The sequence below is a fragment of the Toxorhynchites rutilus genome, chromosome 2 (genome assembly GCF_029784135.1).
Source record: "Toxorhynchites rutilus septentrionalis strain SRP chromosome 2, ASM2978413v1, whole genome shotgun sequence".
Lineage (NCBI taxonomy): Eukaryota > Metazoa > Arthropoda > Insecta > Diptera > Culicidae > Toxorhynchites > Toxorhynchites rutilus.
In genome coordinates this window covers 256,727,025-256,855,072 of record NC_073745.1, presented here as the reverse complement: position 1 = coordinate 256,855,072, position 128,048 = coordinate 256,727,025, and the positions used below count along the sequence as shown (strand labels likewise).

At 38.8% G+C, this 128,048-nt stretch overlaps 5 protein-coding genes across 11 annotated transcripts; 3 read left to right on the top strand and 2 right to left on the bottom strand.

The window, feature by feature from the left end:
* Nucleotides 1-15,271: 15,271 nt before the first annotated feature.
* LOC129767302 (alanine--tRNA ligase, mitochondrial) lies at nt 15,272-18,970 on the bottom strand. Its single transcript, XM_055768024.1, has 5 exons — nt 18,270-18,970; nt 17,860-18,211; nt 17,666-17,805; nt 16,459-17,605; nt 15,272-16,401 (listed from the first exon to the last, which is right to left on the bottom strand). Exons 1-5 carry the CDS (start codon nt 18,809-18,811, stop codon nt 15,553-15,555), a joined length of 3,030 nt encoding a protein of 1,009 aa, XP_055623999.1. The 5' UTR covers nt 18,812-18,970; the 3' UTR covers nt 15,272-15,552.
* Nucleotides 18,971-21,211: 2,241 nt separating this feature from the next.
* Nucleotides 21,212-26,185, top strand: LOC129766835 (uncharacterized). Its single transcript, XM_055767435.1, has 2 exons — nt 21,212-23,816; nt 25,965-26,185. The coding sequence occupies exons 1-2, from the start codon at nt 21,212-21,214 to the stop codon at nt 26,183-26,185; spliced, it is 2,826 nt and encodes a 941-aa protein (XP_055623410.1).
* Nucleotides 26,186-32,085: 5,900 nt separating this feature from the next.
* On the bottom strand, nt 32,086-46,426 carry LOC129769231 (cohesin subunit SA-1). 4 transcript variants are annotated; one of them, XM_055771339.1, is made up of 6 exons: nt 46,300-46,426; nt 46,070-46,165; nt 44,703-46,001; nt 32,879-34,361; nt 32,428-32,816; nt 32,086-32,360 (listed from the first exon to the last, which is right to left on the bottom strand). In XM_055771339.1, the coding sequence occupies exons 2-6, from the start codon at nt 46,150-46,152 to the stop codon at nt 32,144-32,146; spliced, it is 3,471 nt and encodes a 1,156-aa protein (XP_055627314.1). In that variant the 5' UTR covers nt 46,153-46,165; nt 46,300-46,426; the 3' UTR covers nt 32,086-32,143. The 4 variants fall into 4 exon arrangements, with proteins under 4 accessions (XP_055627314.1, XP_055627316.1, XP_055627315.1 ...); XM_055771341.1 differs by having other exon boundaries at nt 46,070-46,161; nt 46,300-46,400; XM_055771340.1 differs by having other exon boundaries at nt 46,262-46,394.
* A 6,869-nt stretch (nt 46,427-53,295) lies between these two features.
* Nucleotides 53,296-55,097, top strand: LOC129767647 (elongation factor Tu). Of its 2 annotated transcripts, XM_055768748.1 has the most exons (4): nt 53,296-53,484; nt 53,570-54,429; nt 54,482-54,723; nt 54,763-55,097. In XM_055768748.1, exons 1-4 carry the CDS (start codon nt 53,445-53,447, stop codon nt 54,986-54,988), a joined length of 1,368 nt encoding a protein of 455 aa, XP_055624723.1. In that variant the 5' UTR covers nt 53,296-53,444; the 3' UTR covers nt 54,989-55,097. The 2 variants fall into 2 exon arrangements, with proteins under 2 accessions (XP_055624723.1, XP_055624721.1); XM_055768746.1 differs by having other exon boundaries at nt 53,297-53,484; nt 54,482-55,097.
* Nucleotides 55,098-67,257: 12,160 nt separating this feature from the next.
* On the top strand, nt 67,258-126,904 carry LOC129766601 (sphingosine kinase 1-like). 3 transcript variants are annotated; one of them, XM_055767177.1, is made up of 4 exons: nt 67,258-67,675; nt 81,312-82,405; nt 124,804-124,903; nt 124,981-126,904. In XM_055767177.1, the coding sequence occupies exons 2-4, from the start codon at nt 81,498-81,500 to the stop codon at nt 125,923-125,925; spliced, it is 1,953 nt and encodes a 650-aa protein (XP_055623152.1). In that variant the 5' UTR covers nt 67,258-67,675; nt 81,312-81,497; the 3' UTR covers nt 125,926-126,904. The 3 variants fall into 3 exon arrangements, with proteins under 3 accessions (XP_055623152.1, XP_055623153.1, XP_055623155.1); XM_055767178.1 differs by lacking the exon at nt 67,258-67,675 and adding an exon at nt 67,709-68,004; XM_055767180.1 differs by lacking the exon at nt 67,258-67,675 and adding an exon at nt 67,709-68,044.
* Nucleotides 126,905-128,048: the final 1,144 nt, after the last annotated feature.

The window sequence follows — 128,048 nt, the reverse complement described above, 5'->3', positions numbered from 1 at the left end:
GCATTTTAATTTTTGCATGTTGTGTGGGGTGACATGGACTCGTTTTTGTGGGGTGAATTGGTCCTACAGATTTGAGATTTTTCTTTGGTCTAATTGATTCCAGATGCCGTTGAATTACAAAAAAAGGATGGGCAGACAACGTTGGAAGAAGGAGGAGCTCGAAAGAGCAACACATTCCATCAAGAACGGATTTTCTTTGACCAAGTATCGAAAGTGTTTGAAAATGCTTAATCCATGCAGAATGCGAGATGTTCTCAATCCAATTTTTCTGGTCTGGAATATGGCCAAGACACCTGGTATCGATCCCAGAACACTGTTACTGATTGTAACATCATTCCAAAATACTTTACATAAACATAAGTATTTTTTTTTTCGATGAAACACACACTGGACCAAATCACCCCACAGATGGTCCAAATCACCCCGCATCAAGTTTTAATGGCCAAAAATCGTCTCTTTTATTTTATGATATATTTGGTAGTTTAAAGCTTGATATAATGATTAAACATTATTGATTGACAGAAAACAAGTGTAGCTTAGTATACAATGTGACATTTTTTTTTAGACCGTATTGGTTTGGAAATATCAGGCGTTTTGCTTAGGTGGTCCAATACTTCCGTCATCTCTGATTCGAAAAAATTTACTCCACTGCTTACAATCCCTTCAGAGACGAGCTGGCCAACAAGATGTTATCCACGTAGAGTCCTACGATAACTCTGTTCGTTTTTTCGCCTTATGTATACATAAACTGATTTGCTTGCAGCGCACGAAATCCAGCTTCAAGATGAAGCGGTGGAATCAATCATTCCACGCTCTGGACACTTGCTTTAAGCCGTGAAAGAAACAGATGCGGTCGAGTTTCTTGCGGGGCCCAAATTCAACTGTCGGTGCGCCAGAGAAATAAGCGCAACGATAATAATAAATTCGGGTTCGATTCAGGACTACTTTTCTGTTGAATCCAAATGAAATCAACCGACTGCTGTTTAGTAAACTAATAAAAAATATTTTTCAGTCAATTATACAGTGTTGCCAATGATAATAAAAAATGAAATTCAACCGAAATTTATTAGAGAATATGGAATATTCTGTTCAATCGATTGCGAAGATTCTGTGAATATATCATACTAAGAACATATGTCACATTTGTGGGAAAATTATCGTCATTAGCTATATCACATTTGGCAACTCCGATTTTTCACGTGTTCGTTTTCATCGTTCTTTGCGCTTGGTAGTTAAAAAGCTAAAAGAATAAGCAAGTTGCAAGTTTTTTTTTCTGAGAATGAGAATAATAATTGCGCAACGCGGATAAACCCCTGTTTATTCCAAAAACAGATTTTATAGCCACATATGTTTTTTTCATCCTTAAAATGTATATGATGATGATGATGGTTCCGCCTCCTTCCCCTACAGAGTTTGACCATACGAGTTATCTAAAAGATAATTTATTTATTTTTTCTCAACATTGAAATCAGTTTAGCAAACATAAAAAACGAACTGATTTTATTTACAGATATAAGTTCAAAAACTTGCAATGTCAAAAGATAAGCCAATACTCAGTAATGTCCGCCACAGAGCCGATACGGTCCCGACGAGGCCCTTGCAGCCAAGTGGTCCACCAAAGCACAAGTCCAACCGCCAGCCTTGTTTTGGATTGACTATGAATACCCTCATTCAGAGAAATCGAGAAAATTTCCTGTACGAAAAATTCCTAGACCGGCACTTAAAAAACTTTCAATTTAATATCCTTTATATCTGTGTCTCACGCGCGACTCTCAAACTTTTGTAGACTATTTTATTTTAACTAATACAACTATAAGAACGCCAAAATAAAAATAAAAATAGTCCATCATCACCAAGATCATGACAGACATAATAGAGATCAATACAAATTTAAAAAAAGATAATTTAAAAAATTTTAATAATCTACATAATATAATCCGTTCAACAAAAAATTCGTCAGATTCATTGGAAATATTGGAAACAAACTGCCAAAAAATTCACATCCACATTAAATTATCCGTTCGTAGAAAACTTCGTCAGTAAAGATCTTCGCCATAAAAATAAGCAAAAAAACTCGTTCGGCTGTTAATAAAACACAGCTTTTACATGTGAAATACAGTGCCTCTTAAATTCTGTAAGTGTTGTTGCGCATTTAATATGTCTTGGCATCGAGTTGAACACATTTATTCCTTTGAAGTACAACGAATTTTGTGAAGCACATGACAAGACAAGATGTTCTTAATTCATTCGCGTTTCTAGTGTTATAACTATGAAAGTCACTTCCTCTTTCAACTCGATTACACAAATATCGAGGCAGCAAACCGTTAATTACTTTAAAAATGAACACCATAGTTAAATAAACAATTCTTTGCTTCACGGATAACCATTGTAGAGCGTCTAACATTAAAGATGAGGAAGTGAATCTGTTACATTTTAGTATCAACCGCATTATTTTGTTTTGCAAGCGCTGTAATCTCGATATTTGTGTGTCATTGGCTAAAAATAAAATGGAAGAGCAAAAGTCTAAATGAGGAGAGATGATTGATTTGTATAGCTGTATTTTGCTGCAAATAGTTGAATCGTTTTTCAATCGGCATAAGATTCCATACTTTTTGGCAATTTTCTTGATGACATTGTCAATGTGAGTGTTGAACTTGAGTTTGTCATCAATAATCACGCCAAGATATTTAATGTCCCGAACTCGATCAATAGTCTCATTATCAATAACGATGGAGACATTTTCATTTAAACGATTTCGCGAGATTACCATATATTTAGTTTTACTTATGTTCAATTTCAATTGCTTATACTTCAACCATCTACTTAAAGAATGTAAATCTCCATTCAAATGTAAACGACCTGATCTAAATCATTAGCTGCAATGAATAACACAGTATCATCTGCAAAAAGATTGATATCACAAAATCGTAAAACTCTTCGCATGTCATTGATATACATAATAAATAAAAGGGGCCCTAACACACTTCCCTGAGGTACTCCAAGATTATTCCCTAGGGGATTGGAAATTGAATCATTAAAAATAGTCCGTTGAGTTCTGTCATTTAAATAGCTTTCAAACCATTTATATGCAGTACTCGTAAATCCAAAGCGCTTAATCGTGTTCAACAACAAGGGCCTAGAAATTGTTTCGAAAGCGCGTTTTAGATCCAAGAAAACAGCAATGATATTCTCTATGCACTCTAGTTTCTCTTTCCATTTTGCTAATACCAAGTTCAATGCGGTTTCACAGGAATAACCTTCCCGATATCCCGATTGTTCTGGTATTAGCAAAGCATTGCAATTTAAATATTCCAGCAGCTGGCCTTTAACGACTACTTCTAATATTTTCTCTAGCGTGTGCAACATATTGATGGGACGAAACTCTTCGGCTTTAATCGTTCCAGCAACCTTTTGAATTGGAACTATTAAAGATTCCTTCCACACCTTAGGCACATGCCCAGTTAGCAAAGATTTATTAATAAGGTCCAGCAAGATGTGATCAATGACATGAAAGCAATCTTGAATAACTCTAGCCTTAACATTATCCACTCCAGCCGTTTTTCCTAAAGAAAAGCAAACAGTTCTAAGTTCGTTTAATGTAATTGGGTGAAAACTTTCAAATCTACAACTACTATAACCGGCTGTTTTATTTCATCAGGTTCGTCAACCAATTCAATGGACTGATTGATCAATGAAACACTATTGACAAAATAATCGTTAAACTTAGATGCTATAGCCTGTTCAGACTGTTCAAGTGTGCCATTAAAAGTTATGGACCGCGGTTTGCTATTACTAGGTTTTAATAAAGATTTCAAAATGTTCCATAACTCCTTGCTGTTGCTTTGATGCAGATCAATCTTCCTCTGAATATATTCACAACGAGTTTTCCTAATCGATTGTGAATATATATTGCGCGCGTTTGTGTACATATTCCAATGATTTCCATCATCTGTTCTACAAAATTTCTTGTACCATCTGTCTCTCTCACGTTTAAGGCATAAAAGATCCAAATTGTACCAGCTGTTCGAGTTTTTCATAGGAACAAATTTTTGCGTAACAAGCCGATTTGTACACGTTTTCAAGGTATTAGTTAGAACAGCCGCTGATTCATCTAAATTCCCGACCTCGAATGGAAAATCCAGGCTTCTCACTACGAGATTCGAAACAGCAAGCTTCGAATATTTCCTCCAGCACTTTAATTTCACAACATCTTCGTTTACTACGAGATTATCTACATTATTGATAATTAAAGTCTCATGATCGGTTATTTTCAAATTGGTATCCGTGACTGTGTAAATAGTATCAAAATTGGAATAAACATGATCAATTAAAGTTTTACTGTGCCTGGAAATGCGCGTAAATTCATGTACCGTTTGTTTCAAATTGAAGAAATCGGATACACGCTTCAAATGGTTCGAATTGTAGTCATCACGCCAATTAATATTGAAATCACCAGCTAATATATTCAATTTGCTAGAGTCAAGGAACATTTCAAGCCAGTTTTCTAAAATTTCAACAAAGCGCAAGTCGCTTGAGCTGGGACTATGATACAAAACACCAAAATTACCCATCTTCATGCCATGTTCAACTGTAATGCCCAAGAACCAGTTACCATCAATAACTTCGTTGAGGCGAATATTGAATTGAACTGATTCTCTGACATAAATAGCAACACCGCCAGTGTGCCTAGAATGTGATAAACACGCAGCAACATTATATCCCGGAATACTCTACTGATCAAATGATTCTATTTCAACAATGTGTTTTTCAGACAAGATGTTCACCGGACGGCGTAATAGTAAATCTGAAAGCGAGGAAAGTACACCCAAACTAGCGTTGGCAAAAAACATTTCATCTTTGGCAGAAATGATACCATTTCGTGTGCTGGAGAGTCAAATGCGCAAATAATGAGCTGTTTTGAAAGCTTAAAAATGGTTTGTATGTATGCGAGAAGACATCTCTTTCTGTTTTATTTTCTCATTTCATTTGGGATCGTGCAAAAAAAATCCATACGACGTCCATGGGGATCGAACCGAGGCCGGCTGGAATGCAAAGCTATTTCACACGACCACGAGATCCATATAGCTGCCAGCGCTGTCATACAAAAGCTTGATAATATTACACCTCATCATAAAATGAAGTTGGAAAGTGTTTTCTAAGAGGATAGAGAAGAACATGAATGAGAATATATATTTCTCTGTCTAGGCCTTGTATTTGGCAAACTATACGAAAAGCTTACACATTCTTTCATTTAAATGTGTCTCCTGTTTCGCTCGCTCATATTGGCTCCAGCATATATATTATACAAATGATATACATGTATTGGGGAGTAGAACATTTTCTGTTATTTTTCAGCTCATTTAATGTAATAAATCGGAATGCCATAACTTGTGATAAAAATTAACTTTGGGTGTAGTAACGACGAAATAGTGCAAAGCGTTAGAAGAAAAGTTTGAAGTATTATCTCATCGTTCCACTAGTCAAACCCTTTCGTTTGATACCCATATTGATGAATTGAAAAAAATGTCCCATTTTGTGATGGCGGTCATTTTGGATTTACATTTTTCATAAATAACTGTGTTCTACTAGTTCCCCCTAAGCCCTTTCATTTGATACTCATATTGATAGGATTTTAATAAAATATGTAGTCCACCATTTTGTAGCGGCCGCCATCTTGGATTTTCAAGATCATAGAATACGCAGTTTTATAACGACAGCAGAGATATAGAGGTGCTCCAAATTTCGGATCAATCGGTCAACAGGAAGGAGGTTAAATTTTTTCGTTGCGTTCTTTATGCATTCGTGGAATCCGAATAAATGAAGCGTTAAAGTTTTCCCAAAAACGTGCGGTAATGTGTTAATATGTCCGTATTTCCCCACCTCCCGTACCTATAAAAACATAAAACTTGTTGACGTGTGTAAATTATTGTTACCTGAAATAAACCCCAATAGAATGCAAACGATACTAAAGTGCTATCGCCGGCCACTGAGATACTATGTGCACGTAGTCACTGTGGTGTCGCCGGGCGCCAAAGTGCTAGCAGTCATTTTTCAACAAAAATGGCTTTCTGGTGGTTTCTCCTTATCTCGGAAGTAGTCATTTTAAGTAAACGACATCGACTTTCATACGGAGGAAGTTCGATTGGGTTATTCCAGGGTAAAAATCGCAGCGTATATTTATCGAATCTCTCTTTAAAGCTTCAATCCGCTTTACCCAAACTTCATGGTGTGGACTCCACAAGACAACTGCTGATTCCATGCCGGATCATGAAACTCCTTCGATACGCGAAAGATGGAGCCAAGATTCTCGTTAGCCTTAGCACGAATGTTGGTGTAGTAATCACGAAAATTCATTTTGTAATCCGGCTCAACTCCTAGATCTCTTACTAGATCTAAACTCTTTCGAGTGTTTCTCCACAGATAGTATAAAACCATTGGTTTGTAGATAATTTGCGGGTGAAGGATATTATGGAACATTTCTTCACACTAATCACCAGTCTCCAAAAAATGAAGGTAACGCTGCAGTTATTTCGCAGTCCTCTGTTGAACGTACTATAGAGTAGATTTTAGGTCGTCTGCGTACAAAATTTTACAAATCTGCGTGAACTCTCTGCCACGGTTTTTCAGGAGTCGGTCACGACTCAAGCTTCTTCTTGGAGTCTGCTTTGGCGACCAAGTCACACTCCTGATATGCACGAACTAGCGCGATGATTCGATCGTCGTTGTTCGACCAATAAACAAAATTCCGGAGCGAGTGAACGAGTTCGATCGATACCTGGGTGCCATATGTGCAGTTGCTGGAGTTGCAGATGACACTTTCGACTTCCAGCTACGAGATTATGTAGTCCTCGTATGGCATGATGTGTGAGTTGATTAGACGAGAAAAGATGTCTGTATGCACGAAGTGGTCCGTGAGAACATATTCGATGTGGAAGTCGTGTAGGGGCATAGTGAAGGCTCCCTTCAGCAAGCCGTTGGATGTGTACGGAGCTTTAACCCAAAAATCGCTAGGACTAGGACTGTCTTCCATAGATCGTTCGGTGAAATTTCATAGCGGTGTGTACCAGACTCAGTGGTTCCTTTTCGATCTGGCTACAGAAGATTGACGTAAGGCTTCGGGATGCGTGATAGATCTGCACTTGTCGAATTTTACCGTGAATCTATGCTCTTGGAAACGTTGCAAGACACGGTACAGGTTCTGCTTGTGCTTCAAACCGCTTCAGCTCGTCCTCAACTACGGCCGTTATGTTGTACGAAACTGGACGCATGGACTTGAACACCGACTGAGCGTCTAACTTGAGGTTGAAATGCATCTGCGATTTAGAGCAGAGTCCCATGCGGTTGAGGAACACATCGAAGAAATTGCTTGCAAAATATCGTGAACGGTACATCCCAGAACCCAAACTCATTCATTAGATCTGAGCCTAGTATATTCAGGAGAAGGTCAGCACAGCAAACATAGCAATTGAATTATTTGTTTGAGAAACCTCATAAGTCCATTTGACGCGCGACTGAAAATGTTTTTATTTTTCTTAAAATATTAACCTGATCCTCCTTTTTGTTGCTATCAGGTTCGGTTATCACACCCAAAACTTATTATGTGAAAACACTTTTTCATAATACGACAGTTTAATCACAAAATATAAAGTTTTGAAGTTCGTGGACTTAGGGGGTTTCTCAAACAAACGAGAAATCAGCTGTGTATTCATCGATTTGAAGTGATTCAATCCGATTTTGTACACCTTTAATGTTCATAATGTTCATACCAAATAAGAATGGGGTTGTTTATAAGTTATGCTCTGAATTGAAGGAGGGAAGAGGCACTTCCACAGTTCTCAATTGAGGCTAACTATGCATACTGTTATCCAAACGGAAATTCCTCGTTCTGATTGGTCGAAATTGAAGATACAAGCTTCTTCTTGTACTCACAATTATTGCTCAGTCGTTTTCTGTCAGATTTACGAGAGTTTTGCATCAATCATTATGGGCACTCCATAACAATTCATTGCAGTGAAAATGAATAAAATTATATATTTTATGAGACTGCAGACTTCAAAACCAAGGTGCCCGGAGCAAATACTTGAAAGTAAGGGGAGCCTTCGTTGCCACCGAAATGTGTTCCCTACAAATATTTCTAAACCACGAAGCCTGCAATATTTGCAAAACCATTGCAAATATATGCAAGTCGGGGATATTTTTGTATTGCAAGTGAAGTGAGTGATACGATTAATTCCAGCAAAGAAAATTTAAATTCAGAACTATAATGTTGGTTGCTGCGAGAAATGTCATATCAATGACCGATCATACATTGTGAAACATTTAGCGCAAGTGTATGTGTAAATTTGTATATGGTAGCGGTTGTGATAAAATTATTTGATATTAATATTCGAAAAAGTTTTTTTCAACGGTTTCATTTAGCTTCACCCGTTTGTAACTTTGTAACTTTGTCTGTATTGCCCATGTTTGTATAGGAGACGTAAGCGACAAAATGAACAAAATCGACTTTTTTGCCGTTTTGCATTCTACGAAATGTAATACGTTTGCTCAACATGCAAACAAACATTTTTTGTTCGAAAACATTTGAGCAATTTTGAAAAAACGTTTCCGAAGAATCACTGTTTGTCCGCATAACAGACGTGGTTCCATGCAGCTTTCATACATCCTTCGAAAATCAATAATTATGTCTCAAGTATTATGTGGTATAAGCACATAAGCAATGTATATAAATATACATTTAAATCACATTCTTTGTAGAGTCCAAACTAGTCTATCACGATAGTGTCTTATTATTTAGTGTTCCCAAATAGATGAATATAAGAAACCATTGAAACATTGCTCATATAATTACTATTTTCTGTACACTGCACTGCGATGAACAAAGAGAAGCAATTGTGTTTTTTAATGTTATAATTACCTAAATTTCTGCATTTGAATTTTCAAGAAGATAATGAAACAATCAGATCAGTAGTAAAATTAAAATAATATTGGTTCTTAGGATTATAACTCCTCGGATTCGACATCGAATTATTCCACATACTCAGCATTTACTCTTACCGTTGGTGTAAGTCACTCCACCATCTTTATGCGGTTGATCGTGATATCTGTAAATCATGTTGCTAAAATTACCAACATTGCAGATTGCCTTCACAAATTCGATTAATGAAAAAACATGAACCTGCTGTTTTTATCGTATTCCAGAGTATTCAGGAAAAAAGTACTATCATAGACTCTCAACAAATCCAGAGCACCTAAGAAATCCTTTTCCAGACGACGGAGACGTTTTGACTATAATCGGAAATGTAAATACTAACGCTACAGACCGAGCAACCTGGTGATTACGTCTAACTATGCGAACAAATGTTCATTGAAACGATTGATTGTCCGCAAAAATAGACGCAAGCGTTTTCCAAATGGAAAAAATATGTTTTCAATCCGCAAAATCTTCTAGCCCTCTTTTTGTCGATAATATTCTTCAACTGGGCAGATTATTTCATTGGAAATTTGCATGATTATGCTTGTAGGCCAAAAAACAACAAAAATGCGTTTTCCCAACACTAATGGCGTCCCACATTAACGCTTTGATCGCCCCATCATCCAGATGTGGGCGACACTTTCCTCGTTGAATTTGGATAGGATTTTCAAACTGAATTTTATAGAATAGGCACTTAAATGTAAATATGGGATATGTAGAATAATCAAAAAATCAAAAACATAAAAATAGAGTTTTTATACTATACGTTTAAACGGTTTTATTTAGTATGACCAGGGTTGCCAACTAAATTTTGAAAAAAATCAAGAATGAAAATAAAAATCAGGATAGCTCATATTGGGTTGTCCGAAAAGTTAATGTCGTTTCTTGGGAAAACAAAAACATCATTCTCAATCAGAGCATTATAATTTATTTTTATATCCATAGTTCTGTTTCACAATCTTTCGCCATCTTTCACACAGCTTAAATATTCTATTCTCCCAGAACATGTTCGCTTCCTCGTCGAAAACTGCTGCGAGCCATACATATGAGAAACAGGTTGCTTGGTAATAGCTTATAATACAGAATCCATTCCAAAACCCACCAGAAACAGAGTATATCTTCCTTCGTGCGAAGACCAGATATGTAAAAGAATTAATAAGCATGATTTGCTAGTGTTTCGCCTGACTTTTTGATCATTTATATTTTTTCCGAAAAACCTACAGCATCACTATAGTCAATTGCAGAGATATCAAGTTTCGAATTTTCACTGAATTCGTCATCTATGCTTTGGAATAAATCTTAACTCAACGAATGAGGAAAGCATATCAGCAGTGGATGACTTGTTGATTTTTTCCTAATATTTATGATATTTAGTACGGTTATAGATATATTTATCATAGTCCCTTCATTAAAGTTTATTCTAATTGCCACTGAGTAATTTTACACTCTGAAACATATTCCTACATTAATAACTGTGGGGATACATCTACATACACATTATCCTAAATAAAGCAATGTTGTTCTTCAAATTTAATCTCGTTGTAATTTTATAAATTCGTCAGGAAATCTGGTTTCATGAAATTTTGTAGCACTGCTTTGGGAAGCTACGAAATATTTGAGGGTAGAGATACAAAAAAGTTGAGTACACAGTTTAACTTAATGTAAGATATATACAAGTGAGAACCGGAGAAATATCATGAGAGAAAACTTTGGCATGGAAACCAGTATATTTATTACGAATAATGTAAAGAGTACAAAAATCAGGGAAATCAGGATCATTTCAGAAAAATCAGGATAAATTGATTATTCGTCAGGATATCAGGGAGCATGCTTAAAAGTCTGGGATATCCTGAAAAATCAGGAAGGTTGGCATCTCTGATTGTAAATATATTTGTATGTTTATCTGTAGGGTTGTCCCACATCAATAGAAATTTAACCCCCTTCCTCTTGACCGATTGATCTGAAATTTGGAACACGCCTTTATCTCTGCTGTCGTTATAGAACTGCGTATTCCATGATCTTGAAAATCCAAAATGGCGGCTGCTACAAAATGGCGGACTATATATTTTATATACCCATCAAATGAAAAGGCTTGATGAGTACAACATACTTATTTGTGAAAATGCAAATCCAAAATGGCGATATATGTTTTTATTTCAAAACCCCATCAATATGGATACCAAATGAAAAGACCTGACTAGTGACATTAGATCATGAAAAAATGGGTGGGTTATATCTATGATATTTCCGCAAGGTTGACGTGGGACTACCTTAGCTTAGTAATCATTTGTATGTATTGATTAAATTTTTGATTGAATAAAACAATTTTCGAATTCAATTGAATTCAATATATTTGGGTTGTGAGAAAAAATTTGAACAAATGCAATGTCTCTAGTGTCTGCATGATCTTACCAGGTACCTAAGTTTAGAAGACCGTGTTAGGGAAACGCATTCTAGTCTGTACAAAGGTAAGCGAGTCCAAAGTACTCGCAGTTTGCATGTATTTTCAATGCCGATTTCCCCAGACACCTTGGTTTAGTATTTGCAATGCCAACTTCCCCACGCTCCTTGGATTTGAAGTCTGTGTTAGGGAAACACATTTCGGTGGGAACAAAAGCTCCCCCTACTTTCATGTATTTGCAATGTCGGTTTCGCCAATGCTGCTTGGTTTTGAAGTCTGTGTTAGGGAACACAATCCGGAGAGAACAAAAGTCCCCCTACTTTCATATATTTGCAATTCCGATTTCCCCAAGGCTGCTTGGTTTTGAAGTCTGTGTTGGGGAAACCGTAAAGCGGGCCAATCAAAACGAGGCAGTAAGGGCGTAACGCTTAACATTTTACAGTTATTCAATTATTTACCTAATGGAAAATAACACTTTACTAATTGCGATAGATGCGTTGAAATATTCCCTATCAATTGATGCAAACATCTTTCCGATTTAGTAGAAAATGTTCGAGTTATAAGCATTCGAAATCTTGCATTTTGACGTAGGACTACGTCTAACCGGAAGATATAGGGGGTGAAATGGAAATCTAGGCACTGAACAAGTAGGAAAAAATGCAAGACTTGGAACGCTTATAACTCGAGCATTTCTCAATAGATCGAAAAGGTTTTTGCATCAATTGATAGGAAATATATCAACGCATCTATCATAACGAATAACATTTCATTTTTTTTAGATAAATAATTTAATAATTGTGAAATATCAAGCATTGTCAAAATGCACTATGTGCCCATTTTTTATTGGTCCATTTTGTGCTCCTCAAAACGTACCGACCAAAACGGGCAACCAGAGCAGCAGCGAAATAGAATGAAGCACGATTGGAAAGGAAAAAGAAAAAAATGAACGAAACATTGGTCGCAGTCTCACACATGCGTAATTCTCGAGCCAGCCAGTCAGCTTAAAAATCCCCGCTCCGCTGCCGTAACGATCATTCTCATTCAAACCGTATACCACATCGGTTCGCATCACAACACATCAACAAACCAACCCAAGCAGCCATGTCTGGACATGGCAAAGGAGGAAAAGTGAAGGGAAAGGCAGAATCCCGCTCGAACCGTGTTGGTCTCGAGTTCCCCGCAAGGGTAGCTAGGCCGAGCGCGTTAGTACCAGTGCACCAGTCCACCTAGCCGGCGTTATATAGTTTCGGCCGCCGAAGTGATCGAGTTAGCTGGCAAAGCTGCTCGCGACGATAAGAAAACCCGCATTCGGAACAGAACACATTCGGTTCGGTGGACATCAAGACAACAGGCAGTTGCAGCGAGTGGCGAGTGGCAAACGCAATCGCAAAACGGCATCAGGTAGCAGAAGAAAAAAGTTTGTTCTTTATACAAATTGCTTTGGTTGCAAATCCAGAACAAGGCGGCATCGAGGGCGTTCGAAATGGTTTTTTTCAAAACCACGTGTACTAAGTTTTCTAAATTGGAACCATTCCATAAAACACGGCGCTTTTCAGGGCCATTAAACCTTTCAAAAAAGAGTTTAGGAAATACAGTTCAATGCTTTCTAAAACATTATCCAAAATAATAATAAAACACAAATTGATTTTTTCATAATTTGTTTGCCAGGATCTGATGAGTATGTGAATTTGGCAGTTGTTCTGAGCTTATTGATAGTTGGGGACTTTCCTGATTATTCAATTTTCACCAATTCTTAAATTGTTTCCAGATTGAAAGTACAGTAATTTACAATTAGTTCGACATTTAACTAATTGGACGGACATGTAATGCGACTTATTTAGTTGGACATTTTTGTAAACATAGAGATCCAAATTATGACCCCACATTGAAAGTCGACACTGTACCACTGTCATCGTAAATGTTCAATTACAGGTTAAAATCGCCTCCAATGCGACACTGAGTGGCGCTTCGGCACGTCGCATTGAATGTAATTTACTATACAACATGTCACAAAGCTGAATGGGAAGAAATTTTCCAACTATGAAAGCTGTGGCGAGTGGCAACAAATCGCTAAACAGGAAGGTTTAGCCGAACAAGATGGGGATATCGAGTGATAACAAAACAATAAACTCTTTAGATTGAAGATAATTTTGTGATCCTGAAAAGGACCCTTTTTAGCCTGCATGTGAATCCAACGAGCGAACAAATCGTAATGAATGTATTTTTTTGCCATCGCTCATTCGTTCGTCTCGTTGGACTCGCCCCTCTGGCTGAGTCTGCCGATTTGTCTCTATCCTGTGAGTTTGTGCCGCTAGAGTATAAAACACTTCTTCTTCTTCTTTAATGGCGTTAACGTTCCCTGTGGAACTTTTGCCGTCTCAACGTGTTCATTAACTAGCGTCATTCATTAATACTTGGTTGAGATTTCGATGCCGAATAACACGCCTTAAATGTACTCTGGAGTGGCAAGCTCTAGAATACGCGTGACCACAGTGCAAGCCGGAAGAATTTTCTTTGACGAAAAATCCCCCGGCCAGAACGGGAATCGAACCCGAACACCCGGCATGATAGTGTGGGACGCTAACCACTCGGCCACGGGTGCACAGTATAAAACACGCGGACCCCAAAAAAATATCTTATTTTCTTCCAAACCGTAAACCCGTGTGGTTGTACGGCATCGGCATCGTGGTCGTAACAAAGGAGGACAAGTTAAGGGAAAGGCAAAGTCTCACTCGAACCGTGCATGTCTACAGTTTCCTGTTGGTCGCATTCACTGATTGCTCCGCAAGGGTAACTAGGCTGAACGGATTGGTGCCGGAGCACCAGTATACCTAACAGCGAATATAGAGTTTCGGCCGTCGGAGTGCTCGAGTTGGCTTGCAAAGCTGCTCATGACAATCAGAAAACCCGCATCAAGAACAGAGCAGCTTCGGTTCGGCGCTCATCAAGGCAACAATTAGTTTCAGTGAGTAGCAAAGTGTTTCTCCGGCACGTCGCATTAAATGTAATTTACTGAACAACATGTCACAAGCTGGATGGGAAAAAATTTTCCAACTGTGAAAGCTGTGGCGAGTGGCAAACGCAATAGCTAAACAGGAAGGTTTAACCGAACAAGATGGGAATATCGAGTAATAACAAAAACACAACACCAAACTTTTCAGAACCATCAACATATTCATAAAGAGTAAACAGTAAACTAATACATTTTTCAGGTAGATAGGTAGGTATTCACGTAGGAGAAGAAAATAAAACAATATATTTAAAATATATATTTAACAAAAGCTGTCCCCTTTGTATAGTCCTACGTCACTCCGGTTATGTCCCCGACATTACCCACCCGTCTTTTTCCTGCATGTTCAGTGTTTATGTTTTCATTTTACCCCCCATATATTCCGGTTAGACGTAGTCCGACGTCAAAATCCATGTTCAAAATGGCCAATTACTTTTATTTATTCAGCGATTCCACCCCAACAGCAAAACAACTCTTTTCAGGCCAACAAATCATTATCAGAGAGTCCTACGTCAACTATGCGAAATAGGTACCCTCAAGGACTCAAAAACTCCCAAAAAGTCAAGTGGCGTTTATGGGGTTTCTCAACAATTCATTTACCTTCCTTGTGGGTTTCGCCAATAGTGCAAATAGCTAGAAACAACGCCTCGATGCTTAGTCTACCCTCGGGAGCTGTTTGCACTTGACAGTGCGGTGGAGACGTCCGTGATGCACCGGCCGTCAATTTTCTTCTTGGGCTTGTTACACGCAGAAGAACTGGATCTAACAGCTTGCGTAGCAACAGCAGTAGCATTGGAGGCAACCTGACGTCTGATCAGCGAAGTGTCTTCTTCAAATTAATCATACTATTTCACTCCTTCATTATCTTCTTCAGTGTGATGTCCTGCGTATCCTTATTTCACACATCTGAGAAATGTATTATTTCAGCTGTGAACATAGATTGTGTGACCTGAACTGAACTGAATGCAAACATCGCAAAAATATAGAAACAAACAATGTTCACGCACATGAGATGTAGTGTTTAGATTTCTTAAAAATCGATATCACATCGTTCGTTAATATCACAATCCGGATGGATTTTTTAGAATAACCAGGAGAACAACGAGCGTTCGTATAAATAACAGCAACTGTGTCAATTTATTTATGGCCAACGATTCTAGACTAGAGTATCTACATCATGTTCTGCTTGGCAAACTTAGCAGTATCTTGGAGGGCTCGTTCCAGCAACGCCTCAAACATCACGGGCTTCACTTTTCGACTTTTCATATTGCACACCTGGGTTGGGTTTTGTCCTCTGGGTGCGGACACTCCCGACTTGAACACCTGTCCAACCAACTTGATCCATTTTTGTGCATCAAATCGCTCGTTCACGTATGCCGCCGGAACTGTTGCTCTCGCCTTCACCTGGTTATCGGTGAGACTGATAACGAGGAACGGTCGCTCGGGAATGTATCGTGTAACTTTGCTCAGTTGAACCTCCTCCAAGATCATGGAACTTTCAAGAAAGTGAACAATGAAGGGATTGTTTTCCGGCGGTTTCTGTTGTAGCAGGCTCTTCATTTCCATATCAATAAATTCCCGGAGGGAAGCTCTTGTGGTGTCTTTGAACTGATCATAAAGTTCGTTGATTACAGTCAAACATTTTTGTCGTATGGCATAGGGAAGGTTGATGTCGTTTTCGGAGCCGACAATAAGGACATTTTTAAGTCGCTGCAAACGTGTATCAATATTCGCTGCGTCATTGACCATTTCACGGTCGGCCATGTCTTGTTTCAACTGAGCAACGTCATTGCGAATCTGTTCACCCAGCGTATGGGCCCTATCGGCAGCAGAACCGGCGATCGCGTGAAAAGTGTAACAACCCGATTTAGACTGAGACACATTGGTAATGCTGAAATCTTGTAGCTCTCCAGTTGATTGAGCATGCGTCCCACAGCAGAATTCAGATGATATCGATGAACCAATGTCGACGATTCGCAAGCCTTTCTCGGGATACACTTCTCCGGGAATCATTATTACCTAAATGGAAGTGACATGTTTGTTTACGAAGTTTATAGGAAAAATTAACACATATACCTTGTCGAAATCAACATCAACAGCGTTGCAAACACGCGTTTTTATCGGTTCATTCCGTTGAATGATCTTTCGAATGTTTTGCTCGATAATTTCTACCTTTTCCGGTTCGAGTTTCGCACAGCACACAGCTAGCTCCAATTTTAAACCTTTATCGCCTACGTAACTTGATCGCTGACAGATTGGCACCTGAAGCACACTCCTGGCGGTTGCATTAAGCAAATGCGTTGCAGTGTGATGCAAGACGGAGGAACTTCTCCTCACCGGATCAACACTGAGCACAATCTCATCGCCAATCGACAATTTTTTAGCTACTAGTCCTCTGCCAGCTATTGAATGCATCACAAACCCTTGGAATTCACTGACAGATTTCACTTCAAATTGGATGGAGGGATCATTGGCTAACCAGAGGCTCCCTGTGTCACCTTGTTGTCCCCCAGATTCGCAATAGAAGTTACTTTTTTCGGTTATCACATGATAAAGATCAATCTCTCCCTCAACTAGCGAAGTAATCTTAGTTTTTAATTGAGGAATTTCATACAACTGTTTGTTCTTATTGTACACGTAATTATATTTGTATTCATTCCGTGTGGGATGAATTTGTGCTTGGTTGAGGTTTTGTTCGAGGTCACGAGAAGTTTCCAAGGTTTTATGCAAGCGAGCAGCTAGTTCAAGTTTTGCTCCCTCTTTGAGTTGCTTCGTATAGTTGTTATAGCCGACCAAGTCCACGTCTAGTCGCTCATTAGCAGCTATCTTGAGAAGAATGTCCTCATCCAGTCCGTACGTATCGTACATTTTGAAAATCACTTTCCCACTCAGCTCTTCGATGTGTTCTTGTAGTTTGAGTCTTTTAATCTCCTTCAACGCATGAGGTAAACCTGGATGATCGAGAACATCCACTTCTTCGAGGTAGGAATTTTGTTTCAACAGCGCGCGTGATTCAGATGACACGTTAGCACAAAGCCTTTGGAAGGATTGCTCCTCGTGTTCTATGATGAGCTGAGTTTCGTTGAGTTTTATTTCCATTTCTGGATAGGTCGGTCCCAAGCTTTCTACTACGGCTGGAACAAGCTCGCGTACCAGTGTCGGACACGAAAAGATACGATCCGACATAGATAAAGATCGACGTATCACACGTCGTAGTTTAGGACTGTGAATAAAATGATCGGTACAATAAATGTGATTTTGGATTTCGTCCACTTGATAATACCTTTGCAACGGAAACATTCCGTCTGACAAGCATGCAGTAATCATCCTCGTGTGATCAGCTACAATTCGATAAGCTGTATCTAATACAAACCTTCGATTATTTACATCAAATGTTCCCCCGTACTCTTCTTTATTTGTTACCTTAAAAAAATCGTTAAATAATAACTAAGCCGACAGAATCAATTATTTCGTTACCTTACAAATACGATCGAATAGTGGTGTGAACAAATCCGTATCGTAATTGCTACTTTTCTGCTGCAAATGTGCGACAAGGCGCTCCAAGCCCATACCGGTATCTACATGTCGTTGTGGAAGGTTTCTAATACAACCATCATCCAGACTCCTGTTGTATTGTATGAAAACAATATTCCACACCTCAGTTAAATCTTGCACACCCGCGTTGACCAATTGCCTTCGAGTTGCTACGTCCATAAACTGGTCCGAATGATCGATGTAAATTTCGGTACATGGCCCACAAGGGCCAGAACTGCCCATCTCCCAAAAATTCTCGCCAGCTCCAAAGGGAATAATTCTCTCAGCAGAAATGCTACGATTATAAAAAGAAATTACATTGTGACGTAAACAGAAACATAGCTCTCATTTACCCCAAGCTAGCCCAAATCTCTTTGGTTTCCAAATCCGCTGGCAGTCCCATGATTTCATCCCCTCCAAAATACGTTACATACAGTCTCCTACCATCAATGTTATACCCATCCTTCAGCAATCGCAAAGCCATTTCACAAGCCTCGCGTTTGAAATAATCCCCGAATGACCAGTTCCCGAGCATCTCGAAGAAGGTATGATGATACCCATCATTCCCAACAACACTGATATCGTTGTGTTTGCCACCCACCCTAATACACTTCTGCGAATTGGTCGCTCGCTTGCAGGGCGGTTCCGCCGTTCCGAGAAACACATTCTTAAACTGATTCATTCCGGCGTTTACGAAAGCTATCGTGGGATCACTGAACGGAACCACGGGACTCGAGCGCACCAGTTTGTGTCCGTTTTCATTTGCGAAGTAGTCCAAGAATCGCTGACGAATTTCTCTGGAGCTGAGATGGCTACAATTGCTCGAGTAGCGTCTGCAGAACAACTGTCTCATTCGGTTAAAACGTGAAATATTACATAATGTAGGATATCTCATCCTAGTGTGTCGAATATTGCTAAATTCGTAAAAAATGTGCTATCTATCGGATTGAATCACCATACGCAAACCAAAACACCGGTCGGCAAGACTATTTACTTTTCTGACGTTTAATATGAAAACATTACACTAAACAACATTAGGGGTGCTCCACAATACCTTGAAAAAGTGCGTCCAGTACCCGGGAAAAAATGGTTAGAAAATTATTAGGGGTCGTCCACATACCACGTGGACAACTTTAGGGTGGGTAGGGGTTACGAAAATGTCCACGTTTGTCCACGGTGAGGGGGGTAGGGGTATAGCCAATGCCCACGTGGATGAAAATAAATATTTGTGAAAAAACAATCACATCTATATTTGAAAATCAACGAAATCTGTTTTTCATTTTCAAGAATTTTTAAACTTTTTTGACAATAAAAAGTTTGAGCTACCTGATGTTTTTTCATCCAAATACTTGTTAGTGTGAACACAATGGTAAAATTCGTGGATTTCGAAGATGCTTAAAAAGAAATTGCTACGGAAGTAAATAATCTAGCAATTTGGTGTCAGAAAATTAGGGGCTGTCCACATACCACGTGGACACAAAAAGCACGATTTTAGACTCCTCCCTCCCCCTCCGTGGACAAGTGTAGACATTGACCAGACCTCCTTCCCCTGTTGTCCACGTGGACATTCCTGAATATTATATTTTATTAAAAATTACCAAGTAAACACCTTTATTGCACTCTTATTCCATTTCAAATTCATTTAATGTTAGATTTTATTTCTCAGAAGGGACTGTTTCAAATGACTTTTTCACTCACGCGAATAAGAAATTAGGAGTTCAAGGATGTAGAGGCGAGTGAACTGAAAAGTTTAAAGCTACTTTAAAACAAAGAATTTCAATAGGAGTTCAAAGAAGTATTCTTGAATCATTTGCTGCCATTTTAGCATAGAAATCACCGTGTTATTCCAACAGAATAAGGCATCATTTTTGGAAAAAGTAATGCAAGTGAAAAATCAAATCTTCACCTTCCTATGTCTGTTCTCAGCCACCAAACCTTTTTTACCGTGCAGAACTGTAGTCAAAAACCAGGACCTTATTTTGAGGGACTGTGTCGAAAGATGGCACACGAACGAGAGTTTTAGAATATATTTTTATATATAAAAACATCATTTTAAAACACACTATTCAGTAGATACACATCTTAAATTCACAACGAATTAAAAAAATCTTGTTTATCTTTGATTGTCATACAGATTATGTATTAATGTTAATTAATTATGTACACTGTTCTTTCAAGTAAAAATAATTCCGACCAGTTTGGCACCCATGTCCAAACTGAAAACGACAGCAAAGGGTTAACATGCAACTGTGTATCTATATGAAGATTATCATTATTTTGACATTTTTATACAATTTTCACACATCGTCATGATTTGCAACTAGAGTATGCGTTCTGCATGATTTATTTTGAAATGAAGAAAATCATCTGACACCAAAACATGTGCAAAACGGTTCAAGAAAATGATGACTGTCTATGACCAGAAGCTCCAGTCATACTGACTTTTGGAAGAAAATTGTTTGAACCGATTAGAGTAAGTTTAAGGTTAAAAAAACCAAGGCGGTATAATAAGGTGAAACGTTATGTCAGAATTGCTGTTCAGCCATTACTTGAATTCGAATTGACAGCGACCAGATGGCTAGAGTTTTCCGAGGAAGAGGACAGCAAATGACATGCAATAAATGGCCAATGGGGAGTGCATACCGCTATGTGTTTGTTGCTCATAAACGTTGTTTTTGTTTACGCTGTTGGCATCATTGTTGTGATTCGGTGACTACTGACTACTGAGACTGGGATGGCTGTTCGCGCCCGACTCGACCGCTCCGGAATGACGTCATCGTTGCACGCATTGAGCGCATGCGCGGGACATGCATCACCGACATCACCATGCACCGACGAACCAATATTCATCGCTAACGCTACCCGTTCACAACTACATAAAAAGAGGTGGCGGTCGAGAGCTTATTCATTCGGTTTTACACGTTATATTGTAACATCGTCAAATAAATCACTAGTTAGAAGAAAAGTGTTTGACTTCCAAGTGCACTCTTGCCTTCCGAATAAACCTTCGCACCATCGATATCTGGCTAGTAGACTGCTGTGGAAACCAATACCTGCCTTTCTCAAGGCAGAAGAAAGAGTTAATTTCCACACAGTTGAAACGTTCTTTCCGCTTTACAGTCCACTGCCTTGGCGCTGAGGAACGCGCCAACATATGGTCCTTCGAACCGAATATCGAATCAGAGTGCTTATGCGAATTGGTTATCCGGTGAGAGTGTTGTGAACGGAAGTCTGCTAGGGAAAAGTAGTCCGGAAACGCGTATCGCGTGAGAAGTGTGAAAAGAAAACGTTGAGAATGCCAAGAGTACGACACACACCGAAATCCGACCAAGTTTCGGATAAAGAAGCCGCCACACCATCGAAGAAGGAAGATCCCAGAGAATCCTTGTGCAATCAGCTCCAGCAGATGGAAGCTGCCACACCAAAGAAGAAGGAAACAGTGAACACCAGAGAAAATTTATGCTACCAGCGTCAACAGATCAGCAGAAAAGTGAATGTGATTAACCGTCATCTTGAGGAAGCCGAAGATGAGCCACAGAAGATAAACCCATCATTACTGAAAGTGTTTGCGAAGAAACTGGAGCTCCATTATAAGGAGTTCACAGACATTCATCGCGAAATACAAACATTGACCGTTTCATCTGACATCGAGGAGGAGGAAGAAAAATTAGATCAATTTGACGCGCTTCACACGAACACACTCGCTTTGTTGGAGCAACTCACCGATATATTTTCGCCTGCCATGAATTCCAGAACAGAAAATTCAAATCAAACTGTGATTGTTCAACAGCCAATAAGAGCACCTGTGCCAACTTTCGACGGCAGAGTGGAGAACTGGCCGAAGTTCCGCACGATGTTTGAGGATATTTTCGCTCGCAGTGGAGATTCCGATGCAGTTAAACTGCACCATCTCGACAAGGCTCTAATAGACGATGCAGCGGGCTGGATTACAGCAAAGATAATTACAGACAACAATTTTCAACAAACATGGCAGCAACTCATCGATCAATATGAGAATCCAAGAGTGATCGTCGACACACATCTCGACGGATTGCTTGATTTAAAGCCAATAACTAAGCGAAATTTTAAGGATTTACTCGAATTAGTTAAATCTTTCAATCGCCATGTTGGCGGGCTCGAGTATCAGGGGCTGAAAGTGGATGAGCTTTCAGGCCTCATTTTGGTGAAAATTCTTACGTCGAGATTAGATAGCCAAACACTTCAACTTTGGGAGAGGAACCAACAGCATGCTAAATTACCAAATATTCAAGACACCGTATCCTTCCTTCGCAGCGAATGTCAAGTTTTGGAAAGGTTCCAGAATCAATTCCAGGTTACATCAAAGGAGGCGCAGTCTAAGCAGTATACGAGCTTCAGGCCGTCGAACCAGAAATCATACACAGCAACAGCTGCAACTTCCGTAGGTTCCTGTGAAATATGTAACGAGAGCCACCGCCATTTTGAGTGTCCGGAGTTTCATAAGCTATCACCGATCCAGCGTAACGCAAAGGTGAAGGAATTGAAAATCTGTTTTAATTGTCTCCGTCCTGGGCATAGATCCCTAGAATGTTCATCGAAGAAAACATGCGCTCGATGTCACCGTAAACATCACACACTTTTGCATCAGGAATCGTCTACTACAGAAGACCATTCTTTCAGCCACAAAATGGAAGAACAACCATGTTCCAGCACCCCAGAGAAGTTTACCGTCTGCGAGCCAGTCACCAATACGGTTGTATCTTGTAATTGCCACAGAGCTACTACAACTGTGATGTTAATGACTGCTATGGTGCGGGTCAGAGATAATTGTGGATACACAACGCCTTGCAGAGTGTTGCTGGATAGCGGATCACAAGTGAATTTCATATCCAAGTCGTTAATCGATCGTTTATCCGTCACACGACGGCCAGTGTACAAGCCCATAGCCGGAATTGGTGGGACCAAAACGTACGCCAAAGAAACAGTGATGGTGGAAGTAGAATCGATGCACTCCGACTATTCCACCAATTTTGAATGTTTAGTGGTTCCTAACATAACGGGATCAATTCCAGCAACGCATATACAAGTATCATCATGGCCAATTGATAACAGTATACCCATCGCAGATCCGAACTTCAACAACCCGGCTCCCATCGATATGCTAATTGGCGTCTCACAATTTCTACAATTGTTGAAGACGGGCCGTGTTCAGCTAGGAAACAACTTGCCTGAATTGATAGAAACACATCTTGGATGGGTAGTTGCTGGTAGCATCGACGATGGCGACTCTCAACATTGTTTAGCCGTTGCAAATGATTCAATCTCCGAAGTTCTACGCCAGTTTTGGGAGTTGGAAGAAATTCATGAAGCTTCACAATCTACTGAACAAGAAGAGTGCGAGAAAATATTCCAAACAACCCATTATCGAGATATTACAGGAAGATATGTGGTAAGTTTACCTTTGCGAGAATCAATTCAAGACCTAGGTAACAATCGAACACTGGCCATGCGACGCTTCCTTTCGCTGGAAAGAAGACTTGCGAGAAATCCGGAACTGAAGCAACAGTATCAGCAATTTATCGAAGAATATGAATCTATGGGACACTGTCGAGAAATAAAGGAATCCAATTGTTCACTCGACAAGGGCACGTATTATATTCCGCATCAAGCTATTCTGCGCCCATCGAGTTCAACAACAAAACTGCGAGTAGTGTTTGATGCATCGTCTAAAGCATCACCGAGTGACAAATCACTTAATGACGTCCTTCAAGTAGGAGGAATACTTCAAAGCGATATTTTCAGTATCCTGCTACGATTCAGGAAACATCGTTTCGTTTTCACAGCCTCTCACTTGATAGTGCAGATCATACAACAAGACGTTTTTGCTGATGAAATTCAACGAGTACGAGCTGGAGAACCCAGTAGGAAATTATCCGCTCTTAATCCTATTTACATAGATGGAGTGTTGCGCGTTGGAGGAAGGCTTCAAAACTCTCAGTTATCTTTTAACAGCAAGCATCCGTATTTGCTCCCTAAACATCCAATTACCGATCAAATTATCCGCATGTGTCATGAAGAACACCTACATATCGGACCAACAGCATTACTAGCAGCTCTTCGTATGCAGTTCTGGCTAATAGATGGAAGATCCAGCGTTCGGAAGATTACACGAAATTGCGTCACCTGTTTTAGATCAAAACCTAAAGGTTCCAGTCAGTTGATGGGAAATTTGCCGTCTTGCCGAGTTACACCCGCTTATCCGTTTGAAAGAGTTGGAATCGATTATGCCGGGCCTGTGTTTGTCAAAGAAGGTCAACATAAACCAAAGATTGTCAAAGCATTTATAGCTGTCTTTATATGCATGTCAACTAAGGCGGTTCATCTAGAATTAGTATCTGATATGTCAACAGCTGCTTTTTTAGCAACATTGCAGCGATTTGTGAGCCGACGGGGCCTTTGCCGAGAAATATTTTCAGACAACGGAGCCAACTTTAGAGGGGCCAAATCCGAGCTAAATGAATTGTATCATCGGTTCAGAAACCGAGAAGTTGTACACGAAATTGAATGTTTCTGTCTACCAAAGGAAATCTCCTGGAATTTCATTCCTCCAGAAGCGCCAAATTTTGGCGGGCTCTGGGAAAGTGCTGTCAAGATTGCCAAATACCATCTTAAAAGGATATTGAAAACTGCAAATCTGACATTTGAAGAGTATACCACCGTTCTCACCCAAGTAGAGGCAGTTATGAATTCCCGTCCTTTATGCACAACATCTGCAGTACCCGATGCTGATATTCTTACGCCAGGTCATTTCTTAATAGGTCGTCCCCTGATTGCGACACCGGAGCCTAGTTACAACGAACTACCAACGAATCGATTATCGAGATGGCAATTTCTTCAGCACTTACGTGAACAGTTTTGGAGACAATGGAGCCATGATTATTTGTTGAGTTTGCAGCCGAGAGGTAAAAACCGTACGAAGCAGCCAAATATTCGTCCTGGTATGATCGTGTCGCTTGAACAAAGAGATATACCACCGCAATGTTGGAAATTGGGGAGAATAGTACAAACCTATCCGGGTCCCGATGAACTAGTAAGAGCAGTAGATGTCAAGATAGGAGATTCGGTGTATAGAAGAGCAGTATCGAAATTATCTGTCCTTCCCATTGACGACAATGCAGCAGATTCAGTGAGTTCTTTGCAGCCTGGCGGGAGTATGTTCGCGCCCGACTCGACCGCTCCGGAATGACGTCATCGTTGCACGCATTGAGCGCATGCGCGGGACATGCATCACCGACATCACCATGCACCGACGAACCAATATTCATCGCTAACGCTACCCGTTCACAACTACATAAAAAGAGGTGGCGGTCGAGAGCTTATTCATTCGGTTTTACACGTTATATTGTAACATCGTCAAATAAATCACTAGTTAGAAGAAAAGTGTTTGACTTCCAAGTGCACTCTTGCCTTCCGAATAAACCTTCGCACCATCGATATCTGGCTAGTAGACTGCTGTGGAAACCAATACCTGCCTTTCTCAAGGCAGAAGAAAGAGTTAATTTCCACACAGTTGAAACGTTCTTTCCGCTTTACAGTCCACTGCCTTGGCGCTGAGGAACGCGCCAACAATGGCCACTAAAGCATTTTAATCTCTTTGGACTGAAAATAGCGCACCTTCAAGGTGTGCCTGGGATCATTGTCCATTCATTTTCCTGAGTGACGGCTTTAAGTTTTCCTCCAAGACATTGACGCAGGACTCAGCAGTCTTCTTTACATTGATCTTGACGAGATTGTCCACCCCATTCCAAGAAAAACAACCCCATCACAAGAAACAATTCTCCACCGTGTTCAACTGTTGCTTGAGTAGGCTGGATAGCTCAGACTTCAGACTGTCATTTCTTTGTGTTTTTTTCAAGGAGCTGGAATTGACAGGTGGTTCGTTTTTGACAGTATGACGATGAGGCATAGAAGATGCGGGAGGGGATGAAAAGTGACAGCAACTATTTTTGTTTATAAACAATCCAGGTCTGATCTTTATGCTACAGAGCGTTTTCACACAACACCAACAGTTATCTACGCTGGTTCGGTTTCTATCGAACTAGCTGTAGTGTCCCGCAACCTGCACGATCAGTTTAATCTCCAGCTGAATAGGCAGTCGCCGGGAAACGACATGATTGAATATCCACGGGTGAACAGCGTACCGCTGAACTCACTCAATCGTAATGGGTCGCCAACGATTGATGTGACCAAAGCGAATGTACGCAGCAGTATGACACTATCCCGTCGGTAGTGGCTCTTCCATATACCCACTAGTACAGCTCTCACAATCGCTGAATTGTCAATCCCAGCAGCAACGGCAATATTCCTCACGTTCCGTAAAACAGCAATGGAAACAACAACTTTCAGTAGTCACCGAATCACAACAATGATGCCAACAGCGTAAACAAAAACAACGTTTATGCGCAACAAACACATAGCGGTATGCACTCCCCATTGGCCATTTATTGCATGTCATTTGCTGTCCTCTTCCTCGGAAAACTCTAGCCATCTGGCCGCTGTCAATTCGAATTCAAGTAATGGCTGAACAGCAATTCTGACATAACGTTTCACCTTATTATACCGCCTTGGTTTTTTAACCTTAAACTTACTCTAATCGGTTCAAACAATTTTCTTCCAAAAGTCAGTATGACTGGAGCTTCTGGTCATAGACAGTCATCATTTTCTTGAACCGTTTTGCACATGTTTTGGTGTCAGATGATTTTCTTCATTTCAAAATAAATCATGCAGAACGCATACTCTAGTTGCAAATCATGACGATGTGTGAAAATTGTATAAAAATGTCAAAATAATGATATTCTTCATATAGATACACAGTTGCATGTTAACCCTTTGCTGTCGCATTCAGTTTGGACATGGGTGCCAAACTGGTCGGAATTATTTTTACTTGAAAGAACAGTGTACATAATTAATTAACATTAATACATAATTTGTATGACAATCAAAGATAAACAAGATTTTTTCAATTCGTTGTGAATTTAAGATGTGTATCTACTGAATAGTGTGTTTTAAAATGATGTTTTTATATATAAAAATATATTCTAAAACTCTCGTTCGTGTGCCATCTTTCGACACAGTCCCTCAAAATAAGGTCCTGGTTTTTGACTACAGTTCTGCACGGTAAAAAAGGTTTGGTGGCTGAGAACAGACATAGGAAGGTGAAGATTTGATTTTTCACTTGCATTACTTTTTCCAAAAATGATGCCTTATTCTGTTGGAATAACACGGTGATTTCTATGCTAAAACGGCAGCAAATGATTCAAGAATACTTCTTTGAACTCCTATTGAAATTCTTTGTTTTAAAGTGGCTTTAAACTTTTCAGTTCACTCGCCTCTACATCCTTGAACTCCTAATTTCTTATTCGCGTGAGTGAAAAAGTCATTTGAAACAGTCCCTTCTGAGAAATAAAATCTAACATTAAATGAAGAGTGCAATAAAGGTGTTTACTTGGTAATTTTTAATAAAAAATAATATTCAGGAATGTCCACGTGCCCCTTATTAATTCAGAGATAAAATCGTGAGAAGCAGAATCTGACATCCAAACATGCATGAGAATCCTAGGGACCAGAGATACCAGGTAATTTTTTTCAAATGTCTCCACATGGTACGAAAAAATGTCTTCAAATGTCTTCACAATTATACCGAATGAAACTAAAATTCATAACTTACTTTTGAACAAAGCTTGATAACTTATTCAATGTTTATTCTAATTGACATTGTTATATAGTACCTTTCCTCAACCTTAAGGATTTGAAGTTTATTTCAATATATTCCGTATCTGCGAACTAAATTTTATGAGTTTAGGAATGATAATTGGCTTGATACACCGTTGATTGAGTGAATACCGCCCAGTTCTTCCACAAAAACGGAACTGTGGTAACTCAATTTGTATATTTCAGCTTTGAAGTTTTGGTAAATCATATCCATAAAACTAATTATTGAAACCGTATGTAACTGGAAAACTTTCGATTTGTGAAGTGGGAAAAAATTCTAAGTTAATCTATTCATAGTATAGGTCCAGAACAATAAAAATACAATGTCACAATCATTCGAATTCTCGAGTTCAAATGCACTAATGTCTTCTAGAGACAATATGTATTCAGACTGCTTGAAATTCTCCAGAATGTCAAGTATAAAAGTCGCTTTGTTGTTAAAATCATTCTATCATTCTACTTGTGGATTTTGTGCTTGGAGAAGTTTGAAAAAAGCGAGCTTATTGTCCCGAGACAAAAATCTCCGTTGATTACTAAGAATAAAAGTAAACAAGTGCAACTGATAAAAAAAAGCGAGCGAATGACACTGAGACAAAAACCATACTCCTTTTGTCGATGTTTTCGGTCAATAGTTAGAATTTTATGGAAATAATATCTCTTGAAAATTCATATACGCTACAGGGTCTTTCAGAATAAACGCTCACGCGACAAAATCGAATAGCTTTTTATAAAAAAAAAATTTCACTCCGTCGATGGTAACACTGCATTCCCACTTCAGGACGATGATCGTTCAGTCTGATCGGATGGTTTTTAGTGTCAAGATATACCATTTACAAGAACGTGTATTTATAGTGAAATCATATTACTCGAGCAACCGAATCCTTAATGAAAATTTGTCCTCTTATGGTGAGAATTTCAACATTTCTCGTCGTCGATTACTTCATCTGGGAGTACGTGAAAGACCATTGCTATGTTAATAAGCCACAAAATTTGGAGGAACTTTAAGAAGAAATAACTCGATTTTCAACAGCATCGAAATCGTTATGTTAAAATTCGTAACTTACTTTTGAACAAAGCTTGATAACTTATTCAATGTTTATTCTAATCGTGTCCAGCGTTTCGAGGCGATCCAGCGGAAATTCATTCGTTTCGCCCTACGTAACTTACCCTAGAATAAACGGACCAGGCGTTACGCGGGACAGTCCCGCATTTGGCAAAAGAAACGAAAATGTCCCGCGATATCAATATATTTCAATATTATAATTTGATCATGTTGATTTTATTAAATGGATGAACCACAAAAAAACTTTTTTTTGACAGACTGTTCACGAGATCTTCCAATGCATCCAAAGACTAATACGTTGAGCTGGATTCGTCGCACCGACAGTGGACTTTTTGTTTAGAGTGTCAAATGGGAACGACAGCAACAAAATTAGAAAATGTGTTTTATAAAAGTCCCCTGTTGATCCGCAGAGACCAACGTGAGCCGGAATAACTAGTGTATACTGGACAAGAACAGACAGGGTTGTTTGAGGTTTGATGAAGTATCGTAAATGAAACGCTTGGCGGCCTTACGGAAGTTGGCCGGAACCTCAACTATGTCCGATGAGAAGATGTATGTCAACGTGTTCTTTTACCTTTTCTTGGCTTTGGTGGTCGGTTATCTCTCCATTTTGGCCATTCGCCCAAAAGTTTTCTATCGGTCGCAGCTGGGGGATGTTGGGAAGGTTGGCGGTTTAACTCCACCCGATCCATCCTCCAGTGATCTTTTGGCATAATGGGCTGATCCCAGGTTCGACCACATCACCTTCGCCACTCCCGGCAAGCACTTCGTACTGTATATCTCCTAGTTTACCATATGTTTCGAATGAAGAGCGGTTTGGACATTCTCTTCTCGTTTGTCAGAGAATGACCTTCTTGGAAAACTTGATGTGGGTATCTGGGGAACGTAAAGTATTCGGTCCCTTGCATTCGTTGAATTCTAGCATCAAGTACGTATTGTTTTTCATTATGAGTACGAAAAGAAATTTTTCACTTCTTCAACCGGAAAGAAGTTTTTCACCGGTACCTCAAGCTACTCCTTCTGGATGTCCAACTCCTTCGCTGTGGGGTTGAGCTGGCAGTATGAAAAACTCATCAAGTTGCTTACTGCTGCGAACCAACAGCCTTGAATCATTTTTGTCGTAGGCTTAATAAACCTAACATTTAAGGAAAATTTGTTCCATTAAATTATCTTTTGTAGTTTTTTTTCATCGCCATCCGAAATTAGTCCATTTTTTAATGCATACGTTAACACTAAAATTGATGAAAAATGGATTGGAATTTTCGAGCATTCCATTCGATAATTGGAAGAAAATTGTAGAATTTAAATGCTCTGACCGAGTGAGAGATTTTCAGACGTAAACAAAATCTAAACCACCGAAAAATCACAACTGAGTGATTACATGTCAGGTTTAATTGCTAGGACACATGTTAAGAGTTTCACGAATAAATGAGACTCTCTAAACTATGGTTTATGTTCACATAACGTATATACATAACGTTTTGTTTTTTGTGTCCCGCGTTAGACCTCTGACCATCTGGTCACTTTACCCTAGAGCGATTCTTCGAATCTACACAGCTATAAGGATCGTTGTGAATTGATCGTACTCGATTTACTGAGCCTACGTAGAGATGTAGCGAAGGCAACCTTCATTTACGATCTAATTTCCTCGAAAATTGATTTTGCTAATCTTCTTGAGTCGATAGATTATGGTATACGCCTTCGTATCCTGCGTTCACATACATTTCTCTGCCTCCATAACTCTCGCACAAACTACGGTTACAACGAACCCGTGTCGAGAATGTCTCGTGTATTTAACCGTTGCTACTTGTCTTATGACTTTCATTTAACTTGCGCAAGTTTAAGAAAGACATTCTCGATCACTCTTTCAAGTTAGGCATAGTTTTAAGTAGATGAGGTATTTTATGTTATTAATTTATTACGTATCATTAGGGCACTCATGTTCAGACCTGTTGATAGTGATGAATAAACACTAATAAACACTAAACATTATGCAACTGACTAATTGACAAGTTGACTTGACTAGACCGACAACTAATGATAGCTTGTTGCGATAACCATTAACCCATCCTCTGATCCTCTGAAGCGAATTTGAGTCCTCGCGCACAATGTGCGATGCACCTTAGTAATGTTGTTTTCGGTCGAAATTGATTAATTTTGGTGATTTGATAGTAATTTTTCGCGGCGACCCGTCTCATGCCGAAATCATTGGTAAAAATCTAATGGCATGGGCCAATCGATATGTCAACGAATTTTCTAACGGCGATTCGAAGATTGGTTTCTTCTCTCCATCAATGTTTGTCTATTGTTGTCGTGTTCTTGCGTCCGGCACCCACTTCGTCGCTCACATTTTCTCGGTACATTTTGTACCACAAACGATGCTTCGGTCCAAGGTATCTTCACTATTTGCCACAGCAGTCTTCAGAATGCAACTCGGTGCTGATGCGCAACAAGATTTTTGTACTCAGTTGAGCTCCCACTCCTTGCGCACACATGCGCTCTGGCGAATGAGCACGCTCCGAAACACAGATAAAATGTTTGGTTGTCAGAGCCGTGGGCGCAAGCCCAGTTTTAAGCTGAGTTTTACGCTGAAATTTGGGCCGTGCTTACGTGCCGTGCTGCGCTCTTGAATCTGGATTGCTCTCTCTGTTGAGATATTTTTCTTCACACAAGCGTAAACGGTTCAAATGGGGGCGCGCTGTTGTTTTTATGCTTTGCTTAGAACGAACGAAGACAAAGCGGGCGCTAGAATTTGATGTATATGTGGGTGTGTGTGTGTGTGTATATATATATAGAAGGAGACGCGCATCACACAAGTGAGAAGAAATGTTTAGTATCTGAGTTCTGCGCCGGGTACATTTTGCGCTTTCGTGCTTATGAATTTGTGCGCTTCGCACCAAGAGAGAATACAAGTGTTCTTTGAGCGCGCGCTGAGCGCTGCGCTGCGTTTGTTTTCTGAAGACTGTGCCACAGTCAAGATTCGGTATGCGTCCGCGTACTTAATTTTGTATTTCTCACGAAATTTTATACAGATTCTTTCATCCTTTTTTTTAAATAGGCAAAAATCGAAGACGAACAAAACACGTGTAAGTAACTGTAGCAGAAATTACTGTAGAAAATTAACTGAACTTTCGAAATGGCTGAACTTGTCAGCATAAATTAGAGACATGACTACCAACATAACGCCACAAAAAAAAACACCAGAATGATTAACCCGCGGAAATTTAAAAAGTCGCGATATTTTTGAACAGAACTCGCTCAACAATTGTTTCTCGTCGCTACACTGGTTACAAAATGCACAAAAGGAAAAAAATGCCAAATTTTCTATTCGCAGGCAGGAATTTTTGGCTAATACTTCTCATATTACACTTTATTGAATAAGATTTTCTTATAGTGTTATAAATGCATTGAGAATTACGCAACATAATCCTGATCATCTTCATCATCGTGTTCCTCGTCATCATCATGATCATAATCCTTCTTCTTGCGTGAATAGGCTCGCTTCGATGTCACCGGAACTTGATCCGTTTCGCCGTGCAACAGAGAATTTTTGTACGTCACAAGAGACTGCCAGTCCTCCGAGCGACTTGACGGTATTCCAGCGTTTAGTCGTCGCTCCATGAAATTGAGACTGCAAAAAAAGATTGGAAAGATATTTGCAATAGGGGGACACATTTTCTGTAGGCTATTTAAATTACATCAACTTTTTGTCCTGCTTGATCAGCTTATTGGTCAATTCAGCCAGAACCTCTAGAAAAGCAATACACGGTGGTGGCGCCGAAGGATCTTCGTACCCATCAGCTGAAACAGTGACGGCGAATAGAATTCCAGCCCGGTGGAATACAGTAATGGCCTCGCGATTCTTTACTGCATCCAAACCGAACGAAAGGGCGAAACGTTTTGCTAACTCTTTAAGGTCCTGGAACTCTTGTGAATTCTTAGATACCCGACCATTTGGGGAGGCTTCTTGGATGTCTTTGAAGACGTTGATCAAACTCAGACACATTGTCATTGCGCAGTTCACTTTGTTGATCTCGCGGGTCTTGCCAAGGGTTGTTTTAATAATGTCTCCATATTCATTGTAGCACTGTGAGTGGGGAAAAATGTTATTTCTTCAAATGTGGAAAAATGTATCTGGATGTTACTTACCCTGAGATAGTGTTTGAAGATATCTGCGGCCGATTTCATGGGGAGAATATTGTACACAATCAATTTGCAGTAAGCTGCTAGAAAGTTTCGTCTCTTGTGCAATTCCTCAATCCTGGTCTCGTCATGTCCTTCCTCCTGTTCAGTCGAGAACACATTCGCCTGTACAAATTCGTTCAACAGGCCTTGCTGTTCGGGGCTTGGAATGTAAACAAGTTTTCTTATATTCTCGTTGGGATGGGTCACCAACTGATCACTGAACACGACAAGAAGGTCACATATCGACATGTAGGCAGCTTCCTGAACTGTTGGAGCAACTTCGTAGTGCATCAGTTCGTTGCAGGCGCCGAAGTATTTTTTGAGATTACCTGACAGTTCATCCACCTCTGAGGATGCGGATCTGTCCATTGTGTTTTCAAGATAATACAATCCCCAATTTATAGAAAAGAAGCAAGCTTCGATACAGTAAACTAGGGCCTCATGAGGAATTCCGTTATCTCCGGCGTTTTCGGAGAGACTTTCCTCGATATCCTGATAGAGCGAGTCAAACAAATTCCAAGGGTTCAAGTTGTGACACGAGTAGAGAATTGAAACCTTCTTCAAGCTTATGTTGACATTGTATATCTCGTCCTCGTTTGGAGTTTCTTCTCCAGCAATAAGGTTACGATAATCATCGATTGCCTCCTTGTAGCGATTGACGCACTCGTCGATAACATTGGACCTCGCCACGTCACAGCGAGTATAGATAGCACTTCCTTCAGTGCACAAGAATTCAAACGTCTTCGAACAGGTCTCCAAAACTTCACGATCAACGTGAATCGACATTATATGGGTCATTTTGTCCAGCAATGCTTGCAGATTCGCTTCTTGTCTGGTGGTTGTGTATAATTCCAAATCAAAGTACTGTGGGATTGCTAACAAATTAGTCAACTTTTCGCTATCAGCGCTATATTTGTTCAACAGTAGTGGCAAAGTTTGAATGAAATGTTCCGTCAACTTCTGCTTGTCGTCCTGTACTTGTTTTATCTCCTTCGCGCTGAGTGTCATCTTCCTGCTACTGCCCCGACCAACCGGTGGTTCTCCAGTGGCAGCTTGCCGAACAGCGCTAACCATGATCTCGATCAGCGTCGATTCCTGCTTGTTATCTAACGTTTCCTCCATGGGACCCGACTCCTCGAGCAACAAATCAGTCATGCATTCCCAATCTTTAACCATTGGGTTACTGTCGATAAATGAATCCACCAGATATGCACCGTGTTCGTGCAGTTCGGATTCGATGAAAAACTGCACCAGATCACGAATCAACGGGGTATTCGATAAACGCTTCTTGCCTCGCTTCGTATAGGTTACTTGCGCGTCAGCGTCCAGACAGAAGAGACGCACGTTGAGGAACTCTGCCGCAGCTTGCGCAACTCCGCGGTGTGACGAGTACACCAACTCGTACACAATTTCACAATCCTTGTCCGTCAGGATGTCCTGGTGGATTCTGTTAATGAATGTTTATTGTTTATTAAAACTACCAACTAAATTTAACTACAGTAGTCGGTTCGGTAGCTGGCCGAGAAAGGAAGCCCAATTATCGACATTTGTTTGCTAACTGGACCGTAAGCTGAGTTGTGTCTCGCGTTCCTCAAAAGAAACAACGTCATTTCACTAGCAGCATAGGAGTGAGGTTAAGATGGAGAAGTTCAAAGATCCTCCATACATTAATTTATGTAGCAATTCAGATGAAATCATGGAGACAAATGTTTCTCAATCGACCGCCGAGCATCAAAAACCGTGGCTTAGACGCTTCGACCGTCGCTTCTGGTAAAACATTGCCAAAAGAAGCATTTTAAGAACTACAAACATTTGGTTGCATTGGTAAGAACCTATGAATGAATGCTTTCACTGAGTGAGGTTCGAGAAGCAATCAAACGCATACTCTCAGCTAGGGATTGTTAACCGGTTTTACCGTTATCGCTTTTACCGTTACCAGTTTTACCGTTACGGTTTTACCGGTAATACCGGGTCATTTTTCATTACCGAATTACCGGTAGTTTTACAATCAATAACCGATTGTGTTTACACCATAAATAATATTTGCCTATAAACCGCTTTGACCAATAAACGATACCGGAGTGGAATTTATTCAAAGAGATATCAATCAACGTACATGTTCTAAATCCGAAATCACCATCGCCAGCCGAACACCTATAATCCTCATATACAGGCAAGCCATTTTTTTGTGCTGTCTTTTTTATGAAATTTTCTGTTCTTGTGCGGTATAAAGGATGTGTCACATCAATTGCATCACGGAAAAAACGCTGTAGAAATTTAATTTTTAGGAATTATATCTTCAGCTTTCGCTTATAATCAGATAAGAGTGTATAGATCACGTTGGCCATGCTTCACTGTCAATTTTTCGTAAATTTGGAAAAATGTCGTCGAACGAAAAAGAGCGTCGTGAATTAATCCTGCGCACTCATTTCGAAAATCCGGAGTTGTCACATCGGGACATCGATAAGATGCTGGGAATCGTCCAATCCACGGTCAGCAGAGTACTAAAACGATACTTCGAGAACCTAACCATCGACCGGAAGGTGATGAACGGCAAAAATGGATGCTCCGTCAGTGAAAAAGATCACAAGCGCGTAGTTAAGCAGTTTAAACGTGGTCCGAGAAGTTCGGTCCGGGATGTCGCCAATAAGCTGAATTTGTCAAGTTCATTCGTCCAGCGGACCAAGCAGCGGGAGAGCCTGCGTACATACAAGGTTCAGAAGGCTCCTAACCGCGACGAAAGACAAAACATGGTGGGGAAGACGCGAGCCCGGAAGCTGTACACCGAAATGCTGACGAAGCCGCATTGCCTGGTAATGGACGACGAAACCTACGTCAAAGCGGACTTTCGTCAGATGCCGGGCCTGTTGTTCTTCTCCGCAGAGGACAAATTCAGCGTTCCGGAGGAGATTCGCAAGCAGAAACTATCCAAGTTTGCCAAAAAGTACATGGTGTTGCAAGCGATCTGCTCTTGCGGAAAGCGGAGCGCCCCCTTCGTGATGACCGGCACGGTAAACGGGCAGGTTTACCTTAAGGAGTGCCTACAGAAGCGCTTACTATCACTATTGAAGCAGCACGAGGGCCCGACCATCTTCTGGCCGGATCTCGCTTCGTGCCACTATTCAAAGGACGTGTTGGAGTGGTACGAAGCCAACGGGGTCACCTTCGTGCCAAAGGAAATGAACCCGCCCAACGCGCCGGAACTTCGCCCAATAAAGAAATATTGGGCGATTATGAAGCAGGCCCTCCGGAAGAACCCAAAAGTTGTCAAATCGGAGGCGGACTTCAAGAGAAAATGGATTGCTGTTAAAAAAAAAACTACAACCTGACGTTGTACAGAACCTTATGGACGGGGTAAAGAGGATGGTGCGAGCATACGGGCTTGGGCTCGAAGTATGAATAAAAAGAAAATGCCAAAAGTTGTTTAATAGTTTTTATTTTACTGTCTAAAATTTTCAAAAGGATCGGTCTACTGGGCGAATTTCTACAGCGTTTTTCCGTAATGCAATTTGATGTGACACACCCTTTATGAAAAGAAGCATTTACGAGATTTTTGCATCAATCGATCTGAGCACTCCATGACAATTTATCACAATGAATAGGATAATATATTATATGAAACTAACTATCAAACAATCGAAAAATCTCCAAACGGAAATACCTTGTTCTTATTGGTCGATATTGAAGATACAAGCTTCCCCTTGTACTCACAATTATTGCTCAGTCATTTCATGATAGATTTACGAAGGTTTTGCAATCATTTTGAGCTTTCCATAATAATTCATTACAGTGAAAATGAAAGAAATTATATATCTTATGAAAGTACAGACTTTAAAACCAATGCGCTTGGAGAAATCGGCATTGCAGATATATGAAAGTAGAGGAAGCTTTTTTCCCACCGATATGTATTCCCTAACAGAGATTTCAAATTCAAGGTGCCTGGGGGAAATAAGCTTGTAAATACCCTCGTAGTCGATTGTTTAACAAGTGACGCGCACAAATGGATTGTGCTCATTATTTAGAGGCAAATGAACTGAATAGTTCAAAGCCTCTTCACAAAGTTGATGGGTCTGAGCCTAGGGGCACGGACGGGATCTTGGCATAGGATTGTGATTGCGTGTAGTAATTGCATTTGAATTGAGTTTTTCATTGTTCAAAATCTGTATTTTTTTCTCTTTTAATACATCAAATGGATGCCCTGGAAAAACCGTTTCCTGTATGTACTTGTATCCTTCAAACGGGTTAGATGACATAACGTGGTAGAATTCGGTACCGCAAATCAATCTATGACTACAAAAATATATTATAGATAAAAATAGCATTATCTCCTTCGTTACCACATTGTCCGGAATATTGTTTGTAATAACTTTAAAGCCCTGTAAGATCACGACTACTCAAGCGATCATAATCTGATTTACGTGGGTATACCCATTCGATCTTCTAAATCTGCAGCCATTTAAATTTACTTATTGCATTTTTACATAACCAATGAACATACTCGATATTATGACATCCTGGACCTACACGATAAAAACATGAATTGAGCACAAATTGATTGGACAACATACAATATAATATAGAATTAATGCCTATTATCGGTAAATGGAGAATAATTCATTTTACGCATCAACTCACATTATGAGCTAACGCCGGAATCTAGGCAAAAAGATTGCTCGTTGCGTCGGGGAGGAAGCGAGTGGACAGTGCAATCGAAAGAGAACATACCCAATTAAATCGTCAAATTGTTAACTGTTTTACTATATTCACTGTTCATGTTTCAAGCAAAGAAAATCTGGATAAATTTCCTGTCTAATGATATATAACACAACATATGTCGCATTAACCATTTTGAGTAATATGCGTTTGAAAACTCTTAAAAAAAAATTATAGGAGGTTGTGTCCAAGATACGACCTCATTGTTGACGTAGAACTACGCTGTTATACCTTCGGATATTATTCTATAATGCTGTGAAATTTTCGAAACAACTGCTTAGTAGAATAATCTTTGAAATGGTTTTTCATTGTAGAATCAGTTGACGATAATTGATTGATGATTCATTCTTGCCCTCGCAAAACAATACACTAGCTGATCGTATGTCGCAATTTATTTCATGTCAATGCATTGAAAATTTATCTCGAACGCTATTCCGGTGGCCTTTTTCGCAATTGACATAGACTCGGCTATAGTCGATTATATACATGTTACACCAGCACCATTATTCCACATCTCATAACTACATCAATATATCTTTGGCACCGAATGGAAACAACAACAATGACAACACTTGAAAATATCATGCTACATGTTATTTAGTATTGTATCAAAGCAATCGCACCTCTAGGCATAGTTCGTACAACGTAAACCAAGCGCCAAACAAGCGTTCGCCATAGCATGCATACAGAACCATACATTGGTGGCTTGAAGCTACTAGGAATACAAATACTTCTCATCATTTTGCGCTATTCTCAAAAGAAACGCTTTTGTTAATATTACTGGCCTCAAAAAAGTTGCATTACTTAAGTAAGCGACACCTAGTGCTCCCGTGGCCGAGTGGTTAGCGTCAAACCTAACATGCCGGGGGTTCGGGTTCGATTCCCGTTCTGGTCGGGGAAATTTTTCTTCAAAGAAATTTCCTCTGACTTGCACTGTGGTCACGCGTATTCTAGAGCTTGCCACTCAGAATGCAATCATGGCGTGTTATTTGGCATAGAAATCTCAACTAAGTACTAATGAAAATGACGCAAGTAATACTACGTTGAGACGGCGGAGTTCCTCTAGGAACGTTAGTGCCATATAAGAAGAAGAAAAAGCGACACCTAATCACATACAAAACTCCAGAACGACATTTACTTTCTTAGTGACTAAACAAGCGAAATAAACTCTTTTAGATAATATCAACAACCTCGAAAACAGTAGCAATGCTTCATTATGATCAATTCAAATATTCCTCAAAATTTTTTTTTGAGCATAACCTTAACGCCTGCTTCGCCATAACGTCAGTTTAATGCATTGATGCATTCTTAAAGGCACTAAAGAAGTCGTTTACATTTTCGACCGACGCGCCGAAATCGCCTATTTTGCTGTTGTTCGATGCTGTGTCACACTCGCGAAGGCTCGGTTCAGTGCGAGCGCTTTTCACTACACCAACATCGCGTGCATCATTAGATGACGCTTGCCTCGAAATTCGTTTTTGCAGGGCTAGAGCCTTCACGGCGACTTCAAATCCTACGATTTCCCCTTCGTTGGTTGTCGATAAGTTGGTCGTTATTGACAGCTCTGTTCGGGAAAGCACACAAATGGACAGAACAAATGTATGGAAAAATGGAAACGCCTAAAGTTTTCATGAATTTTAATCATTTACAAACCAGGAGATTCTAATGTATAGAATATTAAACAAATCTTAGGGAATTTCCGATTCGTTTAGTATGTAAATCGCTAAAATCCGTTCGCGGCAAAAATAGTTATTAACGTTAACTTTATTTCATAAAAACGTGACCTGTTTTCTGATTTGGCACCCTTAATGAAAGACGTAGTTCTACGTCAAAACATTTTTCGTAGAGTGACCCTCTATATAGAAATCAAAGACATAGTCCTATGTCAAAACAAAGAAGTGATGTGAAGCTCATTGTAACTAGCGTGGGCATTGCCGGTTGCATACATGCTGGCGAATAAGTTGGGAGCGATGAATGAGTGCGGACCAAAGCAATTGTTTTGACGTAGGACTACGTCTTTCATTTCTATACCGGGGTGTAAAATCAAAGTTTCGAAAACGAAAGCGTTACGCCGGAGACCGAGATTTTGAGTGTTAATAGCTCCCAAACAATTGAACGAAATGGTATGATATACACTTCATTCGAAAGATAAAATGTCTACGCGTTATATACTTGTTACTTTCTGATCCAAAAACTTGTTTCAATAGTCTTAAATTTGCTTTCAAAATAGGCTATTGAAATCACCAATCGGTATATAAGCGAGCGCCGCTCGGAAATCCACTCAGTTCTAATTGAACAGGGATTGGAGCATGTTGTCGCTGTTGTGGTGAAGCTCTTCATTTATAATGAAAGCGCGGATGAACGGTGTCACCAAGAGCCTGTTTGTGCACCTTAGGCCAGAAGGGAATCCATCAGGAGGAGAGTGATGCTACAAACGGTTCCCCGGGAAGATCTCGAAGCAGCCGCTACACACACACACATACACGCACGGAATTCTTTCCGTTTGGATCGAGAAAGATCCGGAAAATAATCTGCCAGTTCCTCTAGGAATTTAAAAATACATTCATGTGAAAGAGTTTATTTGAATGTTTTCTATCCATGTAACACTGTGACCAAATATGTTATAATCAAGTGCTATTAACAGATGGTTATCGAGTTAGCATTAACCACTGGTGGGCTTCCAGTATCGAGGAAAATGTGGAAATATCTAATCGTTACTGAAAATAATCTGCCAGTTCCTCTGGGAATTTAAAATTACATTCATATGAAAGAGTTTATTTTAATGTTTTCTATCCATGTAACACTGTGACCAAATACATTAGGTTTTGTGATTTTTCAATCAATCGCAATCAACAGGATAGCTTCTGAAGATTATTCTTCCCCATCAGTAGGATATTTCCGTATCCAATATTGGATGCATAAAACCTTGTGCCTCCAACGTAACGCTCTCGTTTTCGAAGTTCTCCAAATATTCATTCATTCAGAATGAATTCAGATTCAACTTCATACAAATGATCTCTAAATCAACGATAGTCCTACGTCACCCTTGCGGTTATACCATAGATATAACCCACTTCCTGTTTTTTTTTTTGTTTCAATAAGAATCCTCCGATGGATTGGTTGAAGAATGATGCTTCAATTAACTGAATAGAACTTATGTTTAATAGAATATAAATAAAATTAAAATTTGGAACTTTAATGTTGGTAGCTTCGTGAAATTTCATATCAATGACCGATCATGCATTGTAAAACTTTTAGCACAAGTGTAAGTGTAAAAATGTATATGGTAGCGATTGTGATAAAATGACTTGAAATATGAAACGATTTTTTTTTCACTCAATGCGACGAGAAAAATTAAAAAAGTGAAGGGATATTCGAAAAAGTGATTTCCCATATGCTCTACATATCGTATTAGGTGCTGTTAGATTAATTGAAATTCGCATTGAGGCATATAGCACCGTGTTCCGTTAGGTTTAAAGCGAAAATTGAAATGGGTTGAGTAAACACTCAGAACGTAAAAATTATAATATGTTTTCTCTATAATAAAGTTTTTTTCTGGTGAGAAAAATTGATCATTGTGTTCGATAATGATAATAATCTTATATTACATTGGGGATTTTTTTTTTCTGACGCACCATTTCATCCATACAGAACACAGGAGCCATCTCGTCCAAGGTCACAGAAGGCGGCTTTCATCATATCTCATTCCACTTCGTCATCTCTTCCGTGATACGCACCATCCAACGACTAATCGCTATCCTTCTGTCATCTCGGTTGAAAATACTGGTGAAGTGAACAAACAATATCCAACAACCAAACAAAACGGCTCTTTTCAGGACCATTATCAAAGAGTTTAACAATGTAATTCTTCATACATATCCAAAACCAGCATGCAACAGATAGCCTAATGGAATCCTACGTCAACTATGCGGTCGTCTCTCAGACACAACCTTCCTGTGACTTTTTATGTTTTATATGCATTTCAATGCGAAAAGAGCATATCTGCTGTTTTTTTAATTGGGCTACTGCTCAGACAACGTTCGCCCAGCCAAAGAGCAGTCCAGTTAAAGCAGGTCCAGTTATCGAACGACTACTCTACCCATGTTTGTATAGGAGACGTAAACGACAAAACGAACCAAATCTACTTTTTCGCCGTTATGCATTCTTCGCAATCATGCCTTTGTTCGACATGCAAACAAACAGTTATTTTTTTTTTAAACATTTGAGCAATTAAGAAAAAATCGTTTCCGAAAAATCACTGTTTGGTCGCATAACAGACGTAGTTCCATACAGCTTTCATACATCATTCGAAAATCAACAACTGTCAGTATTTTGTGCTATAAGCTAAATCTACATTTGAATCACATTCTTTGCAGAGTTCAAACATTCCTGTCACGATAGTGTCTTATTACTTATGGCGGGTTTACATGAGGGAGATCTATAGCTATTCACGTTCAAATATGTGTAAACGGATGAGAATAAATATGATACACTTATTCGAGGTATATATAACTTGAATAAATTCAGCATATGTAAACGCTTGAGAATTTCTCACTGGTGAGAAATCACTAAAGTTGGATGCAGTTCTACTTCAGGTGAATAAATTCACCTAAAATATAAATATATTCATTATAGAAGTTCACGCTAGTGTAAACGGTTGATGCGATTTCTATAAATCTCATCATATTTCTTCACATGAATATATCACTAGTCTAAACTCACCCTTAGTGTTTCCTAATAGATGAATATAAGATACCATTGAAACGCTGCTTATATAATTACTATTTTCTGTACACTGCACTGCGATGAACAAAGAGAAGCAATTGTGTTTTTTAACCCATTAACGACCAAGCTGTAAAAATTATTTTTTCAACAAAAGCCATTGGTGTAATTTTGATTATTGGCGTTACAGAAGCCTCAATCTTCAATAATTATTTTTTTTCCGTTTTTTCTCTTTCCGAAAAATGACAAAAAATCAAAAAAGCGCCAAATAAAAACATTGGCCAAAACCTACATTTTTGTTCCTGTAGGAGGTTCAATCTGATGGTTTTCTTCCTACATCACAATGTGTGATCTTTTATTAAGGTAAAGGTGGAAGCTAGCCACAAATGGCTGCCACAATGGCGCTCATTTCTTTCATCTTCCTCCCTCACCCCTCGCCCGAAAATCAATAATTTTACGAAACAGTGTGAATAAAATGATCGTTTTCGCACACTTCCCATGAAGTAATATCAACCAAACTCTAATCGATTACTCACAAGATATTAAATTTTCATCTGCTGTCGCACTGTATAGTGAAAAACGTCGGAAAACTTGAGCAAGTGCTCTGAAAGTTAAGTTTTCATTTTTCAATCTTCGGCAATGGTTTTGTTTGTATTGGTGAAAGCATCGTTATCTTTTCGACACTGATGCCAGACAACATCATCGAAACAGCTATCAAAAACACTCAATAAAATGTTATTCCTGAGTCATAGCGTTTCATGTCATAAAAATCAATAGAATAAAATTGCGTTGATATCAATACAATCATTATTTGTACGTTTAATGGGTCTATAATGCAAGTTTTAGCAACTTTAACATTGGGAAAGAAAATCGTATTGCAGAGCTCGGAACACTGCCACGGCTGACTTTGCTGTCAAAAATAGTAAACGGAAAAGTATTACATTCAAACCAAATGCCTCGCTCAACGAAGAGAAGGGTTTAAGCTCTCCAACGAGAATATGTAAAAAAAATACGATCAACGAAGGAAAATATTAAGGAATTATCAGCATCGAGTTACTATGCAGAAGAACTTGTTAATATCAAACGAACCCCAATTCGCATGAGTTATAAATTTGCTTATGTTACACTCGCGTATAATCAGAAATTAACTTCATTTGCTTCAATTGCACCCTCTATATATTTATGTATGTTTGCAATTGTTCATCGGAACATATCATTCATACATTTAACTTCAGTATTGAATTGTTATTTTTTTTAAATGTATTCAAAAACTCGTGTCAATGAAGCGCCACACGGTCTGATAAGTGAATTGATCTATTCATATGTGCTTTGCTCTTCTCTCACAAACACTGTTACCCTATTTTTACACGTGGGTTTACCTATACTACTACAATGGCTATCTTCCACCTTCACCTTAAAGTAATATTATAAAAAAGTTTACATATTTTTGAATTTTGAAAGGTTTTGTTTTTTTGTTAGGTTATGTGAGGTTATGTACTTTCCGCACGTAGTTACCTTAAACCGATTTTTATGTCTAATAAAGTGATACAATTTAAATGAAATTGATAGTAGGTGGTAGCTAATAGACTAAGCTATCATTTGATACTAAAACTTTATCATATGGTTGCTTTCCAAAGCCCTAAAAAATTATCAAAGTTGCTGTTCGATTTTTCGAAAGCTTGGCATAAAACGGGTTAATGTTATAATTATCTAAATTTCTGCATTTGGATCTTCATGTAGATAATGAAACAATCATATCAGTAGTAAAATTAAAATAATATTGGTTCTCAGCATCATAATTCCGCGGATTCCACATACTCAGCATTTACTCATACCGTTGGTGTAAGTCCCCACTTTCTTGATGCGATTGATCGTGATATCGGTAAATCATGTTGCTAAAATCAACAGCATTGCAGATTGCCTTTGCAAATTCAATTGATTGAAAGAACACGAACCTGTTGTTCTTATTATATCCCAGAGTCTTCAGGAAAAAAGTACTATCATAAACTCTCAACAAATCAAGAGCACCTTTTTCAGACATTTCACTAAATTTCTTCCAAACAGAGCAACCTGGTGATTACGTCTAGCTATGCGAACAAAGGTTCATTGAAACAATTGATTGTCAACATAAATAGACACAAGGGTTTTCCAGATGGAAAAAATATGTTTTAATCCGCAAAATCTCCTGGGCCCTCGTTTTGCCGATAATATCCTTCAACTGGACAGATCACTTAATTGGAAATTTGCATGGTTACGCTTGTAGGCACAAAAAATAACAAAATTGTGTTTTCCCAACACTAATTGTGTTGGTGATTACGTCTCCTATGCAAACATGGGCGTCTGTATTACTCACTTTAAAATGTTGATCACCAGCTTCACTGCGTGAACGGCCGCCTCGAACTCTTTGTCCAATGTCATCGCCACGATTCGATCCTTAAATTTCGACGTAAACAGCTCCAGTTTCCCCTTCAACTCCTCATTTTCGTACAAAGGTAGCAGTGCTTGCAAACATCGCAAACGCACTTCGCCGACCTTGTCATGCAACGTCCATCCGATATACTTGAGATAGGAATCGTCCAGAAAATTCTGCGAAAATTTCTGCATCCAAATGCCAATCTCAGACATGCAAATGGCTCTTATTTCCGGTAAAGTATCTCGATACCGATGTACGAAAACTGACTTGAACATATACGTAAGCATGTTCTTGATTTCGTCCATATTTTCCTCCAGCTCAGTGCGTTTCGCCATCAATGACTCCAGGCGGTCCGGAGCGCGCTTATCACGAGGCTTTAACCGTTCCGCATCATACTGTCGGGCCGCATTGTCGAAGTTAACGGACACAAGCAGTGCCACATCGACCAGCGCTGTCATCAGCTTCATTGCGGCCAGGGTAGCCGTATGACGAAAGGCTCGAACCTGTGAATCCGAGAGTCCCGTTAGCAGTGAAATGACATTGTCCATCAAAAATTGATCATAGATGATAGAATATTGACACTGCTTGACCAAAGTCTGAACAAAGTCACAAAAATTCATCTTGAACTTTTTCCACTGCTGTCCAGGCATGATCAGGGGATACTCATGACTGTCTTCGTCGAACTCCTCGGTCATCTTACGAATGATAGCCGTGTGTTCCATCGTCTGTTGCATCTCCGGCGTAATCTTCCCCTTACATCCACTGGCATGGACGAAGAAATTCATCAGTGCAATCAGAGCTGAATCTTTATCCAATTTGTAACTCTCAATCCAATCGTCCACTATTCCGGTTATAGCCGACTTCGAATGTCTGAGAATGAAATACAGACTTGTCTCGTCCGTTGTACTTTCGCGATCCGTCACTACGACTCTCTCCTCGTGCTCGTGATGGTATGCTCGTTCTTTCTTTTCACGTGGTTCCTTCGGGACGGTTTCCCCACGCAATTTCCTCGGCGCTTTTCGCTTCTTTTGCTGTAGCTGCTGCTGCTCATATCTCGATCCGAAAAAAATATCATCATCATCCTCATCAATAATAGGCGCTTTCAGTGGAACACCACCACGCGCCCTCAAGCGAGTCATTCTTCCCCCACGTCGACCAGTGCTTTCCTCCGGCTGCTGTTCCTCAGAGGGTCCTTCTCCGGGGGCCCCTCCGGAAGACCAACTCTCATTAAGCGGTTCACTGAAAAAGTTGCCAAAAAAAGGTCAGGTTCACAATACCAGATGCCCGTGGGACCGAATTATACTCACGCGTGATACGGCGCTTCAGGATGCTCCTCGAATTCCGGAGGAGGTTCATCCATCCGGATACGTTTTCCTCCCCGACGATGCATTTCGCCAATCTAACTGGAAATATAAAAGAAATGTAGTTTGTGTACAAAAGGATGATAAGATACGAATGAACTCTCAGAGTTTAAAGTCTCTTTAATTCAATACCGTTACTGTTACAAAAGGATTTGTTGAATTACAAGTAAACTCACATCGAATGAAGAAATATACCTAAATCACTCAAAAACAACACTAAAATGCACTTGGATTGATGTGCGTCTCAGAATCTCAAAATATTTATATTTGTTTGAATGTTTTGACGGCTCGATTTGCGTAACGCTAACGGTAAAAGCCACTGCGTTATATCCCTACACTCTTAGGAAAAATTAGTATATATAACGAATTTTTTGGTACATACACTGAGAGAAATAATTCGTAAATATAACGAATTTTTTGGTAAATACTACCAATCTATAGTCATTTTCGACCGTACTAATAAACACATATGTCAAGCAGAACCATGATTCGGAAGCCCAATATCGTCTACATTTTCTCGCCGAAAATGCACGTATCAGAATTATATCCTTATTATACCTCCGTATTGCCTTATGGGAACAATGAAAATGGTTAATACGTGCTTTTCTCACCAGTTTTCAGATATGACAATATCCAAGCTTACTAATGTTATCGAGTAAAATATACTAATCTCTGGTAGGGATGCGGGTTTGTTGACAATATGTACAAAAAATTTGTACATTCTACTAATTTTGCATTACCAAATGTATTTGGTAGTTTTCGACCGAGGATTTTTCTAAGTGTATTAGAGCCCCGCACACTACAGACTTTTTTTCAGCCGACAGTTTGGTCAAATCGGCCTACTGATGCAAAAACCGACTCAACTGAATCGGTGTAAGGTGCGCACATGCATACCTCTCCGTACTGATTAAGAAGCCGACCGAACTATCGACCTACAAGTCAGTCTGCGGGGGCTCTTACCAATGATTAGTAAATTTCTGAAATTGGCGATCTAACGTAAAAATCCACAACTCGGCAGAGCTGCGGTGAAAGTGATGTTGGTTTTAAATTTTGCAGTGTGAGTTTATAGAAAGTTTGCAGTTCTTTCCATGAATTACAATGTTATAATCATGAGAAAAAATGGGTCTATGATCTATGATATAACCCCAAGGTTGCCGTGGATGTACCTTAGCTTAGTAATCATTTATTTGTATTGATTAAATTTTTAATTGAATGAAACAATTTTCGAATTCAATTGAATCCAATATATTTGCTATGTGAGTGAAAAGATTGAACAAATGCCTTTTGACGTCAATTCATGCATTGTGATAGATTATATTCTTCGTTACAAGTAAATTTAGTGACAATCCTTCACGTTTGGTATGATGCCTAGGACAAAATATGTTAACGTAAGAATTATCAAACGATTATTTTATTTTACATTTCCCTCTGAAGTTTGCATCTCTCAATTTGATGATTTGATGAACTTCGGGTATTCAGTTTCGATTTTGACATGTACGTCGATCGCATATTGTTTAATCAATAGGCGTTATCGCAGAAAATGGTTATCAATATTTTGTCTAATCATCAAAAGAAATTCAGTGAGCAAAAGATATGAAGGCATATCCTTCAATGCAATTTTAAAAAACCGAGCCAGAGCGTTGTGTTCATATCCACTTTTGTAATCCGTGCTAGGAAAACACTATTCGGTGTACAAAAAAAACATGTGAGTGCAGAAGTACCCCCGGCTTGCATGAATCAACAATTTCAACTTCTACTTTTTATACTATAGAGGCATCAATTTGAAAGTTGATTCGCCTCTAGTGTCTGCACGATTTACCCAGGTTCCTAAGTCGTGACCTGTTTTCTGATTTGACACCCTTAATGAAAGACGTAGTTCTACGTCAAAAGCATTATTAGAAATTCTACAACCGCCCAAAACTCAGCTGACAATGATCCCATAAAAGCCAATCGTGCAATGCATCTGTCATTTAGTAGAAGCCGATTCTTGATTTTGGCCCCTGATCTAGAAAACAATCTTTCGCCTGTAATTCATGTCAACAGCAGGTTCAGTGATCCTATGCGCAACTGGTTACAGTTCATCCCCTCAGTAGCGGCTGCTAGTTCTGTCTCTGTCAGCATTTGTACAGAAGTAAATCGTAGAAGAAGAATCCAAATGTTGACATTATGTTGAAAAAAATGTTAGGTGGCCTTTGGTGAGATTAAAAATCGATGTATACTGAAAAACAAATCTACAGAAATATCGAAAGCAAAAAATCGATTTTCTAGATTTTTTTGAGTACAAAAGATCGATCTAAAAAATCGGAAATCGGAATGGAAAAGATCGATCTTCTAAGAATCGATCCGAGATCACCCAATCTAAGTTGGGGAAACACATTTCAGTCGGAACAAAAATGCTCCCGACTTGCATGAATTTGCAATGATAATTTCTCCACGCTCCATGAATATGAAGTCTGTGTTAGGGAAATAAATTTCAATCGGAACAAAAATACCACCTACTTGCATATATTTGCAATGCCGATTTCACCCAGCCACCTTGGTTTTGAAATCTCTGATAGGGATCACATTTCGATGGGAACCAAAGCTCCCCCTACTTTCATGTATTTGCAATGCCGATTTCTCCATAGCTGCTTGGTTTTGATGGCTGTGGGGAAACCGTAAATCGGGCCAATCAAAACGAGGCAGTTAGGGCGTTTAGTTAACGCTTAATATTTTACAGTTATTCAATTGTTTATCTAATTGAAAATAACATTTTATTAATAGATACTGCGAAATGCTAGAAATATTCTCTGTCAATTGATGCAAACATCTTTCCGATCCAGTAAGAAATGTTCAAGTAGTGAGTAATTTATATCTTTTAATTTCTGAGACGAACCAGCCCAGGAGGCTGAAAGTCTTAAAAATAAAGAAAAAAAAAAATATCTTTAATTTTTCCTGCATGTTCTGTGTTTAGGTTTTCATTTTACCCCCCATATATTACGGTTAGACGTAGTTCCACGTCAAAATTATTTGATTGCGACGTGTTTGGTAAAAATTGAATTCTGCGCAATTTCACAAATAACATGTTATTTTATTTCCGCTTTTTTCATTTGTAAAAACTGTATCAATGTTGACAATGGCTGAATCAAAAAAAGCAAATTCGGAAGCACAATCAGAAACCAGTTGAAATATACATATTTTCTGTATGTGAGAACTGCCTTCGAATGCATGGAAATAAAATATACGTGACTAACTGATCCGGTAAATTCGTCTGACTCAAAATGAATTTTTTGCTATCAATACTCCAAATATTCACGTTTTCTTACTAAGTGACATTCATGGGTCCAAGCACAGAACTGTTTATTGATTGATCTTCTAATTGACCCTTTACAATTTTCTTTTACTATAAATTTCCTAATATCGGGTTTTTCAATAAGAGCACTACAAAAGTTACGGTTTTAGATCAATGAAATTCTTTATTGAATTGAAAGTACACCTCGATTTCTTTTGCATGGCTACCACAGGCACGCTTGCAGAAGTCCAGACGTTGAACCCAATTTCCGACGGTTTTCAAGCATAAATCGGCCGATACTGCTCCAATTTCACGTTCGATATTCGTACGAAGTTCTTCAATCTACGCTGATTTGTTGGCATGTACCACAAACTTGACGTAGCCCCACAGGAAATAGTCTAACGGCGTCAAATCGCACGACCGAGGCGACCAATTGACTGGGCCATTTCGTGAGATAACACGCTCACCAATCTTGGTTTTCAATAAATCGATTGTTAAATTCGCTGTGTGGCTTTTGGCGCCATCCTGTTGAAACCACATATTGTCCAAGTCCATATCATCCAATTCGTACCAAAAATATTCGGTTATCATTGAACGGTAGCGATTCTCATTCACAGAAACGTGCCGGACTTGATAATCACGGAAGAAGTACGGCCCAATAACACCGCCGGACCATAAACTGCACCAAACCGTATTTTATTTCGGGATGCAATGGTGCCTCATGGAGTACGTGTGAATTTCCGCCTGACCAATAATGCATATTTTATTTATTTACGAAGCCATTCAGCCAGAAATGAGCCTCATCGCTGAAGATGATTTTTCGATGAAAATCCGGAACATTTTCAAGTTGTTGCTCAGCCCAATTCACGAACATATGATGCTCCTGGTGGTCAAGAGGCTTCAGTCCTTGCGTCAATTTGATCTTGTAAGGATGTAGACCAAGATCTTTTCGCAAAATAAGCCACAACGACGTCACAGAGATACCCAACGCTTGAAAACGACTGATTTGGATCTTCCTCAATTGATACGCTAGCGGTAGCAATATTCTCGACACTACGGGCACTTATTTGTCTCACCGGCACGGGAACATCTTGTACTGTGCTTGTGGATTCAAATTTTTCCACCGCTCAATTGTTGATCTGGCAGGACGATTATGACGACCATAAATTTTACGAAGTGCTCTTAGAGTTAAGGCAATTGACACCGAATTTCGGTAGTAATTTGTAATAATCTCGACTCGTTGTTGGATCGTATATCTTTCCATTATGAAATAGCAAACTTTACTGAAGAGAAATGTTAAGAGAGCGGGAAAAAATATGGCGTTGTTTGTTGTCCCTATCGGTCTACTTTTGTAGCGTCCCTATTAAAATACCCGTTACTTCTACCAAAACTCGTCATTATAATATCTAATTATTTTCAGATACATTTCAGACACACGATACACGCTAATTCAGAAGATATAGATTGGTATTGTGCGTCTGCCACATCAAAATGAATCAAAACAATAACGAACTAATTCGACTTATCTTCAGTCCTCCACACAGGGGTGCCAAGCGATTTTTTTCACAAAATATGAAAAATGTGAATCTAACAAAAATAGGGAAGATTTCATAGTATACTACGCAAAATCGTATTTGTGAAACATGGTATTATACAGCCAACCCATGCCAAACCGATATATTGTTCTTCGTATTTTCGCAAAATATTGGATCCGTATTTTTTTAATTAGGGTAATCATTTCCACTTTAGGATGGTCCGAAAGATCAACTTTTTCTAAAAATGACTTTTTTCAAAAATTCATGACTTTCGAACTACTAAACATATCTCGACGATCGACATATCAAATTAAAGGCAATGAACCAATATATTTTTAAAAAATATTATACAAATAATATCGGATTTTGTTTTCCTGATTATTGATTGTGTTTGTTTTTCATAGTTTTCATGGTCTTGGGCCAAGGGTGCTATATTTTCTTAGATTTTTTTCTTGAAAGTTAAGGATTTTTTACTTGACATATACAAAAATTAGAGAGGTGTTTTTTTTTCGTTTTGAAGTTATGATTTTTCAAAGTTAACCGATGGTCTAAGAAATCATATTTTTTCCTTTCTTCAAAAATGCCTTTATTCATAAATTCATTACTTTTGAACTACTGGACCGATTCAGATGATCGACATACCAAATTGAAGCCAATGAGCCTATAGTTATATCATCATGACATTGACCATTTCAAGTTATTTATAAAGAGTGTCCGAAATATGATTCAGAACGGTATGTGAAACGCTCAGCTTTCAGGAAAAAATATTTAAAATATAGTGGTCCCGAGACCATGAAAACGAAAAAAACAAATACAATCAACAATTATGAAATTTCAATTAATAAATTTATCCAATTTTGTGCGAGTGTTGTACAAAAACGGGACTAATTTTTTGCCAAAAGAACAAAATTACCACTTCTCACGTAAACTATATCGGTTTGACTTGGAATGGCTGTATATAGATATCATTATACGGGAAATTTATTCGCATAAAATGCAAACAGTGGAGAAAGCAAAACAAATTAACAATTGACCGAACAAAATGAGTATGTTTCCTCGATTCTACTCACTGCTCGGATTTTCCCACAATGGGAGTTACTACATTCTTGCATATAGTTCGTGTTAGATGTCATGATATGGCTTCTTTCTTAGTTCTTTATTTTGATATATCTTCACAAAATTATATATCTACCTAGTGAATAAAATGGAGATAAAATAAAATCAAAATGAAGGCGTGTATCAACATTCGGCAACCCTCCTCCCGCATGCATGCAGTTGTAAATTATGTCACTACTACATACAAATATATTTGCGACGACAAATGTACAGTGTCGACGTCTGGTGGCGATATTAGTGCTTGGGAGTGCTTATTAGTGCTCTCAGATCAGAAGGGCCAAGTGCAGTGTAAAAATAAAAAAGTTTGAATGAAAATTTTTACTTCATATTGTTTGATTACCTAACACATATAGTTCTGACACTCACTTAACCATTTGTCGATGCATTTCCTGTTTGTTCCACAAATAATTACTATTATAATATAAAATCATCATTAGACACAGTTTTAGTTCAGTATTTTTCTGCGATATCGGAAAAAAAACTCTTATTTATCACATAAAATAAATATTCGATACGTTAAATTAAATTTTTATTCATAATTTTGATTTTGAAAGCATGTTTATTCCACCTGAATATCCATCATTATTTTCGCCTCCCAATGAAAGCACACATAGCTTAATGCCGTCTACTCGAATATACTCTTCAAAATCAGAATCCGAATGGGATTACGATTCCAATAATACAAAAGCAAAAGCAGCAGGTTTTCCATTTTCATAGTCTTTATTTTTAGATTTTCCAAAACAATACTCGGAACTTGACAGTTCAGTATAGGTGCATTGGTGAACCCGAGTGCCAACCCGTGAAGTTGGTGCGGCACTGGGGTTGAAACTGAACAAAAACGAATTCGCTATTACTTGTCCTGAATAAGTTAAGTCGACCTTATTATGTGGAGGAATCAATATCGGAAAGAAGTGCCGTTCAACTCAATTAACAGCTCGGTAATTAGACTAATAATGTTATATTTACATTTTCTTCGCAGTTGCCAGTAATGACAATCGTTAAAGTTACCAATACCGCGTAGTAAAAAGTATCAATGTCTGGTAGGGATTTGTATTGCATCTGAAATTCATTTTACAATCGGTTGGTAATATTTACGGAAAATATATACATTATACTAATGTTTGCATTACCAAAGATTTGGCAGCTTATTTTAGTACCCTTTTTTCTGGGTGTGGGTTCAACGCGAATACATATATTCACCTTGAGCTCAACATTCGACCTCTTTTAATTTCGATCATTGGTAGATGACCTCTCTGGTAAAGTAAATACATGTCAAAAGTGCACTCACGGAGACGAGGTCTTGCGCAAGAAGAGATTTTGAAATTTTAATCTCTAGAATAATTCTTGCCTAATATCTTGTGTGCATAGAATATCTCTGCGAATCAAACATTCTGAGGCAATGTCTACTTACGTCTCTTTGCGTGCCGTGTTCAATACCGGTAAATATTCAGTACCCATTTTACCAACAAATTCGCTATCCCAGAATCGATAAATTGAGGTTAATTTTGTAATCATTCTCTCCAGTGAGCCGCAAAACTTTGACTCATACCTTGCTTAACAACAACGCGGCCTTCAATGTTGCCCGTACGAGTCCAGCGCTATGGCAACAATCACTTCAAAAAAGATTCTACGCCGAGAAGGAGGTCTTCAAGCGGGATAAGCCACACTGCAATGTGGGAACCATTGGCCATGTCGACCACGGTAAGACAACGTTGACGGCCGCTATCACGAAAGTGCTCGCCGACAAGGATCTGGCTGAGAGTAAGAAATACGCTGATATTGATAATGCACCAGAGGAAAAGGCGCGAGGAATCACGATCAATGTTGCTCACATTGAGTATCAGACTGAGAATCGTCATTATGGTCACACGGATTGTCCGGGTCATGCCGATTACATAAAAAATATGATTACGGGAACTGCTCAAATGGACGGGGCCATTCTGGTAGTGGCTGCCACCGACGGTGCCATGCCTCAAACTCGTGAACATCTGCTGCTGGCCAAGCAGATTGGAGTTAATCACATTGTGGTGTTTATAAACAAAGTTGATGCAGCGGACCAAGAAATGGTGGATTTGGTTGAGATGGAAATTCGTGAGCTGATGAGCGAAATGGGCTTCGACGGGGATAATGTGCCTGTAATCAAGGGTTCTGCTTTGTGCGCTTTGGAAGGTAAGAGTCCGGAGATTGGCGCAGATGCTGTGTCACAGTTGCTAGCAGAAGTTGATAAATATGTGCCGACGCCTGTTCGTGACTTGGATAAGCCTTTTTTGCTTCCGGTGGAATCAGTTCATAGCATTCCTGGCCGTGGCACTGTGGTGACGGGCCGTCTCGAACGTGGAACGGTTAAAAAGGGACAAGAGTGCGAATTTGTTGGGTATAACAAGGTGAATCTTTCTCTTATTCTTATTAGACTGTGTTTCAACTAATGTCTTTTAGGTCATTAAATCAACTATAACCGGCATTGAGATGTTCCATAAGATTCTTGAAGAGGCCCATGCTGGTGATCAGTTGGGTGCTCTTGTGCGAGGCATAAAACGCGATGATATCAAACGAGGAATGGTGATGTGTAAGCCGGGCACAGTAAAAGCCTACGACAACTTCGAAGCCCAGGTTTATATTCTCAGCAAAGAAGAAGGCGGTCGTCATAAGCCATTCACAAGCTTCATCCAACTGCAAATGTTTTCACGCACTTGGGATTGTGCTACCCAGGTGCAAATTCCTGACAAAGAGATGGTGATGCCTGGGGAAGATGCCAAATTGCATTTACGCTTGATGCGGCCGATGGTTTTGGAACAGGGACAACGATTTACGCTTCGCGATGGGCACATTACGCTGGGAACGGGCGTTGTGACCAAGACACTTCCTTTGTTAACTGACAAGGAGCGAAGTGCTCTCGTAGAAGGAAAGAAGGCTCGAGAAAAGGCTGCCAGCGGCAAAGCATAAGAGCTAGAGAGAGGTGATCGTATGTCTTACTATATGTGTATATTATCTTATTGAAGTTTAGAATGCTGATAAGAAGCTAAAATAAAATACAAGGTATAACAGTCCCAATAAAAAGACTTTTCTGTTGTCGAGAGTCTTGAAGTGCGAAAGACCGTATTCTGATATAAACCGTTCCTGAAGAACTTAGCATTTGTAGAACTATTTGGGTTCCCAGTCCCATCTTTCACCTAATCTACATCGTGATTCACCTAAGACAATGTACACCATTTGTATACATACTCTGAAAATTACTGCTTGCGCGTATATAATGTTCTTAACCGTTCTACTTGCTTGAAATTTGTTCCATTACTGATAAACATACAATTGGCAAAAACATCATTTTTCCTAATTCCTTTAATTAGTGTTTCTAATTTCAATAAACAAATTATTTTTTAGAAAAATTAACCGTTTTAAATTGTAGAACTGACAATAGTAACTCGAGAACTAATCAAGCAAACTGAGCCAAATTTGAGATTTGAGGGTTTTTGGGTACGAGAAATGTTTCTATGATGGAATGGCACCCCTCCCTGCTCTGGAATGAAGAAGGGATCCCATAAAAATAATACACATATTTCAACCAAACATGACATTTGATAATTTTCGGAAAACTCTGAAGGAAAATGGGAAAATTCGAGAAAATTCAATTCGGATATGTTCTACAATTACACGTGTTGTTAGTCCATTTGATGTTTGCGCTAACGAGATTGGTCTTCATTCAAAATTGGAAATTGATTTTAATGTGATAAAACGCGCTCCTATATCGTCTTCTATCTTTTTTAGAGGCGAATGAACTGAAAAGTTTAAAGCCTCTTTAATCCAACATCATCATCATCTTCTATCTATATAAATAAAAATGGATCGTCGAATTGATAAGAGCAAAATCTCGAGAAAGGAATAATTCAATTATTGTCCGATTTAGGGTTGTCTTCATTCTACCATATTTTCTGTATCAAACATTTCTAGAGCAACATGTCAAAAGGGTCTATCTTCTTTGATCGATTCTCTTCATCAACATTCTCTTTCGATAATCACGGTGTTTCAGACAGATTTTGCTCCAGTTTTTCCGTGTAGTTTGATAAACGAGATTCCCTTTCACACTCCTTATCGTCGAAAACATAAAGAAATGCTTTTACCGATGAGGTATTAGTGAAAGCGAATGTAAATGAAGAGAATCGATCAAAAAAGATAGGCCCTTTTGACATGTTGCTCTAGATTTATTCCATGTAACGGAGAAACATGTTGGTGGTTGAAAAATCTTGAACGAGAATTGTGTCTGAAAATAATCTGATATTGTAATGACGAGTTTTGGTAGAAGTATTAGGAGTTTCATAGTAAAAGGTAATTTTAAAGGGTCGATTAGAAGATCAATTGATGAACAGTTCTGCGATTGGATCCATGAACGTGCGCTTAGTAAGAAAACGTGGATGTGATAACGAAAAATAAATTTTGGGCGGGACGAAGTTTACCGGGTCAGCTAGTTTATACATAAAATGTTAAAAATGTTCTTTCTCGTCGCCATGAATAGCCTGTTCCAGGTCCTGCCTGAGGAGTCTTCGTGTTTGTCTACGCGGACGACATTCCTCTGATGGCAGTGGGTGACACCCATAGGATTCCACGCATCAGGATACAGGCAGCTACCAATGCCATCGGCCGGTGGGCGGCCGAGAGAGGATTTAGACTTTCAGCGCAGAAGTGCGGCCATATGGTGATTTGCAGCGACAAACATCAGGGTCCCAACTCCAGGGTCCAGCTATACAAAAACAACATTCCCCGCCGAAAAACGCTAAAGATCCTTGGAGTGTTTATTGACCACAAACTTAGCTTCCTCCGCCATTTCGAGGAAGTTGAGAAGAGCTGTGCCACCCGGTTGAGTCTGTTGAAAACCATTTCCAAACCACACCGGAGCAACAACAGAAATATCCGGCCAAAGCCATCATCAGCAGCCGCCTCACCTATGATCTTGAACTGACGTGTTTGGCTGGAGACAAGCTCCCAAAATCTCTGGCACCGATCTACAACAAAGCACTACGGACTGTCTCCGGTCTCCTGCCATCAACACCAGCTGCCTCTGTCTGGAGAACCTCCAGCGCTAAAATTGGAGAACCTCGGCCGAAATGGCCGGCATCTTCGAGGCAACTACAACTTCATCTTCTAAGCTGATTCGACAAGCGCCATTGATGCCATCGGTGCGACCAGGTCCAAATATCCATGGGTACAGGCCATCAAGAAGTACATATTGCCCTACACTGTGCTCATGTGGGTCCCCGGACACAACGGCATCGCAGGGAATGAGGCGGCCGATCGGTTTGCCGGAATCGGTCACACCAGACCGTTCTTCACTCGGGATGTGCCGCTTGACGATGTGAAGTTGTGGATCACTAACTCTTTCCGCACCTTTTGGACCGAAAGGTGGTTCGCAGAGAGGGGGCAGTTCCTCAGAAAAGTCAAGGGCCCGATTGTCAGGTTTGACGATGTTAAAGGAATGAGAGAACAACGAATCCAGTCCAGACTGAGGACCGGTCACTGTTCGGTCTCACACGGATGCAATAGACGACTCTTCCATTTACTCTGCGACCTCTGCCAAATCCACAACTCCGTCGAGCACGAAATTTGATGATCTGCGAAACCTTCATGGAATCAGCGGGAGTGTAAGAGACATCTTGAGGCCTGGAGCCATGGGTCGAGGGCATCTTTGCTATCTGGTCCAACAAGCAAACAGCAAGTTCTTTGTTAAGTTATGTTTCGCAAATGGATTTATATGTGTTTAATTTTTACGTCCAATTTTTATGTGATAATTTTATGTGCAATCTGTTCCCAACGAAACCTTGCGGCAATGCCGTCGATAAAGAGGCGAACCAACCCAGGAGGCTGAAAACCTCTCAATATAAAATATAAAAAAATATAAAAAAACATAAAAAAACAAGATTTTTCAATCACTTGCAAATAACATGTTTCTCCGTTACATCGAATAAATGTTTGATACATAAAATATGATAAAATGAAGAAGCCCTAAATCGGACTATTGGCTATTGAAATCATACCAATCGCTATATAAGCGAGTGCCGCTTCGAAATCCACTCAGTTATGATTGCGCAACGATTGACGTACGATCGCTGGAATGGATGGATGTTCTCTAACACAGACTTAAAAACCAAGGAGCTAGGCGAAATCGACATTGTAAAATAGATTCAAGCTGCGGGTACATTTGTGCTCGCTTGCGTTTCTGGAAATCGAAATGTTTCCCTAACACAGACTTCAAAAACCATGGAGCCAGATTAAATCGGCATTGCAAAATAGATTCAAGCAGCGGGTATTTTTGTACTCGCTGTACAGATTCCGAAACCAAGAAGTTGGAAAAATTGGCATTGCAGATACATTGAAGTCGGCAATACTGTTATACCTTCATGCATCTTTGCACTCCGGAATTCGTTTTGCTAACACGGTCTACAATGTAACACTTTGGCTCAATTATTCAAGACTGCATTGGAAGATATCTCTTCATGTCGCCAGCTCACTGAACTTTTAGGCCATGTTCTCACTGCAGCGGGGCGTCAACGTGGCGTGAGCGGGGCGTGTTCACTTCTCGCAAGGATATTTTAATTCACTCACATTGCACCGTGCCAGTGGCTTGTCTTCGGCGTGTTTTATACAAATTGTCAATGTGTGTTTTTGTATGAAAAAATGAAAATTGATTTATTTTTAAGTATTCCAGAATCGTTGGACGTATCCGGGACGGTGAAAAACGTTAAATAAAAAAAAAATGCGAGAAATTAAAATTATGCAACTACTACAAATAAACATATGCAAGAGAGAAGCGGAGAAGTACACATATCGCCGGCGTGACGTGTTTTCGTTTGCACGCCAGCCACACGCCAAAACCACGCTCACGACACGTCAGCCTGGTGTGAACACATCGGTAAGAACACACACGATTAATCGTAAGTATCACACGCCCCGCCCAAGCCACGCTGACGTCCCGCTGCAGTGAGAACAAGGCCTTACGCATACCGTTTGATGATTAAGCAAATGTTGATAAATATTTGCTGCGATAACTACTACCATAATGCATGAATTGACTTAAGTTGGGATTCGTTTGCAATTGAATTCAGAAATAGTTCCATTCATTCACTAGTTTAATTGATAATTTAATCAATACACATAGTAGATAGCTCTGCGCAGCGGCGATATCGTACCCAATGAAGAACGTCCGAGGTGGGATAATTGCTAATTGAAGAAACACAATTGATTACTAAGCCAACGGCAGTCCTACGTCAACCTTGCGGTTATATCATAGGTATAACCCATCCATAGTTTTTCAGGAGTCTTCATACAAAAATGCCTTATATTCCAAAACCTATAAATGATAGAAAAGTTGACGTCTTCGACAAAAGTTCAGATTTTAATAAGATCTAAAACTTTATCGAATACGCTATATCCTTATCTTGACTTAAAACAAAATTAGGATTAGTTGGATTTTTTTCCAAGAAAACATGAAAAAGTTGTATTTAGAAAAACTTTGTCCTTGTAAAAGCTCCTATTTTCCGATGTATGGACGACTTGTTGGAAATTGTAACAGCTATTCATATTTTTTTTTGAAAATTTCAAAAAATACGTTTTTGATAAAAATGGATTTAAATCTATAAAAATAAAATGATTTGGTGTCCGTTCTTCACGATTTAACTCAAGTACGGAGCAACGGATTGAACAATTAGTATCAGGATTGAAGTGTCTCAGTCTACGTTTACGTCAAGTTTGTGTCCGACCCTCACGATTTAACTCAAGTACGGAGCAACGGATTTGAATAGTTAGTATCAGGATTGAAGTGTCCCAGTCTGTGTCAGGTTTATGTGCTAAAAAATTATGAAAACCATTCGGAAAGTTGAAAAATTGGAAATTAATATTTAGCAAGTTTTGTATATCTATACAAATAAAAATGATTTCATGTCCGTGACATGTTATGTAAAAATCCATAGTTTTCAAGAGAAAATTGGCCGAAAGAGATGATATTTCTCACCCTTCCAATACCCAAAATCAATGAGCCGGAATAGATTTGTTGACTTCGAATTCAAGTGTGTCACATTTTTTTGACGTAGATCTACGTATTTCGTGCGCACTCTGTTCGTACTGCGACTGCAGTGCAGCTCAGACAAGAGAGCTAGCTAGCTACTGGGGGTTATATTGAGAATAGTTACCGAATGGAGGAAGATATCGCGTATTCGGATGATTGCTTTCAGGTTTTCTGTTGTTTCTGTTGAGTGAAATAAAGCAAGATTTGCTGGCGTTATTGTTCGTTTTCGGCTGTTTGTTTCCGTCGACTATTGTGCGATTTTTGTAATATATCAGTTTTCGAAAGATTTACAAATAAGTGGAAGTGAATAATAAAGTAATTAAAGAGCAGGAGTACTGGTGAAGGTGCGTTTGAAACAAGAAGTAATGAAATCAGAAGATTGTATTATGCGAAGTGTTCAAGCAGGTGTACAAAGGGTTTATTAATCATGATTATGCATCACCAGAAAATCTGGAAGATACTGTTTTTTGCTGAAACGAAAAGAGAAAAAAGCCACCCTGGAAAGGATTCACGATGTTGACAGCGGAAGCGATTTTATTTCGGAGCCAAGAAAAGATGTGAAGGACAGAATATCCCTGACGGATGATATGGATGATTGAAACCGTTTTATTGAATTAAATCAACTTGCCAATCAGAGGCAAATGGAAGGGAAGAAATACAACGATTCGAGAGGGTGCTCATATTGTTACTCTATTTATTACTGAAGCACAGTGGTACTTGTCATGCTCGGTGTTTGCATTTATGTAATCTTTTCACATTTATCCAGCTTCATTAATCATGTGCCGTGTAGTATTGAAACCAGGGGTGGTGAATAATTATTTTGATAACTTATGCTGGAATCTGGAAATTGTGGTGTATTTTATTAGAACGTATTTTTATTTGCTTTTCCAATAAATTGATACCGTTCTAGGTATGCTGGTCTAATATTGATTACCTCTGAAATGTTATTTTCGTGGTTTTTATGTAGACTGAATTTGGCGAAATATTCTGAAATTTCATAGAGGCAAACCTGTTTTTGTGTGATTACATTATTTGTGCAAAGGGTTTGTTTGATTTAAGTTCCGAATCGACCGCACAAAAACAGGTTTGCCGGTATTTAATGCGTGGATTGAAGGCAAACAAGACAAAACAGTTGATAGCACACTTAAAATCAAAATGGTTAGGCTTTGTTTTGAAATCCTATCGGATTTGAAATTGCATTGAATTTCACGATCCGATCGAATTAGAATTTTTCCGTTCTGAAAACTGAGGGCCTGATTCTCGAATACACTACGAATACACTTCACGGTTGAAACGGAATGAAACGTATTCGCGATGACAACGGTACGGTGTCAACATCTGGATACAAGATTAGTTTCCCACTAAACTTATCATTATAACATCAAATTATCTTCAGATGAAATTTTTGTATGAGATTATTATACCACATGAAGAAAACAAAGTTTTCCACTCACATTGAATACCAGTTTGATACGAAGAAGTTAATTTTCATTAATGATTTTTTTATTGGAAAAGTGCTCATTCTGCCTGAAAACTCATCATTATCTTCGTCACTTCACTAACTCGTAAAACGTAGTTCAATGGCGTGTCGTTTATTTCGTTTCCACCGTGAAGTGTATTCGAGAATCAGGCCCTGAAATTCGATCGAGCAGTGCAAATGCGGCATCCTTGTCTTGTCGCAAAAAAAGTAAGATTAGGTAAAATTAAGCCGCAATTCCATCGAGGCCACACTAAACGACGTTCGATATGATAATTGTGGATACTTGCGCACATGTATTTTTATTTTTTCTTCACCTCTGCCACCTTTCAGCAGTATGTTATCGCTAAGTAAGGAAACTCTTCCTGTTTATATACTTTTTTTAAAAAAAGAGTTTTATTAAATTCCTAACCTACTTATTCCCTAGCCGACGTCCAGTGTGAGAAAAGAGAGCGAGCCACATGGCTGTGGCCTTTTTATTATTTCATTCTGCTGGGTATGCATATCGCATACCGCTGACGATGGATGTGCCGCGTGGCGTGGTATACCGGCTGGATTTCCTAACGCTAACTGTTCTAACAGTCCTATTCTGTATTCCGACGGATTTCCATTTGGTTCGAAATCGTTGTTTCGTTCGAGTTATAATTTCACTTCACATATTTCGAACGTTTTGCCCCTATAATTTTCTAAGAGAAACAGACCGAACGAAATGCAAAAACAACTCGAACGGAATAAAGAATGGAATTTAATCAAGTCGTTCGAAATATTTCGAAACGATCGAAATACAGAATAGGGGTGAAAATCTCTATTATCAACAATATGCCTTTGAATTCTTCTCAATAGATAAAATGTAGGAAATTGTTTAGATTTTCATAAAAATATGAATAGTATTTACAATTTTCAACAAGTACATCGGAAGATGGGCGCTGTCACAGGGAAAAAGTTTATCTTACAACAACTTTTTCATGTCGTGGCTATCCACATACCACGTGGACCGTTTAAGGGGGGTAGGGGGTACGAAAATGTCCATGCTTGTCCACGGTGAGAGGGTTGGGGTACAGATAATGTCCACGTGGACACGTTGAACAAATATTTTTCAATTGTATATGTTTTTGTCAGTCGAAATCAGGTATACAAACGTTAAATAGTGTCTTAGTTGAGTGGTATATGAGTACATTACGGTGCATTAAGATGTTTTCAGAAATAAATAATATCTGTTCTGCATTTTCAAGAATTTTAAACTTTCCGCTCATTATCCATAATCCGCATTCGTATTATCCATAAAATGGTTTTTTATATTTTCCCATATCATCGAACCTTCACTGAAATATGTATTCTGAATGAAACTTACATAAACGGTGAGTGATCAAGCCTTCATTGGTAGGGGAGGATCATTGTTTTCAACTTCTAACCTACGTCATATTTGATAAAAGGTATATGCTCAACATCGGAGGGTAGTTTTTTAACTATTTGTGGTCGTTTGTCTGCTCTCGGCCAACATACCTTTTTCTCCGTTCTGGTCGTGTGGCTGAGAGCATGCCATGCTCATTTTATATTTTACTCAATCAAGTATCAGTTTATGGTTTATGGTAGCGTGCAAAATAGCGCACACACACTACACACTATTTTATACGTGTGAATTATTTTCGTGTACGATACAAACAAATCTAGCTCACCTGTAGCGTTTGTCAAACCACGGTGAACTCAAACATCGATGCATGCAAACGTGATACATAGGAGAGAGAGCATGGTGCTCCCGTGGCCGAGTGGTTAGCGTCACACTTTATCATGCCGGGGGTTCGGGTTCGATTCCCGTTCTGGTCGGGGGAATTTTGCGTCGAAGAAACGGCGAAGTTCCTTTAGGAACGTTAGAGCCGTTTAAGAAAGAAGAAGGGAGAGAGAGGAACAAATCCGTTTTGGGGGAAGTCACATCAAAATGCAATGAAGACAATTTGACTGGGTAAAACGAAATGATATAGTCCATTTTATCCATTTCAATGCTTGAGTTATTTATCCATTTCAATGCTTGAGTTATTGGTTTTTGCTTGAATTTTGGTATCAATATCAGAAATGAGGTATCCTTATTTTTTTATATTCATATGGAGCACATTGACTCTATGATCTTCTGAACTTTAGAATGATTCGGAGGACCTATAATATCTGATATCTATATAAAATCAACTCAGTACATCTGATATTCATAGAAAAAATCTGCGTCATCGGTTAGCGTTACAATAAATAACACTCATTATCTTTTTATATTTAAAGCACAGCAATGTGAGCCGCGCAAGTGCGCTCACATTGTCGTGAAAATACATTTTCATTTCAAAAGTCTTGTTTTAAGTATTTGAAATATTTAAAAGTACTATCGACACGTTTTGATGTTGGATTACGTTTTCGGGAACATATAGGAAGTGAAAATAATACATCATTTCATGAGGGATATTTTTGATATTTTATAGTGAATAGCGTTGAAAATAGAGCTTCTAACTTCCCATAGATTCGAGTTGTTTCCCTAACACAGACAAGACCGTGTCAGATCTATCCCATGTTGAAAATACTGAATTCGTTCGCAACAAGATGGATTTTGCTGGAATCCGTCGTTAAACGTAACCTCCAGGTTCAACTACGGCCAAAACCAAATAGTGATTTTGAATCATTTGAACAACTCGAAGACCAAACATGTGTTTTGTTAAACGTTTCGCTATTGATTATTAAGTCGAACAAACAAACTGAAACGCCCGAATTTACTCAGATTAATTCGGAAACCACAACAATTTATCTTTCTCTCTTGAACAATATATGCCCACAATAACAAATCTAAGGAAATTTTGAACAGCATCTAACAGCGACTACCTGGGATATTCTTGAAATCAGGAAATATCAGGGAATTTCGTCACCAATCAGGGAAAAAATGCAATTCCCTCGATTATAATTTTAATTATTGAATTAATTAGAAAGTTTTATGGTACCAAAGAAATATATCTTGCAATTTCATCCGGGATGCGAAGGGATGTTAAACGCACTATTTTTAAAACTTGTGAAGCGTTGATGTATCCTACGATGAAAATCGTATCCTCTCTTGACCTTTCCGTCATTTTTTTTATCCCATTTATTTATTTTAGGCTCATTAGCATTTTAGCTGTAACAGAGCCGAATTTTAATCATATACATGTCACATGGTTATCATATCTATAATTAGCACATTACACAGTTGCCATTCGCCTGTATTCCTTCTATACCATTACATATGGTACATTTACACAGTAGCCATTTAGGCGTAAGAGTATTCTTTCTGTTCTTCCATTATCCAGTTAGACCACCCGACAGCGGAGACAGTTGATTGATCATTGTTGAGTTATTTATAGAACTCCATCGCTGATGATTGTTGCGTGGACGTAGCTATTCTGTAACAACACAAAGATGGTCAATGACGGCCCTGAGTTTTGAACTCACGATCGATCGCTTACTAAGCGAACGCGCGACCAATGTGGCTACGGAGACCACATTGGTCGACAATGACTTTTCCGTCATTGACTCCTATCAAAATTTGGACGTATCAGTAGATGCTATACTATTGTGCAATGCGATATGTGTTTCACGTTGGAGGGATAACATAAATAAAAATGTCGAGCTAATTAATTCAAATTACATAAGAGAAAAACAGATTATCGATAAATTTTCATTCACTTCTTTTAGAAGGCAAGGAAAGCCGGAAAAAAAGAGCTTTTGCATCAAATGATACAAAATAATGAAACGGCAACTAGAAGCAGAAGTGAAATTTCTCGAGGTGAAACGAAGGATATTTTGGAAAACGCATAGAAGGAAGCCCTTAGATTGCATAAAAATAGTTTCGTTAAAATCGTAATAGTTTCGTGAAATGCAATCTAAAATCACAAACAATTCATTCATTCTAAGATACTATAACTATAACTACATAACTAGTAGAAATTTAGTTACTAGTCTACAACTGGTTTATTCTGAAAAATTGATGGAAAATCAGAGATTTTTTTCGGGGTTTGAGTCGACAACCTGTCTAAAGAAGTCAAATATATCTATATCGGTGTTGAAGTTGTAGCAACAGGAGCTTCTGAACTGGACGAGGTAGAAAAATGACGAAGAAAGTTCTAAAAAAAATCAATTTGAATGAAAACATACCTGAGATTTTTTTAGATTAAAAACACAGATTTAATTGTGGCAGCACTGAGAGGGATAATATTTATACATTGTGAATTCAAGGATAAAAATGAAGTACACATATGAAAAAACTGGATAATATTTAGAAAAACTGGAAGATTTCAGGATTTAACTGTTTGACTGGATCGAGAAAAAAAACTGGAAGAATCCAGTTTAAACTGGAACAATGGCAACGCTGTTCATGCCTAATGCTGATTTCACACACATACACACACAGCTTGATAAGGAGAGGAAGCCCTGTGTATCGAAGTGTGCTACAACAAAGAAGAGCAGCATACGAGAATTTTTGTGCTAGTGCGGATATGTAAGATTATCCAGAATTTTTAATTTTTTATTTTTAGATAAACGTATATTTCATGAAAGAATGCTTTCAAATTCCTGCAGGGTAACCTTACTGTTGCATGTTGTGGGGTTCGATCACATCTCAAGCGGAATATAGGAGCAAAAGGGTTCATAGTTTTGATCGATATCTGAGTAGGAAGGAGAAAGTCTGATGTGAGTTGAATTAAATTAAACAGAAGGGCTGATAGCTTTCGACTCTACTCCACTCTTTCGAGTCTAATGAGGTAATAAAAAATGAAATAGCTAACAAGTTATTACAAAAATCTCGATGCATTCTGAAATAATATCCGAAGTGATATGCAAGTGAATTGAATAATATACTTCCGTAGTTCTGCTTCGAAAGCTGCGGTCGTGTCCTAGGTACAACCCATTATAATTTTTTAATGTTCAAACAGGTAATAAAGCACAATATTTGAAAAACTTTACGACATCGAACAAACCGAAATTTTTATAAAATTAGCTCTTTTTTGATATGACAATGTAACATACCTGGTTTTCTATTCACGTTGATGTGCGATGGTTGCAACCAAGGCGCCTCTATATATACCAGGTGAAACAATCATATGAAATGCACTTTCAGCCATATTGGAATTGCTGTCGGTATTGTTTACAAACAGCATCAGAACGCTGGCGGCGGCTCTCTACAAACTGCTACGACGCATTTTCGAACGATGCCTACTATGTTCAGCTTTCGCGAATTTATGTGAAAAAGAAGGGATGATTTGGTAGAATTTCATTCTCATTTCCACTACTCTCGCATGTGAAAGTGCAATAATGGCGTATCCTAGCAATAACAAAACAAACAACCCCCGCTCTACAAACCGTAATCCCCTTCTTATTGAAATGATGATGTGGCTTCACCTGTTATACATTGATATAAGCGCCTTGGTTGCAACACGTGTGTGTATTGTCTTCACGCGCTATACGTGGCTCAATTTGCGCCTAAGCTTGCCACGCGAGCTACACAATCTGATATCGAAATTATTTCGAAAATCGCCAAGACCAGAAACACCTCTCGATACTATTCGGCCAGTTTTGAAAGACAGCTCGATGACATCTTCGGTTTGTGCATTCAATTTTCCAATTTTTTTTGTTTACATTGGCGCGCGCAATACACATTCGCAAACTATTTTTTTTCTCCTTTCTGTTTGTTGTAAACTCGGCGGACAATACCAGTTATTCGCATTTTGCTATGGAACAGAACGCAGATCGCGATCGGCCGGGTCGGACGTGCGGAAATTCCTTCCACGCGTATTTCGTGCGCACTCTGTTCGTACTGCGACTGCAGTGCAGCTCAGACAAGAGAGCTAGCTAGCTACTGGGGGTTATATTGAGAATAGTTACCGAATGGAGGAAGATATCGCGTATTCGGATGATTGCTTTCAGGTTTTCTGTTGTTTCTGTTGAGTGAAATAAAGCAAGATTTGCTGGCGTTATTGTTCGTTTTCGGCTGTTTGTTTCCGTCGACTATTGTGCGATTTTTGTAATATATCAGTTTTCGAAAGATTTACAAATAAGTGGAAGTGAATAATAAAGTAATTAAAGAGCAGGAGTACTGGTGAAGGTGCGTTTGAAACAAGAAGTAATGAAATCAGAAGATTGTATTATGCGAAGTGTTCAAGCAGGTGTACAAAGGGTTTATTAATCATGATTATGCATCACCAGAAAATCTGGAAGATACTGTTTTTTGCTGAAACGAAAAGAGAAAAAAGCCACCCTGGAAAGGATTCACGATGTTGACAGCGGAAGCGATTTTATTTCGGAGCCAAGAAAAGATGTGAAGGACAGAATATCCCTGACGGATGATATGGATGATTGAAACCGTTTTATTGAATTAAATCAACTTGCCAATCAGAGGCAAATGGAAGGGAAGAAATACAACGATTCGAGAGGGTGCTCATATTGTTACTCTATTTATTACTGAAGCACAGTGGTACTTGTCATGCTCGGTGTTTGCATTTATGTAATCTTTTCACATTTATCCAGCTTCATTAATCATGTGCCGTGTAGTATTGAAACCAGGGGTGGTGAATAATTATTTTGATAACTTATGCTGGAATCTGGAAATTGTGGTGTATTTTATTAGAACGTATTTTTATTTGCTTTTCCAATAAATTGATACCGTTCTAGGTATGCTGGTCTAATATTGATTACCTCTGAAATGTTATTTTCGTGGTTTTTATGTAGACTGAATTTGGCGAAATATTCTGAAATTTCATAGAGGCAAACCTGTTTTTGTGTGATTACATTATTTGTGCAAAGGGTTTGTTTGATTTAAGTTCCGAATCGACCGCACAAAAACAGGTTTGCCGGTATTTAATGCGTGGATTGAAGGCAAACAAGACAAAACAGTTGATAGCACACTTAAAATCAAAATGGTTAGGCTTTGTTTTGAAATCCTATCGGATTTGAAATTGCATTGAATTTCACGATCCGATCGAATTAGAATTTTTCCGTTCTGAAAACTGAGGGCCTGATTCTCGAATACACTACGAATACACTTCACGGTTGAAACGGAATGAAACGTATTCGCGATGACAACGGTACGGTGTCAACATCTGGATACAAGATTAGTTTCCCACTAAACTTATCATTATAACATCAAATTATCTTCAGATGAAATTTTTGTATGAGATTATTATACCACATGAAGAAAACAAAGTTTTCCACTCACATTGAATACCAGTTTGATACGAAGAAGTTAATTTTCATTAATGATTTTTTTATTGGAAAAGTGCTCATTCTGCCTGAAAACTCATCATTATCTTCGTCACTTCACTAACTCGTAAAACGTAGTTCAATGGCGTGTCGTTTATTTCGTTTCCACCGTGAAGTGTATTCGAGAATCAGGCCCTGAAATTCGATCGAGCAGTGCAAATGCGGCATCCTTGTCTTGTCGCAAAAAAAGTAAGATTAGGTAAAATTAAGCCGCAATTCCATCGAGGCCACACTAAACGACGTTCGATATGATAATTGTGGATACTTGCGCACATGTATTTTTATTTTTTCTTCACCTCTGCCACCTTTCAGCAGTATGTTATCGCTAAGTAAGGAAACTCTTCCTGTTTATATACTTTTTTTAAAAAAAGAGTTTTATTAAATTCCTAACCTACTTATTCCCTAGCCGACGTCCAGTGTGAGAAAAGAGAGCGAGCCACATGGCTGTGGCCTTTTTATTATTTCATTCTGCTGGGTATGCATATCGCATACCGCTGACGATGGATGTGCCGCGTGGCGTGGTATACCGGCTGGATTTCCTAACGCTAACTGTTCTAACAGTCCTATTCTGTATTCCGACGGATTTCCATTTGGTTCGAAATCGTTGTTTCGTTCGAGTTATAATTTCACTTCACATATTTCGAACGTTTTGCCCCTATAATTTTCTAAGAGAAACAGACCGAACGAAATGCAAAAACAACTCGAACGGAATAAAGAATGGAATTTAATCAAGTCGTTCGAAATATTTCGAAACGATCGAAATACAGAATAGGGGTGAAAATCTCTATTATCAACAATATGCCTTTGAATTCTTCTCAATAGATAAAATGTAGGAAATTGTTTAGATTTTCATAAAAATATGAATAGTATTTACAATTTTCAACAAGTACATCGGAAGATGGGCGCTGTCACAGGGAAAAAGTTTATCTTACAACAACTTTTTCATGTCGTGGCTATCCACATACCACGTGGACCGTTTAAGGGGGGTAGGGGGTACGAAAATGTCCATGCTTGTCCACGGTGAGAGGGTTGGGGTACAGATAATGTCCACGTGGACACGTTGAACAAATATTTTTCAATTGTATATGTTTTTGTCAGTCGAAATCAGGTATACAAACGTTAAATAGTGTCTTAGTTGAGTGGTATATGAGTACATTACGGTGCATTAAGATGTTTTCAGAAATAAATAATATCTGTTCTGCATTTTCAAGAATTTTAAACTTTCCGCTCATTATCCATAATCCGCATTCGTATTATCCATAAAATGGTTTTTTATATTTTCCCATATCATCGAACCTTCACTGAAATATGTATTCTGAATGAAACTTACATAAACGGTGAGTGATCAAGCCTTCATTGGTAGGGGAGGATCATTGTTTTCAACTTCTAACCTACGTCATATTTGATAAAAGGTATATGCTCAACATCGGAGGGTAGTTTTTTAACTATTTGTGGTCGTTTGTCTGCTCTCGGCCAACATACCTTTTTCTCCGTTCTGGTCGTGTGGCTGAGAGCATGCCATGCTCATTTTATATTTTACTCAATCAAGTATCAGTTTATGGTTTATGGTAGCGTGCAAAATAGCGCACACACACTACACACTATTTTATACGTGTGAATTATTTTCGTGTACGATACAAACAAATCTAGCTCACCTGTAGCGTTTGTCAAACCACGGTGAACTCAAACATCGATGCATGCAAACGTGATACATAGGAGAGAGAGCATGGTGCTCCCGTGGCCGAGTGGTTAGCGTCACACTTTATCATGCCGGGGGTTCGGGTTCGATTCCCGTTCTGGTCGGGGGAATTTTGCGTCGAAGAAACGGCGAAGTTCCTTTAGGAACGTTAGAGCCGTTTAAGAAAGATGAAGGGAGAGAGAGGAACAAATCCGTTTTGGGGGAAGTCACATCAAAATGCAATGAAGACAATTTGACTGGGTAGAACGAAATGATATAGTCGAGTCGGTAGAGGGAGATAGCCCGACTGACTGTTTAGTCGTTTTGGCGGAGAAACTGCGTGAAGAAGCTTAAAATTAAATTACCAACTGAATACGGTCATAGTCAGTTAGATAGTCAGCTGACTATCCTTAGTTGACTTTGACAATGCAGAGCCTTGCTCCTATTAATACGATCAATGGCAAGGTCGAAATCACATGTAGTGATCCCCGATTTTTGAAATTAATCGTTCATCCACTAATCGAATACTTTTAAGCAGTTTCTTATTCGATACGATTAATCGATCCAAATAATCGATTAATCGATTGATCGTCACACTGAGAGAAATAATTAGTTCGACTAATATTTCTCATTCGTTAGAAAGCCATCTGGAATCAAAAAAGTGTTCATTACGCCTGAAAATTAATTATTATCTTTTACGCTCCCCTAAACTCGTAAACGAAGCACATCTCGCATCGACGGCATTGAGCTTCTTTTAGGAGTTTAGGAGAGCGTCAAAGATAATGATTGATTTTCAGGATAAAACTGCAGCGGCTGTACGGTTTTTTTCTGCTCTGGGTTTGAATCGATTAATCGACGTAAATTATTCGTTCGCTTCGATTATTGGTTGTGCAGTAATCGTTCGATTAATAATCGATTTCTGTAGGAGGTATTCGATTAATCGATTAATAGAACGATTATCGGGGATCACTAATCACAAGCGATAAGTCTTTCTCAAGCCCCGGGCAAGGGGATATGATCCGCGAGTCAAGATGTGCTACAAATTTAGCTGTCATTGCCAAACCTATCAAATTACTCGGCGAACTCAAGGCAAATCTATGGAACAAGGTGCGCCCATTCGCTAACTAAAAAAAGAATTGTTTTTTGAAAAAAAAATTTATGTGAAATGTAATGATCATGATGATCACAAGGGTCTGAATGATAATATAAAACGTAGAACCCTAAACGTCATATTTAACTCGAAACAATCGTTAAATTCGTGAAAATTTAAAGAAGGTAGTTTTGAAATCTTATAAATAGTATGTAGATTTTTAAGTTATTCGATTACTTAAAACACGTAGTCCTGACGCTTACTTAGCCATTTGGTTGTATATTTCCAAATATTTTACAACACAATAATCACAAAAACTCACCATTATAACATAGAATCAGCATCAAACACAATTTCAGTTTCATATTATTTCACAATTTTCGAGGAAACGTATTACTCTATTACATAGAATACATATTGAATACAGAAAAGTAAATTTTCATTCATTATTTTTTGTTCTAGAAGTGTGTTAATTTCGTCCTTAATTTCGTTTTCCAAATGGCGCAAATCATTATGGTGCCTTCAACGCAAAGACAATAAATGAAACGCTTGCAGCGTAAAACGTAATGAGTATAATGAATATAGCAATGAGTATTTCATAAAGTATCAGTATATTCCACAAATTGTGCTCAATCGTCTTAATTTACTTTTGTGTATTTTTTAAATGGCTGCAGAAAACCACTTCACGTTTTGACCCACCTGGTAGTATGTTAAGTGCCTTGTTTTACACCAGCTTGAGAGTTTGGCAGTTCTCGCGAGTGACAGTGGTCGCAAATTGCATTTGCGACCCGGACATGTTTGACGCTGTCAAATCCTATGTGCTAGTATACGGATGCCCTCAGGCTGGTCTTTCTGCTTTATATTTGGAATTAAACTTGACAATTCTACGTTTTATGGAATTAACCGCATCGAAAATATTTTCTTCGTATTGGAGCATTTTAGGCATATTGTTTTCTATGTTCTAATTTTCGCTTCAACATCTGAACTAGTATCTCGCAGTCAAAGTTCAGTAAAGAAGTATGCCCAAATCCATTGGTTGTTTCTTCATTTAAATAGTTTCGAAACATTCTTTTGAATAGTTCCTCGATTAGCTTCAATTAAAACAACATTCAATTGTGCTAAATCTTTTCAGAAGTCTTCAGAAAAACTCTTCTCGATAGACACTCGTTTCTCGGAGATTTTCTGCAGGCGAATCATTCTATTGCCAAAAAAAGTTTCTTCTGATGTTATTTCATGCGTCATTTGATTATAGGTTATTGCAAGGCGCCTAGAAGTATATTCTGAGGTGAGGCCGTTTCGTCACTAAGTTGGTTAGGGGAGTAGTCTATGAATACAGTAGGGGAAAAGGGGGGAATTTGGACCACCTAAGCAAATCGCCTAATATTTCCAAACCAATACGGTCTAAATAAAAAATATCACATTGTATACTGAGCTACACTTGTTTTCTCTCAATAAATAATGTCAATAAATAAAGCTTCAATCTACCAAATATATCATAAAATAAAAGAGATGATTTATGGACATTAAAATTTGATGCGGGGTGATTTGGACCATCTGTGGTGTGATTTGGTCCAGTGTGTGTTTCATCGAAAAAAACATACTTATGCTTATGTAAAGTATTTTGGGATAATGTTACAACTAGTAACAATGTTTTGGGATCGATACCAGGTGTCTAGGCCAGATTCCAGACCAGAAAAGTTGGATTGACACCATCTCGAATTTTTCATGAATATTTTCACTGTTGGTCGAGCATTTTCAAACACTTTTGATGCTTGGTCAAAGAAAATCCGTTCTGGTTCGTTTCAAGCTCCTCCTTCTTCCAACGTTGTCTGTCCATCTTATTTTTGTAATTCAGCGGCATCTGGAATCAATTAGACCAAAGAAAAATCTCAGACCTGTAGGACCAATTCACCCCACAGAAACGTGTCCATGTCACCCCACACAACACGCAAAAATTAAAATGCAATTAATTCCATTTATTGTTATCAAACATACAGTTTCGCTACATCAAATAGTTCCTTTTCTGTAGGCGAACAGAAATTTACTGCACAATACACGAAAAGTTTGTTTAATTAGCGGGAAAAACCTTAAAACCACTATCGGAAAACTCACATTTTTTGACGATCAAAGTGCTTGCTGTGTTTATGCTACCGTTTCCCTCTACTAGTGAAGTTTCACCAAAGTTTTTTTACTTTAGGTACATACGGTTCAACAATAGAAGGAAATGACATTATAAAAAATCCAAGTTGAGCCGTAATTTTTGAGATAAAGGGGTGGTCCAAATCACCCCATATGACCAAATCACCCCGTGTTACCCTACGGAAGAAAGCAGAAGAGGAATTATTTGCTTGTTAGCGTGAAAGAGACAGACTGATCACGAGCGAGCTTCGGCACTAGCGTATTGTGTTTTGTTTACAAACAAAACACATAGGACTTCCAAGATGGCTGAAGAGTGATTTTAGCAAGTTGGCCCACCGTAGGATATACTTCTAGGCGCCTTGGATTATTTTATTTTTTATTTTTTTTTATCTGTATTATAGTGATTTTCAACTCATTTGGCTGGTTCGTCACTTTTTACTTCCATTTTTGGAAGAATGTCGGGAGTGAGAATTGAACTCGTGACCTTTAGCGTGAGAGGCATGGATGTTACCACTACGCCAGATCGCCTCCGCCTTGGATTATTGATTCAGTTGTGATTTTACGAAACATTTTTGCTTGACTGTTCAGTTTAACTGCAGAGTGAAGTCATCGAAGAAATGTTTCAAATTTCAGTAGGATTATTTAAGGCCCAATCGAAATGTCGGATGGAATCAACAGGGTTTTCGTTTTTGCTTTGAAAACAATCTCCACATTAAAACCAATCAAAAACCCGATATGTGTTTGTCGTTGGTTCTCTCGAAAGTTCTCGAAAGGTGATTTTGAAAGAGAAGTATTTTGGGCTTAATATCAATTATCATAGTGGGGTTATTACACAAATGATTAAATAGATTCCCATATGCATTAGAACAAATGGGATGAAAAAGAACGAATTTTTGTTTTAGTAATTTTAACCCACAATTTCATACAGCTGCCATAACCGATCCTTTCCTGTAGCCAACGATTTCACATATTTTCAAACTATAAGACATATTGGTAGGAAGAGGTATAATCAATGCTTTGGAACAAATTGAAGAGCGATGCCAATAACTTTTCGGACAATAGTAATGAGAAAATCGAAGAATAAAAAACAACCGCTACTAATAATAGAGCCTATTTGCATTATTTTTTTCGAAAAAGGTTATTTGATTTAAGATTATAATCAGAATAAAACGACTTCAATGTTGCAGGTCCCTAAAGTAAAGCAAATTGCGTTGCATCGAATGAAAGATGCGCTGCCTGAGTCGAGAATTGTCTAATGTAGTTTTGCTTCATGAGCACTCTGGAAGTCATCTGGATATTCAATGCAGAATGGTCGCTGGGAATTTGTTAATAAAACATATTTTCAGCGCGCTGGTGTAGTCTTAGCCGATATATGGAATGGAACGCGTCCTTTGAAAAATTTCTAAACGATGACGGAAAAGTTTTTGCATTTCTCTGACAACAACAGTCAAGTTGATATACTATAGCTGGATATTAGACAATTGAGAAGTTTTCGAACTTTTGGCTATTCAATTTTTTGTTTTTCTATCATTGAAAAAACACAAAATATAAAATAAGTCTAATTTAAAATTTCCTTTTTTCCAATTAAAATATATGGAAGAATGTCCACGTGGACAACAGGGGAGGGGTATAGTCAATGTCCACGCTTGTCCACGGAGGGGGAGAGAGGAGTCTAAAGCCGTGCTTTTTCTATTTATGTGGTATGTGGATATCCCTACCACTAATTCTAATTTTTTTTGAAGTCAAGATAGATATATAGTGTATTCGACAAAGTCTCAGATCTTATCTTGTCTTATATATAAAAATCTCGTGTCACAATGTTCGTGGTCGAACTCTTCCGAAACGGCTCGAACGATTTTCATGAAATTATGTACAAAAAACTTGGTAGGCATGAGAATAGGATGTAAACTATATATGATACCGCTAGGGTACCGATTACCATATGTTTAATACCGATTAGGGTGGCTCTATGCAGAATTTTTTTTTATTTTTATTTCTATTTTTTCTTAAATTTGACATAAAACTAAATATAACCTCACAGGTTATCCCCCATCTCCTATTTTTATTCGCGATTTTAGTATTTTGGTATAAATAACATTCAAATAATCGACCCGTAGTTTGTTTTTCAAAGAGAGCGAATTTATTTACGTTGTTAAATGACAGATGGCGCTAAATTCACTTCATTGAACGCATTCATCCTCACATGCGCCAATAACCTTAATTCGGCTAAAGCCATGCATATTGCCAGCGAGTTGGAAAACTTTTTGAATAAACATAATAAATTATTGAAATTCTTCATATCATACATGCTCGGTTTGCAAGGTGACGATAACGTTATTTTCATCAATTCTAATATAACACCGATTGGAGAACACATGTATACATTCAATGCGTATGTCGTTGAATACATTGCTGGAGTCATGGTAGGCGACTGCTCAGTGACGCGAGAAACTGTGATTCGAAAAAGAAACAACAGTCTGGAGTTCATCGTTGACATCCACCGTTCAAACGACACTCTCCATCTTCTTTATCAATGGTACTAATGTTTCTAATGTTCCTAACGTTCACCATCTCAACGTAGAATGAATTGCGAACGATATAGAGGTAGATAGCGAACGACTGCGATTCTAAACAATCAGAAGCGCTGTGTGGAAAAATACACTCACTTGTCAGACGCTATCATGAGCAACGCCGACGCAGCCTTTGATATTGCCTGGTCTAAACACATGCATTGTCATGATATTACAAAACGTGTGTTCAAACAAAAAAAAATGATTGAAATGTAGAATGAGAATCATAACAACGTTACATGTATTTGGTTCCGCACCTTGCGGAATTTATTCGGCTGGATGGCAAAATTACAAAAAAATTACCTCATATGCACATTTTTAATTTGTATAATTGACAAAATACGCCCTGAGGAAATCGATAGTGTAATTTACTCAAAAATTCCAGTCATTGAGCTTCGTGTTCCACTTCTGTGAAGCGTAAATTGTAATGTAATGTAATGAATTTTCGATTGAAGAAGAGAAGAGAAGAGAGAGAGAAAAAGAGAGAGAGAGAAAGAGAGAGAGATAGAGAGAGAGAAAGAGAGAGAGAAAAGAGAGAGAAGAGAGAGAAGAGAGAGAGAAGAGAGAGTGAGAGAGTGAAAGAAAAAAGAGAGAAGAAAGAGAAACACAGAGAGAGAGAGAAAGAGAGAATAAAAGAAAAAGAAAGAGAGAGGGAAGAGAGAGAGATAGAGAGAAAGGGAGAGAGAGAGATAGAGAGAGAGGGAAAGAGAGATAGAGAGAGAGAGGGAGAGAAAGATAGAGAGAGAGGGAGAGAAAGATAGAGAGAGAGGGAGAGAAAGATAGAGAGAGAGGGAGAGAGAGAGATAGAGAGAGGAATAAAAAAAGAGAGTGTTTATGTAATTCAATACAGTGTGATCAGCAAAAAGGACTTAGGAGAGACAACTCGCAAGACGTAAACAGATTTTTGAGATGCATAAACTGCTGGTGCGAGGAGTTGACATCGGTTACAGGTGACAACGGTACAGAGCTTTTCTTTTGGAGCTGTTGTCAATTGTCCGAGTGCCATGGTCATTTTACAGTCGATAGATTATTATTTTCTGCATCCAATGGTGTATGTAACACAATTTAAAAAAAATGGCGCTTGGTTCGTTTTGGCAGAACCCCGACTATGTGTGAACATTTGAAAAGTCTAACCGCACCGTAACGTGACCATGAGAGAGAGAGTGATAGAGAGAAAAGAGATTGCGAGAGAGAGAAAAGAGAGTGAGAAAGAGAGAAAAGAGAGTGAGATAAAAAAAAGAGAGAGAGAGAGAGAGAAACAAGAGAGAGAGAAGAGAAAAGAGAAAAAAAAGAAGAGAGAAAGATAGAGGAAAAAGAAAAAGAGAAGAAAGAGAGAGTGAGGAGAAAAAGAAAGAGAGAAAAGAAAAAGAGAGAGAGAAATAAGAAAGAGAAGAGAAGAGAAAGAGAGAGAGAGAGAGGGAGAGAAAGAAAAGAGAGTGAGAGTGAGAGAAAAGAGAGAGAAGAAAGAGAAAGAGAAAAGAGAGAGAAGAAAGAGAAAGAGAAGAAAGAGAGAGAGAAAGAGAAGAGAGAGAGAGAAAGAGAAGAGAGAGAGAAAGAGAAGAGAAAGAGAAAGTGAAGAAAGAGAGAGAGAGAAAGAGAAGAGAGAGAGAGAGAAAGAGAAAGTGAAGAAAGAGAGAGAGAGAAAGAGAAGAGAGAGAGAAAGAGAAGAGAGACAGAGAGAGAGAAAGAGAAAAAGAGAAGAGAGAGAGAGAGGGAGAGAGATAAAAAGACAGAGAAAAGAGTGAGAGTGAGAGAAAAGAGAGAGAGAGAGAAAAAAAAGAGAGAAAGAAAATGAAAGAAAAAGAAAGAGGGAAGAGAAAGAGGGAAGAGAAAGAGGGAGAGAGAGATAGAGAGAGAAGGAGAGAGAGGGAGAGAGAAAGATATATAGAAAAGGACAAATAAAGAAAGAGAGTGTTAATGTAATTCAATACAATCAGCATCATTGATCAGCAAAAAGGACTTAGGAGAGACAACTCGCAAGACGGAAGCAGATTTTTGAGATGCATAAACTGCTGGTGCAGGAGTTGATATCGGTTAAATTTCGTAAAAAGCAGCATAATTTGTCGGATAAAACTGTTAAAGATTGGAACAATAACATGAGTGAATTTTATGTCTTAGGGTGGGTTTAGACTAGTGATATATTCATGTGAAGAAATATGATGAGATTTATAGAAATCGCGTCAACCGTTTACACTAGCGTGAACTTCTATAATGAATATATTCATATCTTCGGTGAATTTATTCACCTGATGTAGAACTGCATCCAACTTTAGTGATTTCTCACCAGTGAGAAATTCACAAGCGTTTACATTTGCTGAATTTATTCAAGTTATATATACCTCGAATAAGTGTATCATATTTATTCTCACCCGTTTACACCTATTTTCACGTGAAAAAATCCATCTATAGCTATAGATCTCCCTAATGTAAACCCGCCATTAGATATTTTCAAATGTAGCGTAGTACGTAGTACGGAAAAATGTCTTTAAATGTCTTCACAGTCATATCGAATGAAACTTAAAATTCAAAAATTACTATTAAACAAAGTTTGATAGCTTATTCTATGTTTATTGTTATTGATATTTGATTGAGTGAATATCGCCTCAGTTCTTCCACAAAAACGGACTGTGATAACTCAATTTGACTATATGCATTCAGACCGCCTCAAGTTCTCCAGAATTTGAAATAGAAGTCGCTGTGTTGTTGAATTCATTTTATATACTTGTGGATTTTTTCTTGGATAACTTTGAAAAAAGCAAGTGAATAACCCCGAGACTAACTTTGGGCAGTGGCGAAATCTTAACCAATCAGGTTTATCCGAGGTGCGATTATTAATAATACAAAACTCCGAAACAAAAGTCTCCGTTGATTACTAAGCACAAAAGTAAACAAGTGACACAGATGAAAAAGCGAGCGAATGATACTATGAAAAAAGCCCTACTTCCTTTTCGATATTTTCGATATATTTTTTTTAGAATTTTATGGAAATAATATCTCTCAAAAAATCTCATACGCTATGATGCTGAAATGTCTTTATATATTTCATAATGTCTTCAAAAAATCAAATTTCTTCACAGTATGTCAAATGTCTCTTCACAGTATGTCAACCGATTGTTCGGTGTTTGGAGGAATATGTAGAGAAGAAAAATGGGAGGGTTATATTTATGATATAACCGCAAACAATTTTCGAATTCAATTGAATTCAACATATTTGCTGTGTAAATACAGAATTTGAACAAACGCCATGTATTGCTTATCTCAGGAAAAAAATTATGTTGCGTAGAAATATTTCCTATCAATTGATGCAAACTTCTTTTCGATCTATTAAAAAAAAGTCGGGCTATAAGTATTCGAAATATTTCATTTTTCCCCGCATGTTCTGTGTTTAGGTTTTCATTTTACAAAGTCCCCATCTAACGAGTATAAGGTCCCAAGCCACCGAGATGATGCAATCCGAAAGCGGCGGCCTTTCGTAAGCAAACCTGTGATATTTACTGAATCTTTTGTCTATTTATTTTGTTGAATTTTGATGATAAATTAATATCACGTTGACTCTTTTGACTATCTGCATTTTTTTTCGATTGTAAGTATTTTGTATGAATGAAAAAAAACTAGAAACAGAATTTTTAAAGACATTCGGCTACAGGGGTCTGAGGTATCACTTCATTCTGGAAAAAGGGTCTCTCGCCCAACATAGATTGAGAATCCGTAGTTTAGGCCATTGGTTAGAGGTGAGTCTGTCCTTAATGTTGGGAGCCAAAGAGAATCAATACCCTGGTGATAAGACCTGTCTAGTGTCCGGTCAAACAAGAGATTTAGTTTAGTAATTAGTATCTCTGGAAACTTTTCTAAAATGTTGTTCCCAATCAAATATTTTCTATTTATAACGAATCCTTTTTGGTTTATTTCGAGGCCCAGACCAACTAATTCTAATAAAAGCGAAAATACAAAGACATTGTAAGATATTCGTTTTTTAAATCGAATTTCATTGAAATATTCCTCCATTGAAGAGTGAGTCCGGTAGGTTCAACCCCATGACCCTTGTCTCATTCAAGTGTTGCATATACATGGGGCTGTCACTTGAATCAACTGTTGTTACTTATTCGTGCCCGTGGAAAACAAGGAAAGTCATCACGTGGATATAAATCTGTTCTTGTAAAACAACACTTTTATACACGCTATACTGGTCGTATTTTTCAGCGCGACCGCAGCGAAGAACACATTCTACAACTTAGATTGAGTATACTCATGCCGTAACCATCTTCCTGTGCCAAGTTGGCAGGTAGTTTTGAATGGGAATAGAAAATGTTTTTCCTATTACCGCATAATGTTGTTGCACGTTGTTAGTTTCCACGTTGTTCTCCCGCTATAGTGGAGCAAAACTCGCTTGAGACACACATAAAAGGTCTTACTTTCCGTTTCCTTTCTGCCGTGGTTATTATTACCTGTACCCACCCTGTATGGAATACCCACATAAGGGACGGAAAACCAACCACAAACGGAAATCTCCGGGGCGAAACGGAACCGTTACGATAGGTCTGTGGGTGCACGAGTTTTCGCAACAAGAGGCAAACGGAATCAACCGTAAAAAGTGGAGGTTGATTTGACTGTTTGGAGTGAAACCTTACAATTGGAGGAGGAGAGTTGACCGATATGATATTTGGTCACGTGATGATGTGGCTTCTGGAAGCCCAGCCAATCGTTTGGGGCATTTATTTTCAGCAATGGTTTAAGAGCGAATCACATCGGAAACCGAAGGAGGCTAAGGTCACAGACTTTCGGTGCAACTTGCAACATTCATGACCTTTTTCCGCTTTTATACAGTGCGCGTTTATCGAGTACTTGCTAGTGCATGTTTCATGTTTATTTTGTTATATTCGGTAGACTACATCTGCTGGCAACAAAATTATCTTTGTTGTTTCGAAAGTATTTGTGGATTGACCTCTTTTTCACTCACTGCTGCTGGATAACATAACTTATACGATATCGTTTGTCTGCTTTTCAGCATTTGGATGAACAGTTCGGAATGAAATGCGAAACCAATGTTTAGAGTGCCGTTATACTCATCAAGGGAAAGCAAATAAGCAATAAATCTACAATTAATAACCGTTGTGACGAGGCGTGAGTGGTAACGCAAATTCATGCGGCATCGAACAAGCACACCGTGTGTCCTGGAAGCATCTTCAGCAGGATGGTGGACAAACCGAGAATGGAGTACAATGGTGAGGAGATAGTCAATCCGTCACCAACTATCAGTAAAGGAACCGATTGTGGTAGTCCACCGCATGTTGTATATCTGACGGAAACTTTCTACATCAGCTCTAAGAAGAACACCGTTTTCGAGGTTCGTCTGACTGATAAAGGCCTTAGTTTGAAGAAGCAAAGCAATGGATCGACTAAAGAGCAGACGATTCCTCTGAAGGACATAATCGGCTGTCGATGTTTGCGTAGCAAACGGAAAACAAAGGGTAATTCGGCCTGTGCATGTACATCCATGTCGGGTACCGCTCAACTCAAAGTAGTTGAAGAGAACTCCGGCGAACAGGATGAGTCCGACGTCAGTGCTTATCTCTACATGTACGCTTACATCCTCAAGCGAAGCCGGAAGGGTGGATTTCGGGAACGCACAACCATTACGCTCAGATTTCGGTCTTTCGACAAATACGAGGATAACAACAAGGAAGCCCAGAAATGGCGAGCTGCGATCAAATACTTGACAGCGGGTGAAACTTCCATAAGGCCTACATATCAGCCAAAGGAAACTCGAAAGATGCTAGTGATTCTCAACCCGAAATCCGGCTCGGGGAAGGCACGGGAAACATTCCAGCAGCGGGTGGCGCCGGTTTTTGCGGAGGCAGAAATCTCCTATGATTTACACATAACGAAGAAGTCTGACTGGGCGCGGGAGTTTGTCCGGAATCGTGATATCTACCTTTGGCGGGGCATTGTGGTGGTGGGTGGGGATGGAATTTTCTACGAAGCATTGAATGGACTGTTCGAACGAGAGGATTGGCAGACGGCGATTGAGGAACTGACGATAGGAATCATTCCCTGTGGCTCGGGCAATGGACTGGCGAGAACGATTGCATATTTGTATGAGTGAGTATTATCTTATTTCTACTCAGTCCCTCACTATTCTATATTTATAATCATTGTTACATATACGAGTTCTGATTTTTTCGGATCATTCTAAGAACATTGTTTTCATTTGCACCTGGACTGTGTGCACGTGGACTGCTCTAAAATTGAACTTTAATCATTCAAAATTGAAATTATCTACAGTGTCGGAAAAATTATTGAGACCACTGCTGAAGCAAAAAAAAAAGTGACAAAACCTTGAGAAAAAATAATCCAATCCAGTGCTTCAATCCATTTATAATAATTTATTTGCAATGTCCGAAGAAATTTATAACATCTGTAGTTAAAACAATAATGATTCATTAAAGAATGCTTTTTAAGCATATTTAACAACTAAAATGATGCTACAAAAATTCAAAAAAGACCGGTTTTAAAATTCATGGTAAAAAAAATTGTAATGGGTTGTATCTAGGACACGACCGCAGTTTTCGACGTAGAACTACGGAATTATGTTATTCAATTCACTTGTTTATCACTTTGGATATTATTTTAGAATGCATCGAAATTTTTAAAATACCTTTTTGGCTATTTATTTTTTATTACTTCAGTAGACTCGAAAGTGTCGAGTAAAGCTATCAGCGCTTCTCGTTTATTAGGTTCAACTCGCATCAGACTTTCTCCTTCCCACTCAGATATCGATCACAAACTATGAACCCTTTTGCTCCTATATTTCGCTTGAGATGTAATCGAACCCCACAACATGCAACAGTAAGGTTACAATGCTGGAATTTGAAAGCATACTTTCATGAAATATACGTTTATCTAAATAAATGCAGTGTGTATTTATATTCCAAAATTCTGGATACTCTTCCATATTCGCACTAGCACAAAAGATTCTCGTATGGTGCTCTTTTTTGTCGTAGCACACCCCGATACAGCGAGCTTCCTCTCTGTGTATTGAGCTGTGTATGTATGTGTGTGAAATCAGCATTAGGCATGAATGATATCCGCTCGTTGTGTTATGCTAGCTCACTCGCATCTATGTTTTCATTCTATTCTATTTTTGGTTTCCGCCTCTAGCCCTGAGAAGGGCCCTTGCGGAAAGAAACTCTATTCCATACTCTTCCTTCCTGATCCATGGATGGATGAGGAATTATCGAAAGTAATTTTTTTGTGACTTCCATGTTATCCCGAATATCCTTATTATATTTTCTATTTTGGTGGAACTTAAACCCACCGTGAAGAATATAATCAGATAATTACATTTGAATACACCCCAATGCAACACGTGCAACACAGCCATAACACTACGAAACAAGCAGTAATGACTACCGGGTACAAACCATTCATCTGAACCCGCCGTCATCCGAACACAGGGCAAACACAGTCAACTACGTATGAAACGATCACTACCACTAATGCGCCGCCTTGCGTAAAAATGACGTTCTCGGTTCAATATTTCTGCAGAACAAAACCGATGCAAACGATAGAAAATACACACCACCATTCATTCTTCAGTGTTTGTTCGTAATGTTCATCGTTTCCTTTCTGTTTCTCTTTCTATCCCTGACGCCATTAAAATTTGAGAGAGGTCACGAGACCGCGAGAGTACACAGCACCAAACACCCGAGCGAGCGTGATGCAAATAAATTAACGAACAAATTCATTCATTATTTCTGTGGATGTGGTGGTGTTCTCTCGTTGATGTGCGGATTTAATTCAAGCGTTTTTTTCGATTTTGTTCATTCGACAACTGGAACCCGGTGCATATAGTACACGTATGTCTGTTTACGTTTCGAAACCTCCGCTGCATTGTACGGACATGTGGATGAAATAGCTGCGTACTTTGGTCTTAACCCTGACAAAATTGTGGCTCATAGCTATGATGGCGCTACTGTAATGTAAGGAGATAAATCTGGTGTGCAAACATTGGTGAAACAACGATTATTAACTGGATATATTCAATGTCGCGCACACGTATTGAACTTCGTTTTGCTTCAATCGTGCACAAACAAACGTCAAGGTTTTGACGTAGGACTACGTCTTTCATTTCTATACCGGGGTGTAAAATCAAAGTTTCGAAAACGAAAGCGTTACGCCGGAGACCGAGATTTTGAGCGTTAATAGCTCTTAAACAACTGAATGAAATGGTATGATAAACACTTAATTCGAAAGATAAAATGTCTACGCGTCATATACTTGTTACTTTTTCATCCAAAAACTTGTTTCAATAGTCCTAAAATTGCTTTCAAAACAGGCTATTGAAATCACCAATCGGTATATAAGCGAGCGCCGCTCGTAAACCCACTCAGTTATGATTGAACAGCGATTGGAGCATGTTGTCGCTGTTGTTGTGAAGCTAATTTCGTTTATCATGAAAGCGCTGATGAACGGTGTCATCAAGAGCCTGTTTGTGCACCTAAGGTCAGAAGGGAAGTGATGCCACATCAGGAGGAGAGTGATGCCACGGTTCCGCTTGAAACATCGGAGCAGCCGCCACACACACATACACGCGCGGAACCCTCGTTGCTATCATCGTTGCTGAAAAATAATCTACTAGTTCCCCTGGGAATTGAAAAATACATTCATGCGAAAGAGTTTATTTTAATGTTTTCTATACATATAACACTGCAGCCCAATACATTTGGTTTTGTGATTTTTCAATCAATCGCTATTAACAGGAAAGCTTCTGAATATTTTTTTCCCCATCAGTGGAAAATTTTCGTATCCAATGGTAAGGCACCACGAAAGCAGCTGGGATAAGCGCACCAGCCGCAGGAAGCGTGAAGAAGCCACATCGCTATCGACCGGGAACTTCGCATGAAATTCGTCGCTATCAGAAGTCGACCGAATTGCTGATCCGCAAGCTACCTTTGCAGCATTTGGTTCGTGGAATTGCTCAGGACTTCAAAACCGACTTGCGCTTCCAAAGTTCCGCGGTTATGACGCGGCAGGAGGCTTATTCGAAGATACCAATTTGTGTGCTATCCATGCAAAACGCGTCTCATCATGCCCAAGGACATCCAGCTGGCCCATCGTATCCGAGGAGAGCGTGCTATATTAGCTTAGTATATAATCAACGGCCCTTTTCAGGGCTCCAAATTTGATGGATTAGAGTTCAGAAAAGTTTTTTACAGGCCGAACTGAAAGGAGCATTTAGCGAAAATCGTGGTTTCGATGATAATTCGATACCGATAGGTAAGCAACGAATATAATAAGGGTCGGGTTTAGATTCTATACTTTTATGGTTTATAAAATGACGCTTCCTTTGCTTTCGTTCATTTCTTACTCTACTCTCGCACCGTGACGACTCGTTTGTTTGGGACCAAGCAGACAGCTCGTTAGTCTTTCGGTGGTAAGGCACACGAAAGCAGCTCGGATAAGCGCACCAGCCGCAGGATAGGTGAAGAAGTCACATCGCTATCGATCAGGAACTTTGCGTGAAATTCATCGCTATCGGAAGTCGACCGAATTGCTGATCCGCAAGCTATTTGGTTCGTGGAATTGCTCAGGACTTATAAACCGACTTGCGCTTCCAAAGTTCCGCGGTTATGACGCTGCAGGAGGCCTATTCGAAGATACAAATTTGTGTGCTATCTATGCAAAACGCGTCACATCATGCCCAAGGACATTCAACTGGCCCGTCGAATCCAAGGAGAGCGTGCTATATTAGCTTAGCATATAATCAACGGCCCTTTTCAGGGCTCCAAATTTGATGGATTTGAGTTCAGAAAAGTTTTTTGCAGGCCAAACTGAAAGGAGAATTTTCGTTTGGATGCCATACAGCATCGAGAAAATTCCGGAAAGATCTAATCGTTGCTGAAAAATAATCTGCCAGTTCCATGGGAATTGAAAAATACATTCATGCGAAAGAGTTTATTTTAATGTTTTCTAACCATATAACACAGCAACCAAATACATTTGATTTCGTAATTTTTCGTAATTCAATCAAGTGTAATTAGCTGGAAAGCTTCTGAAGATTATTCTTTCCCATCAGTAGTATATTTTCGTATCCAATATTGTATGCGCGCGCAACGGAAAATGTTTCGTATCGCGAAAATTATATAATTTTCAATCGATTATTGCTCAGTCGCCGAAATTTTCATACTCAGAGAGTTAATTCTCCTCTAGTATGCCTTCCAAATTACCATCGTAAACCACACCTTCTCTCGATTCAATCACGCACGAAAAGCATACTTAAATGATATTCTGGTGGTGAAACCCATTCATTTTTCGTGAGGCGTCGTGCACAAATTACGTAACGCGATAAGGGAGGAGGGGGTAGATGTTGCATCACTTTATGTTTATTAGAGATAGGAAATTGCGTTACGTAAGGGGGAAGGGGGTTCAAGATCCGGATTTTTAGCGTTACGTAATTTGTGCACGACGCCTGAGGACATCGACAAGACAAGTTTAGTATATCAAACAAATCTTAGAGAATTTCCGATTCCATTGGTGAGCAAATCATCAGAATTTGTTCGCTGTGAAAATAATAATTAACGTTAACTTTATTTCACAAAAACGTGACCTGTTTTCTGATTAGCCACCCTTCCTGAAAGACGTAGTTCTACGTCGAAAAAATTTATCGTATTGGTAAATCAATCATTTCTCTAATGAATCTCACGAATTTGCAAATTTAAATTTTGCGTGCAATCAACCATGATGTTGTGATACCCGATAGTATTTTGTGATCCTCAGAACCTACATCCAACTTTCCCTTCTGCCCGATGAATGCAGCTAGATTAGCATTTTTCTACCAGAGCATCAATATTGCAAAGCAAACAAATTGTGCAAACCAAACAAATCCAAATATTCAACCATCGGTCTGGTCGCAGCTTGAAGGCCGCCATTTAGAGCCCAGGAGAGATGAGATAAAAAAAATGCACAAATCGAATTGTGTTTTGTCAAACATCCGAATCCGATTCCTCCAAAGATGCAAATTACGAACATGGTTGGTTCTCTGCCATCGCTAATGCTGATCACCACAAACAATGTGAAAGAGAACCGTAAAGAAGCGGTACGGTATTGGCGTTAGCTGACCTCAACCTTCAAAACGTCCAAACGTGTGATGTTGAGATGGTTTGCTTTTGCTTCGACCTCGAGACTCCTATACCGGGTGGCGTCAAGCACCGCGCGTTTGCCGTTAATTTCAGATGTGTCCATTGTTCGATATGATGGCACGGCGCGGCCGTCTAATTCAGCGGTTGTATTTCACTTTGCAATAAATTTCGAAATTAAATACATTGAGTTAAACGAATGCTTGTGGTTATGCTTTTCTAAGCGTTTAGTTATGCCCGCTTTCAGATATGTCAGATTGAAGCGATATAAAATTGTTTCATGATTTAGTGTAGCTAGATTGGATTCCCTGGAGTTTTGTGTAACACAAAAAGTCCTATCAATGGAAATTACGGTCGATTATAACACCAACGGAGTGTCATATTTATCGCTCTGCATTTCAATCGACAAGAACAGTCCGATGCATCTGGAGGGGCCATCAGATTACACAACAAGATGGGAAATCGATCAAACAAAATTTCATCTTTTAACAGCTTCGGTTTCCGAATGATTCGGTATGGATTTATAACTTCATATACCACTTCATTTCTCAAGGCATTCGTGCAAACATCGGTAAGCTCAACCGGAACGGATGCCAAATTAAAACTGATAGTGAAAATCGCCCGCATCGGAATAGCCTGCCAACATTCAACCCAAACCGGAATTCCGTTTATGGTTATATCAAGTGATGAGCGGAGCCCCATGGGAGTTGCGAAAAGGTTGATTTTATTTCAGTCTATCCTGCATGCGGTAGAATTTCTGGCTACCGGTGACATCAAGAGAAATTTTCAAATGCCACCCTCGCACTCAGCACACTGACTACGCTAGCGTGGGATGTTATTTTCGCTGAATAAGTGTGTAACAGGATGGGTGTGGTCAGGTGTGTTATTCATGTTCGAGGGTTTGCTGTTGCTGTTGTTTGAAAGCACTTAACAAAAAGCATAGTTGTGTTATTTATTCATTGCGATCGTGGTTGATTATCTTTGGAAAATATAAGAATGGATATATGAGCGAATTTGGAGAGATTTTTTTTTATCCCATTTATTTATTTTTAGGCTCAGTAGCATTTTAGCTGTAACAGAGCCGAATTTTAATCGTGTATATGCCACATGGTTATCATATCTATAATTAGCACATTACACAGCTACCATTTGCCAGTATTCCTTCTATACCATTGCATATGGTACATTTACACAGTAGCCATTTAGGCGTAAGAGTACTCTTTCTGTTCTTCCATTATCCAGTTAGACCACCGGACAGCGGAGACAGTTGATTGATCATTGTTGAGTTATTTCGACCGTGGATCGATCTCCATCGCTGATGATTGTTGCGTGGACGTAGTAATTCTGTAACAACACAAAGATGGTCAATGAGGGCCCTGAGTTTTGAACTCACGATCGATCGCTTACTAAGCGAACGCGCAACCAATGTGGCTACGGAAACTATTTGGAAAGATTGAAGTGAGATATTTTTTCTAAAGAAGAGAGCTAACTAAATAAAAGAAGAGCCGTAAAAATGATTGTTTTAACGAAACCCCAATGTTCAAGTTTTTTTTTTTCATTTTCCGGGAAATGACTGTTCGAAGAATCGAACATTGACCGATACCCGCACTTTTTTAAACGGTTTGATTTAGCTTGCCCTGTAATCTGTTTGTACGTTTATATGTTGATGTTTGTATGTTTGTATGTTTGTACAGGGTTTTCCATTTCGGGCTTCCGAAAGTATACAGCCCTGGGCTGACAACCGTTTGACATAGCTGTCCACCAAAGCGTCATATCGTTAGTTGAATGTCTGCCATTTTACAATATGGATCGTTTTAGCATCGCACAACGTGTTAATTTTGTTAAATTATACTATAAAAATTATGAAAAACCGGTTAATGTTTTTCGAGCATTACGGATAGATTTTGGTCGTCATGGACGGCCTACAGAGCACACAATCGCTAATGTAGTGCGTAAATTCGAACAAACTGGATCCGTAGCGGATATTGTGAAACCTGTGCATCATCGTAATGTGCGTTCGGCCGAAAATATTGCTGCTGTTGCTGCCAGTGTGGAGGATGACCCAAATGTTTCGATTCCACGGCGTGCTCAGCAATTGGGCTTGTCAAACACATCATTGTGGCGAATTTTGCATTTGGACTTGCACCTACATCCATATAAAGTCCAACTGGTACAAAAATTAGAGCGTGGTGACCATGGAATGCGTCGGGCATACGTCGATTGGATGAACGAACAACAGCAGCAAAATGCTGAATTTTCGCATCAAATTTTCATCAGCGATGAGGCACATTTCGAGCTCTGTGGCTATGTGAATACCCAAAATTTCTGTACATGGGGCTCGGAAAATCCACACGTGATTGTTGAGAGGCCATTGCATCCGCCAAAAGTCACTGTTTGGTGCGCATTATGGTCTGGTGGAGTTATCGGGCCGTATTTCTTTGAAAATGATGACGGCGAGACGGTAACTGTGAATGGTGAGCGCTATGACCGCATGTTAACCGATTTTTTTTGCCTCAAGTTGAAGATATGGATACGGATGACATGTGGTTTCAGCAGGACGGCACCACGTGCCACACAACACGACCGAACATGGCCATATTGAACCCGCTAGACTTTTTTTTGTGGGGTTATGCGAAAGACCGTGTCTATGCCAACTCTCTGCAAACTCTTGAACATTTGAAAGACAACATTCGTGAAGTTATGACCGAGATACCGCCCCATATGTGCCGAAAAGTCATCGAAAATTACCTGTTCCGGATCAAGGTGTGCGAGGATGCCCTAGGTGGACATTTGAATGATGTTGTATTTCACACATAATGGCATAAACCAAACTTTAATTTGAAATAAAAGTTTCATCGAAATTCGAATTCTAAGTGTGTTTTATTTCAATTTACTTTCGGAATTTAAAGTTGGAAAACCCTGTATGTTTGTATGTTTGAATGTTTGTATGTTTGTATGTTTATATGTTTATATGTTTGTATGTTTGTATGTTTGTATGTTTGTATGTTTGTATGTTTGTATGTTTGTATGTTTGTATGTTTGTATGTTTGTATGTTTGTATGTTTGTATGTTTGTATGTTTGTATGTTTGTATGTTTGTATGTTTGTATGTTTGTATGTTTGTATGTTTGTATGTTTGTATGTTTGTATGTTTGTATGTTTGTATGTTTGTATGTTTGTATGTTTGTATGTTTGTATGTTTGTAACATGTTTGTCTGTAGCGCTGACCCACATTAATAGAAATTTGACCCCCTTTCTGTTGACCGATTGATCTGAAATTTGTAACACACCTTTATCTCTGTAGTCATTATAAAACTGCGTATTTCATGATCTTGAAAATCCAAGATGGCGGCCGCTACAAAATGGCGGATCACATATTTTCTCAAAACCTCATCGATATGGGTTATGGTTGATCCTTCCCTTTTTCTCAATATTTTTTTCTCCATTTCTTTCCACTGCGCTTATGTCCATTTCACAGGCATCCATTTACCCGTCGAGATGTGAACCGATTAGGAATTGCCCTCCAACTTGACGCGCAACCCGTCACAGCCACCCTCGTGGGGTTTCTCACCTGTCGAGACGTGAACCGATTAGGAAGCGCCCTCCAACTTGACGCGCGCCCCGTCACAGCTATCCTCGCAGGGTTTCTCCTCCCAACGGAGCGCCGATTAGGCAGTGCCCTCCAACATAACGCGCACTCCGTCACAACAACTCTCGTGGGGTACACACCGATTCGATGATGCTCTCCTAGACGCGAAACGTTCACAGTGTTCCTCCATCCAGGCCACGATCAGGCGTTGCCAGGCAGGCATTTTGCTGTTCTCCGCGGCAGTATTCGTTTACCTGTCGAGACGTGCACCGATTAGGAAGTGCCCTCCAACTTGACGCGCGCCCCGTCACAGCCACCCTCGCAAGATTTCTCTTCCCAACGGAGCGCTGATTAGGCAGTGCCCTCCAACATAACGCGCACCCCGTCACAGCGACTCTCGTGGGATACTATCCATTGCAACAGCCCTCGCAGTTGTTTCTCTTCTATGGTCAGGGGTTATTACCACGCTGGTCGGCCATCCACTTCCGCTGTAACTCGGACATGATGTGTATGATTACACTGTTCACAGCGTTCCAGGTGCCCTCGTCGCGACAAATTTTCTCCACTATGTTCCCGGCATGAAGGGCAGGCAGCCCCTCGCGTCTTGCGGTGAACCTGGGACACACAAATACCACGTGTTCTGGGGTTTCCTCCACATCTTCACACTCCGAACAGAGTGGCGACGTTGCGTGCCCGAACCGGTGCAAATATTGCCTGAAGCAGCCATGTTCAGACAGGAACTGTGTCAGATGAAAATTCACCTCCCCGTGCTTCCTGTTCAGCCAGGTCGATAGTACCGGTATGAGCCCATACGTCCACCTGCCTTTCTCCGCCGTGTCCCATTCCTGCTGCCACTTCAAGAGTGATTCTACTCTCGCTGTTTCCCGGATACCCCTGATTTCCTTTCGTCTCTAGCACTATCAGTCTTCCGCCAGGGTGATACCAATTGGGATCATGCCGGCGATAACGCAAACTGCCTCCAACGAGATCGTCCTATACGCGCTCGCAACTCGCATCGCCATGAGCCGAAACGTACGGTCCAGTTTTCTATTATTCCGGTGGGTTTCGAGAGCCGCAGACCAGGCAGGTGCTCCGTACCGCAGTATGGACGAGGATACAGCAGCCAGGAGACGCCTTTGGTACTGCGTTATTTTTACTGGTCCTGCGTTATTCGGCATTATCCTCGCTATCGCGCTAATGGACTTCTCTGCTTTCTCGCAGACGTAGTCGACGTGGTTGTTGAAATTCAGCCGGTCGTCGATCATAACTCCCAAGTATTTAAACCTACGCTTAGAAGTTATCACGTGTTCCCCGACTGTGATTTCCGCTCGCTGCACGGCTTTGCAGTTACTCACCAGCAATACTTCCATTTTATTATGGGCAATCTGCAGTTTCGCTGCTTGCATGCAGTTCCCTACTGAGACGATGGACTCGGTTGCAAGCATCTTCACCTCTTCGAGTGTCTCGCCTGCCACTGTGTGAGCGATATCATCCGCGAAGCCCACGATCTCCACGCTTTTCGGAGGCTTCAGATTCAGTACCCCGTTATACATTACGTTCCAGAGCGTTGGGCCCAGGATAGAGCCTTGTGGTACTCCGGCCGTTATATTCAATGTTGTCTGCCCCATGCTCGTCTCGTTAACTAGGACGCGGTTCTGAAAGTAGCTTCCTAGAATTCTGCACAGGTACCCAGGAACCTTCATACGGTGTAGGGACTCGGCAATGGCTTCCCAGCTAGCGCTGTTGAAAGCATTCCTCACGTCGATCGTTACTATAGCACAATGTCGGTCGCCCCTCCGCTTTTGCTGTGACGCCTTCTCTGCTTTTTCAACCACCGTCCGGATAGCATCAACGGTGGACCTACCTTTCCGGAATCCAAACTGCATCCGAACTAGCACGTGGTTTCGTTGACCGATTCTATACCGGATCGCTTGGTGGTCACTGTGCGTATACGACTCGCACACTTTCCACTCCGTACTCGCCAACAGCGACGGACTGCAAAAAGTAACGTCTATGATGGATTCGCGCCCATCTTTCCGGAACGTGCTGATGGTACCTTCGTTCAGTAACGTTACTTCCAGCTTTGCTAGAGCTTCCAGTAGACTGTACCCTCTGATGTTGGTACATCTACTTCCCCACACCACCGCCCAAGCATTGAAGTCGCCTTCAATGACGATCGGTGTTCTACCGATTAGTTCCTCGGTCATTGCGTCTAGCATCTGGTGGTATTGCTCAGTTGTCCATCTCGGGGGTGCATAGCAACTACACATGAAGATTCCATTAATTTTGGCGATTACGAAACTTTCATGTGAACCTCCAACCACTTCCTGGATAGGATATCTGCCCATCACCTGTATTGCAGCAATCCCTAAACTAACTGTTGCCCAGCTGCCGTTATCACGGGGTATACGGCTCCGCTATGATTGCAACGTCGCATTTTGTCTCTGTTGTCGACTGCCACAACAGTTGCTGAGCTGTATTGCAAAGGTTCAGATTGATCTGTATTATCTCCGTTACTGCGATTCTGCTAACGTCTTCTTATACGAGGGACACTTGAAGCTTCCTGTCGCATGGTCGCTGCCGTTCTCAGGTTTGCAGAGGCGGCATTTCGGATGCTTCGTGCAGTCTCTCGCAACATGCCCTTTCTCACCGCAACTCCTGCACAGTTCAGACCTGTCGGGGCCTGTGCAGCTTCTTGCCTGATGTCCAAAGCCCATGCACTGGAAACATCTCTCCATCCGCTTGGTCACCCATGGTGATCTTCAGCGAGCAAACCGACCAGCCAACTTTTATTTTGGTCGTTTCTACCATCTTATTGGCTGCGACTGTTGAGAGCCGTATCAACGCCGTCTGCGTGCCACCATACGCCTTCCTCATACGGATCGTCATTGGTGTATTGTCCAGCTTACACTGTTCTGTTAACTCGCGCCTTAACTCCTCGTCTGTCGTGATTTCGTCCAGATTTCTGCATTCGACCACTGATTCCTGGGATAGAGCCCTCACCTTCGCCTCCTCACCGAGCGACTTCGCAACCAGTTCCTTGAAGGCTGAACTTTTGACCGCCGGATCCCTCTTGAGCTCGAAGAGCATCTCTCCTTTCTGGATGCGCCTGGTTTTCACCACATTCTCTCCCAGTTCTTTCAACTCCGGATCGTCTCTCACTTTCCGCAGGAGTGATGCGTAAGTCACTCCTTCCTTCACCTCGACGATCAGAGCATCTCCCTTACTTCGCTCGCGTCTGGGCCAGGGTTTTTTTGTCTCCTGCACGCCTTTCTTCTTTTCTTCTTCCGTTTCTCTGTCTGTTTTTCGACAGTGCGCCATCCACTGCCTTCACCTTCCTTTTTGTTTCCCAGGTTGTCATTTTTAACCTTCTTCAGGTCTTCTTCATCCCCTGGGGTATCCCTCTTCCTTTTGTCCGATCGTGGGTTTCGTGGCGTCTTAGGCGTCTCCTGTATCTCGACGGACATCTTCTCCCTTGCTTCAGCGAGTGCTTTTTCAACAACCTCTGCTCGCGTGATCATCTCCTTCTGTTCGCGGTCAGCAGTCGTAACGGCCGATTTGATGCTTGTGACTAAATGTTTGATCTTAGTATGGACGTTGTTTTTGTCCTTAATGAACTCGTACAGCTCGTTCACTTTCTTCTTGACCTCCATCAAGCTTGACCTCCTGACCTGCAGCCCTTCTAAGGAAGTGGTGGTGTTGGCTTTATGCGTTAGCACTTGTATTGTAAAGACTTGTAGGCTAGTCTTTCCTTGTTGTGGATGCTCTTGGTGTCCTATAGGATTCGCTATGGCTGTCTGGTTGCGAATTGGTGATCTCTGGAGCTTACCGCTCCTTGCGAACACGCTCGCCTCTCCCGTTGGTGTGTCTTCATTACCATCGTTCCGTCTGTTAAATTGTTCGATGGTATTCATGTCTGTTGGGTCCCAACTTCGGGCCGCTATCTCCGCTCGTTGTACATAGTCGCTATCAGTAATGATGGCCGCCACTAAAGGGTGTGTCACATCAAATTGCATCACGGAAAAAACGCTGTAGAAATTGAATTTTCAGGAATTATATCTTCAGCTTTCACTTATAATCAGATAAGAGTGTATAGATCACGTTGGCCATGCTTCACTGTCAATTTTTCGTAAATTTGGAAAAATGTCGTCGAACGAAAAAGAGCGTTAATCCTGCGCACTCATTTCGAGAATCCGGAGTTGTCACATCGGGACATCGGTAAGATGCTGGGAATCGTCCAATCCACGGTCAGCAGAGTACTAAAACGATACTTCGAGAACCTAACCATCGACCGGAAGGTGAAGAACGGCAAAAATGGATGCTCCGTCAGTGAAAAAGATCACAAGCTCGTAGTTAAGCAGTTTAGACGTGATCCGAGAAGTTCGGTCCGGGATGTCGCCAATAAGCTGAATTTGTCAAGTTCATTCGTCCAGCGGACCAAGCAGCGGGAGGGCCTGCGTACATACAAGGTTCAGAAGGCTCCTAACCGCGACGAAAGGCAAAACATGGTGGGGAAGACGCGAGCCCGGAAGCTGTACACCGAAATGCTGACGAAGCCGCATTGCCTGGTAATGGACGACGAAACCTACGTTAAAGCGGACTTTCGTCAGCTGCCGGGCCTGTTGTTCTTCTCCGCAGAGGACAAATTCAGCGTTCCGGAGGAGATTCGCAAGCAGAAACTATCCAAATTTGCCAAAAAGTACATGGTGTGGCAAGCGATCTGCTCTTGCGGAAAGCGGAGCGCCCTCTTCGTGATGACCGGCACGGTAAACGGGCAGGTTTACCTTAAGGAGTGCCTACAGAAGCGCTTACTACCACTATTGAAGCAGCACGAGGGCCCGACCATCTTCTGGCCGGATCTCGTTTCGTGCCACTATTCAAAGAACGTGTTGGAGTGGTACGAAGCCAACGCGGTCACCTTCGTGCCAAAGGAAATGAACCCACCCAACGCGCCGGAGCTTCGCCCAATAGAGAAATATTGGGCGATTATGAAGCAGGCCCTCCGGAAGAACCCAAAAGTTGTCAAATCGGAGGCGGACTTCAAGAGAAAATGGATTTCTGTTCAAAAAAAACTATAACCTGACGTTGTACAGAACCTTATGGACGGGGTAAAGAGGAAGGTGCGAGCATACGGGCTTGGGCTCGAAGTATGAATAAAAAGAAAATGCCAAAAGTTGTTTAATAGTTTTTATTTTACTGTCTAAAATTTTCAAAAGGATCGGTCTACTGGGCGAATTTCTACAGCGTTTTTTCCGTGATGCAATTTGATGTGACACACCCTTTACCAAATGGTACTACCAAAAATCCAAATCCAAGATGGCCGCAATAACAAAATAGCAAATTACTTTATTAAACGGTTTAATTTAGCTTGAACTATTTGTATGTATGTTTGTATGTCTGTAGGGTTGTCCCACATTAATAGAAATTGACCAATAGGAACTGACCGATTTTATAAAACACCTTCATCTCTGCTGTCATTTTAAAACCGCTTATCTTGAAAAATCCAATTTGGCCGCCACTACAAAATAGCTGATTTCATATCATCTCAAAAAAAGGTTGATTGAGATATGTGTATCAAACGAACGAACTTAACTTGAAGAACACACTATGTATTTTCTGCAATCCACTCAATATCAGTATCAAATGAAATTATTTGAATGATAGAATACAGTACAATGGTTCTATTGTAGAGAGATATTCTAATGAAACAGATAATGTACTTAAAACTAGAAAATAAAATAAGTAAAAAAACTTTTGTGCTAACTGCTACTTGCCTAATTATTTTATAGCTTTTAGTACTTTATTATGTTTAATCACAATTAAATCGTTTAACTTGCAAAGTTTTTTTTACTTATTCTATTATCAAGTACAAACCTATTGCAAACTGAAAGCCACTTTAATAAGCTAATATGCGACTTTCATAAATGCATTTATTTTACATTTCGGGACGAACAAGCACATGGGAATGGAAGTCTCTAAGTATAAATTTGAATTAATTCACCTATGATGAGATGTGACCTTTCTCATTAATATAAGATGTGATCTTTCTTATATTAATTTTAAGTTGTTATCGGTAGTTTTTATTTTCCTGTTATTTTTATTGTTGATGGTGGAAAAATTTTATGCAGAAGAATTATTTCTTTCCGACTGTCCGTTCCCCGAAAAATCGAACATTTTCGCAAACCTACAAAGTATAAATACGCTGTGAAAACACAATAGCATTGAGGGTTGGGAAGTTATTATTCAGTTGAATAGAATCATCATTTAAGTTTTTCCCATCGATGAGATCGCCCACCTGAACCAGCAATCTCATTAGAATCATCGTTCCACGTATTGATGGTTTCCTCCAGCTCCTATACACGAAATTCACGAGCCGCCATGACCTAAGATATTAGGCTGTCAAAAAAGTCCTGCGGTATTTTTTTTGAATTTTCATTTGTTCATAAAATTAGTTACAATCATCTGTTTTAAGTCAAATACGCGCCGTTTTGTTCGATGACTTGTTCCCAACGAGATGCCAACTTCATAATACCCCTGTTATAGAAGCTCGCTTCCTTATTGGCAAAAAACTCGGATAGCCAATTTTCACAGGCCTCTTTTGTGGCTAACTTCTGACTACCTAGCTCGTTCGCCATGGACAAAAACAGGTGGTAGTCACTTGGTGCAAGGTCCGTACTATACGGCGGATGCAAAAGAACCTCCCATCCGAGCTCCCGGAGCTTCTGGCGCGTCACCAAAGAAGTGTGTGGCCTGGCGTTGTTCTGATGGAAGACAATGCGGCCTCTGTTTATGAAAGATGGCCTCTTCTTCATGAGTGCTACCTTCAAGCGGTCCAGTAGTTGGCAGTACAGGTCCGAATTGAGTGTCTGGCCATAGGGAAGCAGCTCATAATAGATTATTCCTTGACAATCCCACCAAACACACAGCAGAACCTTCCTGGCCGTTAATGAGGGCTTGGCCACTTTTCATCGCCAGTCACCATCGGCTTCAGAAACGGGTCGATTTTGTTGCGATTCAGCAGCGATTCACATGCGTCGATACGGTCAAAGATGTTTTTTTGCGTCAACGTGTTTGGCACCCATACATCGAGCTTCTTTGTGAATCCAAGCTTCTTCAAATGGTTAATAACGGTTTGATGACTTATCCCCAGCTCTTGGCCGATGCTACGGCTGCTACTATGCCGGTCTTTCTCGGCTAATTCAGCGATTTTGTCGCAATTTTCGACGACAGGCCTTCCGGAGCGTGGCGCATCTTCGACGACCTCTACACCAGAACGAAAACGTTGAAATCATCGTTGTGCGATGGAAATGAAAACTGTATCGGGTCCATAAACTGCACAAATTTTATTGGCAGCTTGAGATGCATTTTTGCCTTTGTCATAGTAGTACTATAAAATATGTCGGATTTTCTCTTTATTTTGCTCCATATTTGCGACACTATAACTCACGAACGACTTAACCAAACAAAACACTGTCAAGGACTATATTATAGCGCGCAAAAATACCTTTCCAACAAGCTATAGTATGACTCGATACAATGAATACAACTAGAACTACGCGCTTACAACGACACCTCGCGGAAATACCGCAGGACTTTTTTGACAGCCTAATATTATACTTGTCTGAAACATTATTTTATTCAAGTGATAGAAAAAAAAATTGTTCTACAAAGTCGCTTAAAATAACTGGGTCTACAATATTGTCGGACTATGTTTACCTCTATGAGAAAGTTAGATTATTTATTTCATCGAAAACTTTGGTCTCCCTATTTTCTACAAAATCAAAATAAGCACTCTATCATATGTAACAACTTTGACGAAAACAGTTTTCTGCCTAGAGAATAACTGTCGAGTTCTAGATGAAAATTGATTTTTTATGCATCGACTCAACTCTCCGTCACGAGAAAACATGTTACCACGTATAAGGAAACCAGACCATGAAGTAGAGATGAGAGAAGATTTGATGAACGGCTGATATTGAGAGCAACATTGATAGCCCAACGAACATAGGAAGCTTTCTAGCCTAGTTCATTGGCTTCAATTCAATATGTCGATCATCTGAATCGGTCCAATAGTTCGAAAGTTATGGATGTTTGAAAAACAGTAATTTTTAGAAAAGGGAGAAAAAAAATATTTTTTGGACCACCCTAAAATAGAAATGGGCATCCTAAGAAGAAAAAAAAGAAAAAAAGGTGTCCAATATTTTGCAATAAGTAACAAAGCTACCAATTTTTACGAAAATCTGAGAACCCTAGTTTCGGTTTGGAAAGGAACGACTTTTATACAGTGGGATAAATTCCTATAAGCACTCCTAGGTTTTTACAGCATCTTTTTAAATTTTCCTATACTCGCGCATAGGTATGACAGATCGAGAATCAATTAGGTGGCTGAATCAAATGACTATTAAAACTGAATGAAGTTAAATAAAAAATATTTTCTGGAGTTTTTTCATTCAATTATATCTTTTTCTTTAAATAAACACCAATAACGCCTTAAAAATACACAATAGCAATATTACCGAGACACACACAGTCTATGAGTATACGAGTTACGATTTTTTGCGCGAGTATAGGAGAGTTAGTTGTTCGGATTATAGGGAATGCACTACCGTTTTGTAGCAGCAAATATTAGCAGCTCAAATTGCAAATTGATTTCAGTTTCAATATCAAATTCCCTACTTACAAAGATAGTTTCTCCGTTTTTCCTCCTACAACGATTCGATCATTTCGTATTCAAACACTAGCCTCCATATAACGCAAATAATTACCCGAAAGAGTGATTAGTAAGTGACATCGACTAACCCGTAAACATTTAGTAGTTTACTTTTGCTTTCCGCTGAATTCCGCTTTATTCGGTCCTTTTCCCTCGGTATAACCTAAGTTCTATCCTTTCTATCTATCAGCGACTGGCTTCCGTCTCAAATCGTGTGGCCAGATCTGTGGGTTCTTTTTTCGCAACAGTACTAAGCCGAACCATTTCAATGATGAAGTTTAGTAAGTGTAGTCGTATAGTAAATACATTCCATAGAAGCACCATTAATGCTTCTATACTTTTTTGGAATAAGATTTTTAATGTTTCGGATCGAAATTCCTATATGCGCAGTTGACATCCAATCTTAATGACAATATATTGACCATCTGTCAAATCATCAAGATGAGGTTGTATGTAGAGGTGGGCAAAACGTTTCACTTTTATGAACCGTTCAGTGATCAACCGTTCATTCAAGTGAACTAGTTCTTTTGACCAGCTCACTCATTCTTTCATACAGTGGATGGATATGTCAAAGCAAGTATGAAAATAGTGTTGGATATTATGTAGGGTTGTTCTGTTCATTCATGAATTGCTTTTTGTTAGCGAATAATTATTGTATACACAGTTCCGCCAGCGGTCTCCATACACAGTTCGTTCTGAACTGGTTCTGAACTTACACAGTTCATATGAACTGTTGCGCTGTAAAAAAGAACGACCGTTCGTTCACTAGTTTTGGTGAACTAGTTCTTTTGAACAGTTCATGAACGGTTTGTCCATCTCTAGTTGTATGTGAGTACACTCAGCCATAATCAGTTTGGCGATGTAGCGTTTCGGAGGATTTTGAAGCACGATGCCGAAAGGAAAGTTCTTAGACGAACTGAGATTAATCTGAGCAACCGGGCGATAGCGAAGAGGATCAACAGAGAAACAGTGGTAAGAAATTTTCTCAAGAAAGATCCGAAATATGGCATACGGAAGAAAAGCAAAGGTAACTTCATGATTTCGAACCGGGTCCGCATTATACAGCTTGGAGAGACTGGAAAGCCCAATGCCTCGGGAATAACGCAGGAGCTTGATGGTGCCATATCAAAAAGACGTGTATCTCGAATTTACCTAACCTTACCCCAAGGCACGTACAGGCGAGATTAAAATTTGCGGAACAACACAAAAACTGGAAAGCGAAGTGGGATGAAGTTTTTTTTTTCCGATGAAAACAATTTCAATATTGGTGGTCCTGACCAGGGCCCGAAATCTCCGAAGATGAAAAATGAAAATCGCTTCGCTTCGACTAGGACTACCAAACATAGCTTGAATTGACTAGAAAATGAATTGACGAGCGTTGAGAGCGAGGATGACTGTTCCGTCTAGAGACGTCGGTTAATCGTTCGTTAATTGAATATCTTCAATTTTAGTCGAGTAATTTAGTATCGAATAATGAAAAATCAAAATATGAAGACATCGAATAATTATCATAGCAATCGCGATTAATGAAAAAGGGAACCATTTTTTCAAAAAAATACAGTGCAAAATTTGTTTAACCGTCATGGTGTTTTGTCGAAATTCACCGAATATGCTAAACCATTTACGGTTGAAGAATAAAAATAATTCCCTGGTGGTGGAGGAGACTGGGAAGAAGAATTCAGCGTCCGCAGGAGTAAAAGGCGGAATTGAAGGAGATGGTCTAAGCTCCCGTATTAAAATGATAGTATTCGAAAATTGCACGAAATCGGTCATACAAATGAGGAATTGCGCAAAATGCGATCGAACAAAAACAGGTTTGCCTGTACAAGAAATAAATATTCGCTCGATTAATCGAATACTGAAAGACAACTATTCGAACCAATCAAATATTTTAAAATGGCCCCACGATTAATCGATAATCGAATAAACGGAAAATTTAGGCATCTCTAGTTCCGTCTTCAACGGAAGAATGTAATTCGTGTTTCTCGCCACGTCCATAGGAGGCCACGAATAAAGCCGAAACCATCTTCCCGAAGCAGAACCGAACCAAAACAACAACAACAGCATCAACATCAACATCCCCACTGCGCCCCAGCTCATCGGTGGGACACCGAAGTACAGCCGCGTAACTATGTTAAACGATTTCATACCATCAAAGCAGAAACAGCAGAACGAAACTATACACGAAGAGAGCACGTCTCAACTTGGAAGCGCATCCGATAGAAAAGATAAATATAGCGAACATTTGTTTACCACAAATTGAGGTTAAAGCTTTGTTTGTAAGCAATCCATTTTGTCGGCGTGTTTTTCAAACCACCCGAACAATTACTGATGAACTATCCTAGTCAATGGTTATTCTAACTGACGTGACTAATAAATACAAATCTGCCTCTTCATTCAACCTGACTTCAATCCACACTTCTACTCCCCCTGACACGAATCTTGTTACCCGCGTACACAATCTTATTTTAACGTCCATCTAAAGTGAAACGAAAACTTAATTTCTAATGCAAAAAAGTAGTTACACCATTAATGGACGGTTTACCCACCGTGAACTCAAACCTACGAACTTACACAGGTATCAAGTATGATATATAGGATATATAGGTATGATATATCAAGAAGAGGAAAGACGCCTATAGCAACAATTTCGACAAGAAGGAATCCGGAAACCTATTTGAAGCTGCTGGACAGTGTACTGATACCGTTTATCGAAAACGTTATGGACAACAGCTTCATCTTCCAGCAAGTTAATGCGGCCATTCACATAAGCAAGAGGTCTTTGTCATGGTTTTCTGAGAGAAACATTCAGGTTTTAGGCTGGCCAGCTTGTTGCCCGGACTTAAACTCTATTGAGAACCTTTGGAGGATTCTGGTAAGGCATGTTTACAGTGGTGGACGACAATTTGGAACAGTTCATGAGCTGCAGACATGTGTTCAAGATCAGTGGAATAGAACTCCACATATATTGCTGCATAATCTGATCGATTCAATGCTAAATCGAATTTATGAAACTAAAAAAAGAAAAACCAAATATTGTATTTATCAGTTCTTTGTGTTAATCTATTTTTGTGAACAAAATATGTGGTGCGCTTGCAAGAATTTCTACTCCGAAAATGAGTTTTCATAATTTAAAATAACTGTTGACAATTGGACTGGGACATTTAATAGTGAAATTTACTTGAAATTCAAAGCTCTTATAGAGGCTATGTTTATATTTCGAAAATCTAATTCACAGCACCCAAACAGTTGGAATATTGAGTTGGGGAAAAAGTAATCCATTATTTTCTTGGTAGCTGGCTTTAGTGATCAATATCTCGCGTAATATCGATCATACAATTTCAAGTTTAGGCTGGTTGTACATTTCACACTAAAAACATCTTTTGCTGTTTTTTGTTGATTTTATTCACTTGTGAGTTACAGGGTATTAATAATGGAAGTCAACAAAGATAAAATTCGGTACTTTTTACACTTTTATTATAAAGGCGAAAATGCAAATCAGGCCGCTGAAATTGTGAATGGTGTTAATGGCGCCGGTACTGTAACAGTAAAATACGTGCAATTAATTTTTTTAATTTAATTTTTTTTAGTTCTATTTTTTTTTATTTTTAATATTTTTTTTTGAAAAAAAAAAATTTAGTGCTATGCATTAAATTTAGATCTCTACACTCATAAAATGGACCGTTTGAAGCTAGCGATTGATCAGAATCGTCCTGAATTGGCCAACAGAGGAGGTGTTGTGTACCATCAGGACAACGCAAGGACACACAACTCCAGGAGCATGATTGGGATGTTTAATGCATCCACCATATAGTCCGAATCTGATACTATGCGATAACCACCTTTATCTCGAATTGTAAAACTTCCTGAGTGATAAGAAATTGGGATCAAGAGAAGGTTGTAAAAATTTATTGCCAGAGTTTTTATCCAGTAAGGACCAACACTTCTATGAGAGTATGGATTACTTTTTCCCAACTTAATATATACTCATATATAGGTTTTATAGGAATTTCACGCGTGCTCCCGTGGCCGAGTGGTTAGCGTCATAACTAACATGCCGGGTGTTCGGGTTCGATTCCCGTTCTGGTCGGGGGAATTTTTGTCAAAGAAATTTCCTCCGACTTGCACTGTGATCACGCGTATTCTAGAGCTTGCCACTCAGAATGCATTCAAGGCGTGTTATTTGGCATAGAAATCTCAACTAAGTACTAATAAAAATGACGCAAGTAATACTACGTTGAGACGGCGAAGTTCCTCTAGGAACGTTAGTGCCATTGAAGAAGAAGAAGAAGAAGAAGGAATTTCACGCACTGTATTACAATTAATAATTTAAAATTTTCATTGTAAACCCATGTTGGGTTTGCTCAAATGAAAAATGCAGTGAATGCAAAAAAAGCTAATAGTGAAATAATTGAGAGATTCTCAATAAGCTACCTAACACTCTGTTCAATAGCCTCAAAAGCGGTACAGAGTCAAGTGTTGTGAACGCTAGTCGAATCCTGTGTATGGCGTAATTTTGATCACAATAATAGTGTAAAAGAAGTATACAAACGCTCCTCAATCAATTGATCAGCTGTTGGTTTCTTTGCTACTTTCTGACATCACATGATTTGAACTAATGGGTATGAGTCGTGGCCCTTCAATTGATTTCAGGCCACGTATCGCCGTGTTTATCGACAGTTTATCGTCATTTACGTCAATCTACCTTAAGTGCCACCATTCAATAATAAGAGGTAGCATCGATGTATTCAGAAATGTCGTCATAACATATGACGACTTGCGTCGAGAGTAATGAGAGTTTGTTGGCTTTGTTGTCTTCTATAAGTAACGGTAAAAAACAACAATATTTATTGCGACGAATGATTAAATTCTCAAGAAACGCGAGACAAAGACGAAGCGCCAGAGAAAGAAAAAAGTGAGTTTGTTTGTGGTTGGTTAGCGATGGAGGTGAATGTTGATTGGATACGGAGTAAAACCTATTAACTCTACAATTAATGGCTGACCTTGAAGTTCGGATGTTATCACGTAATGGAAGACGTTTGATTGCGTGTATTGTGCATGACAGACTTTGACATTCAAATTGGCGGAGATTCCTATGAATTACTTGGCGGATTTTTCTAGCGGTGTTTGATGAGTGGGCTGCGTGGGCTTCGGCATTGAGTGTTTCATTCCGTTTACCCAAACGGATATGTTATCAGTTTTGTTTCGTCTGTTTTTGTTTTCTTTTTCATGTATCGTATTATTGACCGAACACCGGAACAATTAGCGGCACGTCAAATCATGTGCTTTTCATACACGATAATTTTTCTTTTATCGGAAGAACTGATTGCAAATTCATTTGGCTTAATTCGTGATGTCATTTTAGTAGCACGGATTCATGGTACGATATAGCGTAAACAAAAACAACCCGTAAACAGTAAACAGCTGTTCAGTGGCGATAACGTCGTTCGTCGTGATGTGTGAAGCGAACGCTATTTTCTATTCAATAGATTTCTATTTGAAATGTTTAATATAGCTCCATCACCGCTTATGTATGAAATCTTCCTGCAACCATTGAATGTATTCTTTCTACTATCTAATGTAAATTGGTCGGTTAATATGCTTTGGCGTCCTTACAGTATGAAGAAATTTTATTCAAGTTGAATTTTTTTTTTATCAAAGAAGTTCTCATGAAATAGTGAAACCCATGAGCTTAGCTTCCACATTAGTTTTTGAACCCGCAGCTTCGGAGATGGGATTTTCATGGTTTGGGGAGAAAAGGCCTGGTTTAGATAGCTTACCATCAACACGAATGAAGAGTCAGAAGTGCAACGAAGTACATCAGAATCATTCAGTGCTGTTCAGTGCATCAAAAACAATGTGATAATTGGGTAATTTGGCATCAATTCATAAAATCCGGAAGGTCATGGCATGGTTTAATGAATAGGGACTTAAATTCTGGACTAGTAAACTTGTTTACCAGATCAAAACCCTATCAAAACACTTATGAGGAAGGATCGTATGAATAGTAGATGCAGCTTACAAGCAGTATGAATGATTTGAAGAGCTTAAACGAGCAGTATCCTATGCGTAGAACGAGATACACACTACAACATGGCGCAGCTTGGTCGAAACCACCCCGAATGGTTTATTCAAACTGATTGAGAACTAAAAATGCCCTATAAATAAGAAACTTATTGTAATCCATGTGAAATTGACGTTAATTTTGTAAAGGAGTTAGAGCTTTTCCATCTGGTTCTATAGTTATGAAACACTGGAATTTAATTTTTTTTAATGTTTCGCGCCTGTCCTATAAATGAAGATATTTATTATATCCTACACTATATAATTCAATTGAACCGACTGGAAACTCAGAAAAATGGAGTGATTCTATAGTTATGAAACGCAGTGTGTATGTGAAAAATTAAAATATGTAAAATTGAGGTTCACGATTATATTACTAATTCAAAAAATATTCTAGTACACCTATCCCCCTGTTTACACGGTACCTGTTTTACACGATTTCGCTTTTACACGGTTTATGAAATAACAAATTTTGAAAAACTTGAAAAATGTATATTTGTAGTTCATATGTAAGCAAGTAAAGTAGGATCATAGTTTCGACTACGAGTGCGATTTTATGTTCCAGAGCTGGCAAGTTATCAATTTACCAGCATTTTCGGAGTCTTGATGTGTAATTTGTGTCAATTTTTCAAGCTCTTAGAATGCCAAGAATATCGACAAAAATGAAAAATAAAGGGAAGTTATATCTCCGGCTTTCGACTGGAAATCTCTTCATTAAATTCAACGATAAATAAAGCAAAACAAATCTACGCAGCTGTTAATTGAATCTTGTATCACTTAGTCTGAAGTCGAATCTGAAATCTTCCCGAATTCATCGACTGTTGAACCAGAATCGCATCAGGAATGCTCAAGTGATAAGGATGACTTTATACTAATCAGAATAAAAATACTGATAGTTCCTTAAAGTGGCGATAGCGAATAAACTTATTGCAATTTAGCTTCTTGAAGAATTCTTTGTTCATTTGTATCCAGAATCTATAATGAATTCCATAAGTAGATTTTTATAATTGTTCTACTTAAATAAATAATTGAATTGAGTATATATTGAGGGCTCATTTCGTTTTACACGGTTTTGCATAGCAAAATCGGAGATTTCATTTTACACGGTTCTATCGGGAACCTATCTCCAGTGTAAATCGAGGGAAAGGTGTATTTCATTTTCAATACACGAACTAAGCAACTGAAACTTCTAAATTTCTTCGCACACTGACATCAATTGACATTCTTTGTTTCTTACCTTCTGTTGTTGCTTTTCGCCATCATTTGTTTATCGCTTGTTTCAATAGAGATAACGATAGGATAATGGACATTTTTGATATGCATAATTGTGCGTTTTTGTTTTGTTGCAAACTAAATTTGTTATACCGAAACATTGGAAATGTTGCAGAATATATTTGATGATTCAACTATGAAAACACGGGTGTATGAATGGTATAAGGTATAATAGTATAATTCGAAGACGGCCGAGAAGAGATGAACGATCTGCTTCCACCTCTTCTACTGATGAGAACATCAACAAAATTAGAGGAATGGTACTCGGGAATCGTTACTTATGTTTGAGAGAGCTAGCTCGTGGATTAAATATCTCCCAAGAGACCGTTCCTCATATTTCCGTTGAAGTTTCGAGCATTACAAAAGTCGCAGCACAAATAGTTCCAAACGAAATATTTTTTCCAAAAATTGCATCGCAATCAAGTGGCTGAGGACATGTTTGAACGATCTAATTTAGATCCCACGTTTACCCAACGCATAATTACTGGCGACGGGACATGGGTGTGACTTTTTCCTATTTATGAAACTCAAATTATCGCTTCGTCAGACCCGTTTGGACATCATTGAAGACATAAAAACGAATCCCATGCGTGAACAGAAGGCAATTCCGGAATACAGATATAAAAAGTGTTTCGATGACTGACTGGATTGTTCGTAGGAAATAGTGTATTATTTCAGAAGAGGTCTATTCGAAAGGCGATAATACGAATTTAGATAATGAATAAAACATTTCCTTCAAAAACACAAGCTCTCGGTATAAATTTGACAGAATGTACATAACGTATACTTAACTACATTTGAAATACAATCATGAAGTTTTAAAATACTATTTTTACACGCAGTGGGAACTCGTTTCAAATAATTGCATTTATCAAATAACATAGGCTGGAAGGAATGCCTCGGTTAAATTATCTTCCAACGAACAAGATTCAGGTTTAGTTCGTGTGGGAATATTATTGCGATGCATTTCGCAATTAACTTGTCCTGTGGTTAGTTCTGTAATCAGTTATAATCCAACGATAGTTAAGATTCCCATAGCTTGAGCTTAAGCTTGGGTAGACTGTACGTTTCGTAGTTGCTATCCGTGATTGCCCTGAACCAACGAAATTGCACAAACAACACACTGAATGGTGCTTGGGAGTAGCAAACCCAGAGATCCCATATTTTTATTATCTTGGAAACATGTACATAATCAGATATTTCATCACGTGATTACGTGCGGAAAACATCTTCCGGGAACCTAACAAGCTAGCCGAGATAACTCCTATATGTCTGGATACTGTAATATTTCATCATTTTTCTTTGAATTAACGCACATACATACCATAGTAAATTATAAGAGACATTAAAACAGCCCAGCCTGGGCACTCCTGAGCAGTGCTTGGAAATATCTGTATCACATCAATCTTTTCAGCTGAATTTCCGGCCACATTCGATCATTATACCATTGCATTCGGGATACCGAAAATGAACCAACGCCAAACCTCACAATCACAGCAAGCCACTCACAGTTGATTCATCCAGTTTTTTTTCATTCTGTTTTTCGTTCTATTCTGCGTTCACGGAATGTGAGCAAAATAAATTATCCCTAGTTTTGTAATTCATTGACATTAACATACCAGTTCATTCACTATCAGCATCGTTCTCGGACACTGACGAAACGGAGAAATTCGTTGAGGAAGATAAGAAAGTACAGAATGCTCATAATAGTGACAATAAATTAAATTGTTCAAGCATGCAAGGTTTCCGTCTCAGTTAAATTGCTTTCATTTTACATAGTGAATATGCAGTTCCAAATCCACTTGTCAGAAATGCTTCAAAAGAAGAATTCCGATGTAAAAAATACCGTCTTGACTCAAATTTCAAACATTTAATTCTTTTTAAATTCTGAACACACGAACATAAAATGGTGGTGTCCAAGACACGACCGCAATGGGAATATTTCGAGCTTCCTTTTGCAAACGGATCAAACTATGCTATAGGATTAGCGGATGAAATTGCCAACATCCAGCTTTGGCTGACACAGTTTGCATTCGCTGCTTAGATCGATTCTGCAGAATGCCCCCTCGCCGTCCAAGCCTAAGCAATCCTTAGCTGTGAGTGTGCATGCAGATCTTGTTCTTTTGTTGGCATTTCCGCTTGCGCCACCGATTTGCGTTGCCCTTTCGGAGTAACTTCAAAAACAAGTGAATAAGCAAGGCACTAACTCAATGAGAAAATCACACACATATCGGGATACTGAAAATGAACAGTCACAACATTCCTGACAATTCAATGGCAATGAATAAATGTGAATGAATTCTCATGACTCGAGCTTTGAGGAAAGCTCAGAGAGCACAGAATGAATATGAATGAACACAGTTGTAAATTTGTTTGCCGTCGAATGAATGACAGTAGTATCGACAAGCAAAATAAACGCGTTACACTGATAAAAATATATTTTCAATGTTGCTTAACAAGCTCAATATTTCCAAGCTCTGCTCCTGAGATTTAAGGCAATAATGGCAACACTGCTGAATTTGATTTGTCCCAACGCTCTTGTATTTTTGATTCTTATGCACTGAATTCATTTGACAAACACTTCCATATGAAACCACACCACATAATGTATGCTTAAGCGTTTGAAACTCATAAAAGGAAATGAACACTTTCATCACTCATAATGCTGTTGTGTGATAACAAGCAGGGCTCGGCATAGCGATAGTTAACTGAGGATAGTCAGCTGACTATCTGACTGACTATATCCGTATTCAGTTGGAAATGACTTTTGACTTCTTCACGCAGTTTTTCCGCCAAAACGACTAAACAGTCAGTCGGACGTTTAGTCGCTTTCCCCCTCTACGACTCGACTATCTCATTTCATTCTTCCCAGTCAAATTGTCCTCATTGCACGAAAATGCCTCACACGTATAAAATAGCGTGCAGTGTGTGTGCGCTATTTTGCACGCTATTTACTTATACTAACGCGAGGACCTTTATAGCATGCCTGATAACTGTCTAAGTTCGTTGGTTTGGGTTCACGATCGGTAGACAATAAACCGTCCATTAATGGGGTAACTACTTTTTTGCATCAGAAATTGAGTTTTCGTTCCTCTTTATATGGACGTAAAAATAAAATTGCGTACGCGGGTCTAAATTTCGTTCCTAGGGGAGTAGAAATGTGGATTGAAGTCAGTTGAATGAAGAGGCAGATTTGTATTCATTAGTCGCGTCAGTTAGAATAACCACTGACTGAACTAGTTCATCAGTCATCCTCGCTCTCAACGCTAGTCAATTCACATTTTGTTGACGGCTACTGCCGAAGCAGTTCTAATCGAAGCGAAGGTACTGCGAGTAGAGTCGGTCTTCATTTTCCACCTTCGAAGATTTCGGGCCCTGATAACAATTATACGAAAATTGCGTTGTACTTAGCCTGCGTGAATTTGCGCATCTAAACTAACTTTTAAACAAACTTAAATGTATGGAAAAACACAAACACGATTCCGCCTTCACTGTATGAATTTAATTTCAAATGCGATTCAGTACATTTTTCTAAAAAAAAGTCTCGACAACTTGGGTTTCTATCTTCATTTTGCATCACACACATACACTCATCACGAATAAAAAGCATGAACCGACACGAAAACTTACGCGAGCGCGGTTGAATAAACGGACTGTACCGAATATGTAGGAAAAAAAAATTTGCCTGATGGAACTTTGCATTGATATTTTTTGGAATTTGCTCAGGGAATTGAGGTGAATTCCAATGAAATTAATTTCAACGAGAATCAGCGTACACTATTTTCATTGACTGAAACATTTTCTAAAATGGAAAATATAAAAGAACACAAACACTCGCAAAGAGATCAACACGCACTCTGCTCAGTACAAATGCTCAACCCGCTGTGATTCTCGTATTAAGTACGCTACACATACAACGTCCCGTCATGAAGTCAACGTAAAGGAATGAAATGTCAAATATTCTTCCATGGAAATCGTATGGTAGCATTCACATATACAATCACCGGCAACTTTGACGTCGGCAAAATAAGTCCAAGAGAATAGTCGACGGGACGGTGATGGTTACGCTGTATGTGTAGCGCACATTACTCTTACTAAGATATTGTGTTTTTTAAACGCTTCATTTGAAATTATAACTAGGCAAATACGGACCCTTACCTTGCGATAAAAAATTCTCACTGCGGGCTGAACATTTGATCTACCTCTATTGATTGTTGAAGCGGTAGATTGTTGGTGCTGTTGTTGTATTAAAAGAGAAGCAAAAATTGTCATCCAGGTGTAGATAGAGATGTTGCAAAAATATTCTTTCAGGTGTTTTGATTTCATACCCTATTTCGGCACAGACTAAAATATTGCGCAATAATATATAACATCTATGGGCCGCTTAAAACTCCAATCGCGAGCTTACCACCGTTAAACTCAAGAACCGTATGCGTGATAATGTTTGCACCATCGCACGATGTCAAAATTATAGAAATTCACCAAAATTTTCCACTCTAGAAGCCGATTTTGAAATCTTTTCTTGGTCTCAAGTTCTTATCACTCAGAAAGTTTTGCAATGCGAGAAAAAGGTGGTGATCGCTTGGAGCCAGGTCCGGACTATATGGTGGATGCATCAAGACATCCCAATCAAGCTCCCTGACGAACATAACACCTCTTCTGTTGGCCAATTTTTTTACATTTCTGGTCAATCGTTAGCTTCAAACGATGTATTTCAATAAAAAAATATTTTTTGAATAAAAAAATTAAAATATAAATTAAATAAAAAAAAATTGCGCGTAATTTTCTCTTACAGTATGTTACAGTTTAGTGTGGAATGTCACCTGTACAACGAGTCTGAACTTGAAATTGTATGATCGATATTACGCGAGATATTGATCACTAAAGCCAGCTACCGAGAAAACAATAGATTACTTTTCCCCAACCTAATAGATGTGACTGCCCTGTACCTCTGATTCATTGGATTACTCATTTTGGCACGTCATGAAGGCAATATTTCTGTCCGGACGCCATACAGTCTCAACAAGTCTCAGACAAACATGGCCCGGATTTTCTGTTACTTTGACTGAATGAACGAGTAGAGCATAAACTTTTGTAGAAATTTGGGTGATTCCCAAAGCGAAACAAATCGTAAGAGTCAGCTAGGGTTGGATGCTATTCTATGGGAATCACACAAATCTGGTGAAAACGATGAGTCATACAAAAAAGTGATCTATGGGAGAGTTTTAGGAAAATAATTGTGAGATACAATCATCACATCTTTCCTATTTTTCCTTTTCATCTAACATTCTGAACATTTTGGGATCATCTACTGAATTCCATCTACAGGAATAAAGAAATGAAATTTTTGTGTTCCCGATATTGTTTTCGCGTGATTGAATAGTTCCTCAAGTTCACTTGCTTTTTTTGTATGCTGTTCTTTGGATACGTAACAGAAGTTCAACTTCGTGATACATTTGTCATTTTGTTTAACTGCACAATCATACAGCTCTAGTGCTGTTTGGATTGTGTTTCCAAATCATCAATTCAACAATTTTGAAACTAATCAATGAATTTGTGCCGTATTTTGTTGATAAAATAGACAAACTCATAGAACATGACTTTATTTACAAACAGCGGTCTGATTTTTTTGCGAAATTTAAGGGTGTGTCACATCAAACTGCATCACGGAAAAAACGCTGTAGAAATTCGCCCAGTAGACCGATCCTTTTGAAAATTTTAGACAGTAAAATAAAAACTATTAAACAACTTTTGGCATTTTCTTTTGATTCATACTTCGAGCCCAAGCCCGTATGCTCGCACCTTCCTCTTTACCCCGTCCATAAGGTTCTGTACAACGTCAGGTTGTAGTTTTTTTTGAACAGAAATCCATTTTCTCTTGAAGTCCGCCTCCGATTTGACATCTTTTGGGTTCTTCCGGAGGGCCTGCTTCATAATCGCCCAATATTTCTTTATTGGGCGAAGTTCCGGCGCGTTGGGCGGGTTCATTTCCTTTGGAACGAAGGTGACCCCGTTGGCTTCGTACCACTCCAACACGTCCTTTGAATAGTGGCACGAAGCGAGATCCGGCCAGAAGATGGTCGGGCCCTCGTGCTGCTTCAATAGTGGTAGTAAGCGCTTCTGTAGGCACTTCTTAAGGTAAACCTGCCCGTTTACCGTGCCGGTCATCACGAAGGGGGCGCTCCGCTTTCCGCAAGAGCAGATCGCTTGCCACACCATGTACTTTTTGGCAAACTTGGATAGTTTCTGCTTGCGAATCTCCTCCGGAACGCTGAATTTGTCCTCTGCGGAGAAGAACAACAGGCCCGGCAGCTGACGAAAGTCCGCTTTGACGTAGGTTTCGTCGTCCATTACCAGGCAATGCGGCTTCGTCAGCATTTCGGTGTACAGCTTCCGGGCTCGCGTCTTCCCCACCATGTTTTGCCTTTCGTCGCGGTTAGGAGCCTTCTGAACCTTGTATGTACGCAGGCCTTCCCGCTGCTTGGTCCGCTGGACGAATGAACTTGACAAATTCAGCTTATTGGCGACATCCCGGACCGAACTTCTCGGATCACGTCTAAACTGCTTAACTACGCGCTTGTGATCTTTTTCACTGACGGAGCATCCATTTTTGCCGTTCTTCACCTTCCGGTCGATGGTTAGGTTCTCGAAGTATCGTTTTAGTACTCTGCTGACCGTGGATTTGACGATTCCCAGCATCTTACTGATGTCCCGATGTGACAACTCCGGATTCTCGAAATGAGTGCACAGGATTAATTCACGACGCTCTTTTTCATTCGACGACATTTTTCCAAATTTACGAAAAATTGACAGTGAAGCATGGCGAACGTGATCTATACACTCTTATCTGATTATAAGCGAAAGCTGAAGATATAATTCCTAAAAATTCAATTTCTACAGCGTTTTTTCCGTGATGCAATTTGATGTGACACACCCTTTAAAAAAAAAATCTTTGACGCAAGGAAAAATGATAGAAATTTGTGATTCATTCATTCATAATTCAAAATGCGGAACAGGGTTATCACTGGAAAAACTCGCAAGCAAATATTCACCCATTTGAAATATACTACAAAAAAGATGGTAAACTAGAAAACGTATGCTTTATAGTTGTTTCAGAAGTTTTCACACACTACACTGTGGCTGTGCAATTGTTTATAGAAAAATTGATAGAATTTGTCAGAAAAGTAATTGATTTTACTAAAATGACTTTCACGTCCGCTCCATCGGCAGCATACTACAAAAACAAAACGAATTTCGCCAGTCTGTGTAATTTCAAAAAAGTTTACGGACTAGAAGAAGAATGGCATTTCTTTGCCACCTCCCACGGGAAAGGACTCTGTGATGCAATAGGAGGGACTCTAAAACGAATGGCAAAGAGAGCAAGTCTTGCCCAAAATTACGGAAACGCATTCCAAACAGCACCAGAGGTTTATGATTGGGCAGTTAAACAAAATGACAAATGTATAACGAAATTGAATATCTGTTACATATTCAAAAAACAGCATACAAAAAAGGCAAGTGAACTTGAGGAACTATTCAATCACGCGAAAACAATATCGGGAACACAAAAATTTCATTGCTTTATTCCTGTAGATGAAAATAGAATCACAGCTAAAAGTTTTCAAATTCAGTAGATGATCCCGAAATCTTCAAAATTTTAGATAAAAAAAAAATAGGAAATAGGGTAAGTGACCCAATTATGGAGGAGATCTGTCACCAACTGGCAGAAATTTGCGAATAAGTACTCTATTTTAGTTAAAAAGTATACAAAAGTATACTTTTTCTAGCAGTCTGTTTTTGAAGATTCTCACTGATATTTTGATGATTAATTGACTAAATTGTAGAAAAAACATGTTTGAAAATGCCACTTCCATGTACCCATTATGGTAACAGTGTTCCTGGAGATTTGTAATAAGTGTACCTATTATGGTAATAGTCGGTGTCACATGGCAAAAGCATTAATTGGTTTTAAATAATACTTCAATAATAATTTTTAAAACAAACTATGCCTCTGAATCTTATTCCTAGTATGCAATACTATGTCGTTGATTCTACACTCAACAAAAATAATGGAACGGAACGCGAAGTCGGAGTTTTTAAGCGATTCTAGAAACGCTGCCACTTTGTAAAAAAACAACGCATAAAGACGGGTTATACATCATATTAAAGCTTCAAGTTTTGAGATGGAATACTTGAATGCTTCTATCTTTTGTGTGTAGGTGTAGTGGATAACAATACTGGAAAGAAAAAAAAATCGTTTTTTTTTGTTTTTTTAAAGACTTTGAATCGGGGGTCTTCGTAGCCACTTGGTTACGCGTTCGCTTACTAAACGATCGATCGTGAGTTCAAACTCAGGACCCTCAATTGACCATCTTTGTGTTGTTTTAGAATAACTACGTCCAAGCAACCATCATCAGCGATGGAGATCGATCCATGGTCAAAATAAGATCGATTCATCCATACAACTGCTCTGCTCTGCAAGAAACATCGGGCTGCTGTTCTATAAATAACCCAACAATGATCAATATCAACTGTCTCCGCTGTCCGGTCTGCTGAACAATGGAAGAACAGAAAGAATACCCTTACGCCTAAATGGCTTCTACTGTGTAATTTACAATTTATAGAAACATGAACATGTACACGATTAAAACTCGGCTCTGCTACAGCTAAAATGCTAATGAGCCCAATAAATAAATAAAGGGTGTGTCACATCAAATTGCATCACGGAAAAAACGCTGTAGAAATTCGCCCAGTAGACCGATCCTTTTGAAAATTTTAGACAGTAAAATAAAAACTATTAAACAACTTTTGGCATTTTCTTTTTATTCATACTTCGAGCCCTCTGCGGAGTCGAACAACAGGCCCGGCAGCTGACGAAAGTCCGCTTTGACGTAGGTTTCGTCGTCCATTACCAGGCAATGCGGTTTCGTCAGCATTTCGGTGGACAGCTTCCGGGCTCGCGTCTTCCCCACCATGTTTTGCCTTTCGTCGCGGTTAGGAGCCTTCTGAACCTTGTATGTACGCAGGCCCTCCCGCTGCTTGGTCCGCTGGACGAATGAACTTGACAAATTCAGCTTATAGGCGACATCCCGGACCGAACTTCTCGGATCACGTCTAAACTGCTTAACTACGCGCTTGTGATCTTTTTCACTGACGGAGCATCCATTTTTGCCGTTCTTCACCTTCCGGTCGATGGTTAGGTTCTCGAAGTATCGTTTTAGTACTCTGCTGACCGTGGATTTGACGATTCCCAGCATCTTACCGATGTCCCGATGTGACAACTCCGGATTCTCGAAAGGAGTGCACAGGATTAATTCACGACACTCTTTTTCGTTCGACGACATTTTTCCAAATTTACGAAAAATTGACAGTGAAGCATGGCCAACGTGATCTATACACTCTTATCTGATTTTAAAGCGAAAGCTTAAGATATAATTTCTAAAAATTAAATATCTACAGCGTTTTTTTCGTGATGCAATTTGATGTGACACACCCTTTAAATGGGATAAAAAAAAAACTTTGAAAATTAACACAGTGTTTTATAAACCATGTCAATAGTAAATCCAATTAACCTTATCAATCAGCATTCATTTGAGTCCAAGAACGCTCGTGTAGGTCATTTTACTACAGGAAAATGTTTTGATAGAATGAAAAATTTCCCTTTTTCTAATGAATACTTTTTCAATAATGCGATTATACCCAAATCAGAAGGCAGTTTTGAAATTTCCAATAAATTTTGTACAAGACTCATGATTTATTATTCATTATTCGGCCATTTTTGTCTAATTTCTCAGACAGATATTGTGCAACATAATTTTAATATTCAAGAACATCATCCAATTATTTGTATTCAAGATTTGAAAAATTAAGAATTTCCGGGATAATAATCTGAGAGAGGGTACACTCAATTAACTACAAATCAAAAAAGAATTAACAAGCATTATAAGTTCCAGTTATGATTTATCTTCTGTTAATGAAAAATCACTTTTTTTTCTTGTATCCGGTATACAACCGGATACCAAATATTGACCGGATAGGCAGGATACCGAATATCCGTTTCATCTCTAGATCAGACTGTTGTTGAGTGCTTCCCGGTTGGAAAATAACTGCCTGCTCCTCGTTGCTAGGCCTCTCTGCTAAATAAAAAATAAATAAACGCATGAGAGTTGTCATGCATTTTTCGCTTCTCTTCAGGAACTGAACAAAGGATATGAACACGTTCACCTGAGATTTAATTTTCAACAGAGTGGATCAAACAAATATGCTTCGGTCGGACACGTATAGTGCGCCATACTATATGCAATTGCACAGCGTGAAAACGTGAGTTACAACCATAATAGCATAATAACCATTACAAAACAACGTACAACCATAAGAGAAACATAGCTTTTCAGCTTTGCAGCAATTTCGTACAATCATATTAGGAACAAGGCAGATTTCGATACTGCGATAATTGGCATTTAGATGTAAAATTGTATTACCATATATAAAAATACATGTTTATTTCTGTAAAATCGTATAATTTGGTTGAATCACAACATCAAGAAGGTTGTAATGTATGCGCCTACACTGTGTTTACATCAAAACAGCCACTTTACAACATAAAAATCTCATTATTTTGACTGATATTCCTTAGCAAAACACTAATTACCAAGCATCAATGGGACACACTATTTTCGAACTATTTTTTTAACCAATGAACAATGTTTTTCATGGAATCAAGTACCAAAATCGACAAAAAAAAAGATTTTTGATGTTCAAAAATCATATGAGAGCCTTCAAAAATGAGATATGTTTTCTAAACTAGTAAAAAAACTCACTCGTATTACCATAATTGGTACTATTGCGATGATAGGTACATCTACCCTTTATGATGATTGTATCTCTTAGAATATAAGTTAACATGTACATGGTATAAGATCAGATGAATAAAAATGAATTTAATGTCAAAAAATGTCATAAGTTTTATTACATTGATTTTTAATAAAGACCTCTAACACACTCATTAAACATTTTTATTATTATTATTAACTTTTTTTATTTTGGGTTGGATTTTCTGAAATAAACTTAATTTCAATAAAATATTGAAAAAGTTTTTTTAGAAAAACTTTTTTGCCTTAAATATGCACAAGTTGCAATGTATGGAAGAGTGGTAGGGCATATATTTATCTACCATTTCATCAAAATCTGAAATGACCATTTTGAGAAAATCGACTTTTAGTCTACGATTTCTTTCAGTGTAGAATTTCAAAAAAAAATTTTCAGTATTTTTTTACAGAAAATTCAATTATTTTCCTAAAACTCTTCCATCACTTTTTTGAAGGACTTACCATTTTCGAGTAAATGAAATTATAAAAAAAATGTGAAAAATATTTGGCGCTTTACAGTCTAGATAAATTTTCGGAAAACTAAGTATGCTAAGTTGCTTAATTAGGTAAGGTCTTTACGCCCAAAAAGTTTCATTAAGTTGTGACAGGGGCATGCCAACATCTGGTCGAGTTGGCGTGAAATCCGTCATGTGGAGATTAGATCCCATTCACAACATTATTTCGCCAATACCTCCGACTGCAGTATGGGCTACATTAACTCTTGGTTATGTCCTGCTCCACCTGGTTCAATAACCTCGTTTGGTGAAGTTCTCTTCTTGTTGCTACCGGATTTGACGCGAACACCACCTTTGCGGGACTGCTGTTCGGCATTCTAACAACATGTCCCGCCCATCGCACTCGTCCAGCCTTGACAACTTTCTAGATGCCAGGTTCGTCGTAGAGTTGCGTCAATTTCGAGGTTCGAGCTTCATATAAACATAATCGAACGAAAAATTCTCTGGAAATAAACGCCAGTTTGGATGGAAATGATATTGGATATCATTAGCATTGGCATTCGGAACAGTCCCCATGGCACAGGCGGTGAACTGCAGCAAAAATAATGTCAACTGTGAAAAGAATGTGAAAAGGCGATCTAGAAGATCGGTAGGAATATCGGCAACTTACTAACCTGTTCGTGATATTTCAGTGGAACGCTGCGATATTGCGATGTCGATGTTCTCTAGCTTTTGGCTGTTCCAAAAAGATGTCAATTCATCGGACTTAAAAGATTTAAAATAGAAATAAATTTGATGTTGGTAGACCTGTGAAGTGCTATGGCTTACACGGTGACGGAAGAGCGTTAAATTGGGGAGCTGAACCTATTCACCTTATGATTAATCTCGATATAGTCGTTTCAGATTCTCTCTGGAATTTTATAAATTTCGATTCGCTGTTATAATAATTGTATATCGATATTTTGCTCGTGGCAGTCAGTTTCGTCATGATCGATTTTTTCTTACAGATACAAATATCGAGTTTCCCATTCATAACTATAGACTATGTGTTACACATTTGTTTTCATCTCAACGAATAAATTAACTTATTAATTACAATACATTAAAAACAACATGCTCTAAACACACCTTAGAAAACGTGTTCCGTACATTTAGGTATCCATATCCGATACGAGCCCGTGTCACGTAACACAGCACCTCATGTATGTCACCCATCGGGGCTGGTTAGCGGGGGCGGAAGAGCTTCGCTTCGAGTCGGAACGGAAAGAAGTCACATTAAGCGCAATGACAGGCGTTGGCGAATCCGTGCTGGTGGCTGCCAATGAAAGTCACGCAAATTTTGCCATTGGCTCCGCTCACCGGAGTCAAATGGATGATTCTTAACGCTGGTAATACGCTCCGTCGGAAGTGTCCATTGAGGAAAACACCACGGAGTCTCCCCCGGGGTATAACGGCTTAATTTGCATAGAGTGAACTGCTTTGCTGGTGGTGAAACACGATGAATGGTGTAAATGAAGCGTGTCGATAAGCTGCTAATTGCTGTCTGGGGTGGAATTCGTGGGCAGATTTTTCTTTCATCGTTTGGTATCACATGGTATTTCATTATGTGCTGTCGGGGTTATTTTTGAATAAATTGCTAATTAGGTGTGTATTCTGAGAGCTCAATTATTCGGATGTTTATGAGACATTGCAATGAATCATGCGATGTGAAGCATCGTGGCTGTGATTTAACAGAAGATCTGCAAAAGCTATCTGATTTTTTTTGGATTTAAATAATCGTTGGATTTGTAATTATGCTTCCTGTGCTGTCATTTTGATGGTATTGTAAACGTATTATCATTGTGGCGGAATTAGGCTTTCGTATGTGTTTGACTAATTTCATGAGCAGAAGAATACAAACAAAAAATGTTATTGAAGCCGACATTGGTTGATCATTTCTTAAGATTTTGTCTTCTTCTGTCTTGTCACTTCTTAAGATTCTGTCAGATTTAAATAGGCGCCAACGAACAAACCTTTTCAGGGCTCAATGATCAAGCAGAATTCTTCGTTGCCGTCAAATTTCCACGTTTGTAGTGAAATTTGCAGATGGCATTTAGAACATTCATTGTTGCTAAGGTTCGATCAATTAAAACATATCTCGAAACTGGGTATTCACTTGCTATCAAACAAGCGCGGTCAGTGACGAAATTTATTTTTGGCTCAATAGGATTGTGAACATGTAGAATATTCGTCTCAGGAGCCATGTAAATTTTTTGCTTTGCGAAATTCTTGGTGTTGATACATGTTACCAAATAAATTATCATGCAATTATCCCGAAAGTTTGATGCATGTATACAAACTGATTCAATTTAAATCGGTGTCGCATGAATTACAAGTCTTATAGATTTTCAAAAACAGGCTTTACTCCATGAGAGTGGAATCACCATTCGCAAAGAGAAATATGTACTCGCAGTTCAAGGCTAACCAGAACTAGATGCACGTTGCTACAGTTGCTATAGTTGTATCGCGTAGCGCAATCTCTAGCCCCTTTGGAGAGATGACGAGATTCGTTCATCAGATGTGTCATAGTTATTGTGGAAAAATATCAATCAAACCCACGAATAAACATGAAGTGAATCCCCTGAATTATTAAGAACGAATCACAGGATGCGATTAAGTCATTTGTTGAATGTCAATAACCGATGATGATGGTGATGGACAAGGTTCACTGCAAATCCAAGTGTTTCTCACACTCACTTTTGTAGTTATTTTCCTGTTTGCACCATAAGCTCATGGAAGAACATGTGAAGGTTATGAGGGGTGTGCCATACAAATGAAACACAAATTTCTGCATTACTCGAGAATCAATCGAACAAATGAAATGAAATTTGGTATTTGGAGGTTTTAGGGTGCAATAAATGAATCTATGGTGGTTCTGCTATACAAATGAGACACAAATTTTGCATGTAACGTAACGGAGAAACATGTTATTTGCAAGTGGTAGAAAAATCTTGAACTAGAAATGTGTCTGAAAATAATCTGATATTATAATGTCGAGTTTCGGTAGAAGTACTAGGAATTTTATAGTAAAAGGTAATTTTAAAGGGTAGATTAGAAGATCAATCAATGAATAATTCTGCGATTGGACCCATTAACAGCGCTTAGTAAGAAAACGTGGATGTGATAACGAAAAATAAATTTTGGGTGAGACGAAGTTTGCCGGGTCAGCTAGTTAATCTATAAACAATCAAAATACCGCAGCATCGAAAAATCGATAAACCGATTTATCGGAAATCAAAAAATCAGAACACCAAAAGCAGAAAAAACAGAAAACCCGAAGAAATAAAAAATTTAAAAAAAATTAAAATTCGCAAAATCGTTGAATCAAAAAATTAAATAATCAGAAAATCGAACCATCGAAAAATCCTTAAATGAAAAATCGGTGAATCGATAAATTGATAAATCGAGAATTTAAAGATAAAAAATAGGGTGAAAATCTAAAAATCCAAAAATAAAAAAAAAATTAAAAAACGGAAAATAAAAAAAAATCAATTTAAAAATTCAAATACAGGGCGGACTCGATTATATACAGTCTCCGATTTCTTTTCACTGTATATAATCAAATTGTGTATATAGTCGAGTCACAAAAAACATTTTCGATTCTTCCCAAGTCAGAAAACACTTTTCTCACACAAACAAATAAATTAATACAGAATTTCTCAGGAGAGGATAGACGATCATGTTTGATGGGAAAAAACCCTCTACACATATGGTCAGTACGCTACGTGAGACGATTCTTAAAAAATCTCTTGCGTTCTTGCGCTTAAAAGACTAAAAAAACACCATAAAATATAGTTGTTAAAAATCTAAATTAGTGGATTTAATTAACATTTTGGAAGTGAAAAATAACATTTTGAAAGTGTTATTATTTATTTTAGTCCAAAAATTTGTTATAAAACAATTCCTGGTAATAATAATTTTTACTCCACTGCGCTTATAATAGCTAAATCAATTTAAATAAAATAAAAATATTTTTTTCTTGAAATAAGTCATATTTGGAATACATTTTTTTTCAAACCATATATAATCGAATCCAAAATTGTATATAATTGAGTCCGATCTGTAGTTAAAAAATATAAAAATGCTGAAGACCAAAAAACTAACAAAAAATCTGAAACCTGTAAAATTGAAACATCGAAGAGTCAAAAAACGATAAAACAATAAATCAATAATTAAAAAATTCAAACAAATCAATAAAACGAAAAGTGAAAAATTGTAAAATAGAAATAAATTGGAAAATCACAAAAAAAATCCAAAAGTTGAAAAAAAATAAAAACCATGAAATGAAAAAAATTATCAAAAACCCGAGAAATCGAAAAACATAAAAATCGAAGAGTTGAAATAAAGAAAAAAATCGTTAAATAAAAAAATAAGATAATCAAAAAATCAAAAATCATAACATTGAAAAGTCTGAAGAATAAAAAAATCAATTCAATAGGAAATCAAAAATGAAACGAAAAATTGGAGACTCAGAGAATCAACCAAATTCAAAAATTCAAAAAATCGAAAAATCGAAGGAAAAAGGAGTCGAAAAATTAAAAAATTTAAAAAACCAGAAATCAAAAAATCCATAAATCTATAGATCGAAAGATCAAAAAATTGAAATATCAAAAAACCGAAAAATTCTGGAAAAATCAGAAAATTGAGAAATATGAAAAATATAACAAACTGAAAAATCAAATAAATAAAATAATACAAAAATCGAGAAAACTTAAAACGAAAAAAATCCAAAAATATAATAAAATGAAAAATCGGAAAACGATGAATTGATAAATCGATATATCAAAGGATCACAAAGTCGAAAAATCTAAAAATCAAATGGTCGAGAATTCGATAAATCGAAAATTGAAAAAATGGAAAATTGAAAGAATGATTCATCCATTGTCGAATCGCCGCTAGTGCCATGAGTCAAAAAATCGAAATTTTTTTAAAAAATCTGAAATTGATAAATAGAACAATACTAAAATGGCAGAATAGCAAAATAATAAAATACAAAAATACAACAAAAAAAACAAAACTGTAAAATTTAAACATCGATGAGTCGGAAAATCAGTAAAACAATAAGTGAATAATTTAAAAAATCAAACTAACCAATAATTCGAAGAATCGAACAATTAAAAAGTGAAAAATCGAAAATCGTTAAGTCATCAATCAAGAAATCGAAAAATATAAACATCGAGAAATCTAAAAACGAGGAATCAGTAGATCGATAAATCGTATAATCAAAATATCGATGAATCTAAACATCGAAAAGTTTGAATCTAGAAAAAATTCCAAAATGAAAATCGAAAAATCGAAAATAAAAAAACTGAAAAATCGAAAAATTTCTAAAAACTCCTAAAGTTCAAAAATAAATAAAAACCTTACAACCAAAAAAATGTTTAAGAAAATATTAAAAACCCGATAAATCGAAAAAAATTGAAATCAAGAAATCAAAAAGTCGAGAAAACGTAAATCTATGAATCAAAAACCGAGAAGTTGAAAAATCGAAAAATAAAAATAATTCGGAAAAACTAAAATTTGAAAAAGAACGAAAAATTGAAAAATAATCGAAATAAAAAAAGAAAAAGTCGGAAAATCAAAAATTAGATAATCAACAAACGATAAATCAGAACATCGAGAAATCTAATAACGAAAAATTGATAAATAAAAAGATCAAAATATCTAAGAATCGAAAAATCAAAATATCAGGATCGAAAAATCGAAAAACAAATATCAATAAACCAAGAAGACGGAATATTAAAACACCGGAAAATCAAACCGAAAAATCGAAAAGTCTAAGAATCGATAGATCGATAATTAAAAAACCGGTAAACCAAAATATGAAAAATAATAATCATAACATCGAAAAGTCCATAAATTGAAGAATAAGAAAATCGATTAAACGATATTTTAAAAATAAAATGAAAAATTGGAAACTCGGAAAATCAAAAAATCCAAAAATCGAAGAATAATAAATCAAAAAATCCAAAAATTAAAAACTTGAGAAATCTAAAATCGAAAATCTTAAAATCACATAAAATTGCATGATTTAAAACAGAAGTTTGGAAGAGATGATAAAGTAAACAGCTACTAAATTCTAGTAAGTAAACAGCTTACTGAATTCTACTAAAAATGATAACTCAATGCATCGAAAGCAGTTGGTAATATTTTTAGTATCAGTATTCTGTTAAATGAATCAATTGAATCTAGCATATGACACGTGTGCTATACTGGCTCTTCTATCTCGAGTGTGTTCAATAAACTATTTTCGTTGCCTTTATTCGCACATCACTTGGAAACAAGTGTGTCGTTTTCGTTGATAAAAAAAAGTACTTACGAATGTTTTTTTTCTCTCTTTTTTTGCCGTCTGCTTCTCGATTTCCAGTGAACCCTTCGAGACTAAACCGATCCTGGCATCAGCTTTAACCGTAGTAAAAGGCAAACATTCCATGTTAGATGTAGTAAGAGTGGAGACACGTTCTCAAGTGAGTGCAAAGCGATAAACTGAATGATATCGGTATGTGCTTAGAACTAAACTAAATGTGCCTTTATTTTGTTTCAGATAGTGTTCTCGTTCCTGTCGGTTGGCTGGGGCCTAATCTCAGATATCGATATCGAAAGTGAACGATTGCGTGCCATCGGAGGTCAACGATTCGCGCTTTGGTCCGTCCATCGGTTGATTAGCTTACGTACCTACCACGGCAAACTGTCCTACTTGCCGGCGCTAGGTAGTCTTACCACCAGATCCAATTCACTACCCGGTGGTGAAAGTGGTGTTGTAGGCGGAGGAGCTGGGCTTCTGAAGCACAGCATAAGCTACAACACTACCCTGGACTGCCAGGACTGTCGATCTGACAGTATTGGAGGGGGAGGTAGAGGAGTAGACGACAGCCATAATAACTGTGATGCATGCGACACAAACTTCAGTGATGTGCTCTCGCTTGAGACCGGGAATAATCTGGACTCGTTTCGGCCTCGGATTGATAGCTGGTACTCAGCGACGTCCCGAAAGAGCACATACTTCTCCACTGTGGACAGTATTTACGAAAGTGACAGAGCTTCCAATGAGGGCACCCAGGTAGGTGCTAACGTGGTTCAAATGTATGGACCACCTTCCAGAATCCCAGCGCTCACGGCTCCTCTATCCAGTAACTGGAAAACTATCAGCGGTGAATTTGTGATGGTACACGCGGCTTATCAAACCCATCTGAGTACGGATTGCTTTTTCGCGCCCCTTTCCAAATTGAACGACGGTGTAATTTGGTTGCTGGTAATAAAGGCGGGGGTCAGTCGTTCCCAGCTGTTATCGTTTATGCTTGGATTGAGCAGCGGGACACATATGCCAACGCGAGAAAATGAGTTCATTCAGATGATACCGGTTACAGCATTTCGGATCGAACCCAGCGGAACCACCGGCCACATGACTGTGGATGGAGAGAACGTGGAGTACGGCCCGATCCAAGCGGAGATTTTTCCTAGCTTAGCAAAGGTAATGGTACCCAAATGATGCTGAGGCGGAAGATGTGTGAACGAACAGGCTTTGAGCGCACATTATTTTTCGTAGTTAGTTTTTACGAAACGTCTTTACAGTTTGTGTAAAGCTCTAATGTAGAAAATTAGTTTGAATTAGTTGTTAATTTGTTGAGTTATGTTAATACTACAATAAAGGTCAGGAAAGAAAATTTTGATAGATTTACGAAATTGTTGTTTTTCTTTTAATTTACTACCTAAGAATAATCCAGTTGAATATTGGAATAAGTATTGTATAAACTATGGGGCTTTAAACTAACCCAAATCGAATTGATCGTAACATTTGTTAATCTCTATCTCATTGTAGATTCAAACGCTCACACGTTAACAAAAATCATAACAACAAAAACGGTAGATTTTGTAAGAACTGAACAAACGTTGGAAAATAAGATTTTGACTGCAAACCAATATTACATAAATATATTACATACATTTGTACACAACAACCATTGAAAGCAATTGCATTAGGATTAAAGTTAGATGCGATTAATTTTGTACGATACAATTGATAGAAAAAAAAATCAATATTAACCCCTATATCATATGCAAAACGGATCAATTAAAAACTATTCTACTAATACATAGCCAAATTCACCAACGATATAATTACCTGTCATCTTCATGTTTGATTTGACGCTATCCAGTACAAAATGCGTCAATGTTATCTAGTCTGTAACACTATGGTTAATATGTTTTCAGAAGGCTCGCCTCGCAAACTCGAGGCGTATAAAGCAAATCCCTTGAAAGTGGTTAGCTGATTTTGATATTTTTCGTTGAATCTTATTTTAGGAAATCACCACACGAGGTTTAGAAGGTGCATCAATGGTTGTAACATGGTTATCCAACTCATCGTTAATAATGCATAAAGATAAGAAATGTTTTAGTGCAATTTTTGCATAGTACATACATTTTTAGAATTAAAATACATTACGAATACAATTCCATATTAAATTCATAAGAGAATCAGCGTTTTTTTGTAATGAAAGAAAGTCACTATTTCGGCGCTTTAATTTTGCTTCAATATCAGATATATCCCTGAGTGTAACATCTTGTATAAATCTTACATGTACTTACCGATTCCTTTTGTGTTGAAAAAATGTGTTCGAACTATTAAGCTAATTTTAAACGATAGTGGAATGATCGTTACTACGTGAAATGCGTTCCTGAGTTTCGAAATATGATATCCTATTGGTCCCTGAGGTAAGGAAGATATATCTTTCTTTGGCCATTGGTAAAAATGCAATGTAGATCATTTCGAGAGTCACGTCGGTACACGTGAGATTTCTCACTCGGAGTTCTTCTGAGTGTCGGACGACGTGAACGAGCCGGGTTCAATACATGGCGTTGAACAGACTTACCACGCATATATTTGCGGTGATCTTCGCCCAAAAGCGATTGTGGAAATGCCGCGATAAATGAACAAAGTCCATTGTACGTGGAATTTTTCACATACATCGATTCTCTGTCTAAAAATGTTGATGACTTGAAATGTAGTATTATATTATAATGTAAACAGAAGTAAGAAATAAAAGTCAAATATAAGTAAAGTACCTCGATTCTCAGAATACCAATGCCAATGCATGAGGAGGCGATCTGGCGTAGAGGTAACATTCATACCCCTCACGCTAAACGCCACAAGTTCGATTCGTTTTTCCCAACATTCTTCCAAAAATGGCAGTAAAGTGACGAACCAGCCAAAAGTGCTGAATGTCACTAAAATACAGATAAAAAATTCCAATGATAGTCACGCCGTGGAGTGACCGACCGACAAGGCTTTTTTTCTACGATCTCTGTCGAACGAATTGAATGTATTGACGACAATCGATGATTCAATGATACTGATTCAGTTTCTGATTCCGGACGAACACTTGGATCTGTGTTTACTGTGCCTTCCTGTCTAGCAGCACGAAAATGCATACAAATTGCATACAATTCATTTCGTTTTCACCGTGAAGTGAAGTACGTAATCAGGCCCTGTATCTCAGGACGCGTCTTTGCAGATGGTTTCAACGAGGTGTTTGATTGTGGAAAGAGAGGGAGAAAAAAGAAAGAAGAGAGATAGAGAGAGAGAGAGAGAGAGAAAGAGAGAGAAAGCGAGAA

Bases quoted from the DNA above. Each gene is read 5' to 3' on its own strand.
- LOC129766835 (XM_055767435.1), top strand. From the start codon at position 21,212: ATGCCAAGAGTACGACACACACCGAAATCCGACCAAGTTTCGGATAAA. The intron at 23,817-25,964 runs GTAGGAAATTAT...CAACACCAACAG, and splicing joins AGTACGAGCTGGAGAACCCA to TTATCTACGCTGGTTCGGTT.
- LOC129769231 (XM_055771339.1), bottom strand. From the start codon at position 46,152: ATGCATCGTCGGGGAGGAAAACGTATCCGGATGGATGAACCTCCTCCG. The intron at 46,002-46,069 runs GTGAGTATAATT...CAACTTTTTCAG, and splicing joins CCTGAAGCGCCGTATCACGC to TGAACCGCTTAATGAGAGTT. The intron at 32,361-32,427 runs GTAATTTAAATA...CTTTTTTTGCAG, and splicing joins AAGCAGGACAAAAAGTTGAT to TCTCAATTTCATGGAGCGAC.
- LOC129767302 (XM_055768024.1), bottom strand. From the start codon at position 18,811: ATGAGATATCCTACATTATGTAATATTTCACGTTTTAACCGAATGAGA. The intron at 17,606-17,665 runs GTATTATCAAGT...TTTTATTCACAG, and splicing joins GGAATGTTTCCGTTGCAAAG to TCCTAAACTACGACGTGTGA. The intron at 16,402-16,458 runs GTATATGTGTTA...ACTTCCATTTAG, and splicing joins TTGATGTTGATTTCGACAAG to GTAATAATGATTCCCGGAGA.
- LOC129767647 (XM_055768746.1), top strand. From the start codon at position 53,445: ATGTCTACTTACGTCTCTTTGCGTGCCGTGTTCAATACCG. The intron at 53,485-53,569 runs GTAAATATTCAG...CATTCTCTCCAG, and splicing joins GCGTGCCGTGTTCAATACCG to TGAGCCGCAAAACTTTGACT. The intron at 54,430-54,481 runs GTGAATCTTTCT...AATGTCTTTTAG, and splicing joins AATTTGTTGGGTATAACAAG to GTCATTAAATCAACTATAAC.
- LOC129766601 (XM_055767177.1), top strand. From the start codon at position 81,498: ATGGTGGACAAACCGAGAATGGAGTACAATGGTGAGGAGATAGTCAAT. The intron at 82,406-124,803 runs GTGAGTATTATC...CTCGATTTCCAG, and splicing joins ACGATTGCATATTTGTATGA to TGAACCCTTCGAGACTAAAC. The intron at 124,904-124,980 runs GTGAGTGCAAAG...ATTTTGTTTCAG, and splicing joins GAGTGGAGACACGTTCTCAA to ATAGTGTTCTCGTTCCTGTC.